General features: G+C 47.0%; 1 protein-coding gene and 1 non-coding gene across 3 annotated transcripts; one reads left to right on the forward strand and one right to left on the reverse strand.

Annotated features, from left to right (window-relative positions):
* Nucleotides 1–3,191: 3,191 nt before the first annotated feature.
* On the reverse strand, nucleotides 3,192–108,288 carry PTPRU (protein tyrosine phosphatase receptor type U). 2 transcript variants are annotated; one of them, XM_020983356.2, is made up of 30 exons: nucleotides 107,847–108,288; nucleotides 78,684–78,815; nucleotides 72,454–72,725; nucleotides 71,376–71,457; nucleotides 71,104–71,219; nucleotides 70,695–70,869; nucleotides 70,134–70,427; nucleotides 68,728–69,036; nucleotides 58,474–58,583; nucleotides 57,918–58,119; nucleotides 56,260–56,362; nucleotides 48,595–48,868; nucleotides 48,005–48,041; nucleotides 44,685–44,823; nucleotides 34,001–34,158; nucleotides 29,617–29,807; nucleotides 28,421–28,493; nucleotides 27,586–27,662; nucleotides 24,011–24,047; nucleotides 23,300–23,397; nucleotides 22,145–22,261; nucleotides 20,748–20,902; nucleotides 19,858–19,993; nucleotides 19,332–19,481; nucleotides 18,370–18,543; nucleotides 12,252–12,392; nucleotides 9,195–9,320; nucleotides 8,302–8,459; nucleotides 5,989–6,124; nucleotides 3,192–4,774 (listed from the first exon to the last, which is right to left on the reverse strand). In XM_020983356.2, the coding sequence occupies exons 1-30, from the start codon at nucleotides 108,271–108,273 to the stop codon at nucleotides 4,712–4,714; spliced, it is 4,662 nt and encodes a 1,553-aa protein (XP_020839015.2). In that variant the 5' UTR covers nucleotides 108,274–108,288; the 3' UTR covers nucleotides 3,192–4,711. The 2 variants fall into 2 exon arrangements, with proteins under 2 accessions (XP_020839015.2, XP_078001644.1); XM_078145518.1 differs by having other exon boundaries at nucleotides 19,858–20,041.
* On the forward strand, nucleotides 79,925–80,031 carry LOC144454581 (U6 spliceosomal RNA). Its single transcript, XR_013483102.1, has one exon. It is a non-coding gene; the product is annotated as a U6 spliceosomal RNA (small nuclear RNA).
* Nucleotides 108,289–117,058: the final 8,770 nt, after the last annotated feature.

The following is a 117,058-nucleotide window of genomic DNA, read 5'->3' on the forward strand; positions in this document are numbered from 1 at the left end:
AGGAATTATTCTGACTCTTCTCCCCTTCATCATACCCCAAAAGAAACTAGCTGGTGCCATAGAATAAAAAGCACTGAGCCTGGAATCAGGAAGACCTGAGTTCAAATCCAGCCTCAGACACTTCCTAGCTATGTGACCATGGACAAGTCACTTAATAACCTTATTTGCCTCAGCTTCCTCATCTGTAAAATGAGCTGGAGGAGAAAATGGCAAATCACTGAAGTATGTTTGCCCAAGTAGGGTCGTGAAAAGTCAAAAACAACTGAACAACAAAAGCTAAGCCAAACCATCACCACTCAATCATGACTCTCTCCAGGTAGCCGGAGGGTTGAAATGTGAGTAAACCCTATGTCCCCATGTCTGGGCATGGAACAGAAAGATAACACCAGCTCTTTGAGATACTGGTACAGAAAGGTAAGGAGGTAAACACCCCCCATCCCGGGGCAGATATCTTACTAGTGGCAAAGAATGCATCCTAGGAGGCCTCTTCAGCCAGCTTGGCATCCTAGGGAGGGAACAAAGCCATACTTTCAGCCCCTTAAAAGTTGGTTGTAACCAGAAATATCTCCCCCACTACCCACCACCACCAGTACAACTAAGAGGGGTCCCATTCTCTATCAATGCAAATCCTAGCTGCCTAAAGGCAATTCAGTGGCACAGTGGACACAGCGCTGAGCCTAGGGTCAAGAAGACCCAAGTTCCAATCTGGCTTCAGATACTTACCAGCTGGGAAAGAAGGCGAGACATTTAACCTCTGCTTACTTCAGTCTCCTCAACTGTAAAACAAAGGTAATAATAATATCCCTCTCCCAGGATTGTCATAAGGAGCAAATGAGACATTTGTAAAGTGCTTAACACAGCACTTGGCATGTAGTAAGCACTTAATAAACGCTTGTTTCCTTCCTTTCTTCCTATTCCCTTCCAGTCCTACCCAAGCCCCTTCATTGGCTTCTAACAGCTGCTACTTTCTATATATCATCCCTTAAACCTTCACTATGTGCTGTTATTTTCCATTCCCTGTTTCATATGGATGAGTCCTGACTCCCCATTAAGACTGAGAATAAGGATTTTGTCTGAAATCTCCTGTGCTCCCCATAGAACCTGGCATAGAAGCATAGTAAGTCATTTTTCAAGGCTTGTGAGAGGTGTGGCAAAAATATCCCTATTTGACTGATGAAGCAACTGAGGGAGAATGAGGATAAACAGACAAATAGGAGAGTTTTTCCTCTAGTCTTATGATTTCATTGATGTAGGGAACTCCTGGCATGGAAACTCCTTCCACCAATACAAGTTGGCAACTCCTAATAATGTATAATCACATAGATTGTATATTTTCAGTCTGGAAAGGCCCTTAGAAGTCATTGAGTCCAAATCCCCCTCCCTATTTTAAAGATGAGGAAGCTGAGGTCCAAACATGCTAAGTGACTTGCCTCAGGTTACAAAGAAAGCATGTGGAAGAGCTGAGATTTGAACCCAGGTCCTCTGGGGGGGGTGCATTCAGAGGTTAAGTGACTTGTCAGAAGTCATACTTGAACCTAGGTCTTCCTGACTCCAAGGTTGGTTCTCTAACTACTAGAATACACTATTTTTTTAAGATACAAAAGTACAGAAAGAAGCTCTTCTTGTGCTATGAAAGAACTGGAAAGTAAGGGGGCAGGGGTGCCCAACATTTGGGGAATGGCTGAACAAGGTATGGTATGTAAATGGAATACAAGACTATTGCACTGTAAGAAATTATGGAAGGATTTCAGAGAATCCTGAGAAGACTTGTATGAACTGATACAGAGTGAACAGGACCAGGAGAACCATTTATACGGTAACACTTTAAAGACAAACAACTTTGAAAACTTGAGAACTCTGATCAATTCAGACCAACTATGATTCTAAAGATAATGAAGTATGCTACCCACCTCCCAACACAGAAGGGATAGACTCAGGGTACAGATGGAGAAGTATATTGTTTGGACATGGCCAATAAAGGAATCATTTTTGCTTTACTAGATATAATTGCTATAAAGGTTTTTTTTTCTCTCTCATGGGAAGGTGAGAAAGAAAATGGATTTTTGTTCATTGAAAAATATAAAATAACTTTTTAAGGTCCAGTCAAAAAACAGGCTGAACTTGAGCAGTTCAGCAGAAGTATCCAGTATGAAAGGTGCACTTAGGACACTGCTGGACTCATTAGCTGCTTTATCCCCATCATGGCCAACCGAGATAGAACCATACTGCAAAGATGCATGCTTTTATTGGGGTCAGCATAACATCAACATAAATGGCATCAACACAAATCTCAACTTCTCCATTCTTAGAATAGAGCGTTCATGAGTTGCTGTGGCCAAAAGTACTGGGTTTGAATGTTTCTGATGTTCATTTCGGCTCTGAGAGCTCATGAGACAGAGCTGGAGAGGCCCTGTGTCCCTACAGTGTCTGGTGGTCAGACCTGCTATGTTGGGAGTATGCTTTTCCTTCAGTCCTAAGGAGAAAGGTCTTGTTCTTTGTGTCTCTGGCAGAGCAGGGACCTCAGACGGGAGGTGCTGGTGCATGGGTGCCAATTCAGGCTCATTCTGCAGCTCTGACTCTCCTCCATGCCCCCTCCACCAGCTCCCTAATGTGAAACTATTCAGGAGAGATACCAAGAAAAAAAACTGGCAGGGGGTGGAAGGCCATACCAGGTGGTCCCTTCCTATGAAGGGTACTTGGTGGGAGAATTATCAATGATAAAGGGAAACATTGGGGCACCCCCATATCAGGCAACATCTCCAAGGTGCCAAGCCACGATTGAAGTACTCAAAGGGGCCATGTCCTCAATAGGCCATCTTAGCTACTCAGAGCCAAAGACTCACCATGAGCTGGAATCTGGGATGACTTTCGGTACCCCTACCCTGGCCTATAGAACTCTAGGACTGCTAATTGGGAGAAATGTCTAGCTATAGGGCCAGATGCTTGGATCTTTGGTTAACAACTGGCCTCCCAATACCCCACTGAAATCACAGACTCATAGCTTCAAAGCTTAGAAGTAGGAGTTAATGCATGCTGCCCATTTTACAGATGAGGAAAGTTGAGGCCCAAGGTCACACAGTAGCATAATCAGGTTCAAACCCAAACCCCCTGAAACTTAAATTCAGCAGTTTTTCCAACACATCACCACAACCTCCCGGGGTCATAAAGTAGGAAAGGCAGGCACACACAGATCCAATCCATGGCATTCAGAGAGCTCTTTTATTTACAAAGCGATTTACAAACATCAGCTTGTGACTCCCCACAGCCCCTCGCGAGGTAGGTCAGTAAGTCATATCTACAGTTTACAGATGGGGAAACTGAGGCACAGAATGGGGATGTGGCCTGCCCCATTGTGAAAAGATCTTTCTTGTCCCCATCCGCAAAAGAAAAGAAGAAAAGAAACATATGCATCCTTGCTCCTGGGATCACCCAGACATGCAAGTAAACACCCATGTTCTGGTGCTCCAGCACAAGCTGCTGTTTCCCTCTACCCTCAGTAAGCACCCACGAGGGATCCATAGACTCCCCATTCCCCATGGTGGTCTATAGTTCAGCCTTACAGATTGTCACTCGCCTGGGCTGGGCCTGGCTGGGCCAGCGAGGACAAAACTCTGAGTGAAGGAGGAGCGAGGAGAGGGTAATGAGTCAGTTTCATTCTCAGAACACGGTGGGCTGGAGATATCGGGGTAAAGGGAAACTGGTTGGGGAGCTCTCAGCATCCCCTGGGTCAGGCATCTGGCATCTGGTTCACAGAAGTTTGGGGTTAGAGGGCCAGCACCCCTTGGGTCATGAAAAAGCATTCTGGGGGATGCAGGAGATGAGCAACCCAATGAAATCAACTGGCCTGGGTAGGTGAAGGGGGTAGATCAGTGCCAGATGGGCTGACTGGTCACTGGGGGGTCAAGGAGGAGAGGGTGTGACCTCTCAGACACAAGGAAAAGGTTAGTGTTCACTCATTAGAGCCTACCAAGTCTATGGTGGAAAAGACCATTGGGTACTACTACCCCTTACTGGGAAGTCATAGCTAGGACCGTCTCCTCTTAACGGAGCACCTGGCCAGATTCCCGAGCCCCACCCATTCACCAGCCTTAAATCAGTCTTCTTCCCTTTGTACTCCCAAGCCCAGAAGGACTCAGACAGCTACAACCTCTGCAAGGCCCTTTCCTGATGATCTAAATTCTCTCTCACTCAAGGGCTGCCCAGCTCCATCATGGGCTCAAAAATTCAATCTCAGGGCAAAGTAGCTGTAGTTAACAAACCCCTATCCCCTCCAGGATCTGAAACAGCCATCCTGGTATGCCCACTCTTTGCTCTGTGGTCCCATCCTAACAGCACTGAAGGCCTTTTCCTAGGCCTATATGAGCCGGAGTGGGACTGGAAGGCTCCATCCCCAGCTGCCCCCTCCATTTGGTCCCTAAAACCTTCCCAGGTACCAGGACTGACCTAGAGAAAACCCCAATCCAGCATAGTGCCACATCCTATCTACAGGGCCTCCCCCTCACACTTCTGCAAGGGCCACTGAATGGGGGCTATGCCTAAGAGGAGAGGGGACAGGATAGTGTCAGAGCCAGGGTGACCTAGGGCAGGCAAATGGGCAACCAGGTCATCCCCTCATATCAGGGTTCTCACTTGTAGGTGGGGTAGCAGGTGATGGGAGGGCCAGCCCCTGGGGGATGAGCCCCCTCCCCTCCAAGACTTAGCATGTCTCACGCTATCTGGGCTCCAATGATTCCAGGTATTCCAGGGCCACATCATAGCAGAAATGGTACTGTTCCTATAAGGGAAGGAGGGAGAGAGGGAGGAAGAAGTGGTGAGTTATTAGCAGGGACTTTTCTGCCCATCTGCCTACATACTCCATTCCCCAACATATCACTGTCCCAGGGAAAAGAGATCAAGACAGGAAGCTTTCTTAAAAAGGTTGAGAAAAGGGGCAGCTAGGTGGCGCAGTGGATAGAGCACCAGCCCTGAATTCAGGAGTACTTGAGTTCAAATCCGGCCTCAGACACGTAACACTTACTAGCTGTGTGACCCTGGGCAAGTCACTTTACCCCATTGCCCAGCCAAAAATAAATAAATAAATGAATGAATGAATGAATGAATGAATGAATGAATGAATGAATAAATAAATAAGGTTGAGAAAAGAAGCTTGACATCCTAGAGTTCTCAGTCACTAAGCTGTGAGATGCCACCCAAGGATAGACAAGGGATAAGTCTGGGGGCATTAACAGGGAATGAACAGGGCATTGAACACAGATGGGATTCTGGGCATGGGATATATAATGGACAGGGATTGAAAATGGAGTACGGGTGGGATGATGTATAAAATGGATGGGATACTGGGAACAGGGTATTAAATAGGCTCTAATCATGGGGGCACTAGGTTTGGAGTCAACAGGGAATTTGGCATAGAATTTATAATGGCTAGGGAATGTAGCATGGAAGAGTGTGGGGCTAAAATGAATGGGATGCTGAACATAGGGTACAGAAGAAAAACCCCCAGCATGGGATAAGCATGTAATAGAGAGGATGCTGGACTTGGCATGGTAGAATGGATAGGAGAGCAGGCATGAGGTATGAAAGGGACAGGGCACTGAGTACAGGGTAAAGATGGGCAATGGGTCATGAAACAGATGGGACGCTAAGCATGGTGATAAAATAGTCATGGAGTGTGAATGAATTGTTAGGAATGGAATAGACATGGCATTAGGCACAGATGAGACGCTAGGTATGGGGTACCAGAATGGATGGATGCTAGGCATATGTTACAGAATATTGAGAATGGAGTGGACAGGGTGTTTGGTATGTTGGGCACAGGGGTAAGGCATCATTTATGGAAAGGACAGGGCTCTGGGCATGTGGTATAGATGCGTATAGGATGTAGATAGATGATATGTTGGGCACAAGGTATGGATGGCACACTTGGGTTGGAATGAGTAGGGTGTTGGCCACAGGAAGGATAGGGCACCAGGCACAAGGAGGCCCACTCACCAGAGTTTCCACCATGTTGGGCTTGTAGTTACGCAGCATCTTGGCAGCAAAGAAAACATCCACCAGGTTATGGCAGCGAATCATCTCCAGGACCGTGGTGGAGGCACAGAAGGTACCACTGCGGCCGCCTCCATTCCTGTCAAGAGGGGGAAGGCCCATCTTTTGAGGGGGAAGGTCCCCAGAGATACCCAGAGGGATAGACGAGACATACTGCTAGAGACAGAGACACCCAAAGACAGAGATGGGAGATGGAGAAACAGAGCTAGCCAGAAATCTCAGAAAGACACACAGAAAGAAAAAGACCCATGCATAAAAAGAGCAACCCAGGGTGTGGCCACACCTGGAAGGCTCTCCCTCCTCAATCATCAGCTTCTTCAGGGTCCAACTCAAGAGCCACATCCTAGAAGAGGTCTTTCCTGACCGCCACCATCACCCCATCCCATTCACCATGTTTGCTCTTTCCACTAACTGTCTTGCATTTATTTATATGTGCAGAGGCGGTATGGTAGAGCGAATAGAGAAGCTAACCTTGGAGTCAGGAAGACCTGGGTTCAAGTCCTGACACACTGGTCATGTAACCCTGAGAAAGTCACCTAACTTGTCACAGAACAGATGCCCATCTACAATGGTCAGCAAATCAGTCAGTCGATAAACATTTATTAAGCTCCTACTATGCCCTAACATGGAGGACACAAAGAAAGGCAAAAGACAGTCTCTGTGTCAAGGAGTTCAGTCTATGGGGGAGACAACATGCAAATGACTAGGTACAAATAAGCCATCGACAGAACAAATTAATCAAATAATCAAAAGAAGGAAAATATTAAATTAATTGGTAGCGGGAGTTCCTTACCAGGAGATTCCTACATCAATAAAATCATAGGCTGGGTAAGTGTGTGTGTGTGTATACCATAAGCTACTTGATGACAGAAATTATTTCATCTTTCTCCTTGTATCTCCAGTGTTTAACAAAGTGCTTGACACATAGTAGGTGCTTAATAAATGTTTGCTGAGAGGTAGGGAGGAATCGGTGAGTAGCAGGCGTACATGTGCATGCCCGGGTCGTGCTCACTCCCTCAGCCACAATGTCCCATCCTTCTCAGGGACAGTCTATGGCCTCTCCGTCTCCTTCCCAGGTGAGGAGTCCCTTCAGAGCCTTGATTTTCCAAAAGGTAGCAGTTGTACAGAATAAAGGGAACCCAGGCAAATGCGATTTGGGCTTCTCATTCCAGAGAATCCTCCCTCCCACTCCTCTCTCTGCCACAACCCTGACACTCAGCCACCAGCAAGCACCAAGCTAAGGTGAACAAGCCAGTCTACCTAGGCCAAGGCAGGATAGTTGTCCCAAGGTGGCCAAAAGACTACAGCCCACCAGGAAAGCTTCTCCCCACCTCCATGGCAACCAGGAACGTTGTTGGGTATGAGGACAGAGATCCAATTCTTTGGGCCCATCTTCAGCTAGAGGAGCATCTGTCCTGCCTGGGCCATGGAGGTGACTCCCCAGACAAGATTTTCTCAGCCTTTTGTTGGGGCCCAGCCCCCTTTGGCAGTCTGGTGAAGCCTATAGACCCCTTCTCAGAATGTTGTAGGGTCTTTTTTTTTAATTGAAGGAAATGCTAAATTTTAATTAGGTTTAGTGAATATAAAGATGTAATTGCTTTCCCATCCAAGTTTGCAGACCCTCTGAAATCTTGGTCTATGGATCTCAGGTTAAGAATTCTTGCCTTAGGGGAAGCTGGGAATTCTGTAGGATTTGGCACCCCACAGAAGGAACTCCCTCCGTCACACCTCCAAGCACATACCCCTGGTGAACTGGCATTTTTCCCTGTCTGTTAACTTCCCCCCTCCTGTCCCCCTCAGTGCCCCTAGACAGGCCCTGCTGTGAAAGAGGCTGATGCAGCACCCCCAGGCTGAGGGGGGAGGGAGTGGTTGAAGAGGTCAGCACATACTGATGGTGAAACATTTTTGTTGGCTCAGCAGAATAGAAGAGCCTGACACATGATTTATCTGTATGTCTGAACTTTCGAGCTAGAAAGGACTCCAGGGGCCAGGTTGTCCAACCCCCTTATCTAACAGATGAGGAAACTGAGGCCCAGAGACCACGGTCGCCCAGGGATTAAGTGGCAGAGGACTCAGCCCCAGGGCCTCTCTAGGGCCAGTTCTCAAGGCCCCAGAGAGGGGTCCCGAGGCCCAGCCAGGAGCTCTGCAGTCACCACCCTCAACTCCACCTCTGGCCCAGAGTTCTAATATATGCTGCTCCCCAGTGGCAGCCTGGTTTTCAGTGCCCAGCCCCCTCCAGCCCCTGAGGTCACTCACAGGCAATGCACGATGGTCCGCCCCTCCCCACTCTCAGCCTGCCATTTCTCCACCTCAGCCAGCAAGTGCAGGAAGGCCTTCTTGGAGTCAGGCGTGTCCCGGTATGCAGACCAGCGCAGAAACTGGAAGTGTCGTACCAGCAGATGTCCTTCCTGCAGCTAGGGAGGGCAAGGGCAGGGGTCAGGGAGGACAGAGGGGGCAGGCAGATGGGAAGCATCCCTGACAGAGGGATAAGGGAACCTCAGAATCAAAGGGACACCGGGGTCCAGGGGATGGGGCATCAGTGATGAGGGGACGTTGTGGGCAGGAACATGGGGAGCATCAGAATCAGGGAGGACATCGGGGTGCAAGGCATCAAAGGGAAAAGGATGGAGACCATCAGGGACTGATTGATCTGGGGGTCAGGGAGATGAGAGAAATTAAAGGTAAGAGACTGAGGAGATATCAGGCATAGAGGACCCAGAGGTCAAGAGAACAAGGATACCTCAGTGTCAGCAGAATGGGGGGGGGGGCCTTCAGCATCCAGGGGCAGGGGCTGGGGGGACAGGAGGATGAGACCCATTGAATGTGGAGAGGACGAGAGAACAGCAGTATCCCAAGGCTAGGCAATGGGGGGCATTGAAAGCAGAGAGGGAGGAGGACACTACGGACATCACAGGCAGGGGGCGGGGGCACAAGGATGACATGAAAAGGAGAGCAGCAGGAGGACTTGGGGAAGAGAGAACCCCAATCCAGCAGCCAGGCCTCGAGCACATTCATGATAATGATAGGGAAATTCAATCTGTGGAGCTGGAATCCTAATGCCTCTCAGTTTAATTAGTTGATAATTAAGTCCTGCTTGTATGCATGCACACACACGCACACACACACACACACACCCCTGGCACACTTACCCGAGTGAGGTTCTGAACTCGGAAGAGACGAGCAATGAGGTCATCGTCTGCTGTGCCAGACACAAACTCCACGTCCATGGGGCCGTACTGCTGGCGACCAGGCTCTGGCCAGTACTGGGGACAGGGCTGGGGGGTTCAGTCAGATTGGGAGTGAGGGCCTCAGCGCTCCCACCCATAGTGACCCACATCTACACACACACACACCTTTTCTTCAGGAGCCCTTTTCTGGTCTCCCCTCTGCCCCCCAGCTACTGGTGCCCTCCCCTCTGAGATTACTTTACATTTGCCCTGTATATATCTTACATGTACCTGGTTATTTGCATGATGTCTCCTTCATTAGACTGTGAGCTCCTTGGCAGCTTAACACAGTGCCTGGCACATTGTGAGCCATTAATAAATGCTTGTGGGATAACTGTCTCAACTATTCACATATGCACAGAGCCACAGTAACATTCACCCATACACACCAACACGGTCTATACACGTGCACCAACATACACACACATACAAGGATGCACCCAGATACACAATGACCCATGGTTCCATCCCAACACACAGGCAACCTGACACCTTCACCCTTTCACAAAGAATAGTGCACATGGACCCACTGCCTCACATGCCTATATACAGAGGCCAAACCCATGAGCCTTGCACAGACACACACAGCTAGCTGCCCATAGATTCACCCCCCAGACCCAGATAAGCACACAAAGGTACCAAGAGAGAAAGGTTCGCTTCTCTCCTATCAGCCCTCACATGGCTTTGCCCAGACACAAGACTGTCCAATTCCATGGATGCCTCTGATGTCCCATCCCTGGGCTGGGCTGGGCTGGGCTTGGGGGATGGAGGATAAGGGAGTATCGACAATCCAACTCAGCCCAGAAACTAATCAACCCAAGGGCAGGAGTCAGAGTGGCTCCAACACTGGATTTAAAATCAGGATGGCATGGATTCAAATCCTGTCTGACTAGCTACGCAAACCTGGGCAAGTGATTTAAACTCTCTGGGCCTCAGTTTCCTCATCTGGAAAATGAGGTTGGACTAAATGGTCTCTTGAGGTCCCTACAAGCTTTAAATCTATGATCCTATAATTTGGGCAGGGGCCTAGGAGTGGGGGTGGACTGTAGACGAAGTGGGGTCACCACAGCAATGCAGGTGTCTACACTTTCCTCAGCAAGTCAGTCACTAGCAAATACATTGCCATAGATTCATACAAGGGGATAGCAGAAGCAAGAGGGGAAATTGTATTTCCCTCCCTTTCTTGCAGAGGTGGGGAGCTATGGGTGTGGAATGCTGCATATGCCATCAGACTCAGTTAAAGTATGAGCTTTCCTGAACTACCTTTGTTTTTTCCTCTTTTTCTTAAATTCTTTGTCATGAGGGATGGCTCTCTGAGAAGAAGTGAGGTATGTATGGAAACAAATGTGATGGAAAAACAAAAGATAGGAATAAAAATATTTTTAATTTTTTAAAAATTCAAGGAGAGAGGACTAGATGACCATTGGTGTGTCCTTTCCAGCTCTAGTGCCTATTATATGCCAGGCACTGTGCTAAGTGCTGAAGATAAAAAAAAGAAAAAGGCAGACAACAGTCTCTGCTTTTAAGAAGCTCACAGACAAATAGGGAGAAATAAAAGTTATAAGTAAAAAGCTCTCCAATTCCCCTCTTAGCAAAGTGCAATCCTCGCCCTTCACTAAGGGACTTACGATGGGTTGCATGGCCAGTTAGAGCCAGAGACTGGGGCTTGAAGCTGGTCTCCTGGCTCCCGAGTCAGCCTGGACTCCATCTCAGCACACCAGCACCCCAGCCCAGGCTGGAGCCCTAATTCTGCAGACTGGGACGGGGGCACCCACTTCTGTAATCCCTCCCCTATTCCTAGTAGCATCGATGGTCAAGAGAAGCAGAGCACATGCCATGGGTAGCTACAACCAGATCACTCAATCTGCCTGGAGTCCACTGCGAACCAAAACTCATAAAATCCCTCAGTTAATGAAGTCTCCTCTGCTATCTGTTAAAAGCCCATGAACTTAATTCTATATAAAGCCCACTTCCCATCGGAGTTAATGAACAGAGCCATAACCAGCAGCCTTCGCACCCCCAGCAAGTGATACCAAATGCCCTGAGTTCAGTTAGGAAGACAGGAGGGAAGATGGTAAAGAACTTAGGGCAATTGGAAGGCCATTTCTAGGGAAACCACTGGGGAGGGAGGAACACAGCAGACAAGCAGCTAATCCAGGGTGTGGCCATATGGGGGATGAAGTCCCTTCTGACAGAGTCTCATTTTAAATAATTGTGCTTCAGGTTTATATCACCTTTATTTCTAAATATATACTTCCTCCCCGACCTAAAGAGTCATCCCTTATCATAAAAAACAGGGGGGGAAAAACATTAATTAGTCTTGCTAATAAGATGCTGAACTCAGTGGATTCTACAATTCTAAAGGACTAAAAAAGTTGTCAACACCCCCTCTAGATTTCAGCCCTAGGAAAAGCCCTGATCACCAAACCCTAGTTATGGATTTGTTAACAGGACTATGTTGGCTGTGGGAGTTTTGTTTTGTTTTGTTTTGTTTTTCAATCCATTTTGGTGTCAGTGGGTGAGGACTGAACATCCCATGTCCTAAGGTCCATTCCCTTTGTTCAGAAGCCCTCCCCACACATCTGGCACCTCCCCAGATCCAAGGCTCCCCATGCCACTGAGCAGGAATGAGGGCTCACGCTTTGGCCCAGTTCTGTCCTCAAGGTCCAGCTTACCTCTGCTCAGTCTTGGGGACATCTTTACCAGGCTGGGAGATCAATATTGTCTGCTCCCTCAGCTCTCCTCCCCTCCTCCCCATGGGCCCTTTAAGGACCCCAAAACCAATAAATACCCTCCCCCTAAGACTCAGCTAACTGAGAAACCCTAAACCCTGTGATCAGAGAAAAGTAGGTAGTGTGGAGCAATGAAAAGAGTAACAGATGGGTAATCAGAAGATCTGGGTTCAAGTCCTGACTCCTACAACTACTAGCTGTTTGACATGAGGCAAATCAATCAACCCCTCCCCACAAACACACTCACCCAGGCAGAATTGGACTGATTCAGCTGATTGAGCATGACGATTGAAGTGCAGCCATAATCATAGACCAGGCGCCAGAAGTCAGGGGTCGTGCTCTGCAGTGGATGCAGGGTGACAATGAAGGCCGCACTCTGGGTGTAACTCTGCAGGGGAAGGGAAGGTCCAACACCCATCGGTCAGCCCAGCCCCTCAGTCCTCTGAAGCACCTCAAAATGAACACGCAGTTCCTCCCACCCAGTCCCAAGGAGCTCATTCCAGGCCAGCTGTAACACATAGCTAGATTCTTCTGCCTCGCATCAGCTGCCCCATTTTCCATATAGAAAACATTAAGGCCTGATTGAGAAACAGACGGATTGTCTTTTTCAACACAAAAGTCATAAAGAGAAGCCTTGGGCGCAGCCCCAAAGGAACCATAGAATCTCAGAACTGGAAGAGACCTTAGAACATAGACTATTGGAACTGTAAGGGGCATTGGAGCATAGAATGTTAGATCTGGAAGGAGCCTTATAACAGAATATCAGGACTAGGATGAACTTTAAAACAGAATATTGGAAGTGGAAGGGACCTTGTTACACAGAATCTAGAATACCAAGTTTCAAATCTTAGAACATAGAATGTTAGAATACAGAATGTCAAGGCTGGGAGGGCCTTTAAAACAGAACATTAGAGGTAGAAGGGACTTTAGAACACAGAATCTGAGAATGCCAAATTTCAGATGTAGAAAGAGTCTCACAACATAGAATATTAGAATATAGAATGTCAGGGCTAGGAGAGACTTTAGAACACTGAATATTGGAGGTAGAAGTGACCTTAGAACACAGAACCTTAGAACACTGAATTTCAGAGCTAGAAAGGACCTCAGAACACAGAATACAGAATTTCAGAGCTAGAAGGGCCCTTAGGACGTAGATTCTCAGAGTTGGATGGCATCTCAGAGGTAATCTAGTCCCAAATTCTTAACACATGGAACACACCCTAACCACAACTTCTTACCCTACAAGAAATTCACTCGACAGAATCCCTAATAGGTAATCATCTCACTTGTCTATGTGAACCCTCCCAGGACTAGAAGGCTCGCTATTACATAAGGCAGACCATTCTATTGTTGGAAAGGAATAAATTTTTTGAAATGATTCCTTTCATTAAGTCAAAATCTACCCCTGTGCCCCTTGTTCTGCCCTCTGGGGCCATATAGAACAATGTTGGTGCCACAATAATTTAAGGACAGCTACTGTGTCTCCCTTTAGTCTAGGTTATATACCCTTGGGTTTTTTTTAACCATTACCATATGAATACTACTGATGTTTCTTCCACTATGATGGATTTGGTGGGTCATCAATTTTTTAAACCCAAGCATAGGGTCTTACATTTGTTACTACGTCATATTATTGACTGCTGCCCATCGCTTTAGTTTGTCAAGCCTATCTGGGATTCTAAGAGGCAATCATCATCATGAGTACTTTTTTTTTTCCAGCTGGTACAAATACCAGCAAACTTATTAAAAAACACCTACCTGCTAGTCCCCTGTATTCCATCCAATTAAACAAACATTTATCAAACATTTCCTATGTCCGGGGTGATATGCTAGGCCCTGAATGTCCTGAACTTGAGGTTAAAACCAAGTATAAAAAAAAAGTTCATGTCTTAAAAAGTTCAGATATGGCTGTTTCTTGACCTGGTTACAAAGCGTCTCTTTCACGGGCTTCCCCATTACCAATTTCTTTCATTGGGCAAAAGTCAGCTTAAGTTCCTTGATGTAATAACACCTTTAATTCAGCTTAGTTCAACATATGACATTTACTTCAGTTTCATATTCTAACAAGTACTGGGGAAAGATCCATTACCAGCTGTAAATTAACACTTTTTTTCCCTCATCTTCCTTGACACCTATGGCAATTTAAAAGGCGTTATTCTTCAAGTTTCCTAGTTTCACTAGATGTGCATTTATAGGGTAATAAGTGTTGATGCTGGTGATGCTGGTGATTATCACTATTATTAATTCAACTGAACAAACATTTCTCTTTTTACAGCTTCTTGCTGTCCTGTAGGAAGTCCTCTAAACTACTCTGTGCCCCCTAATGCTGACAAAATTGGGAACCCCACAGAGGATTCTGAGATGCCTGGAACGATATTGTCTAGATTCCCAAGTAATCTTCTGTGGTGGACCCAAGTCAGCTCCTACAGTTTTCCATCAGCTAGAGAGCAATCCCAAGTCTGCAAAGCCCCGTAAAGGGTTCCCAGGCTAGCACCATGGACAGCTAAATTCATGGGAAACCTTTTGAGGTAACCAAGGGCAGCATGCCATAGTGGGTAGGATGCTGGTCTTGGAGTTAGAAAGATCTGTATTCAAATCCTCCCTGCATAACCTTAACCCCTCTTTACCTCAACATCTTCATCTGTAAAATGAGGGGGTTGGACTGAATGGCTTCTAAAGTTATCTTCCAGTTCTAAACCTACGATCCTGTAGATTTAGTTGGGAGCTCTTTCTGGAGGCACTGTTTGGCCTAAGCAGAGAGCTAGATGGAGTAGTGGATAGAGAGCCAGACTTGGGGTCAGAAAGATCTTGCGTTAGAATATGGCCTCAGAAATTTACTAGACATGTGACCCTGGGCAAGTCACTTAATGGCTGTCTGCCTCAATTTCTTATCTATAAAATGAGGATAATAAAACACCTCCCTCCCAGGGTTGTTGTGAGGGAAAATGAGATAATAATCGTGAAACATTTTGCAAATCTCCAAGTGCTGTATAAATACAAGCTATTGTTATTATTAAAGGCTCAGCCCATTTGTGAAATATGCTAGCCGAGTGGGGCATAGGATTTTTGTTTTAAGCTGGAACAGCTCCCAGCCCTTGAGAGGGTAACAAACAAAAGAAGAGAGGTGCCAGAAAGAACAGCAGTGGGAAGAAAAGGAGGAATTGAAAAGATCACAGGGCCAGGCATCAGGAGATCTGGGTCCTACAGATACAAAGGCAGAGCTCTCCTGCCCCTGCACCCCACCCTCCTAGTCAATTACAAAAGACGCCATATGTCTCAGTCTACTAAGGAGAGTTCTGAATAGTTCTGTCAGGGTGTTTCTTCTTATGTTTTCCCCTTTGTTACTTCTACCCATTGCTATGAGTTCTGCCCACAGGGGCCATGCCAAACAAGTATATTCCTTCTTCCATGTGATAGCCTTTCAAATATTTGAAGAAGGCTTCAAGCTTCTGAAAGGCAGGATACCTTGGAAGAATTTAATATCTGTGTCCCCCACAAGCCTGAGTACATAGCCAGTCTATGAACCATCTATGTTAAATTGGAATGGAACTCACCTGAATTTTCTCACATTAATGATTTCATGCCAAATCAAGACTCTCGGACAGGAGTGGGGATGAGAACAACTTTCTATGTGTATTCAAACAGGGATCCATGGGAGGAACTGGGTTTTCCTATCACTTGAAACTCTTAATTGCACTCCAAGCCACTTGACCAAGTTGGAAATTCTCTGAGGTCCAAGAGGAAACCAAGAATAGATATCGGTTTTCAGTGACATGGAACTTGATCCAAGAGAGAACTAGTCCATAGCTTTCCAAAAGAACTACCTCCAAGGATAGGTCTTTGGGATGGTTCCTTAGCCCACCAGATTAGATAACGTCCAGAGCTAGGCCTACAGGTGAACTGGGATGGGTTGGCGGGGAAGGGTCAGAAGGGCTGGAAATAGATTCCAGGCTCCCCACTCCTGCCTGGAGGATTGAGGCCCAGACATGATTCCCATTCTGGATGCTGAAGAAGTTAATAGGCTTTAGGTGCAGACCAGAGAGAAGAGAGTGGGGAACCTATTCTCTACAAAGCTGAACCTAGCCCAGTCCTGTCTAGTCCAGAAGAGCCCCACCTGCTGTAATCAATACCTAATTGAGATAGATAGATAAAGATAGATACAAAATACCTAATTTACAAGCTGACATCAGTTTCTTTGGGATACAAGGTAGAACAGGCTGAGATTTCCCTGAGGAGAAGACAAGCAGAAGAGGAAGAGGAGATCAAAGAAGCTGAGAGAGATCCAAGAAGTTAGCCTCCCAAGTCTCAGCCACACCAAGCTCAGAACCAACTTGAGTTCTTCATCCTTTTCTTCCCCTGCTCTCTCCTCCCTCCAGGCTCCCAAACTCATTCACAGTCTCTCTGTCTCCAGGAAGCTTCTCTTACTGTGGGTGCCTCTTGTGGTTCCCCTCCCCCATCCTCAAGCCTTCCCTGTGCTAGACACCTACCTGAACCCCAGGGCTGAGGGCATGAACATACCCCTCCTCCAAGCACTGTCTGCCCCCAGCCTGGCCACCTCCTCCAACCAATCCCCAGACTCGAATGACTGGGGCTGGCCCCTGATAGGGAGGGAATCTTCTTAAAAATTTTCTCTAAGGGTCTGGCTAGCCAGAGCTAGGCAGTTATGGTTGAGGTTGCCACACACACACACCCCCCTCTCCCGGCAGCCCGGCCCCCCAGGTCTCCCTCAGAGCACTGGAAGATATTTCAGAGAGGTTTCTAAATGGATTGTGATCAAGCCATCCTGGGCTCCAGTAGTCCTGAGGTTGGCTGCAACAATCCAAGCACACTGCCCTTGCTTTGGTCTGTGACCAAAGAGGATGGGGCGGGACCTATTAAGTAAGCTTTTGTTTCAGGCTGACTCAACACCTTAGGAAACTTGGCCCCTGACTCAGCACTGAAGGGTCCAAGCTTCTGGTTCCATAACTTGAAGGCCGACCTAGAACAGGGGCTCAGGACACCCAGGCAGCCAGGGGAGAGGCCAGGCTCCCTACCCACATGCCCAAAAGCTCAGTCCCCTCTCTGGAACTTCTTGTGAATAGAAGGGGAGAGTCACCCTCAGGACATTCACCACCGTTTGTCTCATTCTGGGTGCCTCCAACAGAACCTCCTTCTCCTTGACAGAGAAAACAGAAGCAAAATCCAGCTTCTCTCTGCTATTACAGGTTGTCACTGCCCCATCCATCCCGGTCAGCTCTTCTTGGATTCTCCTCTTTTCCCCAATATAGATTCAAGGTACCACTTTTTTGTTGTCTTGAGCTCTCTTCACCAGCCTGGCCCTCCTGGCGCTATTCTGAGCTTGGCATTCATCCACTGTTACCCGCTATTGCTTCTGTTTCCTTCATGCTTCTACTAGAAAACCTCCAGGGAAGGAGAATGCATCATCTTCAGAGAGCTCACTAGACTTTTGGGACACTTATAATTGGTAAGAAGGTTTTCCTTGAGTGTAGCCTATATTCATCTCTCTCAACCTTGCCCACATTGCTTCCAATTCTGCCTTCTGGGGCCAAGCAGAATGAGAGACACCCCTCAAATGCGTGAAGGTAGCTGTTGCATTCCCACTAAACCTTTTCCTCCCTTCCTCAGCCCCTCTAACTGATCCTCATCTGACCTGATCACCCTGGCTGCCCTCCTCTGAAAAATATACTAGCTAATTACCATCCTTCTTAAAATGGGATGCCTGGAACAAGGCACAATACTCCATATTTGGCCAGACCAGGGCAAACCATCCTCATCGTCCAACATCCTCATCTTCATCCTCATCATCATGCATTTATATATGCTTTAAGATTTGCAAAACACTGTCCTAATATTATCTCATTTTATCCTCCTAACAACCATGGAAGGTAGATGCTATTGTGATCTCCATTTTACATTTGAGGAAACGGAGACAAACAATAGTGAAACGACTTGCCCAGGGTTACACAGCTAATAAGTGCTTGAGGCCAGATTTGAACTCAGATCTTCCTGACTCCAGGCCCAGCATTCTACTCACCTAGTTTTTTCTTACAAAAAGACCAACCACAGAGCAAAGGACTGAATTAGTATTTTGGGCTGCTATGTCACACTGTTGACTCGTACTGAGTTTGCAGTCCACTAAGACCCCCAGATTGTTTTCACATCAACAGCAGCCTATATCCATACCCTAAAGGCCCAGATGATTGAAGGGGATGAAAATGTGGTAAAGGGGCAGAATCAAGAGCTTCAGAGGTAAAAGGAAAAAAGAGAAAAGGTCAGGGCCTGGGCTGCAGGAATCCAGGGTGGTGGTTCAGAGAAAAGCTCTAGGACCATCCCCCTTCCCTCCCAGTGCCTCCCAGTCTTCTTACATCAGTTAAAGCTGCATTGATGTAGTTGTTGGGGTCCCCATCAGTGGAGATGAGGAAGGGCAAGCAGCGATCAGGGGGCAGGACATCCATGCTTCTGTTTTTCTCCCGGTTCCTGGGAAGAAGGGCGATGCTACATTCCTCCACATCTAACGGAGGTGTCACTGAATTAAGGGTCTGCAAGAGGGTAGAGAAGGAAGGACTGAACCAGCATTCCTTTGGATTTGAACCAAAGAATTTCCAGAATGCTTTCCTCTCCTCCCCTCTTTTCAAATGAAGAAATTGAGGACCAGAGCAGATGCACGATTTACCCAAAGTCACAAAACAACCTAATGCCTAGAACACACATTACCTGACCCTTCAGTTCTTCCCCTACTGAAGGGAAACTCAAAGAAAACCTTTCCTTGAGAAAGATGGAAGGAGGAACTCTCATTGAGTCTCCTCCCACCCCATGCTTCCCATCTTAGCCCACCCAGCTCATACCCACCACTATATAACAATCCATAACCTAGGCTGCCTTGGGGGTTAAGGGACCCAGAAGTCTATGGGAACAGATTTGGGGTGAGCAGATGCTCAGCTGCAGAGATACAGCCAACTGGGAGTGCCCCCAAGCCCTGAATGCTACTTCCTAACCCACTCACAGAATCACAAGGGGTTTCCAGTATCCAGGTATCCAGTTCATCTGACTTCCATTTCATGTACCAACCAGCCCAGAATTGTGGGGAAAGGGGGACTGCGATCAGAGGGGTGGACTATCTCTCTTCTTCTTAAAGGTTCCCAAATGAGGGGGTCTCACAGCCTCTATCCCAATGCTTCTCTGTCCAGGTACCAGGACACCTTCCTAGCGTCTAGTTTTATAATTCCTTCCTGGGAAGCCTCAATCCATTCATTCCTAATTGGTCCTTCCCCGCCTACCACACACACACATACACACACACACACACACTCAGACACACACCACATACCTGAAATTCATCCCTCAGCTGGGAGGAGTTACTCTGGGGGTCAATTCGGATCATCTCTTTATAGGTGGCCTTAAATTCGCTGACAGGGATAGTAGTTTCCCCACACAGGCAGGCCTCCAGGATTGCATCATGGATGAAGACATACTGTTCCTAAGGGAGGGTGGGGAGGGTGTAGGACGGGGGAGTTTAAATCTTGCCCAGACTCCTTTCCATTATTCTAGGTTGGGTCAACCCAACATACCATGGGCAAGTCCCATAATTCTGCTTGGAAACATAGAAAGAGATAGGATGATGGGAGAGCTCTTTGGGGGAGGGATTGCTCTGTTTTAGCATCTGTAGAATACAGCACAGTGGCTGACACACAGTAAGTGCTTAATAATTGCTCATTGATGCAATGACTAGAGCTTTCACAGGGTAGAGACCATTAAAGGCCCTCACTGAGCAGGGCCAAGTGGGACTCCTTGTGGATGCTGGTCAGGGCAATAGGATATGCTCCCCTGCATACACACCCAAAAGCACACCATACCTCCGTCTGGATCATGTTGATTCGGCGAGAGCAGAGCGTCTTGACACAGTTGTAGATGTCTACAACGCCCTCGCATTCAGCCATATCTAGCATCACATCGAGAACAATGTAGCAGCCTGTCCGGCCAGTGCCTGCACTGGGGAGATAGCCAGCCACATCCTGTCTCAGGCCACTGGCAGGGGAACTGGAAATGGGAGGAGGGAGGAGGGAGGTAGCCATCCTGGGGCTGGGAGGAGAGGGGAGTGACCATGGCCCCATCCATGATGGGGACAAGGAGTTGGGGTGGGTCACTGGGACACATCTACCCAGTCCTACCCAGGCCCCTCCCCTCCCAGCATCCCCCACCTTCCACTTCTGAGAATCTCTCCCTTCTGTACTGCCGACCTATAAGACCATTGTCCCAAGGCTTCTGGGAAATAAGAATATTGAAATCAAAGGATAAAAGGCATGAGTTTCCCTAGAGGTCACCACCAACGGCAAGCATTTACTAAGTACCTACTCCATGTAAGACCCTGTTCTTTGCACTGGGGATATAAAAACAAAAGCAAAACCATGCCTGCCCTCATGATGCTTACCATCACCTTGTCTCCAAGCAACATCACACATACACAAATGAATTTATACACACATGCAAACCTACACGTGCATACCCATACATATACATGCACATGTATACTTATGCATATATGTGCACATACAGATGTGTATATCCATACACACATATAATCTAGCAGGAGGCTCTAGTAGATGACCCCAGGGACTGTTAGGACACTAGTCTCTCTAGGACATTCTGCCAGTCCTACCACCTGGGTTCTCTTGTCTCCCTCATCCTTGACCTCCTCTTGCCCCTTTCCCACTACTCCTGTACCCCAGCCTAAACCTGCTGCTACCTGCAGTGGATGACGATGGGCCCAGCATCAGGTGGAGTGGAGGCCTTGACACGGCGGATGAAGGCCAGCAGCCCTGTGGCGTGGTAAGGGACGCCATGCTCTGGCCACGCAGTAAAATGGAACTGTTGTACCTCATGGCGGGCCGAGTAGCCCCTCTGTGGAGAAAGCACGTGGCTCAGCATGGGACCTACCTCTGCTTTCTGCCCCAGAACCAGCCTCAAAGGCCTATCTTCAAGGTCCTCTTCCAATGCCATCACTTCCATGAAGTCTTCTCTGATTCCACCGCCTCTCCATCTCTGCTGGATGCCATCTCTCCCTTCCCTGTGAGTTCTCCCCTGCTAACATTTTGTCTTGACCTCTTGCCCTTATTACTATAATACTATACTGCCTTATACTGGGGCTATTTGTAAACTCATGTGAAACACCCACAAGACCAAAAGTTCTTGACCAGTTTGTATGTCCTGGACCCTTTGGGCAGTCTGGTAGAGCCTATGGGCTTCTCAGAATGATGTTTTTAACAGCATTATATATATATATATATATATATATATATATATATAATATATACATATATATGTATATATGTATGTATGTGTGTATGTATGCATGCATGTATATATGTATATATGTGTATATGTATGTGTATGTGTATGTGTATGTGTGTATGTATATATGTGTATATGTATGTATGTGTGTATGTGTGTATGTATATATGCGTGTGTATGTATGTATATATGTGTGTGTATATGTATGTATATGTGTATGTGTGTATATATATAATATATATCAGATCATAAAGAAAACCACTTATACTGAAATGCAATGATTAAAACAAAAATTTTCTTAAGGAGAGAGTGTTGTGACAGAGCATGGGTTAAGACCCCTTGCTCAAGCCTAAATTTCTGACATCAAGGATCAGGTCTTATTTGCAGGGCATACAAAGGGAAAGATTGGAGGTAGAAAGACAAATCTAGCAGTCATTGCAATCAGCGACATGAGAGGGGCTGAGGGCCTGGGCTTGGGGGTGACAAAGAGAATAGTGAGGAGGGGATGGACATGCATGTAGAACCAATGCTTTAATGACCTATTATTTGGGGCCTGCGGGGTAGAGAAAGAGCTAGAGTTGGACAAGCCTTTCTCCTTCCTCTTCTGTTTCCTCCTGATGACCCTGGCTGAACTCCTCCCATCGTCCACTATCATCAGTGCTCCCAGGAAGGGCAAAGGTATAGGAGCACTCCAGAGAGGGCACTGCCAGGGCAGAGGTGGCAACCTGGACACTAATGTGGGGATTGGATGAGTTCTGCCACGGGGTGGGTTTTGGTCCCTTCCTTGAATCCCCCCTCCCCAAGCCAGGTCCCCAATTCCCCAAAAGGCAGGATAAAATGGTGCCAGCTCACCCTCTCCATGGCAAAAGTACGGACTGCATACTCTGCCAGGGTCTCTGTTTTCACCAGAGTGATCTTGATGTCTCCATACATCTCTGAGTCATCAGGCCAGTAGCGGGAACACTTCACCTAGAGACCAACAGGGTCTGGCATGATTCCCCCTTCCCTCCTCTAGCCCTTCACCTTCCCGGCCTCCCTGGCCCTCATTCCCCTCACCTTCTCCAAGACCCATTTTCTCTTCCTTCCCCACCCATTCCCACCATCATTCTCCCCCACCCTAGTGGACTCATGGAACAGAGGCTGTCCAGACAAGTGGGCATCTTGGTCATTGGGAGACTCTGCTTTCCTATCTACCTTTGGATGGCTCCAATTATTAGGATCTTCTTCCCAACATCAAGCCTAAATACGGCCTCTCTGAAACTACTCCCCAACAAATACACAACCCTTCTGGTTCCTAGTTCTGTTTTCTGGGGCCAGACAGAACACGTCTAATCACTCTGACGTGTGACAATGCTTGTGTCTCCCCTCCCAGTCTCTGACCCAATCTTCTCTTCTCCAGGATAAATATTCCCAGTGCCTTCAATTGACCTTGATGGGCTGGGGCCCAAATCTCCTTCATTCCTATTTATTCCCCCTTTGCCTTAGAATAATAATTATTGTTATTATAGCTAGCATTTATGCAGCACTTGAGGGTTTGCAAAGCACTTTGCAAAACTTATCTCACTGATCCTCACAACAACAGTGTAAGGTCAATGCTATCAATATCCCATTTTACAGCCAAGGATGCTAACTTAACAGGGGCCACAAAGCTGGTAAGTATCTGACGCAGGTTTTGAACTCAGGTCTTTCTGACTCCAAGTTCAACACCAGCTATCTCATAGGTCTGGAGCTGGAAAAGTCATCTAGTCCAAACCCCTCTTTTTACAGTGGAAGAAACTGAGGCCAATAGGACTTAAGTGACTTGCCCAAGGTCACACAGAGAGTAAGCAGGATTCACACGCAAGTCCTGGAACTCCAAGTTCACTCTTTCCATTACCTGCATATTTTCCCTAAACCCCAACTCACCTCCTCTCTGTCATCTTCACCTCCTTTTCCCAAGCCTCCTTTTTGCATCCCCTCTCCCTTCTCCCAGGCTCCCTGCCCTGCCTGGCCTCTGGGGCCCCTTACCCGTCCCACTTCCACCAGCTTGGTGATCATGACAATGCTGGAGCAATGTTCCTGCCACACCATTCTCCAGAAGTCATACACCATCTCCTGCCTGGGTCCTGGGGAGAGGGCAGGGAAGAATGGGGAGGGGGCCCCAAGGACATCTGAGAGCCAGGAGGCATTGACTATACAGGACGGCTCTTGGGCCTTTTCCCTCAGGCCTGTAAATCCAAAGTCCTAGCCCCAGACGGCTGCCCCAGGGGACCCCTGACCTTCCCAGCCCACCCTCCAAGCCCAGGACTGGTTAGCAGAATTCAAATTCCAAGGAGTGACTGACAGGAGGGTCCATGGCAGCCCACACTGGGAGCACCCGGTGGGGGAAAGGCTGCTGAAAGACAGAGGCAGAGGGGTAGGAGAGGGACTCTCTGTCAGGGGGCTCCAGGTTCTGGGAATACACATATGGTGAGGTGAGGGGAAAAAAGAGGAGAGGAGGAGGAGGGAAAGGGATGGGGGAGGAGAGGGGAGGGGAGGAGAGGAGAGTGGAGGAGAGGGGATGGGAAGAGAGGGAAGAGGAGGGGAGGAGAGGAAAGGAGAGGGGAGAGGAAGGGAGGGAAAGGGAGGTGAGGGGAAGAGAGAGGAGGGAAGGGGAGGGAAGGGAAGAGGAGAGAGGGGAAGGGAGAGGAGGGGAGCTGGGAGGGGAGGGGAGATACAGCCAAAGGAGAGCCTGGGTACCTTGAGTAGCTATGAAGTGGTTTGATCTGTGGTAGCCCTGGAACAGAAGGAAATACTGTCAGACCACCAAGGGGAGCACCAACTGTGAGCCCAACCCCAAAGAAGCCACTGCGGTCATCCAGTCAGGATGGCCCCTAGGGTAAGATGTCCCCAAACATTCTAAGTTCCCAAAGGACCAACCTCTAGTTCCCCAGGGCCCCAACCCCTTTACCCCCATTTCTCTGACCCAGGATGAGCCATATTCATCCAGGGGTCAATCTATCCCAAGCCTCAAAGAACCATGTCCCAATCCTGCCTTGGAGACAGGATCAATGACTCTACAGCCAGGAGCAGAGGCCACAGGGACATCGTTCTAAACCATGTCTCCCCCCACCCACAGCAGTCATCCCTTCATCACAGAGGCAGGGGCACCTCTGCCCTAAAGCCCCATCATACCCTGGCTCTAGGGATGTCTATGTCCAACCCTTCCCAGACCACTTATGACCCTGTTCCTATAAGCTGCCCAAGAAATCTCCTTCAGTGATAACATCCCAGTCTTACAAACACCCCAGTGAGGGAGTTCTTACCAATATCTAATCTAGTTCCCACCCAATGCTAATCAAGTCCTTTTCATCTTTGTCCTGCTTGCCATGGAAATGATGCCCACTGGTGGTCAGCCCCTCTCACTGGTCCTGAGCAATGGCCAAGCTCCCCCTGGCCAGTTCCTGCCCTCCCTTCCTGACAGTTCTTAATCCATCAGAAGCCAGAGGCATAGCCCCACAGAGGAGATGCATTTCTATTTAATCAGAGAGGCAGCAACACATGGTAGGAAAGAGAGCCAATCCCAGAAGTCTAGAAGACCTGGATATGAATCCCCACTCTAACACGGACTGGCTAAGTGACCCCGGGCAAATCAATCACTTAACTCCTCTCTGCTCTAGCAATGCTCAACCAGCAAGTGGTAAAACTACTCACTCCCTAGGAGGAGCTTCCTCATCTGGGAGTTCCCTACACCAGAGGAGTCCAACAGGCTGCCCACAATACACCAGAACCAGATTAAAATGTAACTGGGAGATATTTAACAAAATAAATAAAAATACAATAAAACTTAGCTACTGTTGATCTGGGGTTTTTTAAGTCAATATGTGGCCCACAGGGATTCTTATGTACAGTTTAGTGGTGCCCCCTCCCCATTTCTATTTGAATTTGACACCACTGCCCTACACTAGGCTTCCCAAAAGTCTTAGTGCAGTTTCAAACCTGGCATCACACAAGACTTTCAGGACGCCCTGTAGATGTATATGGAACTGTGGAATGTCAGAACTGAAAGGAACCTCTGACAATTGTCTCATCCAAACCCCTCATTTTACAGCTAAGACAACTGCAGTTCAGAAAAGGGAAGTGACTTGTCCAAAGTCACACAGCCAGCAGGGTGAGAACCAGAATTCAAGTCCCCTGCTTCTGAATCTAATGGTCATCTAGTCCAGTGGACTTCCTACATCGAGCCACAAGGAAGACCTGGGGACAGAGATGGATTTGACCATAGAGCGGAGGGCATTCAGGGCTACTGGCAGAGAAGGCAGAGGCTGGTTTAAGAGGTCAGAGGGCTAAATAGCCCAGGGTCTGCCCTTGCCTAATGTCCATTACCAAGACTGTCCCCTCCACACTCTCTAGCCTCTTACCCTCCCCAGTGTTCTGCTCAGAGCAACAAAGGAGAAGGCGGCCGATGGGTGCATGGTTTTGCTTTCAGTGAGAAGAGTGAACAGTGACTCAGGGATCACCAAGGTCTGACCCAAGCACTGAGATGGGGGCAGTCAGCGCTGGGGGACAGGAGAAAGGGAAGGAAGAGAGAGACTCAGTGTGCATGAGAGAGAGAGAGAGAGAGAGAGAGAGAGAGAGAGAGAGAGAGAGAGAGAGAGAGAGACTCAGACAGTATGTGTGCATGTGAGAGAGAGAGAGAGAGAGAGAGAGAGAGAGAGAGAGAGAGAGAGAGAGAGAGAGGATATACTTACTTCTCGGTTTATCCGAATCTTAAGGATTCCGGTGAGAGGACAGGTGCCCAAGCCAAAGAGACCAGAAAGAGGGAGATTAGCCCACTGGGCATGGCCATGGGAGGCAGAGGCAGGAGCAGGAAGGGGCTTTGTGGGACATGGATGTGGCAGAGGGGAGGGGATCAGGAAGGAAAAGGGGGGAGAGGGGAAGAGGGGAGGTTGCCCTACCAAAATCTGGGGGTCCTGGGAGTGGGAGAAAAAGAAGGAAATGATACAGGGAAAACAGGACAGGGAAAGGCCAAGAATGGAGAATGAAAGCATCAGGCCCCCCAGGAGAAAAGGAGGAGTGGGGTGAGAGGCTTGTTTCTGTCTTCACACCTTTGCTCACACTGTGGGCCTGCCTGGAATGCCTTCCCCTCCATCTAGCCAAATCCCTCAGGGGCCAGATCAAACCCCACCTCCTCCAAGAGGACATCCCTGACTGTACAAATGGTCTGCACCCTCATGACACTTACCCTCCATTCCATCCCCTCAAGTGGTAAATGATGTTTAGAATCTAAATCTTTCACAAGCATAAATCCTTTCTTCCCAACCAGACTCTGAGCACCCCCAGGACAGAGATGATGCCTTCTTCTTTTTAATCTCCCCCAAACCCCCTGGCACAGGACTGGGCACATGTGGGTGCCCTGTCAATACTTGTTGAATTGAACTAAGACCTCAGATCATGTCCTTTCCCCTTTGTTCCCCTCTCCTTCCCTCCCTAATAGAGCTATTGCCTTTTCTTCAATATGCCTGGTCAGAGACAGCAAGGTTAGCTCGAGGGTGACACAGTATTCTCCCCCTCTAAGGTTCTATTGGGGTGAGTAAGAATACCTCTCTGCTCTGCTCTGCCCCACCTAGCTCCCAGCCCCTGTGGACTGACCGCGTCCACACGCCCCTTCTAAGTCAGGCTTTTTCCCTGCCGACATCACACTGGCTCTGCCCATTTCCCTCACTCTGGTTCTTTTCTTCTATGGCACCTCAGGAGAAGATGCCCATTCCCTGACTTCCCTGGCCACTCCTATACAGAAGAGTCAGGAGCTCACACAAACCTTCTCTTCTTTGGTCAGATCTATCTCCTACCATTCTTGAGAACCCAACTGAATTCAACTCACCATTTCTTAAATGCCTATTGTGTATCCAGCAACATGCTAGATGCTCAGGGTACAAACACAGAAGAAGAAAGCTTCTGCCTTCAAGTAGCTGACGTTCTACTAGAGCGACCAAGCTGATTTCTGGCTCCATGTGTCCTCTCCTCCTAGCCCAAATCACTGCCCTTCCTTAACTATCCCAGACTACACAGATAGCTCCCTCCTCTGAGCTCCTGAAATGCTATCTGACGAATTTCCTAACACACCTTCTGGCATTGATTAGTAATTGTTTTACCCTGCTAGAACAGGAGCTTCACAGGGCAGGGAGTAGACATTGTGCCCCTCCATATCCCACATGGCAGCCAGCCCAGGGACTAGCCTACCTGTGGGTGCTCAGCACGTGTTCGGTGCCTGACTGTGTGAGGGGAGGGGCAGGGGAAGGACAGTTGAGGGCAGTTTCTCAGGGTGCACTCACATCGATGTAGTTGGCATTGATGTAGTCCGCGTTGGGGTCTCCCAGAAGTGGATGCAGCTTCACTCGGTGCCGATCATCTATGAATCCAGAGCAGGGGCTGCATCATAAAGGCTGAGCAGCCCCAAGGGCCCAACCAGAAGCATGGAGTTTGAGGAGAGTGGAATGGGCTATTATGTATGGAGAACTAACAGAGTTTTTACTTGGTGGTGCAGCACCCCCAACCCTGCCCCAACAGCTGGGAGGGAATCATGCTCTTTTTACAGGCAGAGTTACCCAATCTGATACATAATGGGAGTTAGAAAAGTAGGAGACTAGAGGTATGGGGGAGGGGTGAGCTATCATCTGGGGGAACAATGAAGAGAGGAAGATGGAGACTGGGGGCTGAAGTTAGGGGACACTAAAAAGAGGGGATGAGGGGTACATTGGAGGAGGGAGAAGCAGGGGAATACTTTGGGAAGTAGGGGAGCTTAGCATGAGGTATGGGAGGGGAAAGGAGCAGGGGATGGAGCTGAACCAGGGGCCCAATGGGAGATTGGGAGGGAAAAGAATTCAGGGCTGAGGGAACCCCACAAAGTGAGAGGTGGGAATTCTGTGGATCCCAGGGGAAAGGCAGCTCTGTGCCCAGCTGTTATGCCAACATTCCAAACCTTCCTGCCAGCCTTACTGAATGGACTGGATTGTACTGAAAGCCAAGCAGAGGGCACTCTCAGGACCCCCTCCCTTCACGCCATGAACACCCCCAGGCTGAGATACAAGGCGCCTACCGGAGTTACCTCCCCCTGTCCCAGTGTCTGGGACACAGGCTAAGTCCTGCCTCCCTCATCTCTGCACTCACAAGGGGGGACGGGCTCCGCTCTGCTCTTGGCCTTGTCCTTCTTCTTGCTGGCATCCCAGCCTTCAAAGAAGCTCTATGGAAAACACAGATGATGAGAATGGAGTCAGGAGCGGGGCAGGGGGAACACTGCAGCTCTCGTCCCAGCTCTCTAGTTCAACCCCTTTGTACAGAAGAGGAAACTGAGCCTAAGAGAGGTGAAACAACATGCCCACAGTCACGGAGGCGACAGAGTCAGGATCTGAACTCAGGTCCTCTGACTCCAAGCCCCACGGCTCCTGCCTCTACATCAAACACATGTCCAGAAATGCTGCTTCTGGGGGCACTGGGCATTTGCACGCTCCATAAAGGGGCTCTGGCCACAGACTAATGGAGAAGCTCACTGTACCCGTGGCCTGCCTGGACTATGGGCATTCACAGAGCCACAGAGACGCTTTCATGGACAATCTCTGGGGGCCAAATCCTGGGGTACCTGTTCTGCCAGGCCAGAGTACCCAGAAAAAAGAAGATGGGAGAAGTGAAGGGGAAGGTAGCCAGTCTCAGATTATCATCAGAATCTGACCAAATCAAAGCCTCAATTTAGATTGGAGTCAGCATTAAGCATTGGAGTCAGGGACGGAGTCAAAGTTCAGGTGATGGTCAGTTAGCGCCTGCATCAGGGTCATTGTTCAGGGAGAGAGTCAAGATCAGAAATAAAAGATCAGAATCAGAGTGGAGGCTACAGATGGGGTCAGACTCAGGGTTCAGGTCAGGACTGAGGCAGGGCAAGGATCATAGGATTCATAAGGGATCTTATAGCCCAGGTCCCTCAGTTTTAGAGGGATGTTAAGGGATCTACCCAAGGTCACATGGGCTATAAACAGCAGAGCCGGAATTCACACCCAGGTCTTCTCTGACTCCCAAGTCTCTGTGATGCTCGTTGGACTTGGAGACAGCATGGAACAATGGATAGAGTGCTGGGCTCAGAGTCAGGAAGACCTGAATTCAAATGTAGACACTTAGCAGATGTGTGACCCCGGGCAAGCCACTTAATCTGTTTGCTTCAGTTTCTTCATATATAAAAGAAAGATAATAGCACCTACTTCCCAGGGTTGTGAGGATCAAATAAGGTACTATTTGTAAAGCTCTTTGCAAATCTTAAAGAGCTATAAATACATGTTATAATTATTATTATTATTCCCACCCCAGGGAGCTCTTACTTCATACTCCTGCTTGAAGCCATAACCCTCGGCTGTCTTCATCTGGTTGATGTGCTGCAGCAAGTCGGCCACTCGAACAGCCGGGTGCAGCTGTCCTGTGTGGTAGGGGGAGCCCTTCCGGCCACAGGGACGCCGGGGGGAGCCTCCCAGCAGGCTGCTCGATTCATTGACCACGCTGCTTCGCTGGTCCCCTGGAAAGGGAGCGGGTAAGGGAGGGAAGCCCTCGGAGCATCCCAGATGTAGGCCTGCAAGGGCCTGGAGAGGTCACTCAGTCCAGAGGGGCCAGATTCGTGGCCCATGCTGGCTGGAATGCCTGAACCAGATTGAAATGCTGAACTAAGTAAGTAAAAAATACAATTGCATATGGATGTTCTCGTGGGGTTGTCTAAGCCAATAATATGTTGCCCACTGCTCTTGCCCGACCCTCTTACTTTAGGGGTGAGGATGCTGAGGCCCAGGGGTGTGAAGGAATTTGGCTAAGGACAAACAGATAGGAGGCGACAGAGAGAGGATTCAAACCCAAATTCTCTGACCCCACTGCCAGGACTCCCTTCTCTGCCCCATGCTGGCTCGTCTCTGAGGTCCCTCCCAAGTTTTTCCTTCTTCATTCTAAGGGCCTCACAGCCTTTACACTCAATATTCTAAGACCCCTCCCAACCTAAACATTGTGGGTCTTCAGGTCCCCCCAGCTCAGATATTCTATGTTCCAAGAATCCTCCCAGCCCTAGCAATTTGTGTTCTAAGTTCCCTCCCAGCTCTAATATTCTGTGTTCTAAGGCCCCTCCAAGTTCTGACATTCTGTGTTCCAAGGTCCTTCCCAGCTCTGACATTGTATGTTCTAAGGGCCATCCCAGCTCTTCCATATGGTCTAAGGTCTTCCTCAGCCCTGCATTGTCTGTTCTAAGGTCCCTAGAGCTCTGACATTCTAGTTCTAAAGCTTTTTCCAGCTCTGACATTCTAGTTCTAAGGCTTTTTCTGGCTCTGACATTCTCTGTTCTGATAGCCTATGTTCTGAAACTCTTATATTCCATGAAAACCTAATTCCTTCCCCCCTCTCCTGTCAGGGCTCTGGGCCCTGTCACTCTGTGTGGCAGGGGGCTCAGGCTTGGAATCCTTCAGAAAACCACCTTGATTTCCCCCCATATACACTTTTTCCTCTACCTCCCCCCTCCTGCCCCCTCCCCAGCACAGCCCAGAGAACAAGGCAATCTCACTACCCTCCCTCCCTCTCTCCTGGGGAACAATCTGGAACATTTGGCAACTCCCAGCAATTACCCCCATTCAGAAAGAAGAAAATCCTGAAAATAGCTGCCGCTGCCACCAGCCACGGCTGCTGCTGCCACGGATTAGGAAAGGAGCTGAATAGAGGGATTTCTTTCGCGTTGGCATTTTCCATTGTAAACCTTTGCTGCTCTCAGCTCCAATCATCCTCAGGCTCAGAGATTCCCCCCCTCCACACTCCCCTCCTGATTCAAGTTTAGTGAGCCGTCCCGAAACTCTGGCCCCCACACCACTCTTGGGAGGGATCCCTCACCTTCTGCTCCCCACCAACCCTGCCTGCCCACCAGGGTATGCCCAAAAAGTGGTGCCCTTTCTGGAGCCCACCAAGGCTCAAGTGGCTCTAGGAGCTTAGGGGACGTGATCAAACCTCCCCTTTCCTCTGGGACAAGAGGAAAGCCTAAAGGCAGCTCCTGCTCCCCAGCACTTTCCTACCCCCAACCCTAGGCTGTCATAGGGCCAGGACTGTTATTCCCACTGGGCAGAGAAGGAAACCAAGGCTACCAGGGAAAAAAGACTTGTCCAGGGTCATACAGCTAATAAGTTATATAGCCAGGATCAGATGAGGAACCCCTCTTTTTAGCCCTTCTGCCCCACAAGAGGAAAGGCCAGCTCTGCAAGAAAAGCCTTGGGTGACAGTAGAAAATCCACTGGATCAGGAATTAGGAAACCTGGATTCACAGAATCAGAGAAACTCTGAGCTAGAAGAGATCCCAGAAGTCAGCTAGTCCAAACTGGAATCTCCTCTGCAGCTTCTAAAGAAGGACCTCCACTTAAAGACCCCCTGTGATGGGGAACTCACTACCTCCCAAAAAGACCTAGTTCACTTTCGCATAGCTCTGATGATGGTAAAGAAACGTTTCCTCATATGGAGTTTGAATCTGCCTTAACACAACTGTAATGAATGAAGCATGGAACCTGGAGTCAGGATGACCTGGGGTAGAATCTTACTCCTCCTACTTGCTGCCTAGATGGCCCTAGGGAAATCACTCAAACCCCTCTGCCTCAGTTTCCTCATATGTTAAAAGGGGAATCATAATAACACCTACTTTAGGGGATTGCTGGAAGGATCCAATGAGCTAATATAGAGAAATTACATTGCCAAACTTAAAAAATCATCTATAGAGTTGGCCCCTTCTGGTCATAAGTCTGTGGCTGTATGAGAATAAGCTGCTTTTATTATTACTGCTAATTCCACCCTCTTTGATCTGGACAGTTTCCAGCAGCTCTGGAACAAGCCCATGTATCTCTTTGGGTGATGACTCAATTATTCATTCCATGGCCCCTGCCCCTTCCAGCTCTGAAACTCTGGTTCTAAGGATCCTTTTATCGCTAGCTTTCTACATTCAAAGGTCTCTTGCAGATTTGATATTCTATTCAGATGTGGGGAGCCCTGCGGCCTTCAGGCCATGTGACCTCACAGTTCTCACATTCTGTGTTCTAAGGACTCCCCCAGTTTCACATTCCATGTTCCATGGACTATTCTAACTCTGATGTTTTATATTCTAAGTCCCCTCCCAGCTCTGACATTCTATCTTCTCAGGTTCTAAGCAGGATAGCTTCTTGGATAGCAGGAAACAATGGACAAGAATGAGAGGGCTCTTCTTCACTCCATTTTTTTTTTTGGGTGAGGCAATCGGGGTTAAGTGACTTGCCCAGAGTCACACAGCTAGTGAGTGTAATGTGTCTGAGGCCAAATTTGAACTCAGGTCCTCCTGACTCCAAAGCTGGTGCTCTATCCACTGTGCTACCTACCTGCCCCTTCTTCACTCCATTTTCAGGAACTTCAATGCCAGGCCTGAAAGTCAAAAGCTACAACTGGAGAAAGAATGAGCATGGCCCAAAGGCCTCCATCATTCGGAAGAGGAAGAAGGGTGAGAAGACAAGATGAAGAGGCTGAATTAAAGGGAAGCGTTTCCATGGGCTCAGGGGAATCAGGACAGCACTGCAAGTGAGACATGTGAGAGACAGACGCATCTGGGTGCTCTTTGTAGCAGCAGTTCGGGCAGCCAGAGAAGGGAGGAAGCCAACCAGGAAGGCATAGAAAGCCTCACCAAGAGGACAGTCACAGCAAGCAGGGCTAAGGAGAGTCTGCTGGGTATGAACACAAGCAAACTGAGGCAAGCAGAGGTTAAGTGACTTGCCTTGGTCACACAGTAAATGTCTGAGGCAAGATCTGAACTCAGGTCATCCTGAATCCAGGCCCAGTGCTCAACCTACTATGCCACTGAACAAAGGATGTCATCACAGCTCTAAGAGACTTCAGAATATTGAATGTCAGAATTGAACAGGGCCTTAGAATATAGAATTTCAGTGTTTTGAGGGCCCTTAGTATAGATAATCATATCAGAGCTGGGAGGGGCCTTAGAACAGAGAGTGTCAGAGCTGGGATGGGCCTTAGAACAGAGAATGTCAGAGCTAGAACAATTTTTTCACTACTCTGGGATGTAGTCCATCTAGTCCTGGTTACTTAAACTCATTAAGGGTATAGAGGCTCTCTCTATATATTACTGCTTATCCTGGGCTCTCTATTAGTCATTTTTGTCTTGTCTTTTCTGGACCAAAGATCATTGCCTTTGGATAAAAATCACCCCCAGCCTCCATTCTTGTTTTTACATATGTACTAAAATAGCAAAATCCCATTTAACTGAATAAAAAAAAATTATAGGATTTCAAGCTGTAAGAGATCTTAAAGATCACCATGTCAAACCCCCTCATTTTACAGATTTAGGAAACTGAGATCCTGCAGGTAAGTGACATGACCAAGGTCACAAAGATAGTAAACATCAGGGGCAGTAATTGAACCCAGATCCTCTGGCTTCAAGTCTAGGTCTCTTTTTACTCAGTTGCTGACTGACCAGAGGGCCCTGCTCTCCTTGTGATTTCTCTGGGAGGAGCAGAAGAGACCTCAGGCCCCGGACTCTATTCTCTGTGGCCTGACCTCTTGGCTATGGGCTTGGCTAGCTGAGAAGCAGATGCTGGACAGTGAGCAGGGAGGTCCAGCTCGGTGAGTAGTAGAAGAATATATAGGCTTCAAAGGCTGGATAAGAAAGGATTAATCACAGTGCCAAGGAGAAAACCCTCTGCCTAGCTGCCCACCACTCACCCCGAGTACTGTAGCTATGGGCATCCATGAAGGAGAGGCCTAGGCGCTCGTCTTCTTGTAGCGTGCTCTGATCTGTGAAGCTGCGGTCCACAGCACTCATCATGTGGGTCTTCTCATGGCGGTAGTTAATGGTGGCCTTGGCCATGTTGACTGGCTTCCTGCGGTACATGGAGGAGGGAAGAGTGGTGAGTGCTGAGCTGGACTAACCAGCAAGAACTATACACCAGTCTGAGAGTCATCCAGAGAGAATGGGCACAGGACCTTCCTAGGGGATGAGCTAGAGTACTGAGGGCTGGAAGTGGAGTCAGGGAAGGAGAAAAAAAGCCTATAAAGCCCCCTGGACCCATCTGGTGGAACCTCTTCCTCCTCCCCAGCAACTACGGCCTCTACCTGTATACAGAATCATAGGTTTAGAACTTAAAGGAAGAGGCCATCTAGTCCAACCCAATCATTTCACAGATGAGGAAACCGAGGCCAAGAAGCATTAAATGTCTTGTGTAAGGTCATAAGAAGTGATCAGCAGAGATGGGATTTGAACCCAGGTCTTATGACTTCAAATTCAGTATGCTTTCTACTGTCCCATTCTATATCCTAGAAAGTTTCTGCCTCGAAGGGCATGAAGGGCGGGAAGACTTAAGCCACAGAGGAATGTGACAAAGAACCTGCCATAGTGATACTCTCCTTGGGGAGATTCTGGACACCCTGCCCCACTGCCTGGCCCCCTAGAGGATAGACCCTGCTGGTTCCAAAAAGAATGCCCCATATCAGGAAGAGTATAATCCTAGACCATGCCTATTCCCAGGGTTTAGGTGGTCAGACTGGTTCATTCCAACCAGTTACAGATCTCAGTGTACTAACAGGGTTGTCCTCCCAACCCTGTGAGCCATTTCCCCAATTCCTCACTTCTGTTGCTCCAAGGAATCTCACAGACCTCAAACTTCCCCAAGACATCCCCCACAGAGGCACTCCCAGCTCTCCCCACAGTCACTCTTTAGGTCTTATCTCTGACAGTGGGGATGGTCTCCTACTTATTCACACAGCATTTCTTGTGACCCTTAGCCCTACATATATAGGCTACTCTGTGTGAAGCTGATGGGACTATAAATTCCTTGAGGACAAGGACTTTGTCTCATGTCAGTCTTATATCCCCAATACCCATTATCCAGCAGGTAGTTAAAAAAGATGATAGGATTGAAGTGAATTAACTGGTCTATGTTAGGATCAAACCGCAATCTTCTCCTCCTGGGCACCTCATTAACCCCTGAGAAACCTGGGTTACGACCTCACACCAATGCCTTGCACATGATGTGGCCTGCAGCACTGTCCTGCCACCTTGAACTCACTGCCTGACTCTGGCTTGGAAAGAGGTCATGGTGGTCAGAAAGTGGGATGGAGGTAAAATGTCAGTCCTTATTTCTGATTGCCAGGCTTTCTATTTACCTTCCATGGAGGGGGAAAGTGGAAGGAATAGGGAAGAGAAGATTCATAAGGGAATTAGAAGAATCAGGGTAAGGATGAGACGTGTCAGAAGGGCATAGGAGAAAATTGGGATTACTCATATTGGAGAAGATAAAGCTGAGAAAAGACAGGTAAGCCTCTGAAGGATGGTGTGAAGGAGCAGGTCTGTTCCCTAATTCCACAAATAAGTCAGGCACAAGAAAGGGCTGCCCTCACAGGAGAAAGGATACAAGTTAGATAGAAGGCACAATTTCTTGGTCATAAGGAGTATGAGATACTAGAGATCAGAGGGAAAAGTTAGAGAATCTCCTCCAATCTCCTGCCTGCCTGCCCTAGGTCAAATACCTGCCAAGGATAGGGAAGGTACTAGATGACATGTGAATGGTCCATCCCACAAAGGGACATACACACTTAGAATCACAGAGTCAGAGTTGGGAGGGAACTCAGAGACCATTTCGTCCAACTTCTTAACCAACACCCAACCTACACCTCTCTGACAGAGGGATCATCCAGTCTTTCCTTGAATACTCCCAGAAACAAGGAGCTCACTACCTTTAAAGGCAGTGATTACACCCTGGAACGTTGATTGTGAGAAAATCTTTCCTATATTGAGCTGTTTCCAGCCAAAGGAAATCTATTTATCCATTTTCTGATTTTGCCTCGCCCAAGGTCACCCGGGTCTTAAGTGACAGAGCCGGAATTTGAACCCAGGTCTGCTGGCTCTAAAATCGGTGTTCACATAAAGCCATAAAGGGATATAAAGACACAACGGTAGACAAAAACACCGAGAAAAATGAGGAAGGCAATAAAAATTGAGACAGAAACCAAGAGGACAAAAGAGACTCAAAAAAGGCATAGAAGCAAGGACGAGGACAAAGAGAGAAAAGATGTAGAGATGGAGGAAAAAAATGAGAGAGATGGAACTAGAGGAAGAGAGAGAGAGAGAGAGAGAGAGAGAGAAAGAGAGAGAGAGAGAGAGAGAGAGAGAGAGAGAGAGAGAGGGGGAGAGAGAGAGAGAGAGAGAGAAAGGGGGAAAGAAAGAGAAAGAAAGACAGGGAGGGGGAAAGGAGGGAGGGGAAAGAGAGAGGGAAAGAGACAGAAAAGGAGGGAGGGAGAGAAAGAAGGACGGGAAAGAGAGAGAGAAAAAAAGAGGGGAAGAAAGAGGGATGACGGGAAGGAGGAAAAGGGAGATACAGACAGAGCTCTAAGTTTGTGCCCGCTCTTCCCACTGACACTGTATACATTTGTGGGATAGTGTGTGCCAGGTTTGTGGTGGGGAGATGTTTTGTAGGTAACATTCTTACTCTGTCCTCTTAGTAAATCTCTTTGCTCTGAACTTAGAATAAAAGAGACAGAAAGACAGGGACAGGGAGGACTATAGAAACAGCAACAGGGAGCAAGACAAAGTCAGATATGGAAAGAGACAGAGGGAGGTGGGGGGAAGAAGCATGGCTGGAAACAAGGAGATGGAGAAGGGCTGGTCCAAGGAAGAATGGGAGACACTGAGGACACAGACGGCCAGGGCCAGGGCCGGGGCCAAGTTACTTACGGGTAATAAGAGTAGGAATAGTAGTCTCTCCTGAGCAGCGTGCAAACAGAGAACAGAAGTCATGTAAATGACAAGGATTGGGCAAAGGGGCCTGGCGGGGCTCCAGCGAGAGGGGCAGAGATGGCGGCAGAGGACCTGGCTAGGGGAAAGGGGCATCAGGGAGGAGGGGGCCGTTAGGGGTCTCTCTTTGTCTCTGTCTCTCTTTCTCTCAAGAAAAGCACACTGACCCCTCCTACACACTTTGACAGAGTAGTACACTCAGCCCCACAAAAACCCTCCCCCCCAAAGTCTTGCACACCCACACTCACATGCTCACAGCCCTACAAATACACTGACCCACAGCAACACCCACACACCCACAGAACAGTCACACTCAGGCACACATACCCTACAGTGCCCCTGCACACATATTCTCACATCCATTCAGGCATGCAGTCTCCTACACACACCTTCATGCACAAACACTTACATGTGCCCAAAATACACACTCAAAATTCTCTGCTCTGTTGTACAGTCACACAAGCAATAACAGACCACCCAATAGTTTGATGCAGGCAGGGCTGGGGGATCTCCAGGTGTAGCCCATACCCACAACCTGATCAGGACAATTCTAGGCCGACTACCCCCCCCAGCAGCTCAGCTCAAGGGTCTCAAATTTAAATTCTGCCACTTCAGTCCAGACACTCTCAGATAATGCATCCTTACGGGTCCCAAGAGACCCCTGACCCTCCCAGCTGGCTCACTTCAGGACCCCCCAGCCTCAATGCAAAGCAACTGACCTAAGACAATCATCAAATGCTAGAGTTGGAAAAGACCTGGTCCAACCCATTGTCCAGTGACTAAGTTCCTTCCATACTATAGTGTCTGTAACTACTCTAAAACACTTTAATGCCCATTCTCCCACTGTAGCTTATTATATATATATATATATATATATATATACATATATATACATATATATATATACATATATATATATATACATATATATATATATATATATATACGTATATATACATATATATATATACATATATATATATACATATATATATATATATACATATAATATATTATAAGGTTATAATAAAATAACCTCATAAAGCAGGTTGGGGCTGGGGGTGGAGAGGAAGCATGAGGCAATGGGAAGAGTGCTGAACTTGGACTCCTAAGACCAAAGGTCAAATCCTAAATCTTCCACTTACTACCTGTGTGACCTTGAACAAGTCACTCAACCTCCTGGGCCTCAGTTTCCTCACCTGTAAAATAAGCGGATTGGACTAGAACATCTTCAAGGTCCTTTCCAGTTCTAGATCTCAGTCTAGGCCTCAATTCACTTCTCAGGGAAGGATCCTTTTTTTTTTTAATTTATTTTTATTTATTTATTTTAATTAATTCATTTAATTTTATTTATTTATTTGTTTGTTTTGAGTTATCAACAATAGAAGGATCCTTTCAAGGACCACTCTGGCTCATTGGTGGGCTGGTTGAGTGGTGATTAAGGAATCAATGTCCATCTATCTACAGTAAGAGCTCTAATGGAACGCTGTGACCTTGGACTTAGATAAAGACCACCTAGTAAGCCCATCACATTTGTGAATGACAAAAAACTGGCGCGGGGCAGAAGGGGGTAAGCAACGTTTTGGATCAAATCTAAAATGGAATGATGAATCAAGACAGACTGGAATGGTAAGCCAAATTAAATAAGAGGAAATTAAATGGAGGTAAATGTTGGGTCCTGCCCTCCGGTTAAAAAAATGATCGATTGAACAAGTAAAGATAGAGGAGGAACACCTAGACAATAGTTCAGAGAGAGAGAGAGAGGCAGGGAAGGAGAGAGAGAGAACTGACAATGTGATGAAGAAGCCAAAAAAGTAAATATTATCCTACAATCATAGATTAAGATCTAGAAGGGGCCCTTAGAGGTCATCAAGTCTAACCCTTTCATTTTACAAATGAGGAAACCGAGACACAGAGAAATTATGTGACTTGCTCCGGGTCACAGCTAGTAAATGTCAGAGGAAGGACTCAGACCCAGGTCTTCTTACCCCATGTCCACTGCCTCATCCATTACATCACTCTGCCCAAGGTCACACGGCCAATGTGTCAAAGAGAGGGCCTGAACTCAGATCTTCCTAATTCCAAGTGCCCTAACCACTATGTCATGCTGCCTCCCCACTTCATCAAGCATTTGTAATCCCTCTCCTGGCACAGATCAGAACCAAAACTCTGAAACTCAGTAGAGTGACTATGGCCAGAGGACTGATTAACCCAATGGCCAGTTTTGAATCTTGTTGAACTCAGCTAGGCTGCTTTTCAGACAACAGACATCCAGTCTATCCTCAACCACATCCCTCTCTAAACCTTTCTAACTCAGTACAAAATGCCCAACACTCTGATAGCAGTGTCTCCAAGAATCTAGGATCTCCCTATACTACAATGAAGCATCAAAATTGGACTTTAGGGAAAGGATGCCAGCCATATCTGGTCACATTAATAAGAGCAGCAAGAGGGAGTCAACAGCCTCACTGTATTCTGCCCTGGCTCAGTCATATTTGAGTACAGTGTCCTGGGCATCATATTTTAGAAAGCTGGTTAACAAGTAGGAGGGTAAGGGAAGTGGGGACCAAACTGCCCAAGGATGAGATGGAAGAACTGGGGATATGTATCCTGGAGAAGAGAAGATGTAGGTGGGATCTTTAAATACCTGAAGAGTTGTCCCCTGGGAGTGAGACTGAGTTTGTTCTGTTGACCAGGGGTGGGGAACCTGCAGCCTTGAGCCCACATGTGGCCTTCTAGGTCCTTGAGCCCAGCCTTTTGACTGTATCTAAACTTCACAGAACAAATCCTTTCATCAAAGGGATTTGTTCTGTGAAGTTTGGATTCAATCAAAGGGCTGCACTTGAGGACCTAGAGGGCCACCTGTTAGTTCACTGGAGAGGAAACAGTGATAGCTGTTGGTGTAAGGTAGTGAGTTACACTTCATGGAAGGCCTTCCAATGGAGATTGGATAACCACTTGTTGGAGATGCTGTAAGGGAGACTTCCTGCTCAGGGACAGGCCAGACTAGCCAAGCTCTGGGGCCCCTTCTGGATCAAAGATATTGAGTCTCTAAGGAGACAGGGTCAGCTCAAGGCTCTGAAAACCAAGCGGTCGCCATGCGACCATGTATTAATGGGCACCCAAATTGATAACTCTAAGAGGTAAGTTTCCAAGCATGCACAGAAAATCCTAGAGTCTACCTTGGTCACAGTCCATACCCTACACTACAATCTGGGCCAGAGGAGCCAACGATGGGCCTTAGAAAGGAAATTCTCCTCACTTCCCTCTCCATCAGAAAGTACCTCCTGAAAAGCACAATGTTCAGAAAAAAAGGGTTACTCTATGCATCTTCTGCCTTTATCTCCTTTCTCTCTCTGATAGCTTGCAGGGTCACCCACCTACTACTGGCCCAGCTTTCCCATCTTGTTCTGTTGCCTCCTTTTCCATCTGCTCTGATCTGGCCCCATGGTATTTACCAGACCCAGATCCCAGCATGCCCATGGTTTCCTAAAAAGTCAAAGTGAACTCTTCTTCCTGAATCCTCCTCTTCCACGCAGTGTCCCTTACCTCCCCATCCTCCAGAGCACCACACCCTGCCTCCTCTTCTCCCTCCTCCCTTCCTCATATATCCTATCTCACCTATCCCCAGGTCAGCTGGATTCATAGAGTCTCAGCCCAGATTCCAAAGAGTATCAATCTGTCTCCTTGGTCCTCACCTGACAACTGAGACTGAAAGACCTTTAGATCCCCCCATTCTCTTCTTCCCTTCTCATCACACCCCAAGAATCTGCTCCTGAGGCTCCACCCTTAAAATACTAATCTCCTACATTTGCATAAAGTTTTTTTGCTTTTCCTCTTGGCTTGGCAACTCCAGTCTCTCAGTGACACCTCAACTCAATCTTCCCATTCATTTGCATGAGTCTTGGAAGCCTACCAAATGGCTGGATCCATTCTCCCTAGGACATGGGGCCACCCAGCCTTACAGAGATGAGGCAATGGCTGGTGACCCCAAGAGGTTAAGTCATTGACTCGAGGTCACATAGCAAGGCCAGATTCCCCAGGCATGGAATGGAAGCTGTGGTTAGAAGAAGAGGTTTTAAGGCTAAGGGACAGGAGACTATTTTTGGAAATACAAGGGGCATCTGGGGGTTGAGTCACTTCTCTTAGGTTTCTCCAGTCCCCTATCACCCTCCTCCAGCTTTCATCCATGGTTTTCCCTTCCAAAGAGCTAAACATGGCCCTGTGCATCTGAGCCTTAAGTAAATCCACACCTCATTTGCTTCTTCTCATCAGTTTCCCACAGTTCTCCCCCTTACGGGTGTGGCCTCCTCAGAGACCCCTCACAATCCAGGATAATCTGAGAGACTGGGGTTGGGGAGAAGGGGAGAAAAGAGGCCTGCACAAAGGAAAGGCACAGTAGAAGAGTGTCTGAAGGAATCACAGGGCAGGCCTGAGGGTATCCCAGGAGTTATAGCCATGGGCCAGCAATGGGGGAGGGGGCAAGGCTTACTATGAGGGGAGCCTTAGGGAGGACATTGGCTTCAGGGAAAGAAATGATCATAGAGACCACCTCATCTAAGCTCCCATTTTGCAGAGGAAGAAGTAAAGGGAATTCCTAGAGGGGGGGTCATCTTGGATCATCTTCTCCTTGAGCAAGCCTCCTGCATTCCAGGCCCCTGCCCTTGAGGATGACCCTCAGGACCCTCTCCCCTCTCTCTGCCCCCAGTCCCTTCTCCACCAGCTTCCTCTTTAGCCCTGAACTCAAAGGGGCAGGAATCAGGACCAACTCACCTGGCTCCCTCTTGACTGCATCTTCAGCTATAACGCAATCGAGGCCAGAGTGAGGGGAGGGTACCTCCCCAGCCCTCATCCCACCCCCCATCTTGCTTATCTGCTCCAGAACAGCAAGGCGAAGACAAGAGCCAAAGGGTGGACGTGGGCCCAGCCTAGAGGCCTGGAGCCAGGAAGTGGTTCTGAGACAGCTAGGAGGAGGGCTGGAAGGTTTCCAGTGCCAGAGCTTCCTCCATCTCTTTGTGTGACCTTGGACAAATCATCCCCCCTCCCCAGGCTTCTGTGAAATAAGGAGATTGGTCTAGATTGCTTCCTTCCAACGCTAACATTCTGTTGTCTGAAATCCCTCCCAGATCTGACATTCTGTGTTTTCAGGCCCCCATAGCTCTGATATTCTGTGTTCTAAAGCCTTCCAGCTCTCACATTCCATATTCTAAGCTCCCTCCCAGCTCTGACATTCTGTCGTACACGATCCCTCCCAGATCTGACATTCTGTGTTCTAAGTCACTTTACTGCTCTAACATTCTGTGCCTTAATATCCCCTTCGGCTCTGATATTCCATGCTTCCATGAGTCTGAGATTCTATTCCATTTGCCTCACTGAACATTGTTTCCCAAACTATGCTTCCTAGAGTCTGAGATTTGGCTCCAGCTTCTTCTGGCTACTATGAAGAGTGCAAAGAGCCCAGGAAATATTCCCAATGTACAAGCCAGTCCAACCACTTTGGAAGGGGGGGTGAGGGAGGAAAGGAGGAGTGATCTTCTTCTACAAACGCTGAAGGACTCCTAAAATTTCAATCCACCCACAGGAGAGCAAGGCTGGCACTGAGCTAAGCAAAGATGGCAAAGCTCCTGTGGGTCCCCTATCCAGAGGACACGGCACGAGAAAGGATCACTGGGTTATTGAAATACCCAACCCCAAAAGCTGGTACAGGAACAATAGAATGTCACAAATAGCTCCTTTGTAAATTGTGCTTTGTCATTTCTAAAATGTTCACCCATTGATCCACTACTTCATTTGACCTTCATAACTATCCTCTGAGGAGAGGCAAGGCAGAGCTTGCTTCTCTCATTTACCAAAAATGAACTGAAGCCCAGAGAGGGCTATGATTTGCCTGAGGTCACACAGTGAGTTAAAGGGGGAGCCTGGCTAGAAGCTGGATCTCCTAACCCCAGCCTTGTGCTCTGTCCACAATGCTCCCCATCACCAATTCTTGTGGAAGAGGGATTGGTCCTGGTCTGCTTGACCCCAGGGGTTAGGACTGGGAGGTATGATCAGTAGAAGTTACAGGGAGGGAGATTCCAGATCAGTATAGAGTAAGGACTGCCAACCCCTGGCATTTCCGACAATGAAATGGGCTGTCCCTGGCAGCGGGATGCTAACGTCTTCAAGCAGTGACCGGACCACCAGCTGTTGGGGACACTTCAGAGAAGATTCCTGCTTTGGGCATCAGTTGGCCTACATGCCTTTTCTGAGGCCCCTTTCAGCTCTGTGATTCTGAGGGACTGCCAAAAGAGGAAATGGGTGGGAAGCTGACTGGAGAATTTTCAAAGTCATTCCCTATCCTCCACGCCCACCAATGGCATTCCTCAGTCCTCAGACTCTCATTGGTACAGTCTGGCCAGATCAGACATCTGAGGGGCCCATAGAGAGGGCAGCAATGCACAGCCTCATTCCATGCCACACCTGGACTCAGGGCTTGAATGTGCCCTGATTTGCCCAGCATCATCAAATACAGTACTCAACTGCCGCACCTTTGGGCACCGAAGTTGACCTCCCCGTCTCCAACTATCCCTCCCCAATAACTTAGTGGAAGGTAGGAAATGAGAAGGCATAGCCGGGAAAGGGACCATCCTGCCATGCTCTGTGAAGCCACCTTCCAGATGCTAATTCAGGCACACTGAATGGGCACCATGCCACAGTTCTCTGGATAGTGGCATCTCCTGGCATGGGCTGGCAGGCCTGGAGGCACGGTGCCTGCTATTTTCATGGCTGATGTGTTTACAGACACACTCTCCAGCTTCAAGCTGGCACCAGGCTCATCCCCACTGATCTGACACCGACATGGAGACAACTCATCCTCAGAGCTGGGGATGCTCCTGCTGCACCGAATTAAAGTAGTCAGTCAAGGCTAACTAATCACAGAATCCAGGCCTGTCCCCCCCTTCTCAATATTGTCCAGAAGTGGAATAGGCCACCCTGGGAGGCATGAGGGTTTAGCTGTATCTAATGGAGGATACAAGTAAAAGAAAATGGGTCTGTTATCCCATGGGGAGAAAGTGGGGGACATACTCTTATCTATAGAGGAAAGGTAGAAAATGATGGGGTTACCTACAGAAGGACGATGAGAAACAATGGGTTTGACCATAGAAGGAAGGTGAGGGACACTGTGGAGGGAGGTCAAGGGAATTTGGTTTACTGATGGAAAAATAGTAGGAGACTTTTTTTTTCATTCGACCAATCAATCAACCAACCTTACTATGTGCCAGGCATGTGGTAAGCACTGGACATTGGATCTCTCCATGGGGAGAGGAAAGGACCTTTGGTTTTGTCCATGAGGAAAGGCAGGGGACATTAGGAACTCTAGGTTTCCCCACTGGGGAAAGGCATAGGATAATGGGAGCTCTGGCCTTGTCCATGGGAAAAGATGGGCACTGGGTTTGTCCATGCGGAGAGGCTGTGAACCTTGGATTTGTCTAGAGGGAAAGGCAGGGGGTCACTGGGTTTGTCCATTAAGAGAGGTGAGAGACACAGGTCTAATCACAGGGAGAGAAAGGGGTCCCTGAATTTTCCCATGGCAACTCAAATGGGGTCCCTCTCACCCTCCCTCCCTACCCAACTCACCCTTTGCGAATGATGATAATGATGGCCCCCAAGAGGATAATGAGGACCACAAGGCCCCCAGCGCAGACACCTAGAATCAGGCCCATCTCCTCTGAGTGCTGGGATACCTCCAGGGGCCGCTTACTTTCCTTACAGGCAGCTGGGGAGACAGAAAGCCCAGAGCAAGGAGTCAGAGGGGAGCTCTAAGACCACCCTGCCGAACCACAGATGACAATGCAACTCTCATGCAAACTGACATAAATACAAACAGAAACACACCCACAGTCACATGCACACTCTCTGATATGGAATTCCCTCAAAGCTTTCTTTGCCATCAAGTCCAAAAGCCTCAGCTTGGTATTCAAGACCCTCCCTTAATCTGGCCCCAACTATTTATTCAACCTTACGCTTCTTTCCTCTGGACCAATAATAAAAATAGTTCCATTTATCTAAGCCTAACTTGTAAAACACTTTCTTTAGAACAGCCCTGTGAGGTAGGTAAGCAAAGCAAACACTATTATCCCCATTTTACAGGTTGAATCCAGCAAACCTCTACTAAGCACCTAATATTCAATGAATAGGGGCAACTAGGTGGTGCCCCCGCAGTCAGGAGGACTCGTCTTCCTGAGTTCAAATCTGACTGCAGACACTTACTAGCTATGTGCTCTTGGTAGATGGACATGTCTTGGCGGGTAGTTGGGGGGTGTTGGTTAAATCCAGAGTAATTTTTTAATGCTTTCTTATTGATTGATGGACCAATGTGCCTCTATGTGTCCACACGTTCAGCCTTCCGAGGCTTCAGGAGAAAACATTATGTCCCACAATAGAGCAGCAGCATCGCTACTACACTATAAGCTACTCAAATGCAGACACTAGTTAATTTCTCTTTCGTCTCTCTTTGGGCCTTGCATGATGGCAATGATGGGGATGGAGAAGATGGCAACTGATGAAGATAACAGCTGACCCTGCAACCTGGGCTGGGGAAGGTGATAGAGGATGATACCTAATCAGGCTTCAGAAAAGGGTAGACTGTTTCCTGGGGGATGTCCGAGCAGAGGTCTGCTGGATTTCTCTGCCTTGCCTCCCATCTCATCCCCAGTCTCACCTGGGAAACTCCTATGAGCCAGGATAAAGGAATCGGAACACTCTAGATTCTAGACTGTCCTTTTACTAGACAAATCTTTTTTTTTTTTGGCTAGGCAGTGGGGTTAAGTGACTTGCCCAGAGTCACACCTGCTAGTGAATGTTATGTGTCTGAGGCCGGATTTGAACTCAGCCTCCTGACTTCAAGGCCAGTGCTCTATCCACTGTGCCACCTCACTGCCCCAACAAATCTTTTTATTAAGGGGATTTGTTCTGTGAAGTTTGGATTCAGTCAAAAGGCCGCACTTGAGGACCTAGAGGGCCACATGGGACCTCAAGGCTGAAGGTTCCCCACTCCTAGTCTAGATAGAACCCAGAATGCTGGGATGTAAAAGGACCAAATCCACTATTTAGCAGATGTGGAGAGAAGTGACCTGCCTTATGGAACACACAGAAAGCTAGAAGCCAAGTCAGGACTGGAACCCAGGATTCCTGACTCTCAACATAGCCACCCCAAAAGGTGGCTAAGCTTTAGCCTGATCACCCCTGACTAGCCTTGGTACAGCCACACCCTTCAGGAGAAGTTAGAGAGCGGCAGTGCCAGCCCTCCCCGAGCCCCCAGCCCCACCTCCACCTGACAGCACAACCCCACTCCCTCCCTCCATGGCCTGCCCCATACCATTCCTCACTTCCACCCAGTGATACATGGCTTTTATTCAGCCACCAAGTAGTGGCTGCCCAGCTATCCCCGGGCAGCCATCCTTCCTGTCTTTCTTTGTGGATGGGGACAGCAGACCGGCCATCTGTGCTCTCAGACCTAGATTGTGACCTCCCAGGCTGCCCTGAGCCTAAGGCCAGGCATCAGCTCCTGGCCTCCTCCAGCCTCCTCCCTCCACACCTGAGCTGCTCAGCCTTCCCAGGGGTCATCCGTGTATCCCAGTAGAAACCTGCCCACTTTGTCTTTCTCAGGCTCTGCCTTGAGACCTATCACCTCCCCTCCCCCTGCCCAGAGCTAAGATATTCCTCCTCTCCTTGTACTGGACAAAAGAACAGAATGTCTCAGCCAAGCTAAGCAGCAACTTCATTAGCTCCCCAAACGTCACACCCTAGGAAAGCATCAGGCCACAGCTGCCTAATTAGTCCAAACTCTGTAAACAAGAGGGAGGCAAGGCAGAGAAATCCTGCAGACCTCCACCTTGACATCCCCCAAACTGTGGTAAGGGCAGGGTGAGGGGGAGAGATTCCCCTCTACCTCCAACCTCCAGCTAGTCAAGCATCAAGCATTTCTTAAATGCTTCCAAGTGCCAGACACTATGCTGCTGAGTGCTAAGGATGAGAAAAATGAAAAAAAAATCCAGACCTTGTCCTTAAGGGGCTCACACCCCAATGGGTAAGACAATATGCAAATAATTATGTATAGCCAAGGGGCTGAATGGATGCAAAGAGAAGCTAATGTGTGTGTGTGTGTGTGTGTGTGTGTGTGTGTGTGTGTGTAAATCTTAAAAGGAAGGTACTTGCTTCTGGGGGGGGGGGGAGACAAAGAAAGGCCTCCTACCATCCTTTGATGACCCAACCCTAGACACATACCCCTTCCCCTCTGCCTTTCCTATACATCCTTTCTCTCTTAAAACTACTCCATATAGAGATGTAATTAAAGACTTGGAGAATATCAGAGCTGCAAGGGGCCCTGGGGACCATCTACCCCAATGCTATCATTTTGCAGATGAGCAAACTGAAGCCCAGAGAAATTAAGTGACTTGCTTAATATCTCATGGCTAGTAAGTATCAGGCTCGAGACCTGAACTCACAGGCACCAAAGTGCCCAGACAAATCACATTGACAGCCCTGGACTGTGACCCAGGTAGAGACTAGTCTAACACAAACATAACGTACACAGAACTCTAGCTGAGTGAGACCTGCTCTGCTCAAACACCGCACACACACAGGTGGCTCCACATTGATGGGGGCTCAAACGTCGCACATATATGTAGCGCCACATATACGGCCAACCTCCTCCCACAGGGATGGGGATCAATCAGCTCCCCATGCATGCATGGCCAGTCCCACGGCACATCCCCACGCATGGCCTTTCTGTGGATGGCCCTCACCCCCATCTCCCCAAAGCAAGCTCAGTGCAAAGCCAGCCACTAATTCTGTGGCGCAAAGAGAAGGGGGCATATTTATAAAAATGAAGGAGTGTGGTGAGGTTGGAGGAGCGGAGGGGTTTAGGAGGTGCAGGGGAACAGGTAGGGTCCTACCTTTGCGAGCAATCCGAATACAGTTCAGCCGGGTTTCCTGAGGAGACACATGAGATGGGGTAGGTCAACGCCACTGAGCCCGACATTCAGGGCCAGCCACATTTGTGAGGCCTCCCCCAGCCTCCCAGGACTGTGCCCACAAAGCCTGCTGTCCTCTCTTTCATAGCCATCACTCAGGCTGGTTTGGAGGATCAAGTCAGGGCTCAGATGCCCAAATCAGGGGCACATTCCAGAGGCATGAAACAAACTGGGGAAAACCCTAAGAGGGAAGAAGACTGAGGCAGGGCACCTCATTGTACAAATGAGGAGACTGAGGCCCAGAAAAGTTCAGTGATTCACCTAAGGTCATGGCAGGTAGTAAGTAGCACAGCCCGGATTTAAATCCAGATACTGACTCCAGATCTGGAACTCTTTCCACTACCCCCTCAATTCCTCTGAGTATCAAGAGAAGGTTTGGACCAGGAAGCAGCATTTGCCAAACCTCCTGGCCACTGTACCCAATAGCCTGGCCCCCAGGGAAGAATATAGCTAGTTCCAAGAAGAAAAAGGGAGTACTCCAGCCCCTGCCCAAGCCCCAGCCTGCTCCTCACCCCCTTCAAGTGGCTTGTGGCTTGGAAGTAGATGAGATATGCCTTCTTGGGCTCCAGCGGGGGATTCCAGTAGCCCCGGTATGTCTGGTTGTCACCCACGGTGAAAGGTGTGGCCTCCAGGAGGCTGCTGGCCGGCAGTTCTGCCCCAAAATAATGGACTGCACCCCGGGCAAGGGCAGCATCAAAGGTCAATGGCACCGGAAAGCAGTCCTGAGCCCCGGGCTCCCTCTTCATCCTCCGGGCACGGTCCTCTTCCACTATCACCTGGTAAACACTGAGCACACAAGAAACAAGCCAGTCAGAGGTCCCCAGGGCATCAGGACAGGGTGCAGAGGAGCCTGGAAAGAGGCCTGAGAGCAGAAACCGCACCCACTCCCCCCCAGATTACCTTAGCAAAGTCAGGGGGCCCTGAAGGCTCACCAAAATCCCGTGCCCATCCCTCCCCACACACACACTCACACACATACACACATACACCCATGCACACACACATACATACACCCACAGGAATGGAGCTCTAGAGCTGAAAGAGACCTCCAAAGCCATCTAGCCCAATCCGCTTATTTTACTGAAGAGAAAACTCTGATCCAGAAAGTACAAATGAGTTGCCAAAGGTAACACAGGCAGTAACATCAGAGGAAGGATTGGAACTCAGGTCCTGATTTGAAATCCATCATCTTTTCCACTGAATCACTCTGCTCACCCACATCCAAGGCCACTGGCCACCTATCCTTGAGTCAGACCCAGAATCTCTCTGGCCAAGGATTCTGTCTTTGGCAGCAGAAGCAAGGAGGAAATATGGAGGAGGCCACACCTTCCCACGCCTTTCTGCTGCCTTTCCAAGGTTGGAGCCCTGGCTTATGGAGCCATGTAGACCAGGCTTGGCCACTAATTCAAGGGATACCTTACCTCTCTGGGCCTCAATTTCCCATGCTGTAAAATTAAAGGTTTGCACTAGGTGATCAGTAAGAAAAGAAATGGGCCCTCCTAGCTCTGATATTCTGGGTTCTAAGGGCCCTTCCAGCTCTGACATTTCGGGTTCCAGCTCACACACTCTGTGGGCTAAGATGTATGCACACACACACACACACACACACACACACACACACACATTCCCCATGCTCTAAAATGCTATGATTTCACATTGCCTTAGTAACCCATTATGGCTTTGTCAGCCATGGATTTAGCTAAACATTTTTGAAGCTATTTATATTTTCAGTCCATCCCACCTCTTGGGCCAACCAGTTCTATGAAAAACACCAATAGCCTTCCATTCTATAGCACTTAATAGCTGCAGCACCCCTTTGTATGTAAGTAGTGCATATTTACATCATTATCCCTATAGGCAGACAGCAAGACTCAGCAAGTAAAATTAACTTGCCCAAGGTCACTTAGCTAGTCAATAACAGAGCACGGACCTAACTCTGGAGAGCCATTGTTTCAGGGGCAACAGGGTATAGTGGATAGAGCAATGGGTTTGGAGTCAGGGAAAGCTGGATTTTAATTCTGTTTCTGACACCATGTGGTTTGAGCCATACATTTAACCCCTCTGAGCCTTAGTTTACTGATCTGTAAAAGAGGGATAATAATAATCCCAACAGTATTTACTTTATGGTTTTGTGGTGAGACTCAAATGAGACAATGGGAGGGAGCTTAGAAGCCATCACGTCCAAAAGATAAGGAACCCGAGGGCCAGAGTGGTTAAGGAACTTGGCCAGGGTCACTCAGCTAATAAGTGTCCAGGACGGGACTAAGACTCCAGTCTTCCTGTGCCCGAGTCTGCGGCCTGCTGCAGCTCAATATTTATGCAACTAGAGATAGCTACGATAGCACCTCGCACACCTGAAGGTGTTCCAGAAATGTCAGCTGATATCATTCTGAGATCTGATGAGTAAGTCCCTGTTTTCCCTCTACCGTGTGGATTAGTTTGTAAACTTTAATCCTGCCAGATTATGCCTCTACATTAACATTCTCCTCTTCCCCCACCCCACCCCCCAATCTTCTTGATTATCTAATTATCTTCCCTATCCCCCTTGTTCAGCTCCATAAAAGCTCCCTTTGGAGACAGTGGCCGGCCCTGCACATGGACCTGTGAGGCGGAAGGGTGAGGGGAGGCTGGAGACTATGATGTGTTGGGGTTTTTTCCTCCCAATCCCATCCCAAAGCCACAAATTTGGTCTTTTTCATGGCGGCAGCATATGAGCACTGATTTTTGGACTACTTTTCCTGGTTGGTCTCTCAGAGTTCATCCCACAAGCATGGCTAGGAAACAGGAGAGAGACAAAAGAAGGAACACACGGAGAAAGGATCGGAGGATCAGAGGACCATGGATTTAGAGTTGGAAGGGACCTTAGAGGCAACTGAATCCAATCCCCTTATTTTACAGATGAGGAAACTGAGGCAGACAGAGGCTAAATGTCTTGCCCAGGTTCACACAGCTAGTAAGTATCTCAGGCAGGTTTGGAACTCAGGTCTCCCTGGGGGAGGAACAGGAAGAAGAAAGAAGGGGAATATGCAGCCTAACAAATGAGATGATATGTGTAAAGCACACTACACGTAAAGCACATGTAAGAGCCTCTATAAATGCTCGCTGTTACTCTCCCGTTCAGCTGATGTCGCCAAGCCTCAGGAAAGCAGTTAAAAGGACCAGCCCCCTCCTCAATTAATTCTATGACTTCTGGGGAAGTGAGGGGGCCTCTGGATCCAGGACAGAGCCCACTATCTCTGGGCACCATCTCTGTAATGGCCTCTCTCAGTCTGAGCCCAGGCCCCTCCTTGGCAGAATCGGCTGTGCCCTCAATCTGATAGCTCAGCTGGCCCTGACTATTTTCTCTGGCCCCCATCTGAGAGCTTGGAAGGCAGGGTGAAGGGAAGGATGAGTCACACAGTCCCTCTGGAGAGATGGTCCCAGACAGAGATAGCCTCCCTATGCCCAGAAAAAAAGCAATTGTGAAGCAATGACCCTTCCCACGAATCACTAATGTGAGTCCCATATGGCTTGATGCACCGTATCTAAGGTACTGTAAACACTAGAAGCTTTCTGGGGAATTGTTCCCTGGCTGGGGGATATGACCTGTAAAAATCTATGGAACCAGCGGAGAATGGGACACACATCAAAAAGCTTAACTGGATACCACAGGTGACAATCTGGTCCAGCCTTGCAAATGGGGAGTGGAATCAGCCAAACTGGCCTTCCCTTCTCCTCCCAAACAACCCTCCCATCTGGTTATCCCACATGCCTGGAAGGCACTCCCTTCCTACCTCCACTTCAGAAAGTACCTCTTTCTTTAAGATACAGCTCAAGCACCATCTCCTGAATGAAGATTTTCCTGATTCCCCCAATGGCTAAAACCCCTCTTCCCAAATAACTGCTGTGGGTGTATATGTATATGTATATGTATATGTATATGTATATGTATATGTATATGTATATGTATATGTATATGTATATGATGTATATGTATGTGTATGTGTATGTGTATGTGTATGTGTATGTGTATGTGTATGTGTATATGTATATGTATATGTATATGTATATGTATATGTATATGTATATGTATATGTATATGTATATGTATATGTATATGTATATGTATATGTATATGTATATGTATGCATGTCTGTATGTCTGTTAGTATACATATACAGATATATGTATGTAAGTATACATATATACATATATGTGTATATCTGTAAGTATACATATACACATATACATATGTAAGTATGCGTATATACATATATGTGTATACATATATACATATGCGTATGTATGTTTATGTGTTTATGTGTATGTGTATAAATATGTATGTATATTTTCATATTCGTGTGTGTGTGTATGTGTGTGTGTGTCTCTGTGTGTCTGTGTGTCTGTGTAAATTCTCAGAGAAATGCTCAGAGAAAGGAAGGGACTAGTCCAAGGTTATGTGTCAGAGGTAGGACCTGAACTCAGGTCAACCTGGTTCCAAGGCCTCTCAATGAGAATTGTCCAAAAATGGAAGGGGCCACGTGGTGGGGGAGGGGAGGGAGCTCACCCTCCCTGGAGATCTTCAAGCAGGGGTCAGAAGAACCCTTGTCATGTGCTTTACAGTGAGGATTCCTTTAGGGAATGAATTGGACCAGATCCCCTCCAATTCCCAAACTCTGTGGTTCTGAGGGTCCTGTCGGTGGAGGTCTATAAGTGGAGGCTGGATGGCGACTCCTCAGGGAAGCTGTGGAAGGGATCAGATTAGATGCCCTCAAAGCCCCCTTCCAACCCTGAGATGCCATGGGATTGAGAGAAGATGGTGTTAGGCAAGTCAGATCAAGGTCATTGCCTTAAGGCAATGTGAAGCCAGACCCAGAGGCTGGTAAGAGGGGAACAGAAAGCCAGGCTGGCCTCCAGGGTCAGGTTAAGGACATCTCAGACTAGGATCTCCCTGCTCTATGGCCAGATCATTCTGGGCTCTGGAAATTCATGCTCTTTTGCCCTAATTTGTAAAACTTTAAGGACGTGATCCTTCCAATGTGGGTCCTCTCCCCGCTCCCCTGACAGAGATCACAATCCCTCTATACCTCAGTACTCAGGCTTTGAGAGTGGCAGGGCTGAAAAATTACAGCCTTGCATAATGAGCATCTCTGAACACAGCCAGGCTAGTTCTGAACCAGGTCTGCCCTTGAACCCTTTCCAGCGTGGCAGGCCTCCTCTATCTTGCATGCTGATGGCTTGCAAAGCCTTTGGGAATCCCCGGTCACTTTCACTCCGTGACAGCAACAGAGGATTTTATTTCACTTTGTGGAAGTGAAGTCCTTTGGGGAAATATTATCATTATTATAGATATTAACTAATTCATGTTACTAACAATGATAGCAAGCATTTATATAACATTTTAAGATTGTCAAAGTACTTCATGTATATTGTTTCACTTGATTCTCACAACAACCCCAAAAGGTAGGTGCTATTATTCCCATTTTGCACATGAGGAAACCGAGCCTGAGAGGTGATCTGACTTGTCCATAGTCATACAGCTAGTAAGTGTCTGAGGCAGGATTCAAACTCAGGTCTTGCTGATTCCAAAGACCAGAGGTTAACACTTACTGAGCTACCCCAAAATGGAGGCCAGGCTATCATTTCCACAAGTGGGACACCAGAGGTGAAAAGCAATCTGGCAGGAGAGGCTCAGGGTCAGGGTGGGAGAACTTCTATGCATATTAGCCACAAAGCCAGTTCATTGTGCCATCTTCATCGGGCAGGCTGTGGAAAGGGGGGCCAGCCCTATTGCAGTCTGCTCTTCCCAGGGATGGCTCCAGGAAAGAGGGAGCTTCAAGCTTCTCTCTCTCTCTCTTGCCCTGTGGCTATGAAAACCCACCCAATGAGAGGCTCTTCTACATCCCTGTCTCCATGGTAACAAGCCAGACACCACTTGCTACCATCTCTGGGGGCAATGGGGAGAGTGGGGAATAGATGTTGCCCCCCAGAGTAGCACCAATGTTGTCATCACCAGTATAAATAATGATATTAATGCTGTTATGGAAGCAGCCCTCTTAACAACATCCAAAAAACCCCCCACAAACCTAACCCTCTCTCATGAGTTGGGGGCAGGTAAAGGGAAGAGAAGTATTTTCCTTACTGACCACAAATGAGGCAGCTACCTGGGGTCCTCCCCAGGTTTGGGTGGCTCTCCATCCCATGACCAGGCACCCATCTCAGACACAATTTCAACACACAACCCCTAACCTCCTACCTCCTTACATACTTTACAACCCTCACCCCTTCAACTCCTGTAGGTTTAAGAAGAGGAGCTAGAGGGGCCCTAGCCTGTTTCTATAGTGGTAAAGAAAGACATAGAGAAAAGTAAGTTCTCCCAAAGTGTCCAATGTCCAGTGACTGGCGTGTCTACACTGAGTGGTGTCCCTCAGTGATCAGTGTCCTCCATATCCAACATGCAGAGTAACCAGCACCCCACTAGCCAACGTCCCCAATGATCACTCAGTGATCAGAGCCCTCCATGACCAACATACAAAGCAGCCAGTCCCCACATTGGCTAACAACCCAACAGCCAGATACCATCAGTGGCCCACCATCTTCTATTGCCAATACATCATGGTCAGCAAACTTAGTGACTAGTATTGACAGGGATCGATGTCTTCAACACCAGCATCCCACACTGACCAAAATTCTCAAAGATTAGTGCCCTCAGGAGCCAGTGTCTTCAATGACTAATATCCATATTGACCAATGTTCTTTGTAACCAGGTTTCACAGAGATCAAAGTCCATGGCGACCAAAGTCCTCAGTGACCAGAGTCCATAGCGTACAGCTTCCTCAATGACCAGGGTCTACAGTGGCTCATATCCTTAGTAGCCAATGTCCTCAATGCATCCATAGTAGCCAACGGCCTTGGTAACCAATATCCATAATGGCCAAAGTCCAAGGGAATGCTTTCTTTAATACTAGTCTACAGTGACTACCATCTTTGCAAACCAGGAATCCATAGTGAACAGAATGAGCAGGATCCACAGTGGACTAACACCTTCAGTGACCAACATTGACAGTGACTACACAATGACCAGTATTCCCAATGATCAATTTATTCAGTGACCTACATCATCAATGGCTAATGTCCACAGTGACCAATGTTCCCAGTAACCAAAGTCCGTGACAATCAGCATTCCCAGTCACCAAGATCCACAGTGACCAAGATTCTCAGTAGTCAATACCCTCAAGGTGACCACTGTAACCAAAGTCCAGGGGACTAGAATCCTCAATGACCACTGTCCATAATGACCAACATATTTGGTGACCAGAGTCTATAGTGAACATGACCAGTGTTCACAGCAGTGAACATCCTCAAAGACTGTCACTGATGGTGACCAGGGTCAACAGGTACCAACATCCTTAACGACCAGGGTCCACAGCAACCACTATCCTCAGCCATCGGTGTCCATGGTATCCAGAGTGACCAACATCCTTGGAGTCCAGGATCCACAATGAATACTTAACTATATGATTCATATCCTTGGCGACTAGGAGCAACAATGACCTATGTCCTCAGTGACCAGTATTCTCAGGGACCACCACCCTCAATGACTAGTATCCAGAGGTGGGGAATCTGTTCTAGGTCCTTGGGTGTGGCCTTTTGGCTGAGTCCAAGTTGTACAGAACAAATTCTTCTGGGAAGTTTGGATTCAGTCAAAGAGATGCCCCTGAGGACTTAGAGGGCCACATCTGGCCTCAAGGCCAGAGGTTCCCCACCCCCGCTAGTATCTCTAGTGACCAAAACCTCAGGGACCAGAGTCCTCAGTCACTGGGGTGCATAAAATCAAGACTGGAACCAAACAGCAGCAGTCCAACCAGAACCTCCAGAAGGAAAACGACCTCCTCCAGCCCTACTGTATTTCCTTCCCAGGCCACAGGCCCTCAGGAAACAATCCATTCTCGGGGTTCAGCCTCCAGCCAGGAGGAAGAAGGAGCAGAGATCAAAATGGAGTTGGGGACATGGGAAAGGGGTGAGGTAGCTAGTGTTATACAAAAGAATAGAACCACGAATCAAAGGAGAAGGAATATAATCAGGTAGAAAGGACAAAGGTAGAGAAAGAACAAACAGGCAGAGGGAGAAAAGGTCCCACAGGACCCACTTGTCCCCAACATCACTCACTCCCGGCCCTCCCCAATGAGCCGCCCTACCTGATGGGGGCCCCACGTCCTTGTGCTGGCCTCAGCAGCACCGTGATGGTGCTCTCCGACTCCCCCAGTGGGGATGGCATGTCCCCGTAGTCAAAGCTCGGAGCTGGGAAAGGAAAGATGGGGAGGAGTGAACCAGGTGCCAGGGGAAAAGTTTGAGGACATTCAGAGCACCCTGGATTCCAAACATCGTAACCATTGTCCCCTAGACTCCTATGTCCCTGACCTGTCTGTTCCCTTAGGCTCCCGATCCCTCCTGTCCCTAGACTCCCACACATGTTCAACCTTTAGCCTCCCTGATCTTTCAATCTTCAGCTTTCCTTATCCCTAGAACCCACTCTTCTTGATTATTTAATCTCCAGCCTCCCCAAACATTCATCCCCCAGGCTCCCCGATCCCTTGGTCCCCAGCCTTCCTGACACCTATGAACACTTAACAGCCAAGCTTCCTGTCCCTGCTGTCCTCAGCCTCCTTGATCCTTCAGAACCCAGTTTGACCAATCCCTTACTCTCGAGCCTCAATTATTCTTTTGTCCCTGATCTCAGTGACCCCTGACCATCCAACCTTCCTGACTCCCCCTGTCCCCTGACCCCTCTACTCCGTCAGTCTCTAGTCTCCCAAACACTCCAGTTTCCTGCCTCCCTGATCCTTCAGGGTCCAGTCCTCCCCCCCATATCTTTTGGCCTCCAACCTCCATGATCACTCTATCTACAACCTCTCTGACCCCTTCATATCCAACTTTCTTGAATTCTCCCAGCTCCTTCATTTCCAATGATCCTGCATTTCCTCCCTAAATCTTTAGTCTCTAGTCCTCTGATTCTTTTGGCCCTCAACCCCCATGATCCCTCTAGAACCATGGCCTCTCTGACCCTGTTTCCCCTGACCCTTCACTGATGAAGAAGTCCCTAGCATGCCTGATACTTCAGTCCCCAGCCTCCCTGACCACTCCCATCTCCAGTCTCCCTGACATCACTGTCCTCTGCTTCTCTGTCTCCTGCCTTCCTAGTCCTCTGGGAAGTACCAAAAGGGCCAGGGATAGGTTCTAGATCTGTGATTTCATTGGTATAGGGAACTCCTAGGTGAAGAAACTTCCCCTACCAATGCAGGTCGTCACCTTCTCTGCAACCATAGTCTTAGAGGGTTCTGAGTTCTGAGATATTAAATGCCCCCAAGGTCACACAGCCTGTGTTAGACATGGGAAATGAACCCAGGGCTTCCAGGCTCCAGGACTAGCTCTCTATCTGGTATTCCATGCTGCCTCTCTGTGTTGGGAGGACTAATAGCACACTGAAAATAAACAAAAAATAGACACTGACTGACTCTCCAGGTAGAAGGGACAAAGCTCTTCCCAAGGACAGCAAGACATGTGCTCAGAAACCAGAAAAGATAGGTCAAAATGGAATGAGAAATGAAAAACCCTTGGACATTGCATGATAGCCTATTTTGAGGAAGGGTAACCCCCTCTATCCAGATCCCCCCCCCCATGCATAACCACCCAAGCATCCAGGGCCTGCTTCTCTACCTCCTATTCCTCCAATCCAGTGATGGTCCCGATCCATGTCAGACTTCCATCAGGGTCCCCACACTATATTCCAGTCGATAGGGCTAGCCCTCCCCACACTGGGGGCCTACGTTAGGGGGTATGGAAGGTGGTTCCTCACCAGAAATGTTGGTGGTGATCTCAGTGAGAGCTGTCTGGCCAAAGCCCTTGCCAGTCCTTGCCCTCACAGAAAATAGGTATGTGGTACCCGGATGCAGGTTGGAGAACACATGGTAGGTCTCATTTCTGAGCTTGGACACTGTGCGCCTGGGGCCAGGAACATTCACTGCAGGATCTGATGACTCAATGCTTTGATAGCTGATCTGGAGACAGACCAAGGGGGAAAAATGTCACAGAGAAGAGGGTGTCATTGTCAGGGACCACTGGGGTTTAAAGGAGGAAGAACAACTGGAGCTTTGTGGATGACCTCCCCAATTTTCTATCTCCCCTCTCCCCAAAATCTAGACAACTCCTGCCTCTCATCTCTCTATCCCACAGAATCCTAGAATCAGAAGGTCCTGTAGAAGACAACTTCTTTTCTTCCTTCTGATCCTCCCACCATCTACCCATCTCTTCTCCCTGCCTCCCCAGGCTTCTAGTCAACGCCTATGGGTCTGTATCTAACCAGAAGGCCAAGGTGTGGTCCCCTAAGCACAGTCTCAAGGAGATATATCTACCTCATATTGGGTGATGAGGCCATTTGGCTCCAGGGGCTCTTCCCACTTCAGAAAGATCATGTCCTCCAGAGGGGTGAAAGTCAGTGACTCTGCTGAGATTCCTCCAGGAACTACAAGGGAAACCCCATCCCAGACCTCAATTAGCCCAGCTATAATCAGGAGGGATAGAGGTCAGAAGAAAGGAGAAATTTGTTGACAACAAAGGAGATGAAGCTCTCACAGATGCATTGGGAGCTTCCCTTCCCCGGAAATATTTAAAAACAGGAGAGGCCTTATTCAGCCAATAAGCATGTATCAAATTACTTCCATGTGCCAGGCACTGAGCTAGGCACTAAGGATATTAAAGACAAAAACGAAACGATCCCTGCTCACAAGGAGCTTTATACCTAACAGGTGAGACAACAAATACACCTATAAATACATGAAGCAAAAGCATTGCCTGAATAAATATAAATACAAGGGTGATCCAGTGGATGGAGTGCCAGGCCTGGAGTCAGGAAGACCTGAGTTCAAATCCTGCCTCAGACACTTCCTACCTGTATAACTTTGGGCAGGTCACTTAACCCTGTCTGCCTCAGTTTCCTCATCTATAAAATGAGCTGGAGAAGGAAATGACAAACCACTCCAGTACCTTTGCCAAGAAAACCCCAAATGGGGTCACAGAGAGTCAGACACAAGTGAATAATAACAATAACAGTTTATGAGCAATGGCATTAGCATTTGGGGATAGCAAGAAAGGCTTCATTCAGAAGATGATTCTTGAGGTTCACTGTAAAGGAAGAGAGGGATTAGGTGAGGAAGCAGCTTATTCTAGGTATGGAATTCAGCCAGTGCAAAGATGGGACATAGAGTGTCCAATGTGAGGAACCAGCTGGAAATTCTATGGAATAGCCTGGGACAACACAGGGAGGCAAGGGGACAGATTGGATGATTAAAAGAGGAAATTTCCAGGGAGAAAAACTGGAACTAAATGAGGTAAGGGGCCACCATAGAGGACAAGGTGTTCCAGCAGAAAAGAATGCTCAGCTTCCCATTTCTCATCAGAGAGGTGATGAATACGGCATACATTGTCACATATGGCCACTATGTTGATTTGTTTTCCTTAAGTATTTTTCCTGGTTATAAGGTGAGGTTTTATTGGGAAGGAGGAGTCTTTAGGAAGTAAGAGAGATGGCGAATGGAGGGAAGAACATTAATAAAATGTTTTTAAAGAAATGGATTGCTAAAGGCAGTAAAAAGCTTCAAGACCACCTAATTCAACCCTCTCATTGTATAGAAAGGAAACAAAGTCCTAACCAAGTGCCTTACCCAAGATCACAGCTGGTCAGTGGGACAACTAGAACCCAAGTCTCAACCACACAACATGGAATCTTTTTTAACGGATGTTTTGATTAACGCTTATGTCCTGTATGCCGGAAAATTCCACTCTCCCTGTCCTGGAGGGGTTTACTTAGTAATCAATCAAGTCTCATGGGATATAGTAAATGGTCAGAGCCCCCACAGGATAGTGACCCACTGAGGCACCATCTTGAAACCATGTCCCAAGCACACCAAATGCCTGGCCATGGAACTGGCCCCTTCCTGGAGGCCAGTAGTAAAAGTAGCAGGTCCTAAATCTAGAGCTGAAAGAGACTGAAGAGGTCATTGAGTCCAACCCCCTTATTTTTGCAGGTGGAGACATCAAAGCCCAGTGAACTTAAGTAATGACCTCAGAGTCTGAGGTGGGATTTGAAACCAGGTCTCTGTGACGCAAAGTCCAGCACTTTATACCCTGTGACACACTGAATATGAACTGATGCTGAGTGAAGAAATGCAGAGCCGAGGGAACAATCCACACAAAAACTACAGCGATGTGTCATCCCTCCAGGGCCATGCTGCCTGCCTCACCACCCAGCCCCCATTGATGAATTCCAGGGATTCCCAGCAGACTGAGGAGAGAGGAGGTTCTCTAGTCACACCCTGTGCCCTCCTGGCTTAGGGAGCAGACCCTGACCCTAGACACCATCCCAGCATCCACTCAACCCAGAAGTACTCTCCAACTAATGCTCTAATCGTTAGGCTGATAATGAGGTTCCCCTAGGGGAAAACTTCAAACTGGGATTGAGCCACCCCAGTTAAGTGTGGATTTTGTTCCCAGGCTGGGGAGGGAGGTGGAAGCTATTCAGTGAGCCCAGATAGTCAACTGCTCTTCAAGAAAGGCTGATGAATGATTGTTAGAGTCAAAAACTCACCAAGCACCTATGATGAGCACAGGCAGGACCCTGCTCCCAACCTCCAAGAACTTATCATCTGGGGGGGGGGGGGGGCCATGCCTGGCAGCTGCAGGAAAACATCCTCCAAACTCACTAATACATATCCTCTGACCACAGTGATACCACAACTATGCCTGTACACCCTCAGAGACCAAAGGAAGGGGAAAAGGACTCACATGTACAAAAAATATTTACAGCTGCTCTTTTTGTGGTAGCAAAGAATTGCAAGCCAAGAAGGTGCCCATCAACTGGAGAACAGCTGAACAAGTTATAGTATAGAAAAGTGATGGAATAACTATTGTGCTGTAAGAAATGATGGAGGGGATGGATTCAGAGAAACCTGAAAAGACACGTGTGAACTGATGCAGAAGGAAGTGAACAGAACCAGGAGAACAATTTACACAATAACAACATTGTAAGGACAAACAACTTCAAAACACTTTAGAACTCCAATGGAGGTAATGGTCAGTCACAACTCTAGAGGAGCTATGGGGAAAACACGTCACCAACCTCCTGACAGAGAGGTAACAGACTGAGGTGTGGACTGAGATACATGGTTTGGGCACAGCCAGTGTACGAATCTGTCTTGTTTGACTATACATATTTGTTATCAGGAGTTTTTCTTTTTCTTTTTTTTTTCTTCCACTAGCAGGGCAGTTAGGAGGGATAGAAAATAAATAGTCAAAAGAACTAGAAATAAAATAGATGCCCACAGATTGGGGAATGGTTAAACCAAATGTGCTACATGAATGGAACGGAACATTACTATGCTTTAAAAGGAAGTTGATGGCCCATGGATAGACCACCGGGCCCGGAGTCAAGAAGACTTGAGTTGAAATCTGGCCTCAGATACTTCCTAGCTATGTGACCCTAGGCAAGTCATTTCACCTCTGTTTGCCTCAGTTTCCTCAATTCTAAAATGGGGCCACAATAGCACCTATCTTCCACAGTTGTTGTGAGTACCAAATGAGATAATATTTTTAAAATGCTTAGCGTACTGCCTGGAACATAACAGGCGCTTCATGAATGCTAAATCCCTTCCCTTTCCCTTCTCTCCTGCAAGAAACGAAGAACATTATGAAGAGAGAAGCATGGAAAGAGGATGCAGAGTAAAGTAAGCAGAGCCAGGAAAACAATACACATAATGAATACGACAATGGAAACGGAAGGAGCGACTGTAAAACAAGTGAACATGAACGTTGCAGAATGACAAAGAAGACACCTGCCCCCACTCCAGGGGTGAGGGGTGGGGAGAACGGCCAGGGATGTGGGACGCTGCATAAGTCTTCAGAATCTTTCTATATAGTGATGAATTTTGCTGATTTTTTTCCCCCTCATTTTCTTTAAAAAACATTCTTCATTGTATGGGATGGTTCCTTGGGAGAGGGGAGGGAGAAGGGGAAGGATATCAAGAAAACTTTGGCAATATGAAAACAAACTATATCCATACAAATTTATTTTTTTAAAAAAAATAATTATTCATTGAAAACTATTTTTTAAGAGTATTGCATTTGGAAACAGAAGAGCTTGGAATTCAGTCCTGGGTTTGCTACTTAATGACTATGGAGCCTCCAGGTAAATAAATGAATGAATGAATAGATAGATAAATGAATAAATGAATGGATAGATAAATAAAGGAATGTATTAATGGAAAAAATAGATAAAGGAATGAATGAATGGATAGATAAATGAATAAATAGATAGGTAAATAAAGGGATGAATGAATAGATAGATCAATACAGAGATAAGTGAATGAATGAGTGTAAATAAAGATAACATTTATATAGCACTTACTATGTGCCAGGCATTGTGCTAAGTGCTTTACAAATGTAATTTAATCCTCACAACAACCCTGGGAGGTAGGTGCTATTATTATTCCCCTTTTACAAATGAAGAAACTGAGGCAAAAAGAGGTGGTGACTTGCCCAGTCACACAATCTGAAGCTAGATTTGAACTCCAGGCTGGCACTCTATCGACTGCATCACCTAGACTGAAGCCTAAAACAGACAGGAGAATCAGCCCCAGGCCCGGGCAGGAGCCTCTCCAAGGGGCAGCCCGGCCTCTGAAAGGAAGGCAAGGGGCAGGGGAGGCACAGCTGCTTTTGCTATGTCTGCAGTTTATGCTCCAGCTCTGTGTCGTCCACAGCCTGGCATCTCCCAGAAACAACCTCCATAAGAGGGAGGGAGCCGGGCAGGACTCAAAGAGGGTGCTGCCAAGGCAAAGCCTCTAGGCTTTTAGCCAAGTCTCAACTCCCCCATGCCCCATTTCCCTTCTACTTGAGAGGGTTCTGAATATCTTGCAAGTATTAGAAGTAGCACCCCAAGAGGAGAGCCCAAGACCCTCTAACTTTCCCTGGATTTCTACCTCCTCTTGGGATCACACACTTAGAGCTGGGAGGGAGCTTAGAGATCACCACTAGAATGTAAACTCCCCGAGGGCAAGAGCCATTTCGTTTTTCTCTTTTACCTCCAGTACCTAGCATGGTGCCTGGTACATAGTGAGTACTTAGTCAATTCTTGTTGACTGAATAATCAAGTATAATCACCTCATTTTACAGATGGGGAAACTGAGGCCAACAGAGGATGTGACTTGTCCAAGAGCACACTTACAAGCTTCAGAATTGGAACCCAGGTCCTCTAACTTCAAATTCAGTCTTCTCTCCATTACACTAGGCTGCTGCTGCTTCTCAACACCTTTAGTAATACAGACCATCCCTATCCTTGATCCCTCCGGTTCAATGCCAACCAAGAGAGAAAAATAAAGTTGCAAGAAATGCATAGATTCATGTAAAATTCTAAAGGTCTTTTCCTTCACAATCATGGAAATTGTGTGTGGTTATTACTGTATATGTCAATGGGGGGGGCGGGGCACGGAGTGCTATCAGCCTAGCAGGGAGACAGGAGGTACCAATTATCAAAAGGAGGCTGGTGAAGTAGGTGGAGCCCTGCTCAAGTGGAGGACAAGGTTCCTCCTGGAAGCACTAACCCCAGAATTTGATGAGAGGAGCTAGGATAGTATCAGCCTGGAAGTAGAAAAAAGAGACGAGAATGGGGCTGCAGGCTCAAGAGGGAGCAATTCGGCCACTTAGCCCAGAAAGCTGGACTGGCCTCTATGGCCAGCTTAGGGGTATTGCAGCATAAAGATCCCTGGGCCCTGACACCCTGACATTCCAGGCTCTAAGTTTGTTTTGTTTTACCCTCTCTTCAACTATGGCTGGTAAAGTCTCTTTGAAAAGCCTCATGGAGGGCTATGGGACTGGAATGCTGTATAGCCTACAGTATACTGTCAGACTCAGCTGATGAACTGAGGGAAGGGGAGGAGAATCAACTAAGTCTGAATGCCTGAAATGCTTTTCCCCCCTCTCTCTTTCTTTCTTTCCTTTCTTCTTGCCTTCCTTCCTTTTTTTCTTTCTTTCTTCCTTCCTCTCTTTTTTCATTACTGCAAAGGAAGAGAACTCAACTGGTCAATGAGTAACAATCAGGCTCTCTGGGGGCAAAAAAAAAAAAGTATGCCCATACTCACATCTTTTTTAAGTTTATTTTACGTTACTAACAGTCTTTTAAGCCCAGACAATCGACAAGACCCGGCCTTGAAGTCAGGAGGACCTGATTTCAAATCCGGCCTCAGACCAAACACTTGACACTTACTAGCTGTGCGACCCCGGGCAAGTCACTTAACCCCAATTGCCTAAAAAACAATCAACAAGACAATAAGTCATGTCCTGGTTGGTAGTGGCCAGTTTCGGAGGCATGAATGCTTCAGCTGAACACCTGAGACTGGGTCTAGCAAGTGGGTTAGAGCTGGCCCCAGGACCCCAAAGGAGAGGAGGGAAGAGGGATCTAGCTGACGATGAAGGTGATGTCAAAACCAAAGAAAGAAAAACAAACTCAAATTACACAATCAGCAACATCACTGGTGGTGGTGGAGCGCCGGGCTTGGAGTCAAGAAAACTCAAGTTCGAATCCTGCCTCAGACATTTACTAGCTGTGTGACCCTGGGTAAATTACTCAATCTCTCTGTGCCTCCATCTCCTCTTGTATAAAATGGACTCAGCAGTCTCAAATATATCCTGTCTATATTGCGTTTATACATAGGTGTTGCATGCTTCCTCCCCCAGTGAGGGCAGGGCCTATCTTTTCCCTTCCATTGTATCCCAGCGCTTAGCACAGTACCCAGCATGCAGTAGGTGCTTAATAAATGCCTGCTGACAGTCTCTAGGGAATCATCCAGCTCTCAATTTACGACCCAGGGCCTCTGGTTTTGAAGGATAGCGCAGTATTACGAGGACAGTGTACTAGAACAATAACAATAATTGTAATTGAGGAAGACCAAATAAATCTGGGCACTAAGATTTTTTTAAGTGAAAAAGGAAAAGCCCCATGTCAGGCTTTAATGCGTTAAGGAGAAGAAAAGGGAATCCAGATCAGAAGCACGAATGGGGAAGAAGGGGATTAGGCCACCCACCCAGGAACCAGGCACAGAGAGGTGAAAGCATGAGAGGACTAGAATAAGGAAGGGGCCACCCCCAGCTGTTCAAGGGGCAGGTCCAGGGGAGGGTAGGTAGATAGGCAAGAAAAGGAGCTGCCCAGCAGAGCCGGGTCTAGGGTAACAGTAATTGTTCTTTCATATATGTGTGTGTTTATATGTGTGTGTCTGTGTGTATATGTATATATGTATACAATATTCATATGTGTGTGTGTGTGTTTGTATACACACAGGCATGTGTATTATGGCAACATACACAGATTATGCATATTTATCTATAATGCACATGTGTACATACACACTGTGAATACATATATTGTGTAGGAGTATATGAGTGTACTATATAAATATATCACATATATGTATGCTGTGCACAGTGTGTACATATATGCATACCTGCATATGCATGCGTTTGTGTGTGTTATAGGAGTGTGCACTGTGTATATGCACATTGTGTGCGCATGCTATGCATGTGTACATATATGCATTGCGTCTTGTGCACACATGTATATGTATGCATATATTTATATATGGCATATTATATTCTGCATAGATTCATTTAATATGCAATAGTGGGTATTTATCCCATTGGCTCTGGATTTATCTTGTGTGCACTGATTTATATACATTCCCTCCCCCTGTTAGAATGCAAGCCCTTTGAGGGCAGAGACTTTTTTCTTTTCCTTTCCATCTGCAGAGCTTATTTAGCATAGCGCCTGGCACTTAATAAATTCTTACTGATAGAGTAATTGATTTGAGGCCAATCTTTTCACAGCAAGGTTTATTGCTGCCTTTTGGTTTTTATGTCATCTTTTCCAGACATCATTTCTTTATAGGATACATGACAATCCAAGAGACTATATAATAACCTAAAAGCCATGATAAACCAAAGACCATGGGATAATAAGTAATAGCTAACATTCCTATAGCATTTAAGTACTGCAAAGCACGGGACATACACAGTTATCATGGACCTTCACAACAATCCAGTGAGATGGGGGCTATCATTATCCCTATTTCACAGATGAGGAAACTGAGGCTAAGATGTCTCTCAGGGACTTGCTCAGGATCCCACAGCTAGTAAGTGTCTAACGAAGGATTCAAACTCAGGTTTTCAGTGTTCCATCCTCCTAGCCACCTATTGTTCTCAAAAAAGACTACTGTACAATAAGACCACATGATAATACAAAGACTCCATAACTCCAATTGCTGAAAAAGTACATTTGATTGCCTAAGAAGAAGGCCTGCTACCAAGTTCGGGAGTTCTTCATCCAAGGCTCATCCTCAACATAGTCATTCTCTTTACTCCCCGGCCATCTCCTTAACAGCCACACACCCGCCCTCCACCCCAATCCTCTCCCTCCCTCCCCTTGCTTTCCAATTCTGGAACCATAATCCAATCAATACTGCTATTGCTATTTGAAAGGACATTATCAATCTATCTCCCTATAGTAAGGCTCCACTCTCACCATCCCTACATCTTTCCGAACCAAAATACCCTTCCCTGGATACTCCTGTATGTGTGTGCATGTACGTGTGTGTGTGTGTGTGTGTGTGTGTGTGTGTGTATCTGTTCCTATTAGAATGTAAGCTCCTCGAGGGCATGGACTGTCTCATTTTTGTATTTGTATCAGAGTAAGCACTTAATAATTTTTTTATTCATTCCTTCTGAGCTCCAGTTTCCTCATCTGTAAACACATGGGTAATATCTTCCCTTATACCTTAGAGACCTCAGTAGAGAGCTTTAGCAGAGACTGGATGACTACTAATTGGGGATGCTTAGAGGGGAGGCTGTTTTGCTTTTGTCTTTGTATTCACAGAGGTTAGCACTGGGCCTGGCACATAATAGGATTTTGTAAATTGACTGTTTGATTATTTAGATCTGGGCTGGACTAGTAGCCTCTGAAGTCTTTTCTGATACTGGAGTTCTGATTCCATGTTCCCTTGGCACACACCTAGACCGTGAGGGGCAATGAAGCAAGCTGGACTTAGACCCAAGAAACCTGGGTTTTGAAGCCTGGCTTAGCTTAGAGTTACGTGACCATAAACAAGTCACAATCTCTCTGAGCCTCAGTTTCCCTCTCTGTAAAATAATGATAATAATATGTGTACCACCTAGTTGGCAGAGCTGCCATGAGGCACATGCTTAATAAAACCTATAAAGCACTATCAGAATGTTGGCTTTTATTGTTTCTTATTGTATTATTATTACTGTCTGCCCAACTGGATGGTAAATTGCAAAGAGGCAGAGCAGGGACCTTGTCTCCCATTCAATTCAATTCAACCAATGTAAAGTAAGCACCTACTGTATATACCCTAGTGTGCTAACTCTTGGAGAAACACAAACAAAAGTGAAACAGTCTGTGCCCCTGAGAAATTTACTTGAAGGTGGCCAGCTGAGGGTGACCAGCTCCTAGAGATCATAACACAACACAAATACAATATAGATGAGTAAATACAAAGAGCATTTGGCAGATGGAAGAGGCACTGACACCTGAAGGCTTCCTAGGTGGCACCTAGGCTGAGCCTTGAAGTCACATAAGGATTCTAAGAGGCAGAGATGAGGAGGGAATGTGTCCCAGGTATGGGGAAAGGGTTATGCAAATGCACAGAAGTTGGAGATGAAAGGTCAAGGTCAGAGAACAATTAGTCCATTGTGAAGGGGGAGTTAAATGATATAAATTAGAAGAGTAAGTGGAAGCCAGGCTGCAGAGAACCTTCAGCACCAGGCTTAGAACTCTGTATTTTATCCTAGAGCCAACTGGGAGCCACTGAAGATTCTTGAGCAGAGCAGTACCATAGTCAGATATGTGACTTTAGAAATTCAATAAATACACACACATTTACTAAATGCCTAGAAAGGCACTGTGTGGAGGATGGATTAGACAAGAAAGAGACCAGAATCAGCAAAGTCACTGCAATAATCCAGATGACAGGGGATGAACTCCGGTAGTAGCTGTATGAATGGAGGGAAGGGGATGCCAGTATGTGATATTGCCCCTTTTTTGATTCATGGTAGAATTAGCAAAGAACTACAGTAACTTCTTTAAACTTTGACTCTCATTCAATATCTAGTGCAATGCTTTGTAAACAGTGGACCTTAATATGTCAGTATTAAGCATATCAGTCAGTCCACAAGCATTACACACTGCTACATTTTCTCAGTCAATCAGTCAATAAACATTTATTAAGTGCTTACTGTGTTCCAGGCACTGTATTAAGCCCTGGAGATACAAAGAAAAGTAGACACATGTTTGCAGATATGGTGCATATAAAGTACCTTGGAGAGTTACAAGATAGAAAATGGACACACTCTGCTTCCTAGCCCTTGGGAACTAGCTCTCAAAAGTCCTGCTGCTGACCAGTTTACTACTGAGTCCTACTCTTTGACCCATCCTCAACCACTGCCAGGCAGGCAGTCCTTGACCCAAGGCACTCATCCAACAAGACTTCTACCAATGCCCTGGAAGGCCCCTTCATATGGGACCAGGCCACTCAGAACCATGGGGGCCTTACCATCTTCATCCGTCTGGAAGATGACCTCCTTGCCCTCTTTCCTTCCCTCAGGGTTGGCCAGGATGAGCCGCACATGGATGTTCCGGTAGGGCAGCAGGTTTTTGATGGTGTAGCGGTTGGTGCCCCGTTCCATCTTCACACACTCCCGAAAAGTCTGGTTGTGGCTGCTGCCCACAGTGTAGCGATAGCACAGGGACACGGTGTAGGTGTGACAGCGGGTGACATTGTAGCCAAGGGGCTCCCACTGGAGGGTCAGCTGGCGAGACTGGATCTCAGAGAAGGCGAGCCCCTTGGGAGCTCTCATGGGCTCTGAGGGACAAATATGGGGCCAAAAGGGCAGGAGGTAAGATGGGGAAGAACACAGGGAGAAAGGGAGAGAGGGAACTAATCAGCCAGAAGGAAATACAGAAGCTGAGAAAGTAGACCACCGTGAACACAGCACCACCCCAGGGTCAGATTAAGGTGGGGAAAGCCAGTCTGAATCACTTCAAAAGAATTCCGTTTCCATCCTCTACAGCATCCTCCACAGTCTCATGGAGAAGACCCTCTCAAAGTCTAGGCCAGCTGAGCCCCAAGATCTACCAGGACCAGCTGAGCTTGGAAAGCTTCAGACACAATTCTGATGACAATCACCGAGCAGTGAGGAGGGCAGTTGGTGCACATCACCAGAAGCTTGGCCACCGGCAGACGTTGGTGGGGAAGGGATTGGCCCCAGCAATTCACAAAGACCCTTTTCTGAGATAGGAAGTTGTGGCAATCTGTGCCAGGGAATGCCCCACCCAGGAAATCATGGGTCTTTCAAAATAGTAGGAAAAACCTCATTAATATCAAATACCAACAGTAACTACTAACAAAGTATCAACAAATGGAGGTCTTGTAGGAACCCACTTTAAGGAATAAATAAGACTATTTGTAATTAGCACATTAACTGTCTGCAAGCAAATAGTACTGCTAAAGTTTAGTATTGGTACAAATCTCTGCCACACTTTTCTCCCAAATCTGGCTTGGATAAAACCTGAATGCATTCTATACTTTGTGTGATTTTTCAGCATATATCTTTTTTTCCTCTCTTTTCAAAATGCTCTCACTTTCAAAATGCCATCCATCTATCTACAAGGGTGACATATATTCAGGCTAGTAGGATACTTAAAAAGAGTTTTTCTCCTGAGTAGGTTAAGCATCCCCCCCCCACAATTTTGTTGGATCCAAGACTCAACACAGACAGTGTAGCCCAGCAGAAAGAGCACCAGACTTGGAGTCAGAAGATTTGGGTTCAGATTTTACTTACTCCCTGTGAGACTTTGGGTGAATCATTTAATATCTCTGGGCCTCATTTACTCATCTGCAAATGGCTTCTACTAGATCAGGTTCAGGATGCACCCTTCCCCATTTCCAGCATCACTCACCTGCACATTTGGTCCTGCTGATGAGCGCAGGGCCAGGCTTTCCAGTACCCCCTTCACCAGGCCGGGTAAGCAACACGCTGATCTCATACTCAGTGTCGGGGTCGAGGTGCCACAGCTTGTAGGTCTGCATACTGACAGCGTGCACCTCCGCCCATGGGCCCCGAGACATGCGGTATTCAATCTCCTTGCGCACAATGGGGCCATCACCAATGATGGAGTTGGTGTTGAGTTGAATGATGAGGTAGGTGGAGCCAGCCCGCAGCAACTGGGGAGGTGCGATGGGTGTGGGGGGCTCTGGGGGACAGGAGGAGGTAGGCAGGAAAGAGAAGTGTGGGAGAAACCACAACAACCTCTTGCTCATTTCCAGTACTCTAAAATCCCTAAGGGGATCTGGGGGGTGCAGGGGAACATAACCCAAGAGGAACCCTTTGACCCTGTCTCCCTCCCCCAATCATACACTGACCCTAACCCACCCAGAGGGCACCCTCCAGGCCTGACTCTCCCAGATCCCTCAGTCTGACCTAGGTCTCTCACTCTCATTCAACCCAGGGGTTCACTGACCCTTAACAATGAGCTCTGCAAAGTTGGAGACTCCTGCACCCCGTGGTGCCTGGGACACACAACGGTAGAGATCCTGCTCCCCCCGCCCTACTTCGGGCAGCTGGAATGTGGCCAGGAAGCGGCGGTGACTGATGTGCTTCACAGAGGCAGCGGGGACCATCAAACCATCCTGGCGCTAGGGGAGAAGGAAGGTAAGCTTGGAGACCACCCTGGCCACCCAGAGACCAAACCCAGAGCCCTGACCACCAGAAAGAAAGAGAATCTGCTGGGGGACCTGCCGACCAGGAATGAGGAGGGTGGACAACCATTCCAGGAGGAGGAAGGAGAACCTGCCACCCTGCCCACCAAGGAGAGAAAGAACAGCTGACCTAGGGTGGGGGCAGGGTGGGGAACAGGGGAAGCCTCTCACCTGCAGCAGAAACTGCTCAGCCTCTGAGGCCCGCCCAGCTGCCATGCACTGGAAAGTGGCATTCTGGCCTGCGTTGACCTCCACATCACCCAGACGGGAGAAGTGAGGAGCTTTTGCTGGAGAGAGGGGACAAGGACACAAGGCAGTGAGGATGGGAACATAGGCAGAACAGAAGAGCCAGCCTCCCCTCCATTACCCACGGGGCAGTCCCCTCTACATCCCACCTCCACCCCACCGCAGCAACCTCCCAGGAGACCCCCTGGAGGACTCACCGCATGGATAGCTGAAGAGCAGAATGTCATCCAGGCCCATGTAGCCTCGGCGGTCTGTGGAGATGATGGCCTCAAACAGCACCTGGGGCAGCAGGGACCCAAACACAGAGCTCACAGTCTAGACCTCTTCCCATCCCCAGAGTTAACTCTCCCCCTGCCCTAGCCCCACCATCAATCAATCATCAGACCTTTAGTAAGCATCCCCCATGTGTCAGGTACAACTCTAGGTGCTAAAGATACAAGAGCAAGACGAAAGCAATTCCTGGTAGCAAAGGGCTCCTCCCCATCTCCCCAAAGCCTTCGGCTCCTCCTCCAACCACTATAAGCCACAGGTTTTCATTCATTCAATTGACAAATGCTTAAGTGCATAGCACTGTATTGGGATTTGGGGGGTGGTAAGTGCAGGTAAGTGCTCCTTCCCTGAAGGAGCTGAGGAGCCTGCACCTTTCAGTGGCCCTCCCTAGCCTCCGTTCCAACCCTTCTCCTTCCACATTACCCCAAATCCCTTCTGTCTGCCCTGTAACCCAGGCCTGCCACAGCCCTGACTCCACCTAGAAGAAGGACCACCAACCCGCTTTAGAAGCCAGCACTGAGCAGCCAACAGCATCTCCTCACCAAGGCCTGGTACAACTTGGTATTTAAAGAGCAAGGTCTTAGCTCAGCCCCTTTAGGGATGGTGAACTTTCCCCAAAGGTCACAGAATCATAGATTTTAGAGCTGGAAGGGACCTCAGAAGTCAAGTGCAACTGCTTCATTTGACAGTTGAGACCCAAGGCCCAGAGCATCAAGACACTTGCCTGAGGTCATACAGGCAGTAAGTAGAAGAGCTGGGATTTGAACTCAGGTCCTTTGATTCCAAATCCAGGGATTTTTCTACCACACTGCGCTAAGGATACAATCCCATTCCTCAGCCATAGACTCTACTCCTAATTCATGACTATGCATTCTCACCCAGTCAGACTGAGCCCCAACCTCAGCTATAGACCGCCCAAATCCTAGACATGGGTAGAGTCTTGACTCTGGCCACAGATGGAACTTTAATGCTTGTTATCCAACAGAGCAGCCATGGCCAGCTCACCTGGTACTCATTGGGCCAGAAGGTGCTGACCGCCAGTTCAGCCTGGTGCCACTGACGGCCGTGAGAGCCAGACATGTTCCAGACGGCGCTGCCCAAGGGGCCTCCATTGACGCGCACATAGACTCCCAGAGCCCCAGGGCTGTGACCATCCCGGCTATACAGGAAGTAGCTGAACTGTAAGCAGTGGGTGTCATTCTCACTCAGGCTCTGGAATACCACATGGGCCCGCTGACCAGCAGCATGCTGGGAAGAATTGACCATCAGGTATGAGCCTAGAATGAGAAGAGTTCACAGTTTAGGGAATGGGGGGAGAGGGGAAGGAGAGAAAACTAAGTCAATAAACACAATCAAACTTTTATTAGGCACCTACTATGTGCCAGGCACTGTATTAAGTACTGGGGAGCTAAGGAGGCTTCAGCGAGACAGGGATTGGGGGGCCATAGAGGAGAAACAAAGAGTACCTGGAGGAAGCTGAGGAAGAAATCAAGGGGAAATGCTGACAGGATGAGACAGGAACCAGAGGATTTCTGTATATTTTGGCAATAAACCATCGGCTCTTAGATTTAAACTGGGAGGGATCTAAGAGATTGCTAGCATTTATATACTAGCCAGCTACTTAAGGTTTACAAAATACCATACACGGCATTCATTACCTCATTTGTTTTGATCACCATGACCCTGTGAGAAAGATGTTATTATTATCCCCATTTTACAAGCAAGGAAACTGAGGCTGAGAACTTAATGACTTGCCCACTGTCACACAGATGGTAAGTCACTGAGGCAGGATTTGAACCCAGACCTTGTGGACCCCAAGTGCAGCCCTCTATCCACAACTTGATCATCGAATCCAACCCCTCATTTGACAGATGAGAGAAATGGAGGCCCAAAGAGTTGCAGAGGCTAGCCAAGGTCACACAGACTCTAAGTGGCAGGCCTGGAACTCCAACCTCGGTCTCTCTATTCCCAGCCCAGCACTTTTCCCACCATATCGAGCTGCCTCTCACAAGCCTGGCTATGCCTATGAACCTCTTCATTTTGAACCACCTGGAGCAGGTGATTTCTGCTCCAGCAAGGTCAGACTGAAGCGGTCCTTCAGGGCTGTGAGCCAGAGGTCCTAGTTCTTCTGCAGTATTAAAAGACAAGCCCTTCCTGGGGAAGGCCCAGAGGGACAGGCCCACCCCTCTAGAGTATGGCCTTTAGTGCTGAAATGGGGTCAACAAGGGAGGCCCCAACTGGGCTGGGGATAGGAGAAATGATCTGAGGACAAGGAGCCATAGCTCCTTGGAGTGAAGCCAGAAGGGAGCAGGAGGTGATCGGTGGCTGAGGAAGCCACCCAGGAGGGAAGAGGCAAGTGGCAAGGGGCCAAAAGTCAGAGCTATCCCAGTTGACTCCCGGGCTTGGAAGACTTCCAACAAAAACTCATTTTCATCTCAGCCCCTGTACCTCCAGAGTTCAGGGCTCCCCTGAGACACCCCTGGAAAAGAGTTTCATTCATCTCTCCAAGGCCAGGACTACAGAGTCTGAAGGGAAGTGGGCAGGGCTTAGAGATTTTTATTTTTTTAAACAAACTCATATTCTCTTTTTATGAGCCCATAGACTCCCTCTCTACTATCCTAGCCCCTAACCCAAGAACCAGCCTATCCCTCTCCCCTTCTCTCCTCCTCCTCTCCTCCTCTCTATAAGAAGCCAGCCCTTCCTGTCTCTAGCTCCTTCTCTTCCTGATTCATCAAAGTCCTAGGCTCCAGTCCTGGTGTCACCAATGGCCCCCTGTCTTCTCTTCCCACCCTGCTTTGACCCTCCCTGACTCTGGTCACTAAAGCTTTAAGGAACACAGACTCATGCTCTGCCTTCCTCTGGCTATTCTAGGGGTATAAATTATCTTCCCACCAGGCTAAAATTCAGGGGTGGGGAACCTGCAGCCTTAAGGCCACATGTGGCCCTCTTGGTCCTCAAGTGCAGCCCTTTGACTGAATCCAAACTTCACAGAACAAATTCCCTTAATAAAAGGCTCTAGATGCTAGATACTCCCTGGGGGGAGAATTTGGGGATCCCTAACCCTACCCCTAATAAGGATGGAAGAGGAAGAAGAAGGGTGGGGTGTTAACAGGCTACCAGTGCCAGCCAAGACAGGTGCCAATCTGGGAGGGGAAAGGTAGCAGGAGCAGAAAGAAAGAGAGGAAGGAATTCCCCATAAAGAGATGAGAAAATGGTTCCCCCACTTCCTTTCAGAGGTAAGGAGCTATGAATGTTGAACATGCACATACTGTCACACTCAGTTAATCGGTTGGTTAGTTTTACTGACGTGCTTTATACACACACACACACACACACACACACACACACACACACACACACACACACACACACATCCTTTCTTTTCTATCCCTTGTTACAAGGGATGGCTCCTTCTGTAGAGGAGGGAGGGATATATTTGGAAATGATGGCAATGTGAAAACAAAAGATATCAAGAAAAAAATGTTAAAAGAAAAAAAGAGGGCCCAAATTATTTTCAGGAGGAAGAAAAGGCTGCCTAATCAGACTCTAAGCCTCCACAATTGTGAGCTTTGGGTAAAAGGAGAAGGAGAGACAAGGAAGGAGAGGGACAAGAAAAAAAAGCCTTGCAGAAAGTTATACAATACAGTATGATAGAGCAGAGAAGATTCCCAGACTAGGATTCAGAAGACTTGGGTTCTATTCCCAATCATGCCACTGCCCATACTGTGTGACCCTAAGCAACTCAAGTCCCCCAATCTGACCTCTGAGGGCATTTCCAGCTCTGGAGCTCTATGATGCTTTCTGACATGCCTGGACAGACATCTGAGGCTTGCTGCATGTAGCGAGTGGGTCTCTGGGAAAGTCAGAATGCAACAGGGCACCAGAGCTTAAGGACCTTGATAAGTTGGAGGGAGCCAGAGGGGGCAAAGAAGATGGCAAAGGACTTTGAGGCCATGCCAAATGAAGATCCGTCAGAGGAGCTAGGAAGGTTTAGCCCAGACAAGGGAAGGCCCAGGGAGGGCACGATATCTTTGTTCAACTATCTAAAGGGCCAGCAGGTGGAAAGATTACACTTATTCTCCTTGATTCTAGAGTAGAGAAACAATGAGTAGAAGATGCAAAGAGGCCAGTGTAGGCTTGATGTCCAGAAAACACTCCTCCCAATGAAAGCTGTCCCAAAGTGGATTGGGCTGCCCCAAGAGGAGGGGTGGAAGCAGTTCACCCTCCTTACAGGTCTTCAGGCAGAGGCTTATCAAGTTCGTTATTGTGGGGATTCCTTTCACCTATGGTTTGCACAAGATGGCCTCAGAGAAGGCTTAACATCTCTAAATTCTGTGACATGACCACAGCAGACTGGGATGATGGCTGAGCCCCAAACTTAGCCCTGGAGAGATTGCTGAAGATTCTATCTCAGAATGTGGAGGGAAGCCAACAGGGCTAGTCATCATATCCATTCTCCACCAAGGCCATCAAATTCCGATAAGACCTAGGCTTGAGTAGAATCTGGGGCTAAATAACTCATCCTCTCAAGCCCAGAGGGCACCTGAAGAAAGATATAGTGATGGCAACTGTGCCTCCCACTTCAAAAAGTGGGGGAGGCCATGCTGAGGTCAGGCACATGACCTATGAGATAGATTAAACAAAGCATTTATCAAGCATTTACTGTGTGTCAAGAATTGTGCTAAATGCTGGAGATGCAAATATTAGTAAGCAAGACAGTCCCTGAGCTCAAAGAACGTACATTCTAATGGGGGAAAACAACATATAAGGGCTATGAGTCCAGGCATTAGGTAGTAGGGAGTAGGGATCAGAATTTGAACAGAAAATATTGTTATGTTAGGGAAGTATAGAAGGGAGAAGAGCCCTCAGGCAGTGGGGACTGGGATACCCAAAAAAAGAGAGCAGCCACTGATGGAAACAGGGTTGGGGCTTATGGACAGCTTGGAGGCAATGAGGGAGGAAGAGGAGGAGCAGAAGGAGGAGAGGTATGAAAAGTTCCTGGCCCTGACCATCATGGGGCAAGACTAAGAAGGGAGTGGTAAATGAAGGAGATCATGGATGTAGAGCTGGAAAGGCCCTTAAGGGTCACCTAGTCCAAATCCCTCATGAAATAGATAAAGAAAGTGAAGCTCGGAGAAAAAAAGCCATTTGCCTAATGTCACACAGGTAGGAAATATGTCTCCCATCTTCAGTGCTCTTTCCACTCTACCACAATGAATCTGCCTGTTGGGAAAGGTCCATGGAAGGGCCAAGGGAAGAAATGGAGGAGGCTCACAGCGGCACAGGAAAGGTTCACAGCAGAGCATGTGGGGCGGCATGGGGGGGGGGGGCAATCAGGGAAGATTTGCTGTGGGGCAGGGCAAGATCCAAAAAGCTCCCCAGTGGAGAAACAAAGTAAGCTTACTCTGGGGCAGAGAAGGGAGAAGATTAGGAGAGGATCACTGCGCGATAGGAAGGAGGATTAGAGAAGGTTCAGTGCAGGACAGGGAAGAGGATCAGAGAAAAGGCGATGGAGCAAGGAAGGGGAATCTGGGGAACTTCACTGTGGGACAGGAAATGAAGAAGGGCAGGGAAACCTCACTGTAAGGCAAGTGTAATGGGAGTCATCCTACCCACAGACAAATATCCTCTTGCTGCTTCCAGGGGGACCATGTGGGATTTCTCAGGAGCTCGCTTCTGATTATATACAACTCATCACTGAATTCAGTCCCCATAATTTGCTGCTGAGCCAGAACTCTGAGTATACTAAGGAGGTGCCCTGAGACGTGGCCCTTTCTCTTCCTTCTATTTTGTCTAGGCAAGCTGGTGCCTTTTATATCTTCATGACTTTGGTACAGGGGCTTGTGAAAACTCAAAAGGCCCAGAAGTCTTTTAGTCATAGTGGCAACATCTACCACTGGTAAGGAGACAGAAGCAGCATCCCCCTGGAGCAGCAAAGGGGTAAGTACTCGCACTGGGAAGCTTGACCACCACCAAGACAAATGCCTAAGCAGCAGAAGGAGTGAGATGGCCCCAAAAAAGGGGTCGGCATCAGACAATGTAACATGGCTAATCAGTAGTCTTGGAAAACCTATTTATGTCCAAATGGGGCCTGAATGTTGACTCCCAGCTAAGTGTACTAGCAGTAACAAGCAAGCTACAAAGTTCTATTCTGATCATTCAGTAATGCATGCTAAGATTCTCCTTTGCTTATCACGGCTTTCTTTAAATAGGAACAAATCCTCTCTACTGTACTGGATTCAAATTTGTACATTGAGCACCTCTTTTATTTTGTCCCTCTTGGAGGAAACTTTAGACTAGACCTAAAATAGAATTGTGCCTAGATTAGCCAGGGTAAGAGATGATAAGGCAATGAATGTGAGAGTGAGGAATGCAGTTTCCTGAGGAGGAAGTCAGGCTGTCCTAGCAATAAACTTGATACTACCCAACTGCATGGTTATGTTACAGGGGCAGATACCCTGAGCCTTTATGAGTCTCAGTAATAGTTGCATCTAACTTCTATGTTAGATGAGAAAGGAAGAGGTTCAGGAAAGGTTCAGTGTTGGGAGACAGTAAGAGAAAGCTCTCTATAGGGCAGGGAAGAGGGAAGAGGGAAGAGCAGAAAATGGCTCACCTCAATGCTGGGAAATAATCCAACTACTTTGGATTTCAATTTTGAATGTGAGAAAAGTGACTAAACTACCTAGCTCTTTAACCAAGCAACCCCCCCAGATACAAAGCTCATGAAAGTCAAAGAAAGAAAAAAGTTCCCATATATGCCAAAATATTCCTAACAGAGCAAAGAACTGGAAACAAAGCGGTTGTCCATTGATTGGACTGAACCAATGGTGGCACAAGAATGTAATAAAATTCTGAGAAACATAAAAAGACTTGTATGAACTAGTACAAAGAAAATAAGCAGAATCATGAGAACAATTTACACAATGACACCAACGTGAATGAGGAATGCACCAAAAGGAATCATACTGTGAATAACAGAAAAAACAGTAAAGATCCTAGGGAAGAGACAACAAAGAATATATCCTCTCCCATGACAGAGAGATGAAAGACAACTAGGAGAGACACTGTAGACATTGTTAGACAAGGTTTTTGTATAACATGTTTTTGCTTCATTGTTTTTCTTTGTCACAAAAAAAAAAGGCTGATTCCGGAGGTGGAGGTGAGATATAACTATGATATAAAGACATCAGGCATCAATGAAGCATTTTTTTAAAGAAAAGAAGAAAAAGGCTCACCATGAGGCAGGTCTGGTGGGAAGCGGGGGCCAGCATCATTGCGCACTCGCTCCCACTGGAAATCGTCATACTGGGCCTGACTATATTCACATGGTGCCACTGGATCTCCATCCTCGTCAAAAGAGCAGCCAGCTGTGGGAACAGGAAAGTTAATTTATCTCAAATCCATCCTGGGGTCACCCTCCAGCTTATTAGTGGGACAAATTTCTAGATTACTCCAAGGTAGTTCCTACATCACCTCCCACCAAAGAGATCTATAGAAACCAAACTTAACCTCTACTTTTAGAAAATCACGTGAGAGGCCGATTGGGGAAGAGGGCATTGAGGGAGGGGAGGTTAAAGAAAAGGCTGGGGATAGGATCAGGGCTGCTGTGTTGGAGTCCCCACCCCTGGACTAAAACCACAGAACATCTTGTGTTTCCTAATTCAGAAGCCAATCCACCCACAGTGTATAATCTGATGTGGACACGCGCACACACACTCAACACATACCACACACATAACTAGAGATATAAAATCTGCATGTTTGAGGCTATTTACAGAACTCTAGGAGGGAAGCATCAAAATGTTTGCATCACTTATGTATTTTAGCACAATAGCACTGAATCATGCTATCTTGGAGTTGGGAGGGACCTCAGAGGGACCTCAGAGTCCGTCCAGCCAAAACCTGCAAGAAATCTCTCCAGCAAATCTCATTTATTCATTTAAGAAACATTTGTTGAGAACCTAGGAGTGCTAGGCATTGTTCTAGATCAGGGGTGGGAACCTGTGGCCTCAAGGCCACATGTGGCCCTCTAGGTCCTCAAGTGCAGCCCTTTGACTGAATCCAAACTTCACAGACCAAATCCCCTTAATAAAAGGATTTGTTCTATAAAACTTGGACTCAGTCAAAAGGCTGCACCCAAGGACCTAGAAGGCGACATGTAGCCTCGAGGCTGTAGGTTCCCCACCCCTGTTCTAGATGCTAAGGATACAAAGACAAAAGAATAAAACTATCCTTGCCCTCAAGATTAAAGCAAGATTAAAAGGTATAGAAATATGGGGCAGCTAGGTGGTGCAGTGGATAAAGCACCAGCCCTGAGGTCAGGAGGACCTGAGTTCAAATCCGACCTCAGACCAAACACTTGACCCTGGGCAAGTCACTTAACCCCAATTGCCTTCAAAAACAAACAAAAAAGTATAGAAATAAGTAAATGCAAAATAAAGTCATACAACGTAATTTCATAAAGAAAGACATACTAGTGCTTGCTTCGGCAGCACATATGTGAAAATTGAAATGATACAAAGAAGATTAGCATGGCCCCTGCGTAAGGATGATACGCAAATCCATGAATCATTCCATATTTTTATAGAAATCTATCCTGTCTTACAGGAAAGTTGAAGGGGAAAGGGATAAGAGAAGGGGGGGCAGAGATGGAAGGGAAGGCAGATTAGGAGAAGGGGTATTCAGAATGCATGCCATCTTGGGGTGGGGGGAGGGAAAAAATTAAGTTTAATTTAAAAAAAGAAAAAAGAAAAAGAAATGTATTACCACCGAAAAAACAGACATACTAATTGCTAGGGGAATTGGGAAAGACCTCATGCAAAAGGTGGCACCTATAATATGACAAAAAAAGAAAGAAAGCTAGGAATTTTACAAGGTGGAGGTGAGAAGAAAGTACATTCCAAGCATGGGGTATCACCTATGCAAATGCACAGAGGTGGGAGATTTCATTATGGGAAATAGATAACTGGGCAATTTGACTAGAATGGAGAGTATAGGAAGAGGAGTAATAGGAAATAAGATTTTTTTCTGATATTAATATACATGAAATGATTGGTTACCAATATGGAGGTCATTTCTGAATCAGTTGTCTATATAAAGCCAGATCAATGACTTGTACCAATTAGAAGGAAGTGTAAAAATGAGAAGCTATTGAACACAACTGAAGCAACATCAACCTGTTCTAGTTAACCAAGCTGTCAATCCCCCAAAATGGGAAATGGATTAACAGACATGGACACAGATTACTGCCATTTCCTAAGAAAATTATTCATCACAATATGGAGACCAGAAGAGCCTCAAAAACCCTCATCCAGAAAGACACTTGATCACCTTGCTAAGCATGAGATATGACAGGCAAGGATGACACTATTTTAGAATGAAAACTCCTTTTTTAAAATCTTATTTAAAAAAGAAAAGTATAGGCCAGCTAGGTGGCGCAGTGGATAGAGCACCGGCCCTGGATTTAGGAGGACCTGAGTTCAAATGTGACCTCAGACATATAACACTTACTTGCTGTATGACCCTGGGCAAATCATTTAACCCCATTGCCTAGCCAAAAAAGAAAAGGATAGAAAGGATTATAATCAGTCTCGCTGCATTAAATAGTGAAAAGCAGTAGAAGGAAAAACACATTTACAGAAAGGTCAGAGGGGCCCAACTAACATAGATCATACTGAGGACATTTAAGTATGAAACTGGATGGAGGACAATGAACAGATCAAAGAAAGGCTAAGATCTATAAAAAATGTCTATATCAAACTCTTTTTCTCTATCAATGACAGTGGAGCTACCACCTTTGTATTCTAACATCACAGTCCCCAGTGCTCTGCACAAGGCAGTGAAAATGACACTGAAGGGAGGAAAAATCATAGACCTTACGCCAACCAAAAAAAAAAAAAGTCAACTGAGACAACACTGATAACTACTAACCTACATGCCTGGTTTCCCAGCTATAAAAAATCTGTATGAGAATATCGTACAAATAATCTACATGCACATTGAGGCTATGTCTTGAAGATAAGAAGAAGGAACAGGAAGGTTTTTACAAATGTTATTCAACAGCAGAGCAAATCCTTGTAATCACCCAAGTGACTAAAAGGTACAAATAGTACAAGATGCTCCTGTTCATTGACCACGTAAAAGAATTGTATTTGGCAGCACAAAGACTACCTTAAAAACTCTCCTATAACAAGATATCTTCCATGCACAAGTCAAAATCATGCAAGATTCCTTCAAAGATCTAACAATAGAAATAACTTCATGCAATGACACCCTGATTATGAATATCAAACATGGCATAAAGTTGCTTCAGGCATTAGTCTCTATGTTGCAGAACAAGGTGCCAGCCTGCATTGGTAGAGGTAATTTCTTCACCAGGAGTTCTCTACACCAATAAAATCAGATGAAAAGGGGAGGGAGAGGCCCAAACCAGTGAAACATATGCTCATCAAAGGCATCTGGCACTGTCATGGAGGATGTCCCAGATACTGCTATTTAGAGATGACACTGTACTGATTACATCAAGCCCCAGAGCTTCAGAGTTTCAGAGTTTCCTAATAAGGCCTATTATCACTGAAAAGAGTTTTACCTTACAATCCACACTGTGTAAACCAAGTGGATGAGGAATACTGATAATCCAGACTATTGATGTGTTGTCAGATGGACATTCCATAGAGTTGGTCCATCTTCACATAAATCTTAGACACTGCAGATGGACAATGAGGTGGTTCCTAAGTTGGCTAGGAAGAGGAGACGAGGCTAGATTTACCTTGTGAAATTGTGCCATGCTTTTAAAGACCCCCAAGGTCTTTCTGGAAACAAAGCCTATCAGTATTCTTCTATTGATGCTATCTGTCAATGAGTCATGGATCAGTCTCTGAAAATTTAGCCTTGGAGATCATCCATATGGCAATGGAAAGGTACCAGTAGAGGGCAACACAATCATTGAAGTACTGCTCAGGTGAATTGATATACAGAATATCATCAGAAAGATGTATCATATGAAAAGAGAGTAGACCAACCCCATTGCATGAATAAGGCATAATCAATGGGGAAAAGCCCACATATTCTACTGGTATCCACGTAACGTCAAGATCTCCAAGAACCTGAGAAGAAGGTGAAAGTGCTAAGTGGTTTATGATCTGCATGATTGGAGGAAAGTACACATATCAATGCCATCACAGATTCAGGCCAGGTTCTTGACTGTTAGGCTCTTTTTTGGATCCTGACTGTTATCCAGTGTCTTAATTATACTTTCCTAATTCTCATCATCTTTAAATTTGATAAGCATACCATTTATCCCACAATCCAAATCACTAATGAAAATGTTAAACAGCTGAGTACCAAGGACCTTGAAATGCTCCACCAGAGATCTCCCTCCAAGTTGACATCAAACCATTAATGCCTACTGTTTGCATGTAGCCAATCAACCAATTCTGAAAATGCAAAACTGTATAAACATCTAACTCAATTTTATCCATTTCCCACAAAAATATCATGAAAGATTTCATCAAATCCTTTGCTAAAAGTCTATATTGCATATACATATATACACATACATAGTGTATATACGTGCGTGTGTGTGTGTGTTTGTGTTGGAGAGAGAGGTCATTCTTTGTGATTACCACTTTCGTTTCTACAAATTCACTAACCATTCCTTTAATAATAGACTCTAGAATTTTACCAAGAATCAAATTCACTGGTCAATAGTTTGTAGACTACATTCTCTTCCTTTTTCTGAAAATGAGGACACTTTTGCCTTCTCCAGTTTTGTAATACCTCTTTAGTTCCTTGCAGTCTTTCAAATATTACTGCTGGGAAGGGGAATGGAATGGAGAAAAAAATCCATTTTTGTTTATTGAAAAAATAATTTAAGTTTTTAAAAATATTATATTCTTGTACAAATCACAGAGTTGACTTGAAAATAACTCAGTAATCACATCCACTAGTTCTTTCAATGAATTAATCAATGAGCATTTATTAAGCACTTCCTATGTGCCGGCACTGTACTAAATGATGAGGATACAAAGAAAGTCAAAAATATAATGCCTTAAGGAGCTCTCATTCTAAACTGTGTTTCTCATCAGCCATTTTTCAATCATGTCTGACTCTTCATGACCACATTTGGAGTTTCCTTGACAGAGATACTAGAGTGGTTTGCCATTTCTTTCTCCAGCTCATTTTACAGATGAGGAAACTGAGGCAAGCAGGGATAAGTAACTTACTTTTTTTTTTTGGCTAGGCAATTGGGGTTAAGTGACTTGCCCAGGGTCACACAGCTACTAAGTGTTAAGTGTGTGAGGCTGGATTTGAACTCAGGTCCTCCTGACTCCAAGGCCAGAGCTCTATTTACTGTGCCATCTAGCTGCCCCCTAAAGATGGGTATCTTTTTTTCTTTTTTTAGGCGATTGGGGTTAACTGACTTGCCTAGGGTCACAGAGCTAGTAAGTGTCAAGTGTTTTGGTCTGAGGCCAGATTTGAACTGACTTCAGGGCCAGTACCCTATCCACTGGGTCACCTAGCTGCCCCTAGGGATAAGTAACTTAACCCAGGGTTACAGAGCTAGTAAGTGTCTGAGGACAGATTTGAATTCAGGAAGCAGCCCCTCATTAGCTGTACTCCATCCCTGACCAAGAGTACATCATTATATATGTTTTAAGTCATCAATATTCCAGTAATCAATCACTTAGCCTTTATTAAGTGCCTTCTATGTGCCAGGCATTGTGTTAAGCACTATTATGGTAAAAATAAAGCCCCATGAAAATGGGAATTAAGTTTTTTTAAAAATGATTTCCTCATAAAAACCTTATGTGGTAGATAGCGCAAGTATTATTAAGCTAGCCCCAATTTACAGATGAGAAAACTGAGGTTTAGAAAAGTTAATGATTTGCCTATAGTTACATAGCTGGTGTCAGAACCAGGATTCAAACTCAAGTCTCCTAACTCCAAGTATTGCCGTCTTCCTACTAAACCAAGGATTATTTGTTTTCTGGACTTCATGACCTCCACCATGCCACACAGGCAGTGAAATTCCTCACTTTAAAAAAAAAAAAAGACTGGGTCTCCCCATTTCACCCAGACTGGAAGTGCAAGACCAGGTCCTACCCTACCGAGTATGGGAATCTTCACCTGCTCCTTTTGCCTCTCTTTAGGAATCCTTGGGTCCTCTGTTCCTAGGTCTCACTATTTAAATGTCAAACTTACTGAAAATTTGATCTGCTTAGCTTACTGCAGTTCTGAACTTACAAGCTCAAAAGATCTGCCTGCCTCAATCTCCCTGGTGTCAGGGATTACAGGCAGGCCCCAACCACTCTTAGTGGAAATCCTCTCTTTCAAAAAAGAAGTAGAAAGGGGGGTAAGAGAACTCATTAAATAAAAATTTTACCACATGGAAATTGATCTCATTTTCTGAATTCTTCCTAGTAGGAGTCTCTGCTTTATTTTTAATCATCTTCACAGACTTCTAAAAATGGAAGCTGGGAGGCCCACAGGCAGACAGGCACTCAATAAATATTTATTAAGCGCTTACTATGCATCGGGCATTGTGCTAAGTGTTGGGGATACAAAGGACTAAAACACAAGTCATACCTACCCCCAAGTGGCTAATGGAGAAGCAAAAATTAGAGGAAGGGAATCATATCATGAGGCAGGTCCCAGCAAAATGAGAAGACAGTCGCTGCCCCATGCAATTCCAACCTATTCCAAGGACCCTTCACTGACTTCTCCAGGCATCTGGTGGCACACAGAACATCGGCCATGGATCTAAGTTTAAATCCAGCCTCCAACACTGACTAGCTGTATGACCCTGGGCAAGTCACTTCACCTCTGTTTGCCTCAGTTTCCTCATCTGTAAAATGGGGATAATAATAGCACTTACCTCTATACTAGTGATTCTCAGATCTACCTATACTGCCCCAACCTCTCTACTGACTTCCAATTTTGCATTTCCGACTGCCTTTCAGACATCTCGAATTGGATGTTCGGTAGACATCTTAAGCTCAATATGGCCAAAATGAACTCATTATCTTTCTCCCTAAACTCTCCTCCCCAGTCACCCCAGCCCCACCTCCTACCTGCCCTGTTACTATAAAGGGCAACACCATCCTCTCAGTCCCTCGGGCTCACAACCTAGGGGTCATCCTGGACTCCTTACTATCTCACACACACCCCCATATCCAAGCTGTTGCCAAAGCCAATTTCACCTCTACAACATTTCTCTATAACTCCTCCTTCTCTTCTCTGACACTGCCACCATTCTGGTGCAGGCCCTCATCACCTCAAAATTATAGGCCTTATCATGTCGCTCCCCTACTCTCAGTAAACTCCAATGACTCCCTACTGCCTCCAGAATCAAATACAAAATGGTCTATATGGCATTCAAAGCCCTTTACAGCCTAGTCCCTTCCTACCTTTCCAGTCCTCTTACGTGTACTTTTTGATTCAGTGACGCTGGCCTCCTGGCTGTTCCATGAACAAGATGGAGTCATCTCTCAGCTCCAGGCATTCTTTCTGGCTGTCCCCCATGCCTGCAATGCTCTCCTTCCTCTGTTCTACCTACTGACCTCCCTACCTTCCTTCAAGTCCCAACTGAAATCTCTTATTTCCTTCAAATCTCATATTACCTTCCCCAAGCCCTCTTAATTCAAGTCCCTTCCCTCTGTTAATTATTTCCTATTTGCCCTTTATATAGCTTGCTTTGTATGTATTTATTTGCATCCTGTCTCTACCATTAGACTGTAGACTCCTTGAAGGCAGGGACTGTCTTTTGCCTCTTTTTGTATCCCCAGCACTTAGCATAATGCCTAACACATGTTGTTGTCAGTCAGTTGTGTCTGACTCTTCATGACCCCATTTAGGGTTTTCTTGGCAAAGCTACTGCAGTCACTTGCCATTTCTTTCTCTTGCTCATTTTACAGATGAGGAATGGAGATGAACAGGGTTAAGTGACTTGCTTAGGGTCACACAGCTAGTAAGTGTCTGAGGCCAGATTTGAACTCAGGAAAAAGAGTCTTCCTGACTCCAGGCCAGGTGCTCTATACACTGCACTACCTAGCTGCCCATGGCACATAGTGAGCGCTTAATAAATGTTGACTGATTGATTGACCACCTCCCAGGGTTGTTGTGAGAATCAAATGAGATAATAATTCCAAACCATTCAACACAGTGCCTGGCACGTAAGTTCTACATAAATATTAGCTATAATTATTATTATTATTATATTCTCCAGAATTCACTGATCTCTCCCTCCTTTGAAGTCCTACAACATGTATAATGTGTACTACACAATCCAGTCCTTGATTTGATCAAGAATCTTTTCCTAAACCTCTGCTAAAGTTCTCCTGATGTCTTATGGGAGTGTGGAGGTGACTCTCACTTATTAAAGGCTATGTCAGCAAAACACAAGCTCTGACAGGTTCTACAAAGCTAAAAATTATTGGGCATGGGTTGGCTGGCGGTGGACAATGTGTCTTTCATCAGAGGATCAACACAGCTAAGGGTGGAAAGATTCATCACCATAAGCTTGGCCACTAAGTGATGATTTTTTCTTTTTAGATACCACAACCTGTAGATTTATTATTGATGTAATAGAAAGATCACAGAATTTGGAGGCAAAGGACCTATGTTTAACCCCTGGTTCTGCTGGTTATTACCTATACAAACATTGACAACATACTTAACCCTCTGTGGGACCCAGTTTCCTCATCTGTTAAAAAAAATGAGGAAGTTAGACCAGATGGCCTTTGAAGTGTTTTCCAGCCCTAAAAGTTATCATTTTATCGATCTGTAGAACCATCTACTAAAGTGTAGAAAAGTTGGGATTTACTCAGCAGAAGGATCCCCTAATCAATGAAATCACAGCCCTTTCAAAGTGTTATTTACCATAACTCCATCCCTGGCATTCCTCCCTTCCCCACCTTTTACTAGTCTTATTTCATAATTCTCTCTTTTGTGAATTCTCCATTCCAATTAAACTGGACTGCTAGCTGGTTCTGTATATTACGTTCTGCCTCCCACCTCCACTGCTTTGCACCTCTTCCTCTTAGAACCCTAGGTTTTCCCCCTGAAAGCACAACTCAGATGCACCTCCTCCATGAGCCCACTTATGATGCTCACCCTGCTTAGTATTCAATCTATTTAAATCACTTTGTTACTTTAAATGTTAGATATCCAGTTTCTAATCTTTATACATATTATATCCTCGGTAGAATGTAATCTTTTTCAAGGGGGACATTGTTTCACTTTTCTTTTTGTAGCCCAGTGTCTATGTAGTAGGTATAAAGCTTAAGAAATGTTTATTGAATTAAATCGAATTACCCAACCCCTCCCCCTTCTCCCACTTTGCAGATGAGGAAATTTGGACTGAAAAGAGAGAGTGATTTGCCCAAGGTCCTATATCGAGTTACTGGCTGAGCTGAGACTCAACATTGGGCCTCCTGACTTGCAGCAACTTTTTTTTAAAGCAACGTTAAGTGACTTGTCACACAGCTAATAAGTGTCTGAGGCTGGATTTGAACTCAGGTCCTCATGACTCCAGGGTCTGTGATCTATATCCACTGTGCCACCTAGTTCCCCTCTATAAAATCTTCTTAAAGCCAAAAGCCAGCAAGCTTCTCCGCTCAACTTTCCAGTCTCATTTCCTATTACTACCTTTTACATATTCTCTATTCCAGTCAAACTAGCTTGCCAGATGTCCCAGGAGCACAGCATTCGGTCTTCCACCTTTCTGTTTGTGCACAGATGGGCTCCCCAATCTGGAATATAGTCCCTCCTCTCCTTTCCTCTCCCTCTTCGAATCTCAATATAGGGATATACCTATCTGTGCACATATTGTACGGCGTTAACCTTCTCTGGTGCAGGACCATTTTATTTTTATCTTTACATCTCCAGAACCTAGGACGGTACCTGCACGTAGCAGGTGCTTAATAAGTATTGTGTTGAATAGAACTGAACTGAATGCCCAAGTAGACTATAAACTATTGGAGGATGGGCTCCATGTTTTATACTTCTGGGTGCCCTGAAGTTCACGGCATAATTACCACTGCCTAGACAAGGGAGGCAGGGGCAGAGGATTGAGGGGAACATGCTAAGATAAGGGCAGAGAAAGCAGAAGGATAACCAACCAAGTCTTTATGGAGTACCTAATATATGAAATGCCCTGAGGGAGACAGAGGCCTCACACAATGCCTTCCATTCTGCTGATGACAATGTCTTATGGTGAGAGGAATCCTGGACAATGTGGACCAATGGCTCTTTGGGAGTTGTTTTCTGATTTCTATCTCTGTAAGAAATGCTGGAGTCAGCAGCCCGGCCTGAATGTGGAGTAGAAGCTTTAACACTGACAGTGCTGAGAGGGCAGGCCAGGGAAACTGAGGGCCTTTGGGGGCAGGGAGTTCAGACCACCTCCTGGGATCCACAGACCTCAAGTGGCACAGGCCCTATCCCTCCATGAAAGAGAGGGACTGCCAAGTAAAGAGACTCAGTCCCCCAGACTTGTGGCTGTGACTCCTTCCCCTGTTGTTTACAGGGCAGCAGCTTCAACACATGCCATCCACAGTTATTCTAAAGCCGTTCTAGGAAACATTGTGCTTCCCTCATCTTTCCCTGCCCATCCTCACCCAGTATTAGGATGCAGCCAGACTGACCCTGGCCCTAGCAAACCTGACTGACCACTCCCCATCCCAGCATCACCAGACTGACCTCTGATCCAGGCCAATCATGCACACAGGTTCACCAACAGGACTGATCAAACCTGGCTGATCAGACCAGCCCTCTCATACAAGCTGATGAGGGTAACCCCCATCCCATAATGGATATGCATACCCCTGCCCTAAATGAGACTGACTCTCCCAAACCCAGACTGATGACATTAATTACTGACCCAGACTGACCAGAGTGACCCCTGGCACATTTAAGGAGCCTCTGGTCCCAAACCTCAACTCCAGGAAGGTCCCACAGGATGGATTCTGACCTCAGGGTTCCCAAGGAAAAAATGCTTCCCCTCCCCATGAGAGGCTCTTCATATAGGAATCAAGGAAGAAAGGACTCTTAGCAGGCAGGGAGGCAATATGGTACACTAAAAAAAGGACTGAGTATGACACCAAAAGACATGGATGGGCTTGATGCCTCTAACCTTAGTTGAGTCACTGCTTCTCTCTCAGCCTCAGTTTCCTCTGTTGTAAAATGTCAGGGCAGAACTGGATGGGCTCTAAGATCTCTTGATAGCACCAAGATTCTGTGATCTTCCTCTTACCATGGTCACGTATCTCACCATGAGGTGAGGGTCTGCCCTAGGACCTGTAGATCTGAGACCAAACAGGAAGCTGGGAGCCTGGACTCCTGGGGCTTACTTCCAGTTCCTAGAGTAACAGGCAAGCCCCAAGTGAAATTAAACTCTTCTATTTGAGTCTAGGCAAGCCACAGGAAATTAGCAGAGATTGTGGTCCTTTCTCCACCAGGACAGAAGAGAGGATGCTCCCACCATGGGGTTCCTTTCCTTTTAAGAGAGCAGAAGACTTTAGCCCTGCTCCCCAGAAATGGATCAGTTAAGTTCAGTCTTCAGTTCCAATTCCATCCAATATGGCAAAAGCAGCCTGTTGCAGCCTTCCTTTGGTTCCCCAAATCCCACAGGAGTCCTGGGCCCTGCAGGGGCATCCTAACGACCCTAGGTCAGTCAATCAATATTTATTGATCTCCTACTATGTGCTCAGTGCTGAGGGAGATGTAAACCTTGATGACTGTCCTCAAGGAGCTTTGCTGTTCTATAGAAGAGATGATTTACCTACAGAAAATTGTTATCCTTCCCACATCATGACTTTTCCCCACTGTGGTTCTGATATATCACAGGTCAGAGGCAGGTGGGTGGCGCAGTAGATAGAGCACAGGCCCCAGAGTAAAAAGGACCTGAGTTCAAATCTGGCCTCAGACACTTGACACCTACTAGCTGTGTGACCCCGGACAAGTCACTTAACCCCATTACCTAGCCAAACAAAAATAAAGATCTGTAACAGGTTGGCATAAGAAATTAAATGGGAATTTTGGAGGAGTTTTGTGGAAGTCACAGATGACACAGAAGAAGTTTAGAAACTCAGTAATACATAAAATATATGTATAATATTGTATAATATCAACATATTTTATCTTTTAATAGCAGAGTAATTCAGACTTCTTCTTTGGTACAAAGGGAGAGCCAAAAACTTTTATGTGAATTTTCCAGATCTCAGGGGAAGGGGGGACACCACGCCCCTAAGCCTGGAGAGATGTGAAAGGAATAACTGTACAAGCAACAATACCAGACATTCTATGTGATGAGAGGGCAAGGGAAGGAAAGATTTTGTAGACCTATTGTGGCTCTCTCATCTTTCCCAGGACAAAGAATTGGAGACAGTCGGGGGTCATAGGTTGGTTAAGAATGAAGATTATGGAGGATACCCCATACAAAGGAATTTCCACTCTCACAGTATTACCTGGAAGGGTTTCCCATCTGACAAACCTCAAGAGAGAGAGGGCCATGGCCTAGAAGGTATTGTTGCCTAATGGGGGGAAGTATAGCCACAGAAGGTGGGTGAGTCTTGGGACCGAGGAACCAAAACCTCCCAACTCCATATACTGAAAATACACATCACATTCTCCCACAGGTAACAAGGGCTCATTCACACAGAGTAATTCACCCACACACCAGCAGCAGCAGCAGCATTAAAAGGGACCTCATGGGTCATCCAGTCAAACTCCCTCAGTTTATAGATGAGGAAAATGAGGTCCAAAGAGATTACATAATTCCCAAGATTATACAGGTAATAGACAACAAAGCCAGAATCCTAACTAGCATCCTCTGATTCCCAAACCGGCATGCTTTCCTCTGCCCCTTCATGCACACACTCACATCCCCTTCCAAAGGAACATCCCAAGAGAATCTGGATTCAAACAGAGCTCAGCCACTTACTGGCTGTATAACCCAGGGATCAACTTAACCCCTCTGGGCCTCACAGGCTTCTTCCCATTGCTGCCTTTCTCAAAGAAGCTTCAATGGCTCCCACTTGGCTCTAGGATAAAATAGAAACCTCTCTGTTTGGTATTAAAAGTCCTTCCCAATGTATGTAACTCATCTAATTTTTTTTTTTTGGCAAGGCAATGGAGGTTAAGTGACTTGCCCAGAGTCACACAGCTACTAAGTGTTATGTGTCTGAGGCCACATTTGAACTCAGGTCCTCCTGACTTCAGGGCCAGTGCTCTATCCGCTGTGCCACATAGCTGCCCCAACTCATCTAGCTTTCCAGGATTATGGCATGTCACTCTCCCTTTCTAGACTCTATCCTTCAGCCAAAATAGCCAACTTGTTTAACCCCATATGGAAACACTCCCTGGACAATTTCACCATCTACCTCCTCCACCACCTCCTCCTAGCCGAACCTTAGAATCCACCCCTGGAACCACCCTGAGTTCTGACTGGGGAGTTTTCCCCTTATTTTGCCTCCATCACACTTCCCAGCCACCTCCACATCATGCCTGCCCCAGGACTTCCCACACCTCTTTCTGACTGCCCCATATTAGACGGTAAGGGCAGTAATACACATTTATATAGTGCCTACTACATGGCAGGCACTGTGCTAAGCTCTTTATAATTATCTCATTTGGTCCTCACAACAACCCTGCAAGGTAGCAGCAGATATTGCTATCATCCCCATTTTATAGGTGAGGAAACTGAGGCAAATAATAGCTAAATGACTTTCTCAGGGTCACACAGCTAGTAAGGATTCAATGCTTGATTTGAACTCAGGTCTTCCTGACTCCAGGCCCAGCCCTCTATACACTGTGCTATTTAGCTGCTTCAATCTCCTTGAGGGAAGGGACTCCCTTTGCCTACTTGTATTTCTATCTCCAGTATTCGGCACTGTGCCTAGCACATAATAAACACTTAAATGAATGTTTTATCTATCTATCCGTCTATCTATCCATCCATCTATCTACACTTTACCTATGTATATCTGTCTAGCCATCATTCTACCTGTCTAATTACATCTCCTACCTTCACGCCTGCCTGCAATGCACTCCTCCCCAGTAGCATCACCCCTCACCTTTGCCTAATAGAATCCCTCAGCTGCAAGCATCCCTCCTACCAGAAATCATTTTGTTTTTACATGATGTAGGCTTATCTGTGCATATGCTACTGTTTCCCTCTCCCACACAACAGAATATAAGCTTCTTGGAGACAAGAACTGCTTCGCTTGCCTTCCTGGCATCAGTACCTTCTTGAATGGATGAATGAATGAATCTGTAGAATGACAGGGTGGGACCAGATGACCTTTAAGGTCCTTTCCAGGTCTAAGTGAAGAATCCTCCCTTCAAGGGTCTCAGAAACATGGCCTGAGCTGAACTAAACAGGAGGAAGACTTTTCTCAAAAGGGAGCACTCTCAGACACCAGGATGTCTGCTCATCCCTTTTCCCTGGAGGCTCTGGCTCCACAGACCACCTAGCTATTTCATTTCCCCCAGTATTCCCCCATTCCAAGCTCAGACTTGTCCAGCCACATTCCTCAGCTAATCTCCTATATCTGGCAGCCCCTGTTACCTGAGCAACCATCATACTATTCCATAACTTGAGGGGGAAAGCATATCCCCATCCAGCTGGTTGGGGGGTGGGAGGAATAAGCCAACCCTTTAGGGAGCAGGTGTTTGGGGATGGGAAGGTGTTTCCCCAGTTGATCCTGTATGTGTGAGTAGGAATGCATATATGCATAAGTCTCTAAATATGTGTTATGTCTCACTTGTTTAATATATGAAGTGCTTTGAACAAAGTGGGCCCTCAATAAGTATCTGCTGAATTCAGTTATGTACCTAAGGATGTGTGGATAGGTGTGTCTGCTCATTAGAACTGTCTTCATGCATGAGCCTCTATCTTCGATGACTGTTTATGTCTGAATGTAGTGGTGAGAGTGTCTGATGATGTGTGTGCATATGTCTGTCAGCATGAATGAATGAATGAAATGAATAAATAAGTGAAATGAATGAATGAAAAAGCATTTTATTAAGATAGAGAAAAGCAAAATAATCCCTGGCCTCCAAGAGCTTACATTCTAACCAGGGAGACTATAAATACATATGTAAGAATGTACACGTTAAATGGAAAAGGGAGGCAACTAGGCAGTGCAGTGTCTATGGCACTGGCCCTAGAGTCAGAAGGACCTGAATTTAAATCTGGCCTCAGATACTTACTAGCTGTGTGACCCTGATCGAGTCACTTAATCCTGAGAAGAAGAAGAAGAAGAAAGAAAAAGAAGAAGAAGAAGAAGAAGAAGAAGAAGAAGAAGAAGAAGAAGAAGAGAAGGAGAAGGAGAAGGAGAAGGAGAAGCAGAAGGAGAAGGAGAAGGAGAAGGAGAAGGAGAAGGAGAAGGAGAAGGAGAAGGAGAAGAAGGAGAAGGAGAAGGAGAAGGAGAAGGAGAAGGAGGAGAAGGAGGAGGAGGAGAAGAAGAAGAAGAAGGAGAAGAAGAAGAAGAAGGAGAAGAAGAAGAAGAAGAAGAAGAAGAAGAACAAGAACAAGAACAAGAACAAGAAGAACAAGAACAAGAAGAAGAAGAAGAAGAGATTAAATGGAAAATGAACACAAGGTAAGTTGAGGCACAAACAACTGAGAACAAGAAAGGCTTCCAGTAGAAGGTGGTGCTTAAGGGAAATCTGGGTTTCCAAGAGGCAGAGGTGGGGAAGGAGGGCACTCTGGTCCTGAGAGGCCAGTCACTATGAAGGACATGAGACAAGAGACGGAAGGTTTAAATGTATGGGACGGTGAGTCACCCAGTGTGGCTGGACCACAGAGCACATGGAGGGCAGGGATGTGTAATCAACCCCAGGCCCCATCAATGCTCCCTTCCCATCTTTTTCGCAAATTCACTGAAACCATCCTACCTTCAGGCCTCATGTCATCTTACTTAGATTACCACACCAAGTCTCTTAAAAGTCTCCCTGCCTCCAAACTATTTCCTCTTCAACAAATACTTTCAACTGCTACCTGAGTAATCATGGGACCCTAGATCTGGAACTGTAAGGGCTCTGAGGTCATCTAGCCCAATCCCCTCATTTGGCAGATGAGGAAACTGAGGTTAAAACACCAATAATGTGGGAAATTATTTTGCTTGAGCACACATTTTGGTTACAAGGGTTTGCTTTGATTTTAACGGGAAAGGAGAGAAAATAAATGCTTGTAGGTTAGGGGGAAAAATAATTTTTTAAAAGTGATTTGGCCAAGATCATGAAGGCAAGTAAACAGCCAAGGCTAGATTTGAATCCAGCTCCTCTGGCTCCAGAGCTGATATTCTTTTGTTTATTTGTTTTGGTTTTTTTAGGCAATTGGGGTTAAGTGACTTGCCCAGGGTCACACAGCTAATAAGTGTCAAGTGTTTGGTCTGAGGCCCTATTTGAACTCAGGTCCTCCTGACTTCAGGGCCGGTGCTCTATCCACTGTGCCACCTAGCTGCCCCTAGAGCTGATGTTCTTTTTACTACACCACACTCTCTCTTTTAAGGTACCACTAGAATCACTTCCTTCCTTTTTTTCAAAAGCCTCCTGAATAAGATATAACTTCCTCTGCCTGGCACTCAAGACCATGTGGTCCCATCCTCCATTTCTAGTCTTCTCTCAAACCACGGCTTTCAGGTTTCTGCATTCCAGCCACACTGGGCCGCTCTCCATGCATCACATAAGTCTCATTTCCCCCTCTCCAATTCCCAGCCTTTTGCTTGTCTTGACATTTCATCTCATATCAGTTAGAGTCCCTCCTTACTTCAGGGCCCAAACTCAGGGGCTGCCTCCTCCATGAGGCAATTCTTCTCTGACAATTGTCGTTGTGTCGTTGAGTTGTTTCAGTCATGTCTGACTCTCCATGACCCCATTTTGAGGTTTTCTTGGCAAAGATACTGGAGTGGTTTGCCATTTCCTTCTCCAGTTCAGTTTACAGAGGAGGAAACTGAGGCAAACAGGGTGAAGTGACTTACCCAGGGTCATGCAGCTAGTAAGTGTCTCAGGTCAGATTTGAACTTAGGTCGTCCTGACTTCAGGGCCAGAGTTTCTCTGACAATTACCCCTCCCAAAAAAAGTTCTAACTAGAAATTCTGGCACCTAGGGCACATTCAATTGGGGATGAGTGGGGAACCATAACTCAGAGTATCTGGACTCTGCCCCACCCCCAGGGCAAAATGGTGGGGGAGGGGGAGGGGAGTGTCCTTCTTTTCAAGACTTCCACCCCTTGGAACCAATTCTCTCACCCTCTCCCAAGGCTGCCTCCACCCACCCCCAGGTTGATCAGGCCAGCAATCTCCACACTAGATTAGGGTGGAATAAGCACATTCCCTGGGAAGGGGAACAGACAGATATTAGATCCAGAATCTGGAGGACCTGAGCTCAAATATGGCCTCAAATATTTGCTAGCAGTGTGACCCTGATGAGTCATTTAACCTGTTTGCCTCAGTTTCCTCATCTGTAAAAGGGAGATGCTAATAATACTTAATAATAATAATAATAATAGGGTACTAAGCTTGGAATCAAGAAAACCTGAGTTCTCCAATCAATCAACAAATATGGATTAAACACCTACTATATGCTTACATATAGCAGCTAGGTGGTACAGTGGATAGAGTTCTGGGCCTGAAGTCAGGAAGACTCATTTTCCTGAGTTCAAATATATCTTCTCGAGTTCAAATCCAGCCTCAGACATTTCCTAGTGTGTAACCCTGTGCAAGTCACTTAACCCTGTTTGACTCAGTTTCCCCATGTGTAAAATGAGCTAGAGAAGAAAACAAACCAGTCCAGTATCTTTGCCAAGAAAACCCCAAATAGGAGTCACAAAGAGTTAGACACAACTGAAATGACAACACCAACAAAAATAACACCTATCTCCCCGGTGTTGTGAGGATCAAATAAGATAATAATTGTAACGCGCTTAGCATAGTGCCTGGCATATAGTAGGTATTATATAAATGTTATCTATCATCACCAACATTATTTAGACACTAATATTTGTGGGGCCTACCTTCCTCTAGAGGGGGCAAGGTAAGGCAGGGTCCAGATTCCCCGAGTTATGGTTCCCTCTTCATCCCCAATTGAATGTGCCCTAGGTGCCAGAATTCCCAGTTAGAGCTTTTGGGAAGAGGGTAACTGTCAAAGGAGGCGGCTGGGTGACTCGGTGGATAGAGCCACAGGCATGGAGTCAGGAAGATCTGAGTTCAAATCCAGCCTCAGATACCGACTAACTACATGACCCTGGGCAAGTCACTTAACCTCTATTTGCTTTAATCCACTGGGTAAGGAAATGGCAAATACTCTAGTGTCTTGGCCAAGAAAACCCCATGGACAGTATTGGTATGCCATGGCTCATAGGGGTCATGAAGAGTCAGACATGACTCAAAGACTCAAAAGCAACAATAAATTTGTGGCAAAATGTCACCCAGCCCAGGCTAGTTACAGTTCTACCACACACACACACACACTTCACCCATCCTCTCAAGATGAAAGTGATCACTCCCTCCTCAAATTTCTCCCAGCCCATCTTACTCTCCTCAGATCACGGTTCCTTGTGTGCCTGTCTTTCCCCATTAGACTTCAATACACTTGAAGGCAGAGCCTCTGTCATATATATCTTTGTTTCCCTGTCTTATGAGAGGGTCCCGAATATAGCAGAAGATTAATCAATGTTTGCCAAATGAAGAAATAAAGGGGCGTGTTCATGCACCAGGAAGGACTATCATGGATCTGGCACCAAGAGGAGCTGTGAGCTGGCTACTCTCACTACTGGATCGAGAGTGGGTGCAGGGGGCTGGAGGGGGAAGAGGGGCAGAACCTGGCAAAGGGGGCTCTCCTTGGGGCCTGGCAATGAGACTGGGGCCTGTGCCAGCTGCTGCTGCAGTAGACACCACACTGTTTTCCTGGAGACCCTTAGGCAAACAGTGTTCTCCTGTTCCCTTGTGTAAGATTTTCTTTGTCAGAAGCCTTTCTCATTTGGTTTTTAAATGGAACTTTCAAGCTCCCAATGACATCCCAAGAGAAACCAAACTTCTTCCACCACAGCCCTGGTTCCGGGCCTGGCCTCTGTCTGACCCTGCCCTAAACTCAATCCCCACCCTAACCCTGGACAGTCTGACTCTAACCTTTATTCAGCAAGGGTGGGCCTAGCATAGAGTCTGGAACACAATAGACACTGCTGAGATGTATTAGAAAGAGTGGCTGCTTCTCTAACCCTAACCCCCACACTGATTCGAGCCCTCACCCAGCCTCCCTGACCCTGAGCCCAGAGCAGGAGCCGACCCAATCCAGCTAGTCGACCTGCCCCGCCCATTCACACCAGACTTGAAGGGGAAAGTGTTCTGACTCAGTGTCCTCCATGGCCCAGGCCCAGAAAGCCCAGCATCTACAAGTCAGGAGAGCAACAGCCAAAGCCCTGAATAATTAATGAGCAATTAATTCACCCACAGGGCTGGCAGCCATGCTGCCAGTTTCCTAGACACCCCCTCCCAGGCTCACTGGGGATATAGCCTGGCAGGAATGTCTACCCTGGAGAATAGCCAAGAGCCAGGGCTCCCACTCACCAACAGGGTGGGGAAGGGGGTAGAGAGAAAAACAGGCTGACCCCAGAGGTTACAGGTAGCTGGGCTCCATTTCCCAGAAGGCCGAGTAGCTCTGAGAAGAATTTCCAAGCATAAGGATGCTGCAAGGAATAAACTAGCCAAAGACCCACAGATTTGAAGCTAGAATACTCATCATTAGGAAAGTCTAGGTGAGAAGAGAACCTCACCTCAACCCCCAGTGAAGAGACTCAAGGCACTAACAAGGCCTCACTCCGTACAAAGATTCAACATGAGGTAGACCCACCACTATGGCAGAGATACAGCGAAGGGCAGAAGTCCTGGCAGCATAGTTCAGTGAAATTCAGTCTGGTAGAATGTGAATTCCCTGAGGGCAGGGAGCAGGTCCAGTTTTTTATCTTTGCATCCACAGCTACCTAGTATATCACAGATATTTAATAAATCCTTGTAGAATTGAATTCTGCAAACATTAAGTAGCCTACCATGCTCTAGGCCAGAAATTCTTAAACTGGGGTCCAGGAAACTTTTAAAATAATTTAATAACTGTACTTCAGTGTAACTGGTCTCCTTTAAAATCCTTCAGATTTTATTTCATGAACTTAATAATATTATTCTGAGAAGGGGTTCATAGGCTTCACCTTTGGCCTTTGGTCCATAGGCTTAACACAGACTGCCCAAAGAGTCCATAACATGAAAAAGATTAAGAACCCAGGATCTAGGCACCAAGGAAGAAACAGAGATGCAGGATAGCACAGAAGGTCTATGTAATGATCAATTAATTAACAAGCATTGTATTAAGTCAGATTATTGAGCATTTTTTAAGGCCCTACTTTGTGCTAGGTACTATGCTAGGCATTTGAATATAACATAGACAAAAAAAAAAAGAAAAAGAAAGAAAGTAACAATCCCTCCCCTCAGGAAGCTTACATTCTACTTAATATCTCACATTTCTACTATATTTTAAGGTTTGCAAAGCACTTTCCTTATAACAATCTGGTAAAGCAGAAAGTGCAATTTAACTTCCACAAACATAGTTATCCCCCATTTTACAGATGAGGAAACTGAGTTGGGGGCAGGAGGGTTGGGTCATTCATCCAAGTCATACAATTGAAAAGTGTCAAAACTCGGGTCTTGAAGCCAGGTCCACCAGGCTCCCCCTATCCAAGACACCAGATGCAATACCCTCTCCACTTTGCCCCTTTCTCCCTGCCCTGGCCCTCCTGCCCCCATCAGGTCTGAATGCTTCTGCAGTCCTGGAGTATCTCTGTATACTATCAAGATTCAGCCTAGAGCCAAAGGCCCCGTTTAGGGCAGTCATGGGCCGTACAGAGCAGAAGCAGACAGGACAGGAGACCAGAGCGATAAAAAGATGCCCTAACCCTAACCCAGAGACCCAGTGATGCAAACGTGAAATGCAAAAGGACAGAGGAGTATTAAGAACCAAGCCAGGCCTGTGCAGTATGATAACAAAGGTGAAGGCCAAGACAGACAGAAAATCCCACTGTCCACCCCCTCCTCCTTCCCAGCCCAGGCCTCTGACCTCGATGCCCCTCCCCAACTCTCTGTGCCTGTCCCCACCCCGTCTTCCAGCCCAGTAACTCTCCAAGGGCACCGAGAGAAAACTACTGGGGGAGGGGGAGAACGAGAGCACATTGTTCAGGTATTTATATCCAGAGGAGGTCTGATCTCGTTAGCAGAGGGATGAATGATTGTGCTGAAAAGCTTTTCTACGATCCAAACACATCATGGGGACCCCCAGCAGAGAGGGAAGAAAAGTAGGGACAAAGCCAGCCAGGTGGAAAGCTCGTTGGGGATCACCAGCTCCCGCTGTTAGGGTCATGGGGGCCTGAGTGGCCAAACCAAGTAGGAAAGTGGCCCAGTCGGTGCAGAGTCACATGATTGCCTAGTCCCATCTTCAAGCCTGTAACAAGAGTGGGTCCAGAAGAGCTTCCCCAGGCACAAAAATATCCTCATTTGGGCTCTACTAGTAAGAGTTTACATTTATATAATCTTTAACGGTTTGCAAACACTTGTTTAAACCTCACAACCAACCTGAAGTAGGAGCTATTATTATTCCCATTTTACAGATGAGGAAACTGAGGTACAAAGAGATTAAGTGAATTGCCTAGGGTTACAGAGGTAATAACTGGAACCCAGGTATTTCTCACTCCTAGCCCAGTGCTCTATTCACTATACCAAACTGCCTCTCAAGCCTATACTACCCCCTAGGATCCCTAGGCATTCTCCCACCCGAGGACTAAATGAAGCCCAAACTTGTTTAGCTTCTGACATGAGACTTGGGCAGGTTTAGGACATTAGAGGTGGGGTCTGAATCTAAGTCTTCCTTCTCCAAGTTCAGCACTCTGTCCATTACGCCACACTGCCCCTCTCTTACGGCCTTGACTAAAACTTTGTCCTTCTGACAGCCTGAGCAAGCAAGTTTGGGGGGGGGGGGATCCCCTGCAGACCTTGGGCCCCTCCCTACGAGTGGTGAAAAGAAGAGAACTTGGTGCATAGCTAACACCAGCAGAGTTGAAAGAATCCATTTTCTATCCATTTTCTTTCCCCAGTTTGCTCTAACCCTGTGGTAGAGAATCCAAAAGAAAAAAAAACCTCACATCATTCCTCTTGGCATCAGAAAAACAAAACCACCAGATCTTGGGAAGCCCTGAATCCGAATCCCATCTCTGATGCTCACTATTTGTATAGTCAAATCCTGCCTTAGACACTTACTGGCTGTATGACCCTAGGCAAGTCACTTAACCTCACAGACCCAGTTTTCTCATCTGTAAAACTGGGATAATAATAGCACCTATCACCCAGAGTTATTGTGAGGATAAAATGAGGTTACATTTGTAAAGCACTTTGTAAATTTTAAAGCGCTACATAAATTATAGCTTATAAATTATTAAGTCATTTAGCTTCCCTGGGGCTCAGTTTCCCTATTTGTAAAATTCAGGGTTTTAACTTGATGGTCTCTACATCTATGACCTTGGTATCCCAAACCAAACCCACAGCAAACACAACACACACACCCCCCATTTCCTCATACCTCAAATACCAGGAAGGCTAGGCATCAGAGCCCCAATACTCATGGCGGAGACCCACCAATACTTCCTACTTGGGTCCTGAATTCGTCTCCCATTCACTGTCCCTCCCCCAGAGCTGCCTCTCTTTCTGCTTTTTACCCAACAAAAATTTAGCAGAAAGTGTGTGAGACAGCATGCCAAGCCCTGGGTTTCGATCCCATCTCAGGCCTGAAAACCTGAGTGACTTTGCAGGTCCCTTAGCCTTTAAAACGCCTACCAAAAACCTCTCTTGTAAAATAGGGCTAATGAGACCTGAACTACCGAACTCGAAGGAGTGCTGTGGGAAAAGCACATTGTAAATTGTAAAGGGTCACAGAAATGAGAGTTAGTATTATGGTTCCCTTTAAACCAGCTTCTCTCCTCACATTCCCCATTAGCACACCATCAATAACACCGCCATTTTTCCATTCTCCCTCTCGAAACCTCAGAATCATCTTCGCCTCCTCCCTCTGCTTTATCCCCTAGATTTAATCAGTCCTCAAGTCCTGTGGAGCCCTCCTTGGAAAAATCTCCCAGATTCACCTTCCCTCTGCATTCCCACGGCTGTCACCACCTGGATTACTGGACTGGTCTCCAGGCTTTCTCTGTTCCAAGCCATCCTGAATACCCTGCCAGATCTGTCCTCTACTGCACTCATCTCATTATCCTCAAGAATCATCAGTGACTCTCTACTACCTTTGGTTGTTATTTGATTCTTTGTGACCCCATTTGGGGTTTTCTTGGCAGAAATACTGGAGTGGCTTGCCGTTTCCTTCTCCAGCTCATTTTACAGATGAGGAAACTGAGGCAAATAGAGTTAAGTGACTTGCCCAGGATCACACAGCTGGTAAATGTCTGAGGCTGGATTTGAACTTAGGAAGAAGAGTCTTCCTGACTCCAGGCACTCCATCCACTTCACCACCTAGCTGCCCAGTGTCTACTGAATCAAATAAAAATGTCTCAGTCTAGAATGACTCAATTTGCTGTTCTAATCATGCCCATTCACCTCCCTCCTGCCTCTACAAACACCCCTTTGTAGCCTCATTACTGTTCTGACTCCATCTGTTCCAACCAGCCTTACATAGCTCAAATGTCACCTCTGACACTTACTACCTGCGGGCCATGGCCAAATTATTCTGTTTCTCTGAGACTTAGTCTTCTCCTCTACAAAATGAGAGGAGTGGACAATGTGCCCTCTGAGGTCCCAACCAGCTCTAGATCTATGATTTAGGTCTATGATTAAGTAAAGGAGTCAAAGAGTAATCAGGATAATATGAAATTAATCCAGGAAAGCTTCCTGGAGAAACTGAGGTATTTTAAAAACAGGAAGAAGCATGGGTTGGCAAAGAAGGACATTTCAGATAGGGATGATAACTAAGAATTATGTCTTAGGGGCAGCTAGATGGGACAATGGATAGAGGACCAGCCCTAGAGTCAGAAGGACCTGAGTTCAAATCCAGCCTCAGACACATAACACTCACTAGCTATGTGACCCTGGGCAAGTCACTTACCTCCAATTGCTTACAAAAAATAATAATTATTATAATTATGTCTCATCTAATGTCACCACCATTTAATTCATAGGTAAGGCTCTGCACATCTGTAAAATGAGGGGGTTGGATAGATGATCACTAATTCCATGGTGCTTTCCCCCCTCACCTACCCACCGCCGAGTGATTCAGATCAAGGGACTAACCTGGTAAGGTCTCCTAACTTCTCCCCTGCTATACATTTACATCCTAAAGGATCCTCCTCCCAAAGCCCTTCCTGGGAAACTATACCCCAGAGATGATGTTTACCATCGTCCTAACCCACACACATGGTTATTCCTTCATTGGTAGCTCACCTATCCCCTACCCTGTGGCCCATTTTTAGGCACATGGTCCCCAGATGCCCAGTGAGAATATCCAGAAACTGAAGTCACCTGGTATCTCTTGGAGAATTCAGCGCTGTAAAGAACATTCTGGAGGGCTGGGAGATGATGGGGGAACAGAAGAGGGACTTAGGACCACAGAGCCATAGAACACTAGAACTGGAAGGAAGCTTAGCATAAAAAAGAAATCCACACAGGATCACCTAATCTAATTCTTCCATTTGACAGAAGAAACCAAGGCCCACAGAGAAAGCCAAGGCCCAAAGAAAAGTGACTTTGCCAAGGTCACAAAGTGACAAACCTAGGACTTGGATTCTTGTGTGTGTCTGTGTCTATGTGTCTGTGTGTGTGTGTGTGTGGCAATTGGGGTTAAATGACTTGCCCAGAGTCACTAGCGAGTGTTATGTGTCTAAGCCCAGATTTGAACTCAGGTCCTCCTGACTTCAGGGCCCATGCTCTATCTACCATGCCACCTAGCTTCCCCAACTTGGATTCTTTAATCAAGGATTCTTTCCAGTATGTGAAAGACCACACCTAGATTACCCCCCCCAAACAAACATACAAACACACACACAATCAGCTAAGTAGATCCTCCATGCATTCCTGGATGTGCGACATATATACAGATTAATGGCCATCAGAGACACACCAAAAAGGCCCTTACATGCACCTCCCCACAATGACAATCATACACAAAAACTGCTCTAGCATACACACAATGCAACCCACACAAACACAGGGACACAATACAAGGCTCTCAGGAAGCCACACAGAGTCTAGGCACACAGACATCGGGACCCACTCCCAGACGCTGCCCTTTCCCTCCTCAGTCTGTTGGGGGGAGGGGTGGGAGAGGGGTGGGGGAGGGGCACCGAGGGAGACTGCAATGTGCCCTCAACAGTTCGGCTAGCACAGATGCTGTTACAGATGCTCAGTTAACTGCCAAGACTATTTGGGGAAGGGGCAATGAAACATAAAAAGAAACCCCCTCCCCCATTCAAGAGACTTAGGGCAGGGGGCAGAGCCCAAAACCCACAACTTGGAATCCTTGTCTCAGATGCTTAATTTGATTCTTGGAACGTGGATGCCTCCCTTACAAAGGGAAGGGAATGGGCACCGGAGGGGATGTGGGGAGCAAGAGGGAGAACTAGATGAGGGGGTCACTGCAGAGGAAATGAGTGAGGAGATCAAGGCATTACCCTCTCACCTCCTCCCGTTTCTGTTGAGTATCTCACCAATGCCCACAGTATCGGAAGAAGTTTGGAAGCCTAAACGATAGGGCCCAGCTTGCAATGGTGTTTTTTGTTTTGGTTTTCTTTTTTTATTTTTTTTTTAACCAAAGCTTTCTGTGTCTTCTCCAGCCTGCTCTGCATTACCCAGGATGCTGGTGGAAAGCTCACCACTGTGGAAATAACTACCCCTGGCTGGGGGCAATGACGTGCTGTCTACTAGTACTGTTATCTCCTTCCCTAGCTTGAGGGTGGCATGGGTGGGGGGAGTTAATGGGACTCAGAAAAGGCAGGAAGAAATAAAAGTACAGAATTTGATGGGAGAGGGTAGAATCCACCACCTAGAAACTACCTGTCTAGATCCCCTCCCCAGATATCCCCCAATCCTGGCCCCTAATACCTGCTGTGTAGAAAGCCAGAACAAATACCAAGCTGCCCATCTCCTCACCCCCACCCTAGGCACAAAGACACCCAGAGCTGCAGCAGCCCAGAAGGCAGAAACAAGGTAGGACAAAGTTTCTGAGTGCATTTATTTATCCACAAGCATCATCCAAGTCTGATTTTTTTTTTTCCTGCAGCCTAATTTCTCCAGCCCTGAGCCCTGGGGAGCACAACTACTTCCAAAGCATCCAGGAATTTTTTCATTCATCTCAGAAACATTACATTATCTGCTAGGCATGCCAGGCTTCACTATTCCAACTTCACATTTGGACCTCAAAATACCACAAGGCTGCACCGACACCCCTCCATCCCCACCCATGCTGCACAGAATAAAGTCTGCTTCTAGGCACCCAGGGGCTGGGATGTCTAGACTAACCCCAGGAATCAGGGAAGCACACCATCTCAGTGAAGTCAGGGGTCCTCAGAAGTCAGGGAATCTAACCTTTACTTGTACAGAAATTCCAAGCCAGTCGGCATCCAGCCTGGACTCTGATGGCGGAGCTCTCTACCTCCTGAAACAACTCAGTCTACTATTGGAGACTTCAAAATCCCAACACAACCATTTTTACCCCAGTCCTTGGATCAGGATCAAGATTAAATATTCTCCTCCCCAGCCCAGACCTGGTGAAGGGGGAGAATAGGAAGTGCTATCCCACCACTCCCCTGCCACCTGTCTCCCCCCTCTCTGCCTCAGAGTCCAGGACCTTACAGAGTTCAGTTATGAGGACCCAAAGCTCCCTTTCCACCCCTACAAACGACCTCTGTTAATGATGATGGGAGGGGGGAGGCGCGAGTTCATGGAGTTGGGCTGAACACTCTATTAATCAGGACTTGGGTAGGGGGTTAGAGAAGCTGTGATCAGGGCCCCACCCTCTGAGGGAAACTGATACGGGGGAGGGGAGAGGTACACAGAAAGGTGACCAAGGGAAATTCATGACTTGCCCAAAGAAGGGAAAGAGATCCTGCCCTCCACCCAGGGTCCCTGCCCAGGATACAGGACATTGAACTGGCTGATCATAGGGGGTGGGGGTGGGGGTGGGGGTAGGGGAGGAGTCTATTTTCCGGAGAAACCAGAGAGCCCCCAAGGGGTTCGTAGGAACAGCTGGGAGCTACCTCCCTTTCTTAGGCCCAAAATGTTACTGGTCATCCTGGGAAATCCAAAACGAAATTCTGTTCTTCGAGTTCAGATCTCGACAGAGCCCTGTTGTGATCTCCGTTGTGATGGGCGACAGGAAGGCGCCAGACAGTCTGGGCTTGAGGTGGGGGCCACCAAACCGGAGGAGGAAGAAATCCCTCTAGTGGAATATCGAGGCATCCAGGGGCCACCCCAGCCGAGGGTCAGGGCTGAGTGACCTCTGTCTCTCCAGGAATCATCCCGGTATAAACCTTTCTAGGATATCCCTCCCCCATCAGCCAGGCCCTCCCCGGGTTACAAGGTGCAGTCTGCTCTCCTTCAGCTTCCAAGTCAGCCCTCGGCTCTCCAGGCTGAGCTCAGACGCCGGGCGCGGCACTAGAGGCCTCGGGGGCCCCCTAAGTCAAACTGCTTTGGGAAATGGGGGCCTGGGTACCGGAGGAGGGAGGAAGATATGGTCATTGTAGCCCTCTGGGAATCTATGTTGTTATTGGAGAGAGAGGGAGCCATCACCTTTTGGCACACCCGCCCCCGCTCCTCCGCGTCCACCCGGATAAGAGACGAAGTGTTCCCAGGCCAGAGAAGACGACCAGCGTGGTGTCCCTCCCCCCACCATACAGTGGCAAACACACACGGACATGTACAAGACGGACGCACTCAAGCAAGCAAACACACACACACACACACACACACACACACACACACACACACAGAGGGGCACACTACACCCACTCTGAAATGGACGCACTTTGAAACAGACGGGCACACTCAGGTGGACAGACACATGAGAGACAGAAAGGCGACACAGATAAAGAACAGGTCACACAGACGGACAGACATAGGCACAGGACCCACTTAGAGGGACACGCAGAGACACAAACACACAGACACGCACACGGGCACACACTCAGACACAACCTGTTCCGGCTTGCGGAAGACCCGGGTACAAAGTTACGAAGTCGGCGGGGGTAAGGGTCCCTGGGGATCCGCTGCCCAGCCTGACCTGTCTCCGAGGCTGTTCCCTCTTGGGAGCGGGCATCACTGAGAGGGGACAGGAGGACAAAGAGGGCGGAGAGATGGGCAAATGGGGCACTAGCCGACGTGCCCCTGGGTGAAACCTGCTCCCAACCCCGGCTGCTCTTCTCCCAGGCCGGGGGAGCTCCGAGGCTTCCCAACAGGCTATCCTTATCCCGTAGTCCCAACTGAGAGCCTTCTCCACCCCCACCCCCCCCCCACCAGCCCCAGCCAGGCCAGAGTAGCTCTGCTCTCCTCGGAGTGCCTTCTCTCTCCTCTGCGGTCTCTCTTCCGTTCTCCCCATCTCCGCCTTCCTCCGAGATGTCTCTGGCTCCCAGGTCCCCTTTCCCCAGCTCTGCGCTCCTGACTCGCTCTCTTTTCTCCCCGACCCCTTCTTCCTTCTCCTTTCTCTGCCCATTCTCGCTGCCCTCTCGTTTCTCTTCCCGTCTCCACTCCCTCCTTCCTTTTCCCTCTCTCTTTCCCTCCTTCTCCCCCCCTCCCCCTCCTCCCTCCCCAGTTCCCCTCGGCTCTCTCTTCCCCCCCCCCTCCGGCCCGGCTCCTCCCTCCAGCCCCCAGGCCCGGCCAGATTCCCTTTCCACATTCCCGCCAGCTCCCCCGGCCAGTGCAAACCGATGGACTGGGAGCCCTGGGGCGCTGACCGAAGCTCGACTCAGTCTCCAGAGCGAGCCGCTCAGAACTTGCGAAACAACAGAAAGCAACCCACAACATGTCGGTGTCAGCAGCCGGCCGACACCCCCTCCAGGCCAAGCTGCCCTCCTGGCCCGAGCCCCGAGCCCCCAGGAGCCCGGGGCGGAACACAAACAAGTTGTTTTACCATTTTGCGCGCACACAGACACAGACACACACAGAGACACATACACAGAGACACACAGTCTCAGCACGCACACACATACACACATACAACACACACATACTTCCTTGCTGCGCAGCCCCATCTGCCTCAGGGTACACGGTTCCAGGGGTATCCAGCGCGGGATCCCGGGTCATAAGTTGGGGTTCGGGGAGCGGGGACCCCGGGGAGGGGGCGAGGAGTCCCGGGGGGTCCAGCTCTCTTACCTGTGGGAGTCTCGCTTTCCAGCGCGCAGAGCTGAAAGGTGAGCGCCAGGATGAGCGCCCGGGCACCGGTCATCGTGCGCCACCCTCGAGGGCCCCGGGGCCACTGGGAAGGAGCGTAGCCCGGAACCCCGGAGCCTCCCGAGCCGCCGGAGCCGGAGCGGAGCCGGGACTGGCACTGAGTCCGGAGCGGGCGCTGGAGCCGGAGCCGGAGCCCTGACGTCAGGAGCCCGAACAGCGGCCTCGCGTTCCAAAGGTGGGGGGCGCCTCCTGCCGGTCCTCGGCTGGAAGTGCGGAGGTCTGGAGAACCTGGGCAGGGACTACGAACCCCGCAACCTGCGGCGAAGTGGGCAGGGGGCGCCGCGACCTCCGAATCACCCACTAATGCCGCGGAACTGGGAACAACAGAACGGCACCGATTCGGTGGCATCCTAAGCCGTTTGTGAGCCCACAGTACTCCAATCCGATCAATTAAAACGTCCGGAATTCCATTAGACGCCTGGTTTTGTGCACATGCTCCCTCCCGGGCCCTTAAGGCACTCAACCCTGGGATCACTCTCCTGTGCGTCCAGCACCAGGACCAGAAGTGGTTCCCTCCCCCCGTCCCTTTTACCCAGTCAGTCATCTTGGCACATTAAAACAAGTATTCAGCAGCACAGCCAGGAATGCAACCTTCCACAAAGGTTCACCTACTCATACACACACTTTCAACCATACACAAATTCAGAGCCCTTCATACCCTACTAGAGGAGTACAAACAGTCACAGTATACCTATCAGATAATACATAAGGCCCTGAAGACCATGAGGTCCACATTCAGGCAAGTAAACGTCACCAAATCATGAAATGGCAGATATGAGACCTTACACCTTAAAATGTTAGAGCTGAAAGGGCCTTTAGACCATAGAACATCAGAGCTGGGAGGGCCCTTAGAACACAGGCTAACAGAGCTGGGAGGGCCCTTAGAACACAGGTTAACAGAGCTGGGAGGGCCCTTAGAACACAGGCTAGCAGAGCTGGGAGGGGTCTCAGAACACAGAAGGTTAGAGCTAGATAGGAGCTTAGAACACAAAATGTCAGAGCTGAGAGAGCCCTTAGAACCTAGAATGTCAGAGCTAGGAGGAACCTGGGAACCATAAAATGGCAAGGCTAGGAACCTTAAAGCACATAATATTAGAAGTATAAGGAGACAGCATATAAAGTGTTAAAATGCAATGTCAAACCTTATTGATCTTAAAAGCTCAGCCACATCACTTTACAGATGGGAAATCTAAACTTCAGAGAAGAGGAAATGACTTGCCCAAGGTCTCACAGTCAAGGACAGTTAAAAACTAGAATTCAGTGGAATATGATATTCTATAAGGCAAAGGAGCTTGGATTACAACCAAGAATCAACTACCCAGTGAAAATGAGCATGACCTTTCCGGGGAGGAGATGGATAGTCAATGAAATAAGGGACTTCCAAACCTTCCTGATAAAAAGACCGGAGCTCAACAGAAAATTTGATCTTCAAATACAAGACTCAAGAGAGACATAAAAAGATAAATGGGACAGAAAGATACAACACATTGTTAATAAGAGCAAACTGTTTACATCCCTACAAGGGAAGATGACACTTGTAACTCGAGAACTGTATTGTTGTTACACCATTTTAAAGGGGGTATACATAAAGAGGGTGGGTATAAGTTGACTTTGATGTAATGATAAAAAAAAAATCTAATCAAGTGGGTTAAATGGATCCAAGTAAGTGGATTAATCTGATCTAAGAAAATGTACTGAGAGAAAAGGAAAGGAAGAAGCAGACAAGGGTAAATTACATTCCAAGAAAAGGCATAGAAACCTATTACAGCAAAGGGAAAGAAGAGAGGGAGATGAACATTGTTTGAACCTTACTCTCATCAGATTTGGCTCAAGAAGGGAATAACATAATCAGTTAGGTATAAAAATCTAACTTGACCTATAGGCAGTAGGAGGGAAAAGGGGAAAGAAAAGGGAGTGGGGATACAAGGGAGGGAAGTAGTAAAGGTAAAGGGGAAGAAAAGTGAAGGGACTAATAGAAGGGAGGAGAGACTGAGAGAGGCAGTGGTCAAAAGCAAAATATTAGTGAGGAGGGAAAAGGAGAAAGGAGAAAGTAAAGTATAAAGGGGAGGAAGGAAGGATAGAAAGAAAGACACAGATAGTAATCATAACTGAATGCGAATGGGATTAAAATACATAATTCTACAGTATGTTGTTTACAGGAAACACATTTGAAAAAGGGCAGCACACACAGAGTAAAGGTAAAAGGCTGGAGTGGAATATATTATGCTTCAGCTGAAGTAAAAAAAAAAGCAGGGGTAGCAATCTTGATCTCAGACAAAGCAAAAGCAAAAATATATATTATCAAAAGAGATAAGGAAGGAAACTACATCCTACTAAAAGGCACCATAGACAATTAAGTAATATAATTACTAAACATATATGCACCAAATGGTATAGCATCCAAATTCTTAGAGGAGAAGTTCAGGGAGTTACAGGAAGAAATAGATAGCAAAACTATACTAGTGGGGGACCTCAACCTCCCCCCTCTCTGAACTAGATAAATCTAACCACAAAATAAACAAGAAAGGAAAAAAAATAATCATAGCCAACATATTGTAATTGTATACATCAAAGAACTTTGAGACATAAGCATACATAAATTCTGACTTTTACTATTTTATTTGACTAAAAGCTATGTACTACGAACTATGTATGAAAACTGGTGTTGTAATATTTGGCTTCAAAAGTAACAAAGCATTTGTGATAACTCTCCATTTATGCTACTGCCAATAAATGAGGTACTTTCTATAACTGAATTTTCCCAACAAATTAAACTCATTTTTGAGCACTGAAAAAAAAAACCTAGAATTCAGGCATCTCAACTCAAATACTCCTTCCATCTTCCCTCAAATATGCATGTGGTCAGTTAACAAACATTTATCTAGCACATACTGTGTGCCCTGTGCTTTGCTAAGAGCTGAAGATACAAAGGAAGACAAAAACAGGCCCTACTGTCAAGAAGCTCATGGTCCACTGGGAGAAGCAGCATGCAAAGGACTAGGTATATAAAGGTTATATCCAGGACAGAAGCTTTGCACCTTCCCTGCAATGTATGGGATTTGATTGATCACAAAATATGTAGGATAATAGATTTAGAGCTGGAAGTTAGTTAATCTTAGAGGTCTTAGAGGTCAGTTAGTCCAATCCCCTCATTTTACAGGTGAATAAGCTGAGACCCAGGGTCCCACAGGTAGGAAGTGGAAGAATTTGAACTCAGATCCTGAGATTCCTAAACCATCATTTTTTTTTCTACTGTGCCATGTTGCTGGGGCGGGGGGGGGCAGAGTTCCCTTGACCAAAAATATTTTTAAAAATTTATTGAATTACAAATATTGCATATATGTATGTATACATATATGTATATATGTATATGTATGTGTGTATGTATATATGTATATGTATATATAGCACTTCTGGTTTGGAACCCCTAGCTCCCTTTCATGGCTTGGCTCAAGTCCTACGTATATATATGTTCCTGTGGCTGCACTCCAGGCAGTTGCCAACCTTCCCTAGCCCTAGTAGTCCCTCCATCCTACCAAGAGAAAGTAGCTGCTCTTTGCTACTGTCTGTGAGATCTTGGGAAATTCACAGTCTCTGGCCAGCAGTTTCCTGGCTTATGAAATGAAAGGCTTGTACTGAATGCTTTCTAAGACTCCTTCCAGCTTTAAAGCAAAGCCTGTGATGCCTGCCACAGTCTACAATCAGCCACTGCTCCCTCTGCAGGATGCTGGAATCCCAGCAGCCCCTGAGCTGATGGACTGTTTACTCGCACCTAGGTTAACATTCTCTTGGTGCCTTTGTATGGAACTCGAGCCACCAGTGCCTGGGGCAAAGGTCTTTTGGTGAGGTGCCTGATGTCCAGAGCCTTTGCTCTCTTTCTTCCAGCCTCCTTAAGGCTAACAGCCCCAGACCCCGAGGCATGAGAGGCAGTGTGTAATGCAATGTGGAGTCCCAGAATCTGAGAGTAGCTTGGAAGGGACTGTCCTTCTTAACCTCATTAGCTCTGAGTTCCAGCCATATTGGCCTGTCAGAGGCTCCCCATCTGTCCTTGTTGCATTTTTTTTTAAGATTGGTTTTTTTCTTTAGGTATTTTCCAAAGACTGTTGTTTCCTCCTACTGTTTCTCTTAACCAGAAAATTGTAGTCCTTCTCCCACCTCCACACCTTGCCTCCCTAGGCAGCCAATTGCACTCTGGGACAGCTCTACTCAGGGAGTTTTTCTTTACATGCAGCACTGAAAGTCAGAAGACCTGGTTTGGAGGCCCTCTCCCCCCTCCCCACCTCAACCCTGCCCCACCCTCTGTCATTTACTAATCACATAACTTGTGGAGGGTGTTTAGGGAGGACTAGCACCTCTGGCTTGAGGTCTTGCCAAGCCCTTTTCAGGGCTGCTCATCCACCCTTGGGGTCCACCTTCACCCAACTCTCATCGGTGGTTCCAAGAAGCTGCAGTATGCTCATTGGTCATGCCCTGGTAAACCATCTTGGCCGACAGGCTAAACCAAACTGAGAGGGTAATTGATGGGCGTCAAAACCCCCCGGTGATTTAGGGGGATGTCTACGCCAAGCTGGTGAAGACTTCCCCTAGTGGAATGGGAGGATAAGAACAATTTGTTCCAATGGCCATGAAGGCACCTGAAGCAGGTGCCTGTGTGTCAAGGTCATCCACTGCATCCCAAGCCATCACCAATAGTCTTGACTTTTGTCAAGCTATGTGACCCTAGGAAAGTCCCTGGACTTTAATGACTCAGGAAAAGAAAGTAAGGCTGACATCTCTGTGCAACTCTGCCAGGCTTAAATCCATTTTATCCACAAGTTAAGATATCACCCTATGATGTCATTGGACTTCTTCAAAAACAAAGGAAAAACAAGAAACATGTGTAGCTGTGGGCCAGAAGACCCTTAACCTCTCCCACTGCAGATACATAAACATGACTTTGGCCTATACTAGCTCCATCAGTTTTCTCATCTGTAAAACAGAGATAACAAGATCAGCACTGCTCCCTGTCCCCTGGGCCTTTTGTCAGGGTCCACTGAAAGGACCTCTGCTTAGGATGCTTAGGAACCACAAATATTTTAACAGCCCTGAGCTCCTGTCTCTGCTTGCTTCTCCCCCGGAGCCCACACTTTTCCCAGTGGGAAAGCATCTATGTGAGAAATCTCCAGGCAATACTACTTCATCTAATCCAATGAGCTACTGTGGGTGAAAAGGCTTTGAATCCTACAAAGGACCACAGTGATGTAAGGCTGCATTATTATTTATACTATAATGCTGCAAGAAAAGAAACATCTCACCTCCCCACAGAGCTTTTCCCAAAATTCAAGGGCCTGTGCAATCACGGCACCATTTGTCCCCACTTCAGGGAGTGGGATTATCCATAGTTCCCTCAGGGGAGGTGACTTTTCCAAAGTGGCACAGCAAGCCGGAGTCAGTCTGGCTCTCAAGCCAGGGCCATAACCACACTGATGCAATTAGGGATACTGATGCAATTTTCATGCCTGAGACAAGAGTGCAAAACATGACTGGGGCAAGTAGTGTAAGCATGACTTCAGATAAACATTGTATGACCAATTCAGTTTGTTTTGGGGAGAGATACTGGCACACAGGAAGGTTGCTGCTGAGACTCTCCTAGGAGGAGACCAGAGGCAGGATGGGTGGAGCCAGGGTATCATGGCAATGGGTTAGCAATCCATCCATAAATCAATTAATGTTTATTCAGTGACTACTGCATGCCAAGTATGGTGCCAGTCACTGGGGGCACAAAGACAGTCCCAGCCTTCAAAGACTTCATATTCTATCAGGGGAGACACCATGGAGGGGGAGAGATCCCCCATAACAGCCCTGTGAAGTAGGGGCTGTTATCCCCATTTTACAGATGAAGAAACAGAAGCTGAGAAGTTAAGTGACTTTCCCAGGGTCACACAGCTAGTAAGTGTCTGAAACAGGATTTGAACTCAGTTCTTGACTCCAAGTCCAGCAGTTTATCCACCCTGGCACCATTAATTTTAACTAATTAGCCTTGTCCACTACATACCAAGCTTTTTCTACTCTGCCGGAGTGCAAATGTTGTCAGTGCCCCCCAAGTTTCTGGAGGGCACAGTTATACCAGCCCCAGCTCTAAATGCCTCCCCATCACCACTTTCTGGGGACTTTTAGGTACAATTAGTTTTTCCCCCTTCTCCATCTCTCTTTAACCCACCTATCCTCCAGGGTCCAACTCAAAGGCTACCTCTTCCAGGAAGTACCCCCTGATCACCTCTGCTGAAAGTGATTTCTCTTTCCCTTGATCTCATCTCCTCTGTAGTCTTCTGCTGTTGCCTCCTGTGTTCTTTTTTTTTTTCTTTTAAGGCAATCAGGGTTAAGAGACTTGCCCAGGGTCACACAGCTAGTAAGAGTCTGAGGTCACATTTGAACTCAGATCCTCCCAATTCCAGGGCTAGTGCTCTATCCCCTGCAACACCCATGTGCTGCCCCCCCCACACACACACACACATATGCTTAAAAGCCCTTGATTCTCAAAGGCTGTACTATAGGATGCTGACCACAGTCCAACCTCCAGGGACAGGAACAACCAAGCTGGAAATATGACAAGACAGGCTCTGGAGCTGATGTCTATCTTGGTTGGGCCTAGCTGCTTGGGGAGGGGAGAACCTCATCCCTTAGAAAACGGGCTGCTTTTCATTTTTGCTCACAGAATAAACTCCTTCCCTCTTTTTCTCCTCCCATTCTGATTAAACAAAACAATGTCCCAATTATTTTTATCCCTCCACTTTGAATGCATTGAGATATCAACTAGTTAATCACAATTGTAGAGTATCTATTCTAAGTAATTAGCTCTTCAGGGTATTTCTCCAGGTCTGCTCCAAAAGCTTACTATAGTATTTTTCTCCTTTTTTTTTCTTCTTTGTTTTTTTTGATTTTTTTTTCCTTTACAGATTTTTTCGGGGACTTCCTGTTTACTTCTTCTCTTTCTCTCAGCCTGAAGTTAAGAGGCAGCTGTGGAAAGACAGCTGGTGTGAGGTTCAAGGACAGGTTTCCATTCCTGTCTCCCAGCCTCCTGTGTGACCTGGAGCAAGCCTCTTAACGCAGGGGTGGGGAACATTCTATGAAGTTGAGATTCAGTCCAAAGGCCACACTTGAGGACCTAGAGGGCCTCGAGGCAGCAGGTTCCCCCACCCCTTTCTGGGTCTCAGGTAATTCATCCACAAAATGAGGGGATTGGATTAACATTTTTGAAGGTCCCTTCTAGCTTTAAATCTGTATTTCTCTTCTGAAATGGAATCTCTTCTCCAGAAATTGCTCAGAGGGGTCTGTATTTAGGTGGCCATCAACAGGAATGCTTAGCTTAGACAGGGATTAGACTAGCCCAGGATGGGCAGACATGGGGGGGGGGGACAAAATCTACAGGAAGAGACTACCCAGAACCATGGGACCATGTTGGACTGCTACCTGGGTGACCTTGGACAAGTCACTTAACCTGGCTAGACCTCAGTTTCCTCATCCATCAAATGAGCAGAAGGTGGCTCTAAAAGCCCTTCTAACAGGCAACTAATTAACATAGTACTTTGCACATAGTTATTGTTTGTTCTTCACTTTCCAAGGGGACTAATGACATCACTGGTGAGTCTTGACTTGAGGGTGAATTGGATTTAAGTGAGGCACAATTACACACTCTTTCTCCCAGAGCCATCCAAGTCCAGCAGCAGGACAAAAATCAAGATGACTGATTGGCCCAGTCGTGCATTCCAGGATGCGGCATCTCAGATGTCTGACCAAGCTCTAAGCGTTCCACAGTGCCTGCTTCAGCCTTCTTCATGGCTGTGGGGACAAATTGTTCTCGTCTGCCCATTCCACCCAGGGGAAGCCTTCACTTGCTTGGGGCAGACGACTCCTAATTCACCGACGGGTTTGAGGCCTGTTGATTACCCTCAACCTGGTTTAGCTCAACTGCCAAGATAGGGTGTGGCCTCTGTGCAGGGTACAGCTTCTTGGAGCCACAGGTGAGAGTCTAGTGCCAGGTGGACACCAAATGTGGATTAGCAGCCCTGAAAGGGGCTCAACAAGCCCTCACACCAGACATGCTAGTCCTCCCTATGTATATACCCCTTTGCACACAGTAAACATTTAATAAATGTTTGTTGAAATGAAATGAATAAACCAGAATGAACTAGATAGACCACTGGGTTATAGGATCATTTACCAAGAGGCCATCTGGTCCAACCCTTCATTTTACAGGTGAGGAAACTGAGGACCAGAGAGTTTAGGTGAGTTGCTCAGGGTCATACAAATAGTTAATGCTAGGGGCATGATTTGAATTCATCTTCAGACTCTTGCAAAACAGGTCTCTGTCCATTGCACCATAGTGCCCCCTAGAGATGATGAATGATTTTGATCACGGCAATTCAAGAAGTTCTTGGCCCTCAACCAAGAGAAAACTTCAAAGTGCTGAAATGTGGATCTGACAGCATTCTGCACTCCTTTTCCAAAGTTATTATACTATGCTTTGAATTATATTTATCTGCATATGCATTCATGTATATACATCTATATATAGTGGTGTGCTGGTAAATGTTTAACAACCAGCTTGGAGGATTGGGGGAGGATGTATGCAGGAAACATTTTTAAGTTTGAGCTACATTATGAATTTGACATTTTCTCTATCATTTTCTTAAGTCCAAACAATCAACAAAACAACAAATGATGTGTTGATTTGTAGGGTGTTTGCTGATGTCTGAAGTGTAAATACTCACTTATAATTTCCACAATCAGCTTTTGACCTTGCATTTTGTATTCACTGAAAATGCCTGAGTGACTACCCAGGTGCAACCTCAGAGGACTGGCTGTGAAGCCCCTGCCTCCCCAGAGGTGGTGTGAAGCCCCATGTCTCCCCAGAGGTGGTATGAAGCCCCATGTCTCCCCAGAGGGTGGTAGAGCATAGGTGAGGAATAAGGCATTTGTTGTCAGACATGGTCAACATGCTGATCTCTTTTGTACTTTTTTGTTATAAGGGAGGGCTGTGAGGGGAGGCAGAAAGGGAAGAGCATTAAGAAGTGACAGTGATGTGTAGGGAGGGGAAGACATCAATAAAAACACTTTTTTAAATGCTTGCAGGGATCCACTGGGCAATTCTTCCC

This window comes from Phascolarctos cinereus, unplaced genomic scaffold, assembly GCF_003287225.1.
Source record: "Phascolarctos cinereus isolate Bilbo 61053 unplaced genomic scaffold, phaCin_HiC Scaffold_726;HRSCAF=1367, whole genome shotgun sequence".
In the NCBI taxonomy this organism is placed as follows: domain Eukaryota; kingdom Metazoa; phylum Chordata; class Mammalia; order Diprotodontia; family Phascolarctidae; genus Phascolarctos; species Phascolarctos cinereus.

Bases quoted from the DNA above. Each gene is read 5' to 3' on its own strand.
- PTPRU (XM_078145518.1), bottom strand. From the start codon at position 108,273: ATGCCACCGAATCGGTGCCGTTCTGTTGTTCCCAGTTCCGCGGCATTA. The intron at 56,363-57,917 runs GTGAGGAACCAC...TTCCTTTCCCAG, and splicing joins GATCACCACCAACATTTCTG to CTCCGAGCTTTGACTACGGG. The intron at 48,869-56,259 runs GTAGGGCGGCTC...TTGTGTGCTCAG, and splicing joins GGACGTGGGGCCCCCATCAG to TGTTTACCAGGTGATAGTGG.